A 144,179-nucleotide genomic window follows, 5' to 3' on the forward strand; every position below is an offset into this window, starting at 1 on the left:
AGTAAGTGCCGCTTTTAGTAATGTCCCAGTCTTTAACACCTCCCATTTATGCCCCTGGTCTTGAAAAATGCCCCTTTATCATGCTCTTAGTCTTGAATTGTTTTTGATAATGCCACCAGCCTTTAATACTACCCCCATGTACTATGCCCCCAGTCTTGAACAATCTCCCGTTATTCCCCCTTTTTTAATGCGTCCACTCAGTATGGACTTAATACTGTAAAATGAATGGAAAAAAAAAACTGTTTACCTACCTCCCCTCTCACTTTCCCCGCTGGTACGGTCCATGCTGCTCCAATCTCCCCTCACTTCCAGGGTAATACGATCATGTGACCATTGCTAGCTTCAGGGAGGCAAGTAGAGAACAGGCAGCATGGAGTAGGGAGGCAAGTAGAGAACAGGCAGCATGGAGTAGATAAACAGGAGAAGTAGGCTGAGTTAACTGTTTGGTTTTTTAATTGTGTACAGTTACCAACTTGGATCTTTTGGGGGCCCCTTTGGCTTATTGAGTTGTCTGATGAAGAGAAACAGGCTGTTGATAAATAGAAGTATGCCATAGTAAGTGCAACATCATTAGCACTCTCAATCTATACTAAGCCATTCTGTAATGTCTAGGAGTGACAGTCTTCAGAAGTATGGGCTTAAACAGAAAACAGTGAGCAATACAGTGCCAAATTAAATTTTGCTACATGTATAATAATAATAAACTTTATTTGTATAGCGCCAACATATTTCACAGCGCTTAAGCTTATAAAGATGGCAGCAGACATTCTTGGGTAACTAGTTGTTTATCATGGGTCCCCAGCCTGACATCTCTCTCCTGGTAGGTTGACCAAATATGACAGACAAACTGGAGGGTGACAGGGACTTGTTAGCGCTAACTTATTTCGCTTTCAGGTAATTTATTTATTACCCCGGTACTTATTTTACCGATCTCAGAAGGATGGAAGGCTGAGTCAACCTTGAGCCGGCTACCTGAACCTTGCGGGGATTGAATTCGCAACCTTTAGGTCGTGAGTGAGAGCTTAACACTGTGTGCCACACAAGACCCTATCAGAATCTGGGAATGTTTAGCTTGCAAAAAAGAAGGCTGAGAGGAGACTTAATAGCTGTTTACAAATATCTGAAGAGCTGTCACAGTGCAGAGGGATCAGCCCTATTCTCATTTGTACATGGAAAGACTAGAAGTAATGGGATGAAACTGAAAGGGAGGAGACACAAATTAGATATTAGACAGTAAAGGTGATCAATGAGTTGAACAGGTTGCCATAGGAGGTGGTGAGTTCTTCAGTGGAAATCTTCAAGCAGAGGCTGGACAGACATCTGTCTGGGATGATTTAGTGAATCCTGCATTGAGCATGGGGTTTGACCAGATGACCTTGCTGTTGACACCATCCAATATTAAAGGACTCTGGTGTAATGTGCAAAATTCTGCTACTCTTACACAACTAACAGATGAGATGGGATAGAAACCAAAAGACGATTGTGAGCAAGTGGTAGATTTGTGCGGTATTAGTGTATCTTGACGCCACCAGAAGCTAGGGGTTTGACAGGGAAAATGTCCCTATCACAACCCTAGCTCCTGATAGGGTCAAGAGCAGAAGGTCCTGGAAGGTGCTTAAGGGCTGCTATGTGACTGAGTAGCCCTCCGCAGTGAAACGCCTGACCCCCTTACTCTGTCGGCTGACGCTGTAGGCTCCGTGCTCTCCTTAGGCAGTGTGTGGAAGGAGGGGGGGGCGCATGTAAGCGACGTATGTGCGCTGCTGCCAGCTCCCTGCGCCTCTCTGTCTGCACTGCGTATTTCAGTTACTGGAGGGCCGGCGCACTGTCGTCCCTGCTGTGCAGCACAATTGTACTTATGTGGGGGTGTGGGGCCCGCTTCGCGGCACTCTGCGTCCTGACTAATGACGACTCTGCTCAGCGCTGTTACACAGAGCGGGCTGACGGCTTGTCGTAGGACAGCGGGGAAGGGTTATTACACACAGCAAATCCTCCCCTGCTACCCCGCTCAGCGCTTAAACACAGAGTGGGGTGCAGTCTTCTGCTGCGCTGCCAGAGAAAGTGGGTTTTAGCTGCTGCAATCCCAGGCTGCAGTAGTGGCCGACCCGAAGAACCATAGGACTTTCACCTGCAGCATTACGTTAGTGGTTTAGCAGGACCTGAGAGGACCTGAGCTGTGCAGCGAATCAAGTACAGGGGGCGTCACCCCCCTTTCAATCTTGACTCTACCAGGACTTCCTGGTGGCGTCAATCTGGACTCCACCAGGACTTCCTGGTGGCGTCAAGATACACTAATACCGATTTTGTTCTACAACCCTCCCAATCATGTACTGGATGAGGCTATCTCAAATGCTGAAATGGTTCTCTATGTAGATGGGTTAAGACACCAAAATTCAGAGGGAGGATTTGCTACAGGCTGTGCAATAGCAGATGACACTTATGTTGTATATTCAGAGACTCTTAATCCTGTCATAAATTTTGCCCAAAGTTTACAGTTGCTTGCCCTGATCAAAGCATGTGAATTGGCTGAGGGAAAGACTGTAAATGTATACACTGTAGACATGTTTTCGTTATGGCTGGGTACTAAAGCCATGTCTACAGTGACAGCAAAAAACCCTAAAATCTGAGATTCTATGTACATAGAGGAGTTAAAATGTATGATCCTTGACCATATTTCTGCTTTACGTTAAAATAAGAAGGAACTTGAATGGTTTTCTTAATTAAATTCTGTAACACCACATGGATTAAATGTTGATGTAAAACAGCGAGGCTTGCCCTGCAATATGCTATTGCACTGTGTCCTCTCTCCGATTTGTGTCTTTGATTATAAATTAAAGAATATTGCTGCATTTTATAGGATGCGTGGTTTGACCATGCGATGATACAGATTTTGGATTCTAACAGGTACCCCCAAAAGTGGCAATATTTCACAGGAAAAATCTATCCTTGTATAAACCTTATTGGGTGTTGAAAAATATGTATAATCACACTTGTTTCCATGTTGATTATTCCAGGCATTGTATAGTTCACAATTATGAATGAAGAAGTTCGTGAATAAAGGTGGCATGGAGAGGCTAGATGTGTCAATATCAGAATTCATTAAAGTCTTCACCAACTTAAGAAGCCCCTTGGCCAGTTTCTCGGCATTATGTAAGATTTTATTTAATGTTTGTTGTTGATGAGTCTGGTAAGTAAACATTGACCAAAGTATACCAGCTGGTGTTAATTCCACAAACTATAATTAATGCCCCATTTACACGGGATGACTATTGGCTAAACGATCTGCACGAGCGGGTGAAACCACTGCTAGTTGTTAGTGCTCGCGTAGCGTTTAGACGGGCAGATCGCCGCTGAGTATTACTCTCTTCTCGCTCTGGTAAATCCCTATTCTATGTGAAGCGCTGATTGGGGAGCGTTTAGACACAGCGTGAAGGGAGTGACTCAGCGATGATTGTTATGCTGGTTGACAGTGAGTGACAAATGAAAAGTAAACAGATAGTAAATAATGGCTTTGCATTTACATGTAATGATTATTGTGCATTTTCATTAGTTTGTATGAATTTTGCATGATAATTGTCCCAAGTAAATAGCCCTTAAATATCTGCCATGACAGTATTACATCAATGTCATGTTGGGAAAAGGCCACTGTATCACACACAGCAATAAGGACTTATCAGCCTTAAGAAGATGCTGAGGTAATACTAAATAGTGAAAATTTCAGCATAAGGATTCATAAGACCTTAAGAGCGCAGTCAGCCAACTTTTTTTTTTGCGCTTATATGCGGGAAACGCGGGACCAGCAAATTTCATATGCACAGGGATTTCCCCATAGCGCAGAGAGAGGGGGCGGGGCTAGTGGGACCTGCCACGCCCCTCTCCCCGCTATAGAGAATTCCCTTGGGGGGGGGGGAGAGGTGGGCTGAGTCCCCTACTGCCCCCCACTACTGGGGAATGGACCAGCAGGGAGCAGTAGGAATACCCTGCTGCTTACAGCAGGATATTTAAAAGGTGCTGCCCAAAAGCACCTTTTAAATGTCCCGTTGCAAAATCCTGTCAGTCCCCGTGTGAAGTAACGGAACCCTCAAGGAGTTCCCTCATCCCCGCGGGGACTAACAGGAGTTAGCAGTGGTATATTTAAAAGGTGCTCCAGGCCAGAAGCACCTTTTAAATGCTTTGCTGTAAGCAGCGGGGAATCTATTGTCAGTGCAGGAGTTTACATTAACTTCTGCTCCCATAGGAGTCAATAGAAACTCCTGCCGGCACGAACCACAGATAGTGCATGTTCTATCTTTTTTTAAGCTACATGCTGTTTTGCGCTGCAAATTCCTAGCATATGAGTACTTCTATAACAACCCATCGGTTCTTTTAGAAGCGTTTGTTTGCCACGGACCTAAAACATGTGCGTCTGACTGCGCCCTTAATGTGTTTTCTGTGTGAAAATTATGTCACTACTGAGTAATAGAGCCTCTTTCCAAAAAATATTTATTTTAAAGGGGCTGCTCCGTTCTCTTACATTATTGGAGGATCTATTAAATCAGCATGATAAAATTGGTAGAAACAGCAAGCGATGTCCACCCAGAAAGTAAACCCAATACCTAGGTAACAATAAGAAAAGATGCTAACATTGTACAAGCAAATAATTGTAACAATAAAACAATAAAACAAACTATAAGATAAGGAAGAATATCATGGCATGTGAAATACCCCATATCATATTTAAGTGGGGTAATAGACACATTGGTGTGTAACAGCTTACATCTAAAGAGCATCATAAACTATATAGGTCTGTATTTACATAAGCGAACGCAATATCGGTTCAAACAACTTTGGAAATGTGAGTTTGCCTTTGAGTGCGATACGTTTTGAAACACATCGGGATACATGCAATTTTCATGCATATGAAAAACGCATGTTATTTTTTCAACAGTAAAAATAAAAAAATCGCATTGCACTCGCATAAAAATCACATCTACATGCGAGTCCAATTTTCTAACTGATCCATAAGAAATAATGGGTGAGTTTTCTTTGAAATCGCAGAAAAATAGGACATGCTGCAAATTTTCTATCTCACAGCATTGCTGCAAGAGAAAAATTGCACATGTAAACCAAATAATGGGTTCTATTTCCATTTGAGTTTTGCGTATCTCACAATGCAGAAAATTAAAATTGCCCGCGTAAAAACAGCCTGAGAAAAAGCGATTGCTAAATAAATCACCTCAGGCGGTCCAGTCCGAGTCAACGCTTTTGGTTCTTTGGTTGGAGAATGCTGTTTTGGGGAAAATGCTGTTAAATGACATTTTTAAAGCAATGTGTTTTCTTCATTCAGGGAGAATATCACATGTTGGATGCCGCCTTTGAAAACAATTACCTTCACTGCGTGAGAGCATTGAATTCTTTTATGCAGTAGTGTTGTGTATAAAATATTTTTGCCGTGTGTGTAGCATGACGTACATGCATAAAAGTCCTGTATTGTAATTTTACTAATAGGGTCTCAGGCACTGAACATGCAGCTTTGTTATAATCAACCTTTTGTAATGTTTTACTAAGACAGAAGTATCACACATGCTGTAGACTTTGAATTGTTGACTTTGTGGGGATGCCACATAAGATAACCTTTTGCATTGTAACAATAAAACACAAGTGCTTGGAAACCTCTACATATAATTAGGCATACCTGATTGAGAAGGCTATGTTACCCCGTGAGTATCAAATAAATTAAGTTATAACTAACTGGAAATCTCCATTTAAATTTAATATGTCGTTCTCTGAGAATGGAAATAATTGGTCAGAACTGTCTGCAAAGTGGAAGCAGAAAGATCAGGGAAAAGAGATGTTTGCTTATGCGTCTGGCAATTTCCCTATTTTCTGCGCATCCAGAAGGATTAAGTCTTTAATATAATAGAGATGGACCCTAATGAAGACATCTCTGGGAACAGGGCCAGGGACATTTTTGTCTGTAGGGAGCCTAGGAGTTCTATTAATGGTTAGGTGTCCGAGCTGGATTAATAATTTAAACATAGTCTATAATAATAATAATCTTTATTTGTATAGCGCCAACTTATTCCGCAGCGCTTTCAGGCATGGATAAATGCAAAACAATGCAACAATTGCAACAATTACAATGTGAGATACATTGGGTTAGACACAAATGGGTTGAGGGTGGTACAGGAGGTGCAGGGGTTGGGGAACACAGGCAATAGGAAATTTCATGTACAGATCATTTATTAGAAGGCAAACAGGGTGGGGCACCATAGGGAGGGGCGAGGACTAGGTCAGGAGATTTGGTATGCTTCCCTGAAGAGGTGCGTTTTTAAGGCACGTCTGAAGTTTCGTGCATCGGGAATTGTCCGGATGCCTTGGGGTAGAGCATTCCAGAGGATGGGTGCTGCTCTGGTGAAGTCCTGTAGATGAGCATGTGAGGTTCGTATTACAGGGGGGTTTAGTCTGAGTGTGTTAGCAGATCGGAGTGAGCGCGCTGGGTGGTGTACTGGCAGTAGGGAGGCGATGTATGGTGGCGCAGCGCCATGAAGAGCTTTATGAGTGAGGTAGAGGAGTTTAAATTTAGTTCTGCAGTGGATGGGCAGCCAATGCAGCGACTGGCATAATGCAGAGGCGTCTGAAAAACGACTGGATAGAAAAATGAGTCTAGCTGCTGCATTTAGTATGGATTGAAGTGGAGCGAGTCTACTGCGGGGGAGGCCAATGAGTAGCGAGTTGCAGTAGTCAAGCCGGGAGTGGATGAGGGCAACCACGAGCGTCTTTAGCGTGTCCGTGGTTAGGAACGGACGTATTTTAGCAATATTTCTGGAGTGCATGTGGCATGTTTGGGCCAGAGATTGGATATGGGGGGCAAAGGAGAGGTCAGAGTCCAGTGTGACCCCAAGGCATCGGGCATGCCGTCTGCATGTAAGTAGAAATTTTTGGAGGAGATCTATTTTCAGGCGTGCCCCTAATTTTGGATCTGTCCTCTTGATTGATCAGTTTAGTCTTGAGCTATTTCACTTTTTGTCTTCAAGAGAGTTAGGCACATCAACCAGCTTGTTTTGTGCTGCAGCATATTCAGCCATTTTAATCTCCGCACAATCAGTGCGGGTGCCCAGACTTCAATTGCTGGATAATTTTATCAATGGTAGTAGTGATGTTATGTTGCGGGGAATGTAACATATTTTTCATTATGGTGGTGGTATGTGGAGCTTCACATCGAAGGTCATCAAAGTCATAAGATGAAAAAGTCTGAGATGGTGAGATATGGCTTCTTTTAGTTGCAGGCCCTTTACTATCAGGTGAGGACAGAGGAGAATTTTGCACTCTGCTATTTTGAATATTAGGGAAGTAGTTGTTTAGAGAATGCTAGAAGGCATTGCAAGCAGGCATGTCTGGGATCTGATTCTCCACACAGATTCTTAGTTGGCAGCAGCACACGAACATACCTTAATGCAAGAGGGAGGATTCTGTATAGGGTGGGGGATGCACGCTTGTAACCTGGTTCTGGATCCTGAACCATATATTCACAAGCAGTCCATGTATGCAAGAGCAGCATCCAGAAGTACTACTGAAAGAACGTCGATACTCACATCCTTAGACAAAGTTAAAGCTTTATTGTGCCCATATACGACGACCACGTTTACACCGCTGTCCACGGTCTTTGTCAAGTCAAACTTGACAAATACCGCGGACAGCGGCCGAAACATTGTCATTGTATATGGGCACAATAAAGGTTTAACTTCATCTAAGGATGCGAGTATCAGTTTTTTGAAAGTGGGGTGTGGTTTTTCTTTTTTTTTTCTCCTTTTTTTGTCTTGTTTTTCCCTTTTTTTTCCCTCCTGGTGTTTTGGGGGCTCTGAGACTAGAAGTCCTCCTTGGTTTGGGTTTGTTCCATTATGGGTAATTGATAAATAAAAGTGAAAATGAACAGCCAAATATTTTGTTTTAAGAGAAATGCACACAAATATGAGAGACATTCAGTGTTTTCACATTTTGTCTGTTTTTCTCAGTTCTCATGCACTGTGATGTATCAGCAATGTGCGCATTCTTTTTGGTGAATGCTACTTCCGTAGAAAATTACCTTTTTTGTCTAAATAAATGTTCCTTAAAAAAAAAAAAAAAAAAAGGATGTGAGTATCAACGTTCTTTCAATAGTACCCCTGGATGCTGCTCTTGCATACATGGACTGCTTGGGTTCTGATTCTCTGTATGGGCTCATGGCGATTGAAAAAGTCTGGTAGCTTTTCTAAAGCAGTAGGCTTTAGCTTTCTCATGCTCATTTTTTTAGCAAAAGACACTTCACAGGTAGTAATAATTAAGAACTGAGGTGTAAGTGCACTAATTCAAAAGGTGTTGCTGCACACCATCTACGAGCAAAGCTGAAGTTATGTTTGAGAACATTATATGCAATAAAATCATTGCTGCTTGAACTATTCTTGTCACTCCTAATCCAGTGTGAAAAAAAATACAACTTTCCCTGTTCAGAATGCCAGAAGCAAGTAGTATTGTGGTTTTAGAGTTGAAGCTTTACTTGGTATAACGTTGAAAAGGGAGTATGGTTTTACTAAGACACTCTCACCGAGTGCAACTAAATAGATGTAGTAAACATAGTAGTCCACTAGGTGGAGGCAATACTTAGTATATTGCTCCTCTTGTCTCACTGCACCATCTATATAAGCTTGTGGAGATAAGCTGTAAGAACAAGCAGCGAATGAAAAGTTTATTTGTCCTAATAATTTTCTGCGAATGCAAGCAGTGCCTGACAAGCCACCATCAGGGTTGTTGGTTATCTATTTTTATGTTTTTACATTTTCTGATGATTTGGGCATTCTGAGATGTTTTAAGAGATGATATAAAGAGTAACATCCTGCTGATGCCAGATTTTAGCGATTGTGCTATATTCTGTATAGAGAAAAGAAACTTTTTTGTGTGTTTGTGTGGTGGGGAGAAGGAGAGAACTGCATCAGTAAAGTTAGAAAGGCAGGTGTTGCTTGATTAGACGGTAGTTAGCATCAATCTCTGTTCTAAGAAGTCTGCTAGGACCAGTGATACAGGAGCTTTTTGGGATTGAGGGTCTGATTAACCCATTCACAATCGCCTTCAAATCCCGTTTGGATTTATCTTCTACTTCCGAAGGCTATTCCGACAGACCTGACTAAGTGGGACTGCAAAGAATTAGCTAGGTAGAATATATCAAAGATGAATATTTTGCCATGTCTACTCTATCTTGTTCAGACGATTCCAGTAACTCTGCCCAAGTTGTTTTTTCTTTGACATATTTTATTAGAAAACAATGCACACAGTAGATGAGATGTAATTGCCCAAGTTGTTTTTTTTTTTTGCAAAGGTCATATAACTTTTTTCCTCCTCTGTTTGGGCAGATAAACCCCCAAGAATCACTAAGTCTATTTTAGGGAGAAGAAAGAATAAGGACAGACAACCTTTTCTATTATATGTCCTCTGTAGAAATGTGGATCCTAGATTGGTTCTCTCACTCAGATACAAAACTTTGGGTTCGTATAGAGGTCTACGTGTTCCCGATTCCATTGACAGCAATACAATAGTGGCAAAAACCTTTATGGTCAGAGTCACTATTAGCCACCCTCCTCTATCCAGCACACAGTTTCATGAAGACCTGTAGGTTATATCTTCATCAGTTTATTCTCCCCAGATGGTCGTTTGATGCCCATAATGGGTAATCCTGATTTTGCACCAGGTATGGAGACTGGTTCCTTCTTGGAAGTGCCTTGTTCTTACACCTTCGCCTTTTATCAGACCAATACCAACCTCTCTCTGAAGCTCTATGGAGACATTGTTCCTGCACCTGCTTGTTTTTTTTTCAGCAGCCTCTTGCAGTATATGGAGCTGACTCACTTTTAGAGAAGCATACATCATAGTTACAAGTCCATCACCAACTAACACCCTTTGAGTCATTATGTTTGTCTCTAAGCCACCACCCAGAGCTATCTCTATTTTTGACCTTGTGTTAAATACCGCATCAGGAAAGACCCACACTTTCATTACTAGCTGGGAAAGAGAGCTTGAGCAGTCCTTTCCCAAGTCTGTTCGAGAGAAACAGTTTATACTCAGACATAAAATGTTGCTCTCTTGCAAGTTCCAAGAAACCAACTACAAGATTAAGACATGCTGGTATAAGGTTTCGTTGGTAATGCATGCACTCTTTCCTACAACTCCGGCCAGCTGTTGGTGCTGGACGTGGGCTCAGGGTACAATGGCTCATATTTGATGGGAGTCTCAGATTCTGCAAACCTTTGGCTTAAAGGGGTTCTGTCACTAAAAAACAAAAATGCTATACTTATCTATTCCTCCCCCATCAGTCTACTTACCTGATCTTCACCTCCCTTATCTTCTCCTGTCTCCTGCAGTCCAGGGTGTCACATCACCTCCAGCTGCCTGATTCTTCTCCTTCCTGTGAGGTTAGGTACATTAGGTTGGCAGTCTGCCAATGTACATTACGCCACAGCTCACAGGCCAGCAGGAGGACTGCCTATCTTCTTCAGAGATTTCTCATGCGAGCTGTCTCTGAAATAGATTACAATTCCTTCCTAGGCAGTGAAGCTACAGCACAGGGATGTGACCTTCACTGACCCAGCAGAAAGGAGTTTGTGATAACCAGCCCTCATAACAAGCTGGTCCCAGCCTGCAGTGAGCTGATCTGGAGAAGCTCAACTAGGAGAAGACCCCTTTAAGGTTGTTGAAATAACAATCACAAGGATACTTCTTCCCAACACTCCTCTATATTAGGCACACTGAAGAGACTTTCAAAAGTTTGCTGAAATTCTTGCTAATGGCATCTCGTACAGTTATTCTGCAACTTTGGGAAATCTCCAGGCCGCCTTTGATAATAGAATGGTATCCGGGAATGGGGAAATTGGGCTTCAATTCTGAAGCCTCCGTAAAACCGGAGGGTCCGTGGCTGGAATGTGTATAGTCACCTGAATATCAGACATACCTTTAAAATGTGCTTAGATGTTTTCATGCCTACCATAAATCTTGTTTTTCTAAAACAAATATAGATTGCATTGCTCTTTTCTGGTCTTCCCTTTCTTTATTTTTGTAAACCGGAGACGCCCGGTATGCCTTTTTTTGCTTCCAAACTTTGTTTACCCAAGTTATTGTTACAACGATGTTCTGCTTTTCTATACGATGACCCCTCTGTAGCAGCAGAGTTTATTGTAGTTTTTTTCCCCTATATGCTGATGGAATAGGCTGCTTTGAAAAGACCCTGCTGCACAAAACGGTCAAGGATTTGACTCGTCTTCAGCAACTTCGTATTTTTTCCTTTTGTAAGTTTCCCCTGACCGTAATATGCCTGCTTTTTATTCCTATTATGTCATTATATTTTTCTTTGTATATTGCCAAAAGTTAATAAAAGAAAGAATACAAAAAAACACAGAGACTCCCTGGAGAGCTGACATATTTTTACAACACAAACAAAAACAAACTTAGCCAAAATAAATAACTAAAATTTCCAGGTTTTTATGTTAGTGTTATTATAATACACTATTTGTTTCTGTTTCCAAGTTTAGAGCACGTGACAATGTTGCACTAGACCAAGCCTGCACGACAGGCGGCCTGGCAGAGGATTGCTGGAGGCCTGCAGACTGACTAATGTCAAGAAGCTGGCCCTGGTCATGCCACAGTCCACGGCATACTCATGTCACGCTAGCAGTAAACTTTACCAGGTACAGACCCTTCCCTGAATAACAGACATGTAAATGGCTATGCAACGCAGCAAGAGGAGGAATAGCGGGCTTCAGCTGCGTGACTTGAATGTGGTGTAAATCCTCTCCCTCGTTGTGTGGCTGCTCACTTGACTGTTATTCGGCGAAGGTCCTTTAGGCCCCGGGAGCTGCGGTGCAAGGAACAGCGGCGCCGACACAGAAAGCAATGCAGCGGTAGCTTAGAATTTAAGAAGGCTTAAAAGAGCAGTTAAGCTTTCATATTGCAGTGATATACACTGTATTATAAAAGCAATATATATATAAAATTACAGCTCATGATAGTTTGTGACCTTACAGTTACATAGTTATCACATTGGTGCAGTGAACTGAGCACTTTTTGGAGAGTAAAATTTTTTGGGGTGACAAATGAGCGATAGGTTTTTAGCAGCTTACTTTGTAATCATTACCTTTACTTACAGCCAGATTACCTTTACCTACAACGTGAGCCACTGCAAACCCATCTGTGGTCCAAGATTTTACATTTTGTCCTCTACCAAGTTGTGCGGACCTGCTAGACTAAGAACTCATTACTGTAGTCAGATGGGAAAGATGCTGCCACCACTTATTCTAAACCTAGAACTAAACTAAGACGCTCACTGAATATACATTTGAGTTGTTTGCATAATTTATTCAATAAAATATTGTAAAAATAAAATAAAATGTGCATTCACAACTGAGGTATGGGGTCCATTCTGTTGCTAATCTTTTGAGTCATCAAACTTCTCATTGTTATGGAGTCTTTTTTTAACCTGCTCTTCGGGGCCGGTCGTGTCAGCACTTTCATCTTGGTTTCCTCTTTTTCTCTTCTGAATAAGAATACTTTCTTCCTCCCCAAGCTTTCCTTCTGGAAGTCCTAATGTTCGAAGACATACAATGGCTGCAGCCTGTTCTGCTAACTTCTTTGACTTGTCCCTGAGAGACGAATAAACAGGAAATGTTTTGATATTGTGAAAAAAAAAGCATTGTCTCACATTTATTTTCAATTTTTGGTGATATTTTTGTTAAATTTTCCGCATCATTACCTTTATTTAAATCCCCTCCCCTGGGGCTAGTTTACTGGTTTTATAAAAGACTGACACTTGTTTTGTTCTGTAGAGAACACTTCTCACGAAGTTATCTAGAGTCCATATTGTCCAATTTATGAAAGTGAAGCCTTTTCTTCAAGATCGGATCATATTTACAAGCAGTTGACCATCTTAGGCCGGATTTACATCTGTGTCAGAACTTCCAACCGGAGGTTCCGTCACAGATCCAGCTCAAAATACTGCAAGAGAAAGCGCTGCATGTGCTTTTTATATGATATCTATATGATGTAGTGTTTTTAAGATCCACCCAGGAGTCCAGTCATCTAATTTATACAGGCACTTCTGGTTTAGGTACAAGATTTTCATGTATTGGGATATAATTAACTAGTTGGACGACATAAGTGACCATAAAGGCATTCAAGAATTTCCAAGCCATTATAATTATTTTCCTGGCCCAAAACAGTAAAAACCAGACATAGATCTTGTTGTATGTCCTCGGCACAATACTGCCAATGAGATCTAACACACAGGCCAGGGAAGTCAAGCTATTAGAGATGAGCGAGCGTACTCGGAAAAGCACTACTCGCTCGAGTAATTTGCTTTATCCGAGTATCGCTGTGCTCGTCCCTGAAGATTAGGGTGCCGGCACGGAGCGGGGAGCTGCAGGGGAGAGCGGGGAGGAACGGAGGGGAGATCTTTCTCTCCCTCTCTCCCGCCCGCTCTCCCCTGCGACTCACCTGTCAGCCGCAGCGGCACCCGAATCTTCAGGGACGAACACAGCGATACTCGGATAAAGCAAATTACTCGAGCGACTAGTGCTTTTCCGAGTACGCTCGCTCATCTCTACAAGCTATCAGAAAAACTAAAGTTGTGCATAAATATTAAAGGGGTTGTCTCGCAGAAGCAGTGAAATTTTTTTTTTGCCCAGTCCCCCTAATTAAGCATACATTACTAAGCCCCCCTGTAAATGACTTTTCTAGCTGGTTTGTACTTACTGTTCCAGCGTTTCAGCAACTTATAAAAATTTTCCCAAGATGGCCGCCGGCTCTTTTCCCACCGCTTGCTGTAGCCCGACGTGCGCACTCCCGAGACGCTACCAGCTGTGTCTCCCTGACAACCAGACGCCCCGCAGCCGCCGACCGGACCCCTGGATTGAACGCGGCCGACCACGGCACACAGTCACCCACCGCCAGGCAGCAGGTAACCGGCGCAGCTCCCCCCCGGCACAGCGACAGCCCCCCCCCCGGCACAGCGGCAGCCCACCCCCCCCGGAACAGCGACAGCCCCCCCATCACAGCGACAGCCCCCCCCCCGGCACAGCAGCAGCCCCCCCATCGCAGCGACAGCCCCCCCCATCACAGCGACAGCCCCCCATCACAGCGACAGCCCCCCCCCTCCGGTGCAGCCCCCCCCCCGGCGCAGCGGCAGCCCCCCCGGCCCATCACTTACCTGGGCGGCAGGACGGCGGGACAGCTGGGCGGCTTCTCGGGACAGCTGAGCGGCTCTGCACCTTCCTCTAACAGAGAATGGTACAGAATGGCCGCTCCAGCGCGCTCCTGAGCAATGACAGCTCGTCTACGCATGCGCAGACGAGCTGTAGCGGGGAGCACACTGAAGCGGCTCGTGCTGAAAGGAGAAGACTGGACTGCGCAAGCGCGTCTAAAAAAGCAAGCTGCCAGCGAATTTAGACGGAACCATGGAGACGAGGACGCTAGCAACGGAGCAGGTAAGTGAATAACTTCTGTATGGCTCATATTTAATGCACAATGTATATTACAAAGTGCATTATTATGGCCATACAGAAGTGTATAACCCCACTTGATTTCGCGAGACAACCCCTTTAAGGTATCTCTCTAAAATGGGGAACTTTCAAACAAGGCCACACTAAGTGTAGAAAAGTACCTTCCTCAGGCTGACATCTGAAGTGAAGGCTCCAATCCTTTTAGGTTTAACAGGGTATATAAAGTAAGCTTTATTATAGAATTTAACTTTGATTAGGAAATCTTGAGCACTGATCACAGCAGAAAAGTAGTATTCCATCTCTTCCCAGTGCTCAGGCGCTAAGGTAGGAATATCTATACTTCACTCGGAGTAAGCTCTGTTAAAGGGTTCTGCCCCAACTGTTTGAATGAGAGCATAAAATTTGCATCACAATTTTTGGAAGATCAGGAGTATCAATGAGATTCTCGAGCTCAGGAAAGGCTACAACTGATGTTAGAGACCCAACCTTCGCTTTGAATACATGGCAAAGCTGAAAATAGTAGAAAAAGTGCTTAATGCACACTTTGAGCGTCTGTGACCCATCTACCACTGCATGGCGACCTCTTGTAAATGAGACTTTACACTGGCGGACTCATTTATCCCTTTAAACTTTCACTGAGTAGATTCTTATTCCATCTATAAAATGTAACTTTTCGTAATAAGTTACTCTAAAAACCAATTACACCGGGCTTCAACTAACAAACGCATATATTCAACAAATAACCTGATGGCGGGATGAATTGTCAATAAGACGGAGGTGTTCAATGGAACCTCTAAACACATAATATTCCTTGTTTGACAAGACACCAAAAACAAACCTATTTGGAGCTATACCAGGATAACAGACAACCTTTTAGGCTGGTGTCGCTGCAGAATTTTTAATTTTGGGGGCGAGGGGGATCTGGGCTAGGTTAGGGTACCTTATCAGATAGATGGAACCGCTACCTAAGCAAAAGTTATTGAACTCTACCTCCGCACCAGTTCAGCACTATTGATTGTTCTTGGTGAATCCTTTTGTAGAAACAGAAAAGGGGTTGTTTCAAAGAATCTATTTAAGCTTAGTAGTTTGGTTCCTGAGGAAGCTGTGTTATTACAGCAGAAACACGTCGAACCAGTACATTATTAGGAATGAGATAATAAACTAAATTATTATTAGATTAGGAACTAGAAAATCGCCACTAGTCCCACACATTGAAGCTGTGATTACCCATAAAGCACTGCCCTACTTGCGTACTGCAGTGTACAGTGTTGTCCTTTTCACTTTTCTTGCAGTTAGGCCTATTAGACCCTGCCTCTGGACAGTTTTCTGGGACAATGATTTGATGACACAGATGAGGTGAAAGTGGCTGTGAAGAAGTGGGTACAGCAGTGGACACATAAATTTTTTCCAAGGAGGATACCCAAGTGGCATTCAGTGATGAATACATTACTTGTGATAGAGACGGTTGAGTAGGTCATGTATGATTTGAATTAACTAAGTAATTTAATAAAAACTTTGACCACTTTTGAGATATTTTCAGTATGACCCATGTAATCATACGGACTGCTAAGTCTTCAAATGCAAAAGCTGCTGCTTATGCAGTTGGTTGCAGGTGAACCCTATGATATTATTAATGATGCCACAAGAATTCACCCTTTAAAAGGGGGACTTTGAAGCATACAACAAAAACAAAATCTGTGTCTTTTCTGCATGTGTATACAAATAACTAGTAACTGTGACCTAATGGGATGTTATCAGTGATCGATAGTGGTGGATCATCCTTCCATCTCGCAGAATCCTTGCCCCAATGTTTGGCTGTTATACCCCGCACTAGCTGCTCTTTGGCATAGAAAAGAAAATGCCTTACCTGGAAACGAAGAATGTTGGGTAAATGTAAGCAAAAAAAAAAATTTAAGGTAACATTCTCTTTTTCCAGAAGGTGGTTTCTACACGGACATAGAAAGGGGTTCTCTACTGTAAGAGCAGTGATACTGTGGAACTCTCTACCTGAGGATGTGGTGATGGCAAACTCAGTAAAAGAGTACAAAAGGGGCCTGGACGCCTTTCTTGACTGTCTCAATATTACCTTTTATCACTGATTGCTTCAGAAGGGTTACTGATCCAGGGATTTATTCTGACTGCCAGATTTGGAGTCGGGAACAAATTTTTCCACTAAAACTAGGAGAATTGGCTTCTACCTCATGTTTTTTTTTTGCCTCTCTCTGAACCATCATTGCAGGATAATAGGCTGAATAGGTGAAAATTTGCACTTCAGCACAGGGTTCAAAACATTCCATGTCATGAAAGAGTTCATAAAATAGCTAACTCAAACTTACCACAGAGTCGAACAATATTTCTTTTCATTCACAGTAACAACGGAGCGGAAAAATTTATCAAGTGTTCTCTGAACCTAAAAAAAAAAAAAAAAAAAAAATTTACGAAATATTTTCTTTAAATAAACATTATAGTCAAAATGTACAGCCTCAAAAAGGTGGCAGTAGCTCATGCAATGAAAATACAATTTTCCATATAAAAATATGGTATTGAAAAAAAACTTACAATAAGATTAATGCATACAGAAATAATGAAACCCTAAGTTTTATTAGCTCAACTTTAATAATTGGAATGGGTCCTGTTGTGCATATAGAAGTACAAACCATCACATCCAGCAGAAGGTGGCAAGGGGGACAAATGGGCTAGCTGCTAATTCAAATACACAGACTAAAGTAATATCACCACAGTTCTAATGAGAGCATAACTGGCAGACCCATATTTTAAAAGAAAAGACCGTGCCCCCCCCCCCCCCACTGCGGGACCCAGGGGTCATGTAACCGTCCAGGTTCCCTGCTACAGCAGAGATGTAGGGTCATACTAGACAATGGCCAGCTCTGCCGGTGACTGTCACTACAGGGGGTTGTTTTTCCTGTAACTGGGGCTCCTATAGACACCCCAGCTACAGTGGAAAAGTGTCAAATAAAAAAAGTGAATGTCCCCCATTGGTCTTATATGACGGGACATAGCACAAAACATAATTACATACATAAGTAAATAAAAATTACAGAATACAACAAAATATATAAACGTCCCATTTTGTCAGTTAGGTGGTGTGAAGTCCGTCTTCAGAAGTGAATCAAAGCACACAGAATATTGCAGTAAGAAAAAGGTTACCATCGTGTCAAACCACACAGCTGACATATTCTAATAGGGATAGCAGTAGTGACACTAGTTTAAGAAGGGTGGTGCAGATATACTCTTCTGGTTGACCTGAGGTTGGGTGGGAAGAGATGCCATTGCAGGCAAGATGGGACAGTTGCTGGGGCAAGTGTGTAATGCCTAGTATCATTTGAGAGGTTAATGAAATGTAAAAACACCTATGCACAATACTCTCTGGACATTGGTCAGTTGTCTTCAGCAACCGTAAGACTGGACAGGAGAGCATGCCTGTATGGCTCGTTAAAGGGATTTTGTCAGCAGTTTTGATACAAAACTAGTCACAGCATTTGTTAGGGGCATGGGGCTGCTATAAATGTCAATCAGAGCTGTGGATGGTGAAAGCATCTGAGAGACAGCCGCTGACTGGCACTGCCAGCAGCTCTGCATCTGCAGGTCAAGAGCAGACTGCGTCTCTGTAACGGAGGAGATGTGCCACCTTCTAATAGATTCGGTATAGGGGCGAACGATAGTAGTAATGACTGTACAGACAATCTACACAAAAGGAACGAGCTCTGACCAACATGCTTATTGTTAGCCAGTGCTCATTAGCGCCGGCAGATTATCTACCTATGCAAAACCACCCTTACAGCATGCATTACAATTACTGTATATACTCGAGTATTAGCCGATCCAAGTACCATATTTTTCGCTCTATAAGACGCACCTTTTTCCCCTCCACAGTGGGTGGAAAATGTCAGTGCATCCTATAGAGCGAACATGCTGAAATCTGACCTGTCCGAGAGCTGAAACAGATAGTAAATCCTTCTCACTGAGCTGCCGGCCCTTGGTATACAAACAGGAGAGCAGAGTGGCTGACAACAGCTGATTGCTGGGGGGGCGGGGAAACAGCAGGAGAGCAGAGCGGTCGACAACAGCTGATTGCTGGGGGCGGGGGAGTAGCGGGGAGCTGTTGTCCTGCTATGGAGCTGACAGGCTGATACACATTGCAGGTACGATCTGTAGCAGCGCCCGATGCTCGTAGAAACAGCTCATTAATGAGAGGGAACTTCTGCTCCCCCTCATCAGTCAGCTGTAGGGGGATCATGCCATCTCGGTCCATCGTTGCACCCCTTAGGCTGGTATTTTCCTGAGCTCTCTGGTGAGGTTGGGAAGGACGTAAAGCAGAGATCAGAGGACCTGTAGCCGGGGTCATTGTTGCTGCTGGACACCATGACATCTGAGCAAATGGACAACACTTATCTGTTGGCTACATAGCAGAGGTGGGTGAGAGCTGTATGTATGGTGTATATACTTGTGCTTAGTTATGCACACATTTATACACCATACATAGCCATAATGAGAAATGCCATGCAGGATCATGGAAAGTTGAGTGACAACTAATGGAATCATCATTACATTGTCACTCAGCTCTTCCAGAATCCTGAATGCCAACTGCAGAGTTATGCAAGCATGTATACAACATGCATTGCTATAACTAGTCAAACATGACATTCAGGGCTCCTGGAAAGCTGAGTGATAAGTAATAAGATCACCATTACATTTACACTCAGCTTTTCTGGATTCTGAATGGCAGGTTGACAAGTTTTATATACTTCATTCTGAGTTGGTACTACTGCTCTTTATTCCTCATGTATTACCCAACTAACTGCCTGCTCTGGGGGAGTTCGAAATATTTTTTTCCTATTTTCCTCCTCTAAAACCTAGGTGCGTCTTATAAAGCGAAAAATACGGTATAAGCCAAGACAATAAGTTTCACCACAAAAAAAATGGGAAAACTTATTGACTCGAGTATAAGCCGAGCTATACTTGACTATATACTGGGTAAAATAAAAACCCTCCATACTCACCTCCCAGCCGGAGTCTGTGTCTGTGCGACAAGCTGCCTGAATTCTCCACGCTGTTATTCCCCGCCGTCCTCTCTGCTTGGCTCTGTCAGTGCTGTGTAAGTCAGCGCTGGCGCTCGATCCAATCACAGCGCTTACTTACACAGCACTGACGGCAGGGGATTTGAAAGCCGAGCAGAGAGATAACAGCAGGGAGAATTCTAAAGCAGCTTGATTGGCTGTGAATAATCGAGCACCGGCTGCGATTGGCTGACCCTCGATCCAATCACAGCTCTTACTTACAAAGCGCTGATGGCGGGGGATGACAGAGCCGAGCAAAGAGGACGGTGGGGAATGACAGCGGAGAGAATTCAAGCAGCCTGCCGCACCGCCGCCGGAGACACAGACTGGGAGGGGAGCATGGAGGTTTTTTTTTTTTTAAGCCTTCCCTGACTCGAGTATAAGCTGAGGGGGGCTTTTCAGCACAAAAAAATGTTCTGAAAAACTAGGCTTATACTCGAGTATATACAGTGATATACAACATGTATCATAGCTTCTAATTTATTTTATAATGCATTCACATTTTTTTCTGGATCAATACCTGCATTTGCTGAGTCAAGTTGTAGTCTTACACCAGATGGACATCATACAATAGAACTGGACAAAACCAGGCCACATGTACTGCACTGTGTAAGGAGAGGGGATGCTTGTGACTATTATAGAAGGGATTACTGCGGAGGCTGTATACCTACTAAGTATGTATGTAGAAAGATACTGCTGAAAGGCGGAATGCCCTTTGTAGGAGCTCTCAAGTCAAAGAGATGGACTGCGCCAGGCTCTAATTACCCACAGCATGTTAACGGACAGTTCTCTCCCTATACACAAGCAGAGAGAAGAACCGTCAGTCAAAATGATGCAGGTATGGAGAGGCTGGCATGGCCTGCCTTTTTGACTTCAGCACTCTGTTCTCGAGTCAAACTGGCATAACGCATACAACAAGGGCACTGTGCATATCTGTCTTGGGGTTACATGGAGCCGGCCTTAAAGCATCTCGGTACTGGCTGATGATATTTGGAATTACCTCCTAGACGACATTTGTCCACATGTGCCATGCAGTTTTCTACTGTAATAAAAACAAACTATCCTACTGCATCTACATCAAACTAACTATCCTACATTAAAGGAGCTCATGTAAGCTCTCAAAACCCTACTTGCTGGGTCTTATTAGCTCTTCCGACCTTACCTCTAGCAGTCTACAGTGCATTATGTTTTCTTACCACTGTGTATAACATTTACAGCATAGAAGGCCTACCTTTCTTTTTATTAGGTTATCACATCCTATGGCCGAATGCACACGATCAGGTCGGATTCCGCAGGCAGGACCCCACAGAAAAATCTGACTCGGTCCCCGGATATTTTTTCTTCTATACTGCGGATGTGCTGACTGGCGCAGTACAGATGTGACCATGTCTTCCCTAGGCGATGACATGAACCCCATGGCCCTTCGGCAATGATGATAGCAGAAGGGCCACCGGATGGAAGGCTTCTGCTGGAAGCCGTCCGCGCGGTATACGGTTCAAAATAGAACATGCTGCGATTTATCCCCGCGAGCGGAAAATCAGGATTGATTTCCGCTTGCGGGCATGGAAACCCACTTTTACATAGCATGCCGTGGCAAGTATTTGCTGCGGAATCCGGAGACAGTCACCTGCTCCGGATTCCGCAATGCTTTTGTGGGCTATTGCTGTCCATGTAATTATAACTAAATGGCTATGTAATACGTAATTTTGCCGAAGAGTTAATGAGCAGTGAGACACATTCTCTGGGCAAAAAGATTTTGAAAAAGCATAAAAAGACAAAAGAAAAAAATATATATTGTCAATGCTTCTCTGGGGTAGAATGCAGGCTCTAACTTACCACCAAGTGCAATGAATTCAAAGGGTAGAAATACTATTAGCCCCTGTTCAGACGGCAGAATTTGCAGTGGATTCTGCACCAAATCCACATAAAATAAGGGTTAGTTGAAGTTGACAGCAGATTGCAATTGTGTAAGCATACCCTTACATTATTACTGTCACTGTAACATTGTATATTTTCAATGTCACTTTTTAGAAGTAAAATGACATTGTGTCTGATGTTGTAGAATTGCTTACTAATTTACTTATTAATTAACACAAGATGGGGCCTCCTGCCCCATCAAACCATTGGCCTACTTCTAATACATTGATGACATCATTATCATTTGGACCACCACCGAACAAGAACTAATAAAATGCATTCCACCCCACCATAAACCTGACATTAAGCTAATCATACACTGAAATCAACTTTTTGGACACCACCATAAGGATTTCAAACAACTCAATACAGACATCCCTATACCGGAAACCGATTTATCGGCCCACATAAATCAGATGGGACAGTTCCCAACCTAAAACACATCCATTATCTACAGCCAGGCCATCGGATACAACTAGATCTGCTGCAACCCAACAGACAGAGATGAACATTTGTACCATCTTAAAAAGACATTTTTAAAATCAGGGCTACCATCCCACCTCAGTTGATGATCGAATCACCAGAGCCACCAGGATACCCAGAAATCAACTACTCCAATACACAAAGAAAGGAAACGGTCGTGTACCTCTAATAGTTTGAGAAACAAGGAAAAAACTGAAAGCGAGGATGAGGTCTCACCGTTACACAATTAAAGAAAGAAAGACAGAATTACCTGTGGCTGAGGACTTCTCTAGTCACATACACAACATAGAACACATGAAAGTCACCATATTAAAAGGCACAATTTCAAGTCACAAAGCCATAGAAGAATTTGGGAGGACACATTTCTAACAACTTTTGACACTTTCAACACGGGCCTAAATTATTCAAGAGGGCTCATGCGAGAATGGGAAGTATGAGAAATCTATAGCATAGATAACACGCTGGCTTGGTGACCCCCTAATACTAATTCAGAGACCATAAAACTTTCACATCTTTAGTACTGGACTATTTAAGTATTTATTTCTCTACTCATCCTGTTCTGGTAAAAAAATTAAGTGTAAATTAATCACATGATGTCTCTGCCTTGTCGTATGTATATGTGTGTATAATATATACATACATACACACACACACACACACACACACACACACACACACACACACACACACACACACACACACACACACAGACACCTCTTCAAATCTATTTCATTATGCCTGAGACAGAACCCTAAGTAAGTTTGAACGCTCGCTATAACGTCATGTATTTTTTTTTTTAGCCATTAAAAGGTATCATATCTACGACATTACTTGATTTCTCTTACTGAGAACAATCACATTATACTAATTGACATACACAGTAACTACTACACACGTCGATTCATGGGAGCTTCCAAAGTTGTTTCTTAATATTTTCAGTACATGTAGTAAATTTGCAGACTCTCTCTCTACTAGAAGTAGTTTGGTGAACTTACTGTACAGTAAACAGGCTGAGGCAACTTTTCTCTCCTGCACCACTCCAAAAGAAACATCTTAGGTGTAACCTGAGGAAGGTAGTCTTTTCTACGGTGGAGAAGAAAAGAAGCCAGTATTAAACAGACACAGAAAAAAAATAATTACTAAAACTAGTTGATCATGGCTGGGATGGGAATACTTGTCTTTTTGATGCAGCCAGAAATAAGGAAGCAGCTGAAGTGGCTGCTGTATGTTGTTTCCGTAACTTCCATAGAAGTGAATAGGAGTTCAAAAAACAGCAAAAGCATATGGAGTTTAGCTTCTCCCATAATCCCCACCGCTGGCCCTAGCACACAGAAGACTATTCCAATCTCAACCATGATTAACTGAGATGGAAATACACTTTTAAGGCATTTAAAGTTTTTGGTATCATAAAATCTCATGATGATATACTATGTTGTTGTTAGCCATTTAGTTATTAACGATCCTCGGCGACCCTAAAGGCAAGCTCCCTCCATGTTGATATACTGTGGTGAACATATATACATAACATTAAAGATGATGTTGTCTTTATATTGTGTTTGTGAACTACAGTCAGTGTATGCACTGGGAAAGCTCTTGGCACATATGCCAAATGTATCCATAAGCCCCATTCACCCTATATATTGTCATGGTAACTGCAACAGGTTGTATATCAAATCTATCAAACTTTACAGGAGAGACAAAAAACATTCCCATTCTGCCCCCATCATCTTGATTTGTCCTATAGAAAGAGAGGGAATTTGACGGTTTCTCATTGGTCTGTTGACATACGACATATTGCAGTTGGTGCAGTTCACTAGATTGGCCACCAGGGTGCAATAAACCAAAATGTTATTTATTTTTTGATATACAACCTATTGCAGTTACCACAACCATATGCCACAAGGGCTCCCTTTTTCACTGTATAGAATAGCACAGTATACAAAGCTATTCTATGTAGGTGGATCCAGTAAAGAAAATTCATATCGCATAGTATAAGTTTTTTTTTTTTTTTAAACCATGGGAGTCTATTTGCAATGGATGCCACCATATGACTATACAATGGCATACACTGCATCCTTTCATCAGAGGTTTATGTCTGTAAAAAACAATTAGCTTTTTATTTTGTGTGAATTTAAGAGAAGACCTTTAATGTCATTGATCAACAAACTCTCCCCCACTTCCATGGAACAGATGGAGATAACTAAGCACTAGACTTGGCTTTCTCCATGAATGTGATTGGAGTTATGAGTCTTGCATGTGCACTGCTGCACAATTTGCACGGACTTGAGGACCGCTATTCTCATGCTGCTGGGGATCCAAGCAGTCGGAGCCTCTGTAATCATAAACTTATCAACTATGCTGTGTATAGGTCCTTGTTCACACGGGCTACAAATCGCATGTATGTGAAACCCATGCTTTCCTATGGGTTAATTCACATGCGCAATGTTTTGTAGCATGCAACATCCCGACACAAAAACCTTGCAAGTCACACGATATGCACGCAACTCGTGAGGTTTTGTAGCCCACGTTTCCCTATGGAGCCTTCCTCTCTGTTGCATCACACGAAAATACGACTTTCATGCGATGCAACTTTGACAGTAGGAAATCCTACTGTCAAAGCCCTAACCTAAGCCCTAACTGCAGGAAGAAAAAAAAAGTATACATCACCTTAGAAGCACTGTCATCTCCGGTGTCTTCTCCCCAGGTTCCCAGCACTATTCTCCTTCATCTTTTCTGACCGGGAATTGAAAAATCCCCGCCTTCTGGAAGCGCTGCCTGATTGGCTGATGCTTAGCCAATTACAGCCAGCACAGCTATTCACTGAGTGCTGGCTCTGATTGGCTGAGCATCAGCCAACCAATCACAGACAGCGCTTCCAGGAGGCGGCAAGTTTTCAATCCTCGGGCAGAAGAGATGAAAAACAGTGCCTGGGACCAGGAAGAAGATGCAGCGGAGCCCCGGACAGCGCTTCAAAGGTGATGTATCTTTTTTTCCCCTCTTTTCTTCAGCTAGGGCTTATTTTCGCAGTAGGGCTTATATTTTAACCCCACTCCTCCCAGGAAAACATCTTTAAACACATTGCTGTATTTACAGAGTAGAATTTTATATTTTGTTATACGTTGTACTCGTACAGTTAATGCAGGGTCTGATTCTTTCAATTTTCTGACATATTATCTTATAAGTGTTACCTGAATTGTCCTAAAGGGGCTTACCTTTCAAACTTGACAGGCATTTGAATTCTGTCATGATTTTCCTCATTGTCGTCATCTGGTTCTAGATTCTCTTGATTGTTGATATTTAGGGATGCTTTCCTGGCTTCCTGAGACAATTGGCAGCTCTCGTAAAACGAACTCATTTCAAATACTTCACTAAGCAAGAAGAACAAGTAGAAACATCTCAATAATCCTTATTTTCAAAATCCTAACAATACTAGTAGCAAATAAACCCCAAAATAGACATTAAATGTTGTTAATGTTGTGATTTCTGTCATCAGCTAAAATTACAACGGCAATATTTGTGAATGGGGTATTTTAGAACTCATTCATGTGCTCTAAGAATAATCTGTGCAGAGGACTGACTGTGGTTTTTGGCTTGAAAGGATGTGATGTGGTGAAGTAGCTGTTAGTGATAGATCTGCTCAGGTCATTGCTACAAAGTTACTGCTGTTGCAGTTCATAGGGGAAGGGGAGTGCACAGACTAAGGGCTGATGTCCATTACTGTATTTTCACTGCATATTAGGCGTGATAAGCGTGGGAATGGATTCAACAGAAGTCAATGGACTTTCACTGATCCACGCACATGTGAGTGTAGACACTGCGTATCCATATGTACGAGAAATAAATCACAGCATGCTATTTTTCTGCGGACACAAGCAACGTGAGCCCTCATACATGGGTATAGGCAGAGTATGAAAGACATTGTGTATGAGGGTGGCCTTTTCGTACGCATCTCTGCTCTAAAACAGAGCCAGGAATTTAACAAAAAAGGCATATTGCACATCCGTCTGTGTATGCGATACGCAGCCATGTGCAGTGCACTCGCAGCCATACACAGTCTCTGACAGCAGAGACGTTCTATACAAAATCGCTAAAACACTTATGGACACGAAGCCTAACTTTTCTGCGTATACAAATATATGTGTTATTAGCTTTTACAGAAGGCTGTGTGTAAGATGAGATAAGTTCAGCAAGCAGATAGACTTTTTAAAATTAAAGGGGTTGTCCCGAGGCAGCAAGTGGGTCTGTACACTTCTGCATGGCCATAATAATGCACTTTGTAATGTACATTGTGCATTAATTATGAGCCATGCAGAAGTTATAAAAAGTTTTATACTTACCTGTTCCGTTGCTGGCGTCCTCGTCTCCATGGTGCCGACTAATTTTCGCCCTCCGATGGCCAAATTAGCCGCGCTTGCGCAGTCCGGGTCTTCTGCAGTCTTCTATGGGGCTCCGTGTAGCTCCGTGTAGCTCCGCCCCGTCACGTGCCGATTCCAGCCAATCAGGAGGCTGGAATCGGCAGTGGACCGCACAGAAGAGCTGCGGTCCACGGAGGAAGAGGCCATCTTCAGCGGTGAGTAGAGAAGTCACCGGAGCGCGGGGATTCAGGTAAGCGCTCCGGTGAGCTTTCTTTACCTCCCTGCATCGGGGTTGTCTCGCGCCGAACGGGGGGGGGGTTGAAAAAAAAAAAAACCCGTTTCGGCGCGGGACAACCCCTTTAATTAAGTCTGTCGTGTGTGTACACGAGGAATAACATTTCTAAGTATTACAATATATGACTTGAAGCCTGCATTTTTCTCCAGTTTTCCCTCTGCAGGCTACATTGATTGATTCTCAGCTTTCTTAGCTGGTGGATGTAGACTAGGCACTATGATGCCTTCTATACACTGCATTTCAAGAAAAAAACTATTCTGATTCCTAACTACAGATAGATAACAGCATTATGGAGGACATTATACAGCAGCACTGAGCAGTATAGCTGTGATTTCAATATCTGTGTAAAAACATAGTAATTAGCTGCAGCAGTCTGTGTGAGTCTCTCCATTTGTTTCCTCCTGCAGCAGCATCCTCTGCCCTTCATAGACTTCTATGGGCAATGAGCGACAACACCCACCTCTACTTCCTGTAGACTACTAGATGCCACACAAGATTGCAGCAGTTTTGTATCAAAAGAAAAGCATGTCTAAATGGTATGTCCATACGAGACCTAATTTCAATAGGAGAAAATCAACAGCGAATTTTGTTACAGATTGGTGTCGAAATCTGCATGTGTTACATGTGGACTGTGACCCTGATCCACTGTGGACATCACCTCCTCATTTGAAGGGTGAAGTTCGTTGTGAAAATCCACCATGTATTGAACGTTTCACCTTCTCGATACCAAAAACACTAAGAGAAGACATGGATCTATTACGGCATGTAAAAAGACAGGAATTAGGTTTACCTGTTAATTCCTTTTCTGGAGTCATCCTGACAGCATACACATGGAGGATGTCCACTGGACCCCTGTTGGGACAGGAAGCGGAAAAACATACAAAAGGCACCTCCCGCCACCAGCTCACCAGTGTGTACCAAATAACTACAGTGACCCGGCTTTGCTTAATCACTCATTTTTAATAACGAAACTTATAGTACAATACGTTACTTCACGTAGAGAAGGATAACTGAAGGGGAGGGAAAAGCCCCTATGCTGTCAGGATGACTCCAGAAAAGGAATTAACAGGTAAACCTAATTCCTGTCTTCCCCTCGTCATCCTGACAGCATACACATGGAGGAATACCAACAATCACGGGCTTTAGGGAGGGACCACTGCTTGCAGAACTTTCCGCCCAAAGGCAGTGTCCCGGCTGGCCCCCACGTCCAGACGGTAGTGTTTTACAAAAGTATGGGTGCTTGACCATGTGGCGGCTCTGCAAATCTGGTCGGTTGTCGCCTGGGCTCTCTCCGCCCAGGAACAGGCGACCGCCCTAGTAGAATGGGCTCTAACTTCGCCCGGGAGTGGGATCCCTTGGGATTTGTATGCCTCTTCTACGGCCCTCCTGACCCACCGCGCTAGGGAGTCCTTAGTAGCGGCCCCTCCTCTGCGTGGACCCTGAATTTGAATGAAGAGGTTATTAGATTTCCTAAAGGTATGTGAGACCTCTAAGTACTTCAGAACTGCTCGTCTCACGTCTAGGTTATGGAACCTCTGTTCCGTAGTGTTCCGGGGTTCCTGGCAGAAGGAGGGAAGTACTATTTTTTGCTCTCTGTGAAAGTCCGTAAGGACTTTCGGTTGAAAGAAGGGGTCGGGTCTAAACTCTATCTTGTCCGGGAAGATGGTCATATATGGGGTTTTTATAGAGAGAGCTTGGATTTCCCCGATCCGCCTGGCGGATGTAATGGCCACTAGGAAGGCAACCTTATATGAGAGGGTCTTAACTGAGAGTTCTTCCAGGGGCTCGAAGGGATGTGCGCAAAGGGCCTGTAAAACAAGATTCAGGTCCCATGGGGGCATGGTTCTTCTTATAAAGGGGTGAAGTCTAACTGCTCCTTTAAGGTATTTTTTGACTAGCCTATGGTCGGCTAACGGGAAGTCAAAGAAGGCTCCTAGGGCGGCCACCTGGACCTTAAGGGTACCAGGTTTTAGGCCCCTGTCCAGTCCATCCTGAAGGAACTCTAGAATCTTATTAATGTCTGGTTGTTGGAGGTCGTGAATACTGTGCCCCAACCACTTAGAGAAGGTGTCCCACACCCTGGTGTATATGTTCCTGGTGGACTCTTTGAGACTCTCACATAAGGTGGTGGTCACCCTCCCTGATAGGCCCTGGTTCAGATATTTTACCCGCACAGCTTCCAGGCCGCTAGTCTGAACTGTCGGGTTTTTGGGCAAATCAGGGGACCCTGTTGTAGGAGGTCGTCTCTCCACGGCAGATGTAGGGGCTCCTGTGTTGATAGAGCGGCCAGGAGCGGGAACCAAGGTCTCTTGGGCCAGAATGGGGCTACCAGGATAACGGAGCCCGGGGACCCCTGGATCTTCTTTAGAACCCGAGGGATCAGGGGAATAGGTGGGAAGGCGTATGTCAGGTCCCATTCCCATGCTTGGGATAGTGCGTCTATTCCCAGGGAGCCCCCGTCTGCCCCCCTGGAAAAGAACCGGGGACACTTGTTGTTCTCCCGAGAGGCAAACAAATCCACCTTTGGAGTCCCCCATCTTTCTGTAATCAGTTGGAATGCCTCTGGATGTAGTGCCCACTCCCCAGGGTCTATTCTCCTGCGGCTGAGGTAGTCTGCCATGGTGTTCTCTGGGCCCCTTACGTGGAACGCTGAAACGGAAGGCATCCGCTGCTCTATCCACCCGAGCACTTTCGCCGCCAGGTCTTGTAGTCGGGGGTTCCGCGTGGATCCCTGGTGGCGAATGAGGGACACAGTTGTTATGTTATCCGAGAATATTTTAATGGGTCTACCCCCGATCTCTGTCTCGAGGTCACGGATGGCCCTCCAGACCGCGCAAAGCTCCTTGTAATTGGAGGATTGAGTGGCCTCTTTCTGGTTCCAGACCCCCTGGACATAGTGACAGCCTAAGTGGGCCCCCCAGCCAGTTGCGCTCGCGTCAGTGAAGATGGATACTGGGGATGCCGGGTCCCAACTTGTGGACCTGGCGAGGTTGGAGATAGACGTCCACCACCCCAAGGAGGACCTTACTTTGTGAGTGAGGGTGACTTCCTGATCCAGGGAAGCTGGAGATTTGTCCCAGTTGCTCAGGATAAAGTCCTGGAGAGTTCTACCATGTAACTGGGCCCACGGGACTACTCCAATACAGGCTGTCATGAGACCGAGGACCCTCATGCCTCTCCTAAGGGAAACCTGGGAGGCTAACGAAAGTGCCCGGCTTTCGTCTTGGATCGTTTTTTGCTTTTCTAGCGGGAGGGAAGAGCACTGGTGGTGTGAGTCCAGGATAACCCCTAGGAACTTTTTGCTTTGTTCGGGCTGAAGATTGGATTTGTCGAAGTTAATGATCCAACCTAGCGACTCGAACAGGCGGAGGGTGAGGTTGATCCGGTGCTGGAGTTCCGAGGGTGATCCTGCTATAAGCAGGAAATCGTCGAGGTATGGGACAATTAGTACTTTGTCCGTCCTTAGTGCTGCTACCATCTCCAATACTAGCTTGGAGAATACCCGAGGTGCGGAGGAAATCCCGAACGGCAGGCATGCGAATTGGTAATGTGAGACTGACCCTTCCATCATCAGGGCGAATCGAAGAAGCTGTTGGGAGTCTGAGTGTATAGGAATATGATAATAGGCGTCTTTTAAGTCCACCGTGGCCATGACGCTATCTGGTGTGATTAGGGGGATCGCTGATCTTACTGATTCCATTTTAAATCTTCGGTATGTTATAGATTTATTCAGGTATTTCAGGTTGATTATAACTCTGTAGGCCCCGTTAGGCTTCTTAATAAGAAACAAGGGGGAGTAGCAGCCTTTGAACCGTTCCTCTACGGGAACTGGGATAATGGCCCCCAGGGATAGCAGGTCCCGTACCCCCGACTGGAGGGCCCGGGCCGACGCGGGTGACTGGCAGGGGGTAACCACGAACCTCCGGGGAGGGGGGGGCGGAAAGCTCAATTGTATAGCCCTCTGAGACCAGGCGAAGGGCCCAGGGATTGGAGGTTATTTCGCTCCATCTATTGGCGAACCCCCTAAGTCTGCCCCCCACCTGCCGGATCCCGATGGGCGGATTCTCACCCTTTCCGCCTTTGGGGTAAGACCAGCGTCCGGTTTTCCCCTTCCCCCTGTATGTTCTCGGGGGGACAAAGGGAGGAGGGTAGGAGGAGGAAGGCCGCTTGACGGGTCTGTCTGCTGGTAGCCCCTGACTTTTGTCTGAGGCCTTCTCCAGGAGTGTATCCAGGGAAGGTCCGAAGATGCGATGTCCCTGGAAGGGCAAAGAGCAAAGCCTGTTCTTGGAGGCATTGTCCCCTGTCCAGGCTTTTACCCAGACGGCCCTCCTGGCTGTGTTCGAAAGTGCCGCCGACCGGGCCCCGAACCTTACTGACTCCATCGAGGCGTCCGCCAGGAAGCCGGTGGCCTGTTGGAGGAGGGGAAGGCAGTTGGCGATATCTTCCCTCGAACCCCTTTGCGAGACCAGGGCCTGGAGTTGGTCTAGCCAGACCGTCATGGATCTCGCTACCGACGTGGCCGTAATGTTGGTCTTCATGGTGAGGGCCGCCGACTTCCAGGCCTTCTTCATTGCCGCATCCACTCGTGAATCCAGTGGGTCCCGCAACTGGGAGATGTCCTCAAAGGGGAGGGCAGCCTTCTTCGAGACCCTGGCGACCGCCAAATCCACCTTCGGGACGGTGTCCAAGAATTCAATGTCTTCCGGGGTGAAGACCATACGCTCTCTAAACTCCTTAGACAGGAAAAACTTGCGTTCTGCCTGTTTCCACTCGGTCAAGATGAGCTGTTTTAGGATATCGTTGACCGGGAATGATGGTTTGGGCTGAGGTATGAGTCCCCGGAACAGGGTATCCTGGAGGGATGGCTGCTGTGGTGCCTGTTCCTCCACCTGCATGGTGTGACGGACCGCTGTTAGTAGCTGCCCCAGATCCGCCGATGCGAAGAAGTACTTCCTCGTTTCTTCCATGGGCGGTATGGATTCTGAGGGGGAATCCTCTAAGAACCCTTCCTCCGAGTCTGATTCTTCTATCCGTGACCGCCTTACCCTTTTCGTGGGGGGCGGAACGGAAAGAGACGAGAGAGAGGCCTCGATCTCCTCGCAGATCATAGCTCGGATGTCTGATATGCCCGAGGGGCCTTCCTCCCGGACCACCTTCTCTGTGCAGGCTGCGCATAAGGGTTTGGTGTGTCCCTCGTCCAGTCGCCGCAGGCAGACTGGGCACTTGCGCACGCGCTTCTTGGCCTCTCTGCTCTTTTGTGCTTCTCTGTCCTAAGAGACGGAGACAGCAGAAAAAAAGGGGGGGTTTTCCAGCACCTGACCCTTCGTTACCCCTGGTGTGAGCCCCCGGAGGTTTACTCACCAGCGGGTTGCTCTCCGTGTCCTCTCTGGCCGACATCTTTACTTAGGTGCAGACCCGAATCCTGCTTTCTCCTTTTCTTCTTTTTTTTTTTTTTTTTTTTGATTTTCAAATTTGGCGCCTTTTTTCCCTGAGGCCCCGCCCCCCCGTGACGCGGCCGTGCTGACGTCATGCCGCCGCGCCGGACCCAGGGGATACACTCTGCGTCGGCTCTGAGGAGGGCGCATAGATGGCCGGGGACGTCGGATCGAGCGCAACCGCCGGCCCGCGCCGCGCGCTCTACCCCCCCCCCTCCCCTCGCTGGCATACCTGCTCATGCCGACAGGATCGCTGGAAGCCAGGGTCCCGGGCCGACGTCCAGAGCGGGTGCCTGATCCGGAGGAGGCTTCCAAGCCCTGCAGGTACGGGCTGTATCTTCCCAGTGCGACAACCCCACTGGGCAGCGCGCTAGGGAAGGGTTCCCCGCAGGGAACGTGGTGCTGGTTTTGGATCCTGCGGGTGAGGGTCCCCACGTAGGGTCTCACCCGCGCAAGCTCTGCCAGCCCGACCAGAGAGTCGTCCCCCCACGGGCGGACAGGCTGCATAGGAATTTTCTTCTTTCTTCTTGCCTCCAGCATACCCCTGGAGGCTTCCGCTTGGACTGTCCTGTAGGGACAGGAAGACACTGGTGAGCTGGTGGCGGGAGGTGCCTTTTGTATGTTTTTCCGCTTCCTGTCCCAACAGGGGTCCAGTGGACATCCTCCATGTGTATGCTGTCAGGATGACGAGGGGAAAAAGTGTGGACATAGATTAATTAGAGGAAGACACTAAATCATTTAAATGCCCCAAACAAGCATCCTCAATAGAGATGAGCGAGCACCAAAATGCTCGGGTGCTCGTTACTCTGGACGAAATTTTCGCGATGCTCGAGGGTTCGTTTCGAATAACGAACCCCATTGAAGTCAATGGGCGACCCGAGCATTTTTGTATATCGCCGATGCTCACTAAGGTTTCCATTTGTGAAAATCTGGGCAATTCAAGAAACTGATGGGAACGACACAGCAACGGATAGGGCAGACGAGGGGCTACATGTTGGGCTACATCTCAAGTTCCCAGGTCCCACTATTAAGCCACAATAGCGGCAAGAGTGCCCCCCCCCTCCCAACAATTTTTACTTCTGAAAAGCCCTCATTAGCAATGCATACCTTAGCTAAGCACCACACTACCTCCAACAAAGCACAATCACTGCCTGCATGACACTCCGCTGCCACTTCTCCTGGGTTACATGCTGCCCAACCCCCCCCTCCCCGCACGACCCAGTGTCCACAGCGCACACCAAATTGTCCCTGCGCAGCCTTCAGCTGCCCTCATGCCACGCCACACTCATGTCTATTTATAAGTGCGTCTGCCATGAGGAGGAACCGCAGGCACACACTGCAGAGGGTTGGCACGGCTAGGCAGCGACCCTCTTTAAAAGGGGCGGGGCGATAGCCCACAATGCTGTACAGAAGCAATGAGAAATATAATCCTGTGCCACCGCCATCAGGAGCTGCACACGTGGGCATAGCAATTGGGAACCTATGTGCCACACACTATTCATTCTGTCAAGGTGTCTGCATGCCCCAGTCAGACCGCGGTTTTTTATAAATAGTCACAGGCAGGTACAACTGGGAATCCCAAACTCCGCAATGGGAATTCCGTGTGCACCCACAGCATGGGTGGCTTCCTGGAACACACCGGCTGTACATAAATGTATCCCATTGCAGTGCCCTGGACAGCAGAGCTAACGTCAGATTAAATGCAGGTGGGCTTCGGCCCACACTGCATGCCCCAACCTGACTGGGCTTTTTAATTCATAGACACAGGCAGGTACAACTCCCTATTGTGAAGTCCCTGTGGACCGACAGCATGGGTGGGTGCCAGGAAGCCACCGGCGGCACATAAATATATCCCATAGCATTGCCCATCACAGCTGAGGTAATGTCATGTTTAATGCAGGTGGGCTTCGGCCCACACTGCATGCCCCAGTCAGACTGGGGTTCTTTAGAAGTGGACACATGCAGTTACAACTCCGTGTGGACCGACAGCATGGGTGGCTCCCTGGAACCCACCGGCGGTACATAAATATATCCCATTGCAGTGCCCAGCACAGCTGATGTAACGTCAGCTGTAATGCAGGTGGGCAAAAAATTAATTGGATTACACTGTAGGCGAGGGCCCCCAAAAATTGGTGTACCAACAGTACTAATGTACATCAGAAAAATTGCCCATGCCCAACCAAGAGGGCAGGTGAAACCCATTAATCGCTTTGGTTAATGTGGCTTAATTTGTAACTAGGCCTGGAGGCGGCCCAGTTAAAATAAAAATTGGTTCAGGTGCAAGTTTCAACGCTTTAATGAGCATTGAAACGTATGAAAATTGTTTACAAAAATTATATGACTGAGCCTTGTGGGCCTAAGAAAAATTGCCCGTTCAGCGTGATTATGTGAGGTTTCAGGAGGAGGACCAGGAGGAGGAGGAGGAATATTATACACAGATTGATGAAGCAAAAATGTCCCCGTTTTTGATGGTGATAGAGAACGATGCTTCCATCCGCGGGTGCAGCCTACGTATTGCTTAGGTATCGCTGCTGTCCGCTGGTGAAGAAGAGAAGTCTGGGAAAATCCAGGCTTTGTTCATCTTGATGAGTGTAAGCCTGTCGGCACTGTCGGTTGACAGGCGGGTACGCTTATCCGTGATGATTCCCCCAGCCGCACTAAACACCCTCTCTGACAAGGCGCTAGCCGCAGGACAAGCAAGCACCTCCAGGGCATACAGCGCGAGTTCAGGCCACGTGTCCAGCTTCGACACCCAGTAGTTGTAGGGGGCAGAGGCGTCACCGAGGACGGTCGTGCGATCGGCTACGTACTCCCTCACCATCCTTTTACAGTGCTCCTGCCAACTCAGCCTTGACTGGGGAGCGGTGACACAGTCTTGCTTGGGAGCCATAAAGCTGGCAAAGGCCTTGGAGAATGTTCCCCTGCCTGCGCTGTACATGCTGCCTGATCTCTGCGCCTCCCCTGCTACCTGGCCCTCGGAACTGCGCCTTCTGCCACTAGCGCTGTCGGATGGGAAGTTTACCATCAGTTTGTCCACCAGGGCCCTGTTGTATAGCATCATTCTCGAACCCCTTTCCTCTTCGGGAATGAGAGTGGAAAGGTTCTCCTTATACCGTGGGTCGAGCAGTGTGTACACCCAGTAATCCGTAGTGGCCAGAATGCGTGTAACGCGAGGGTCACGAGAAAGGCATCCTAACATGAAGTCAGCCATGTGTGCCAGGGTACCTGTACGCAACACATGGCTGTCCTCACTAGGAAGATCACTTTCAGGATCCTCCTCCGCCTCCTCCTCCGGCCATACACGCTGAAAGGATGACAGGCAAGCAGCATGGGTACCCTCAGCAGTGGGCCAAGCTGTCTCTTCCCCCTCCTCCTCATGCTCCTCCCCCTCCTCCACACGCTGAGATATAGACATGAGGGTGCTCTGACTATCCAGCGACATACTGTCTTCCCCCGCCTCCGTTTCCAAGTGCAAAGCGTCTGCCTTTATGCTTTGCAGGGAACTTCTCAAGAGGCATAGCAGAGGAATGGTGACGCTAATGATTGCAGCATCCCCGCTCACCATCTGGGTAGACTCCTCAAAGTTTCCAAGGACCTGGCAGATGTCTGCCAACCAGGCCCACTCTTCTGTAAAGAATTGAGGAGGCTGACTCCCACTACGCCGCACATGTTGGAGTTGGTATTCCACTATAGCTCTACGCTGCTCATAGAGTCTGGCCAACATGTGGAGCGTAGAGTTCCACTGTGTGGGCACGTCGCACAGCAGTCCACCGACTGGCAGATTAAACCGATGTTGCAGGGTCCGCAGGGTGGCAGCATCCGTCTTGGAGTTGCGGAAATGTGCGCTGACCCAGCGCACCTTTCCGAGCAGGTATGACAAGTGTGGGTAGCTTTTCAGAAAGCGCTGAACCACCAAATTAAAGACGTGGGCCAGGCATGGCACGTGCGTGAGGCTGCCGAGCTGCCACCAGGTTATGGCCGTTGTCACACACGACCATGCCCGGTTGGAGGCTCAGCGGCGAAAGCCAGCGGTCGGTCTGCTCTGTCAGACCCTGCAGCAGTTCGTGGGCCGTGTGCCTCTTCTCTCCTAAGCTGAGTAGTTTCAGCACGGCCTGCTGACGCTTGCCCACCGCTGTGCTGCCACGACACGCGACAGCGACTGCTGGCGACATGCTGCTGCTGACACATCTTGATTGCGAGACAGAGGTTGCATTGGAGGAGGAGGAGGGTGGTTTAGTGGAGGAAGCATACACCGCCGCAGATACCAGAACCGAGCTGGGGCCCGCAATTCTGGGGGTGGGTAGGACGTGAGCGGTCCCAGGCTCTGACTCGGTCCCAGCCTCCACTAAATTCACTCAATGTGCTGTCAGGGAGATATACTGGCCCTGCCCGCCTGTGCTTGTCCACGTGTCCGTTGTTAAGTGGACCTTGGCAGTAACCGCGTTGGTGAGGGCGCGTACAATGTTGAGGGAGACGTGGTCGTGCAGGGCTGGGACGGCACATCGGGAAAAGTAGTGGCAACTGGGAACCGAGTAGCGCGGGGCCGCCGCCATCATGCTTTTAAAAGCCTCCGTTTCCACAAGCCTATACGGCAGCATCTCCAGGCTGATCAATTTGGCAATGTGCACGTTTAACGCTTGAGCGTGAGGGGTGCGTGGCGGCGTACTTGCGCTTGCGCTCAAACAGTGGCGCTAGCGACGCCTGGACGCTGCGCTGAGAGACATTGGTGGATGGGGCCAAGGACAGCGGAGCTGAGGGTGTGGGTGCAGGCCAGGAGACGGTAGTGCCTGTGTCCTCAGAGGGGGGTTGGATCTCAGTGGCAGGTTGGGGCACAGGGGGAGAGGCAGTGGTGCAAACTGGAGGCGGTGAACGGCCTTCGTCCCACCTTGTGGGGTGCTTGGCCATCATATGCCAGCGCATGCTGGTGGTGGTGGCTCCCCAGCTGATCTTCGCGCGACAAAGGTTGCACACCACTGTTCGTCGGTCGTCAGGCATCTCTGTGAAAAACTGCCACACCGTAGAGCACCTTGACCTCTGCAGGGAGGCATGGCGCGAGGGGGCGCTTTGGGAAACAGTTGGTGGATTATTTGGTCTGGCCCTGCCTCTACCCCTGGCCACCGCAGTGGTTCGGCCTGTGCGCACACCCTGACTTGGGCCTCCGCGTCCTCGCCCGCGTCCACGTCCTCTAGGCCTACCCCTACCCCTCAGCATGCTGTATTACCAGTAGTGCAGAAACAGAACGCTGTAATTAAATGTGCCACTTATTGGCCTGTGGTTGGAGGCTGACTTCGCTTACGGAACGCACAGCAGAGCCAGGAAATAATTTTGCGCAAGCCTGCTGTAACACTTAACTGGCTGCGTATGAATTAGGACAACTACCCCCAGCACAGACCCAGTACACTGAGGACAGTCACAGGCAGCCCAAATAGATTTTTTTTCCCAAATGTTTTTGGAAAGGCCCACTGCCTATATACACTGTATATGTCTTCTCTCTCTGCGTCACCACTACTGGCCCTGGAGTATGTAAAATAACTGCAGACTGTTGCACTGTGGACTGGAATACAGCGGTGATGTAACAGCCAACACAGAGCCAGGAAATAATTTTGCGCAAGCCTGCTGTAACACTTAGCTGCCTGCGTATGAATTAGGACAACTACCCCCAGCACAGACCCAGTACACTGAGGACAGTCACAGGCAGCCCAAATAGATTTTTTTTCCCAAATGTTTTTGGAAAGGCCCACTGCCTATATTCAATAAATATGTCTTCTGTCCCTGCCTCACCACCACTACTGGCCCTGGACTATGTATAATTACTGCAGGGCGCAATGCTTTGCACGGCCGATATACAAAAAAAAAAAAAGTGCAACACTGCAAAAAGCAGCCTCCACACTACTGCACACGGTTAGATGTGGCCCTAAGAAGGACCGTTGGGGTTCTTGAAGCCCAAAATACTCCTAACACTCTCCCTATAGCAACTCCAGCAAGACAGCACTTTCCCTGATCTCTGTCAGAACGCATGTGTGGCGAGCCGCGGGAGGGGCCGATTTATATACTCGGGTGACACCTGATCTCGCCAGCCACTCACTGCAGGGGGGTGGTATAGGGCTTGAACGTCGCAGGGGGAAGTTGTAATGCCTTCCCTGTCTTTCTATTGGCCAGAAAAGCGCGCTAACGTCTCAGAGATGTAAGTGAAAGTAACTCGAACATCGCGTGGTACTCGTTTCGAATAACGAGCATCTCGAACACGCTAATACTCGAACAAGTATCAAGCTCGGACGAGTACGTTCGCTCATCTCTAATCCTCAAGTCTAAAAAAGAAAATCATATAAACCACATGAATAATCAGTATATAGTTATGACATATGGTTGCAACTGAACGCAATATAATATACATGTCATTTCTGGTACTGCTCACATGGTGTTGAAAACAAAATACTTTTTTATACTTTTACGAACGTCATATCTTTTTTAGATCTGCAGTTAATTGGTATTCCACATGAAATTGTTCATACTTTAACCTACCACAAGCCCACACCCAAAAGCACAATACTTAAGAGCCAATAGTGATCACCCACCCCATACGATTAAAGCTATAAAAGTAGGTGAGCCTTTGAACTTTATAACGTAATAAAAGGTTATTCTCCAGGGTTGTTACGGCACGCTACTAAAATTGTTGACCAAAAAAATCACACACAGATCTTCTTGCTAAATCTATTGCCCCTGACAACATTTCTTTCAGAACCAGGAATAAATTAGCCGGTTTTGGTTCTTGGTTACAGCCCTCAATTTAACCAAATAAAGGGAATCAACCATGAATATCTGCCCGTGTTGTTTGAGGATAAGAACCCTCATAATATTTTAGGAACAGTTGTAAAACTGGCAATAGTAAGGCTCCTACTTTGGCTAATATCCTGTCTCCCAGTTTATTTAGTTCTCCCCAGCCCACTGTCAATACCTGGTTACATCATAAGGGATTTTACAGATGTGAGGGTCAGCCATGTAGAACCAGATTGTTCACCAAACCTTTCAAACAGTTTTATAACTCGGACAATTCCCAGGTTTTTTCCAATTAAGTGTTATATGAACTGTAATACAGAGATGAGCATATATGTTCTGGAGTGTGTTAATGCTAATAGGTTTTATGTTGGCTGTACCTAAAAAAACCCCAAAAAACTGAGGACATGGTTTTTGGAGCAGTTAAATGATGTAGTGTCTCGCTCTTAACAATCTATGTATAATGCATCCAAACCTTTTGTTACATGTCATTATAGAACCAGGTCTTCTCTTCATGTTTTTCCTATTAAGAAGGTGAAACATCCGATATGGAGTTGGGATTTGAGACATCTTCTGTAAAGAGTTAGGGCATTTTGGATTCATAATATGAAAGCTTTTGGATTTAATGTTAGAAAATGTGCTACATGGCCTCTTTGCCTTGAGTGATCTTTTATGATATTTCTGTCTTTTTTCTACTGATTCTTACAGTCTAACCTATGATATTGATGCAGTCATATTGTTGTGTTAGTCACATATGATTTAATATTTTTGTTTTCATAATGCTTTTTTTTCCTTTTGGTCAATCGGAATATTCCACAATCACTATGACATTTTGTAATTGTTAGGATTGTTTTGTTTTATGTTTAGTTTTCATTATTCTTTTTGTCATACGTTCTATCCCTGATTGGGTTTTGTATTAATTTTTTTAAATTCTCGGATTAGAGTTACAATTCTGTGTATTCCTGTTTGTTTTTATTTAGAGGACGATATTGGTGAATGAATTATAACACTGGATGCTTGTGCTAGCTTAAAGGGGTTGTCCCGCAGAAGCAAGTGCAGTTATGCACTTCTGTATGGCCATATTAATGCACTTTGTAATATACATCGTGCATTAAATATTGGCCATACAGAAGTTATACACTTACCCCCTCCGGTGCTGGCATCCCCGTCTCCATGGCAACTACCAAACTTCTCCTCTGGTCGCCGCAACAGTCGCGCTTGCGCAGAGAAGAATCCTCTTCTGGAAGGTCCAGGCTCACGAGCTGCGTCCTGGCTCCTCCCCCTTCTCCGCATCATCGCGTAGCTCCGCCCCCACCACATGGTGCCGATCAGCCAATGAGGTGGCTGTAATCGGCAGTGGAGCTCAGACTAGAGAAGAACATCCACGGTGCACCATGGGAGAAGACCCGCAGTGCACCATGGGAGAAGACCAGCGGTGCACCTTGGGAAATGACGGAGGCCATCTTGGAAGAAGATTTTTATAACTTCATGAAACAGCTTCATGGTGAGTAGAAACGCTCTAAAAAAACGATTTACATGGGTAGTTTGTGATGCTTGCTTAACATGGGGGACTGGGGTGTGAAAAATTTTTCGTTTTGGCTGCGGGACAACCCCTTTAAGTAGCACCACTGCTCACAACCCATCGGTTTCTGACATATTGAACATGTGCAGGTAAAGCAACTAATGGTACAGTCAACGTAAAAAAAATCGACAATGAGGAAATCGAATCGGTTAAAGATTTCCTCTTCCTCGGATCCAAGACTGACAGCAATGGAAAATCATAACCATAAACCAAACAAAGAATTGCACATGGCCATAGCACAATGTAAGGAATGGCAAGGATATGGAAGAGTAAAGATATTTACATTGCTACAAGGATCAGTATGATAAATGCAATCGTGTTCTCAATCTCCACCTATGCATGTGAAAGTTGCACAAAAAATAGTAATAGTGGCAGCATAAACTAGAGTAAAAAATAAAATGTATCCTTTATTATTCCACGGTCATCATAAAATAGATAGGCTACGTTTAGGCCAAAATTTGGCCTTTATCAAGCTTGATCCATTTTAGGATGACCGTGGAATAATAAAGGATACATTTTATTTTTGACTCCAGTTTATGCTGCCACTATTACTATTTTTCGTGGGACTGTATATTTGGCCGCCTGGCTCTGGCCTCTTAGTGTGGCTTGCATTTTCTCCAACTCACTCTGCGGAGGCATTTTGTGAGTGCTGCTGTGTTCCTATTTTCTATTGTATGTGAAAGTTGGACACTCAGGAATGCAGACAGAAGGAAGATTGATGCTTTTGAACTATGGTCACCAACAAGATGGTCATAGAGTGTATCAAACCAAAAAAGTATTGCTAGAAGGCAAAATCAGCAAACAGCCGCTCTCATACTTTAGACATATCATGTAAGCCACTTCTCTAGAACTATCATTAATGCCCGGCACACTAAGTGCGTTAACGGTCATCGGCTTTATGTTGGCTGTACCTAAAAAAAAAAAAAGAAAAAAGAAAAGGTATCAGCCTTGAACAGAATCAAGGCTGATACAAACATGCACATGGAAGGATTGAAAGAGGCAGCAAGGATAGGATAGCATAGAGAACGTTGATCCATAAAGTGACCAAAAGTCAGCCTCCACTGAACGGATACTCATCATCAGATGACTTGGATGTTTTACATTTGCTACATACCATTATATAGTGGGACATGTCTGTGCTGTCCTTTGCAGTTTGGAAATGGCTAATAACCTGGGCTTTTCTCTATACACTAGTCATGTGACTGGACATTAATCGTTCTTGATGCAAGTGCAGTGCACTCCAATCATTCTTCCATGTATTCTTTGCATGGCGCTGGAATTGACTGATTTATTTATTTTTAAAAAATAGCTGCCTTCACCAGCGTATCTACCAGCACTAATCTACAAAAAGGCAGGTTCTGTTTAAAAATACAAAAAAAGGGGACTTTGATTGTTCCTTCCTCAAAACATTCATATTTATCATGATTAGGTCATCTATAGTAATGGCAGTGAGGCAGGAAAAGGCGAGAATCAGTAAGATGAGCACATTATAAAGTTAGTCATTTTTGAATTCTAAGCAATTAGAATGGATAATTATACCATCAATGTACGGCTGGGTGTTGCATCCGACCTGTGATCCCCCCCATGGATCTTCAGAATGATTTGCTGATTTTAAACTACACAGGGGATTTCCAAGCTAAGCATCCATAGGGAGCTGCAGCAGGCCCCATTTACTTAAATGGGACCTTTAGAACATAGGAATAACCATTTAGTTATTAATTATGGAGAATTCATTTAATGTTGTGTTCACACATTACGGAAATGCTGCAGATTTTCTGCAGCAGTAACAACACATTAAAATCATTTACTATTAAAGTGAATGGAAATAAAACAAATCCTGTTCACCCGTAGAGGACACATAACGCTGCAGATTTCCTGCTCTAATAGTACTGTAACGCTAACCTGTGGTTTTGCTGCAGATCCGCTGCGGTGATTCCACAACGTGTGAACGCACTCACAAAACAAACAAAACAACAAATCTGATGTTGTTAAAACTCACCAAATATCCAATGTTGATTGTGTTCCATGAAGTTTTCTCCCCAGAGGAGACTCAAGTTGGTCTCGCATCATTTGGCACAGGCAATATTTCGTATTTGTGTAATGATTGTTATACTTAACTGCCTGTTTAGAGAACAGAAATATGACTTATACCATAAAACAATACTAACATTGGTAAATTATACGGAGTCTGTTAGAGCCATTTACAAGCACGCAACTAAGTACAGTGATGGATAGAGGTGTCGAAAACATCAGTAAACATACCTTTTTTCGTCTGCATCATTGGGGACACAGCTAGCAGCTGCTGATTGGAGGCGGACACTAAGCAGACAAACGAGTTGGCTTCTCACGCTTGCTATATACCCTCTGCAGGTACTCCGCTAATCAGTTTTTAACTTAGAGCAGTGATGGCGAACCTTTTAGAGACCGAGTGCCCAAACTGCAACAAAAAACCCACTTACTTACTGCAAAGTGCCAACACGTCAGGGGGCGGGGCTTATCACAACGTATGATTTTACCCCCGTCGTTCTAAAAAGGACAGGGCCGCTTCAAAATAGACAGGGTGCAGATTTTGACTGCTTTTCGGACGTGGAAATACTGCAGAATGTCCTCAGCGGAAATTTCTGTGGAAAATTCTGCAGCATTTCTGCATCCAAAAAGCAATCAAAATCTGCACGCTGTCCATTTTAAAACAATCCTGCCCATTTCCGCTACATGTAAACATACCCCAGCTATAATAGTGCCACCCCCCCCCCCCACACGCGCGCAGCCCGAGCTTCAAAATAGTGACACCCCCCACCCCCCGCAATAATAGTGACCACCCCCAGCGGCCCCAGCAATAATAGTGACCACCCCCAGCGGCCCCAGCAATAATAGTGACCACCCCCAGCGGCCCCAGCAATAATAGTGACCACCCCCAGCGGCCAAAGCGATAAAAGTGACCACCTCCAGCAGCCCCAGCGATAATAGGGCCACCTCCAGCAGCCCCAGCGATAATAGGGACCACCTCCAGCAGCCCCAGCGATAATAGGGACCACCTACAGCAGCCCCAGCGATAATAGGGACCTCCTTCCCCCATAGCGGCCCCAGCAATAATAGTGACAGCCCACAGCGGCCCCCAATATAATAGTGACCCCCCCCCCCCCCACAGCGGCCCCCAGTATCACAGCGACCCCCCCCCCACAGCGGCCCTCAGTATCACAGTGATAACCTCCCCCAGTGGTCGCCAGTATCACAGCGATCCTCTGCAGCGGCCCCCCAGTATTACAGTGACCCCCCACGCGCAGCAGCCCCCAGTAGCACAGTAACCTCCCCCTGCAGCGGGCCCCCAGGTTCACAGCGACACCCCCGCAGCGGCCCCGCAGTAGCACAGCGACTCCTCTCTCACAGAGGCCCCCCAGTATCAACGGGTCCTCCCCCCCAGAGCAGCCCCGCAGTATCACAGTGACCCCCCCACAGTATCAGTGACTCCCCACAGCAGCCCTCCAGTATCAGTGACACCCCACCGCGGCCCCCCAGTAGCACAGTGACACCCCACAGCGGCCCCCCAGTAGCACAGTGACACCCCACAGCGGCCCACCATTTCTCTCCCCCCCCCCCGACCCACATATTAACCCCCTCCTCCTTGTGGAAGCGCCACTCCTCCTTTGTCCATCACGCCCTACAGCAGCGCTGATAGCAGTGAGCTGCTGAACGCCTCCTCCCCCTGCTCTCGCGGAACCTGATTGATTGTTTGGGTTGACTGATTCACCAAGCAACCAATCAGGTTGCTGGAATTGATGATTAGGGCAGAAGTTGAGAAGAAAAAGTTAAAGTAATATGCGGCGGGGATCAGTGCAAATAGGAGCGCTGCCTATTGAATGCTGGCAGTGGAGCTGCGGCCCCTGCAGGTATTCACTAACATGGTGAGCAGCTGATGGTGACGTGTGCCACCTCTGGCACGCGTGTCGTAGGTTCGCCACCACTGGCTTACGGTCTGTAGGAGGCAGACCTCTTCAATCAACGTCTTCAGGACTACAGGGATGTGGGGACAGGCCAGGCAGCTCGCTACCTGTTCCCCACAAGGAGGGCAGTTGGCAAGTGTCTATCCTTCTCCAAGAAGCGACTGAAGGTTGACGGAGCAGTATTACTCTCCCATCTACCCCTACGCAGGAGGCCGAATGGCCAGACATTGCTGTCCATTGTTTGCCCTATCTGGAGAGGAAAAGGCGGCATGGCTGGTGTCCAGTTCATTGCGCACCAGCCAAAGGTCCCCCGGGGAAGCCGTCTCTCTCCTCCCTGTGAGGTATGGGTAGCTTGTCGGGGGATCCTGCTGGAGGCAAGGAAGGAAGAAAGAAGATAGGCAAGTAAGAAGGAGCAGGTAAGAAAATAGCTTCCCTTGCTGTCCTGCTCCTCTACCGGAGTCCCCTCCTATGTCACGCTGCCTGACAGGCTGCGTATTTGTCACATTGGGTATTTGCCGCCATGCAGTTTGTGTTATGCCTACACTGGCCGCCTTGGGGCCATGTAGAGCTTGCTGCTGGGATCTGTTGTTTCTTAGTAGCTCAGCTTCACAGGTGTAGCAGATTGTGCTGGCTGAGTGTGGTGCTTCAGTCAGTCAATTCCCAAAGTCTATGCTCATGTATATATGGGAATGACATCCAGTCAAAGAATATCTTGTCTTGTTTTACCTAAGTATAGTGGTAGGCCAGGGGGGTTTGCTCTGGCCAGGGTGCCTGGGGGCTGTAGCTCCATCTACTAGCTCCCCTCCGGTCATCTCTGACATGCTGAACCACTATTGGTCCCAGTCCCTCTTCAGGCGGTCTCAGAAACAAACCAACATCTGTTTCTTTCTTAAAGGACTGTGCTGCTAGCTCAGTCAGCCATGTCCATGCAGACATCGGTCACTCATGTCGTCGGTGCATGAATGATTCTGTTGATGCGGAGTCCGTCGCTGACCTTAAATTTTGGCGGCAGAACGCGTCATGTATTCTCCCCTTTCAGGGATGTCTGGGCTGCTGCCGTTAGGAGTACTCTGTAGTCAGAGCAGTCTAGGACTTCGCTCCTACAGTATTTCTCCGCATAGCCTTCCTAAGCAGGTAAGAGCGTCATCCGGGAGACAAAGTAATCAGACAGAGTTAGTAGCGCGCTGCGATCTGATCCTCCTGCGCTATTTCCTCCTGCAGGATTGCTTGCAGAATACCGTGAAGCAGTATACACTAATACGGATTTCAATTCTTAGCGCTCGCCCTACCACCTCCAGAGGGTTCCACAAAGGGAACAGCGAGACTCACGTCAGGGATAATTTGGCAGTTATTCCATGTTTTAGGGTGACTGATTGGTGTCATGCGGTGGCAGTGACATCTTGGTAGTGAGCTGCCCTGGCTTGAAAACTCAGACATGTTTTTTCCTAGACCTAGACTTCTTCAGGGTACGTGGGCTTCATGCGGAGTCTCACAAGGCTGATACTAATGGTATTTTGGAGCCATGTGTCTCCATCTTCCACTCCCTCTGGTAGTGGTAGCTCCCATGTATTCACCTGGGTTGTCAGAAGACCCAGACGTTCAACTAGGTCGCCTACTAGAGGGCCCCCAGCTCTTTTAAGTTTACCCCTTTTCTGATAGTGCCGATGTCACGTTTAGCCCGCCCAGACTACTCGTCTCTCTTCTAAACAGGAGGCACTATTGGGCAGAAGTTTCTTGGTCATCAAAAGAAGGTAGTTATCGTCTGTTTGCATGTTATCTCACTGCATGTGGTATCTTGGCTTCACACTGATGGTCTAGTCCCATGGGATGAGCCAGTCACAAGTGGGCTCAATCGTTATTCGCAAATTTGCCGCTCTCTAGTGTCATAGTTAGTTGCCCTGGCTCTCTGCTGGTGCTCCCGACAACACAAGTGGATCCTTGGATTTCTGTGGTGATTTCTTCAGACTGGCGCTGCTTCACGGCAATTCAGGGTTACCATGCCAGAGACATCCTATATTCAGGCTGTGCTACAGCACATATATCTCGGACAACAGGTGTCTCGTTGGAAGCTCCTCGTCGGGAGCCTTTTTCACGGTGGGGGGATGAGTCAGTTTTCTCAGGCCCCTTTTATGCTCCATCTCTGAGCATACTGGATGCCAAGGCACCCATTAATGCTAGCCGAAGTTAAAGAGCGGATTACGCTTCTTTACACGTGCGGCTTCTTATATTTTCCCACCCCCTTGGATACTGCTCTTGAATGTCCAAAGCTGTGTCCCCCAGTGATATAGACGAGAAGACTAGATTTTGTAAAGAACTTACTACAAAATCTCTTTCTCATCATATTCATTGGGGGACACAGCACCCACCCGATGGGGGTTCTTTTTTTGTTTGTCTATGGTTGCACTGGCGCCCTCCTAACTTATTTTAAGCACTATACTTTCGTAACAAGCCCCACTGGGGTCCTCCTACTGCTTGCATACAAAATTGATTAGCTGAGTACCTGCAGAGGGTATATAGCAAGCGGGAGGTGCCAACTCGTTTGTCTGCTTAGTGTCCGCCTCCAATCAGCAGGTGCTGTATACCCAAGGTCAAAGCTGTGTCCCCCAATATACATGTCGTGAAAGAGATTTTACGGTAAGTTCTTTACAAAATCTAGTTTTTATTGTAGTACTGAAATATGGTGCTGGAGAGGAGAAACTTATTTTTTTTTTTCACTCTTACACGATTGCCGTTATCCATTGGATAACAGCGATCGCGTGACCAGGGATCGCATACCGCGGTCCCCCCGTGAAAACTTCAGGCTCTGAGCTATCTTTGATAGCCAGGAGCAGAGGGATTTTAAATTTCCCAGGCAATCCTCAGCTTCTGTGCATGCGTCCGCCATGTTGCTGACGGGCACATGCGCAGAAGCCAGGGAAAGGCCCGTGGATAAAGATCTCACCGGGAGACAAATCCGGGGGCCTTAGGTAAGTAATTTTATCTCCCCTCACGGATACAATCCATGAATTGAGATGAAACTAACTTGTTAAAAACTTTTTTACTTCACGTGATCTTCGTTCTCCATTGGATAACGGCGATTATGTGACTGGGGACCGCATATCACCGACCCCGGTGACATCTCCTTGCTCTCGTCTACTTTTCATAGCTGTAAGCAGAGAGATTTTACATTTCCCGTGCTCTCCAGCCTTTTGCGCATGCACCCGACATTTTGTCAGCTGGAATGCATACGCAGGGGCTGGTGGCAGGTCCATGCAAAACCACATTATTATGGGATATCGCGGAAGCCAGAGGTGAAAAGTTTCACCTCCCCTCACACAACCGGTCCGTGAAGAGAGATGCAGCTTTATCTTTTTTAACCTTTTTTGTTACATTTATGCGATCACTGTTATCTGACGGATAACAGCGATAGCATGACCAGGGACCGCTTACCGCGGCCCCTCATGCAGCTCCAGGCTCTCAGCTACCTCAGGTAGCCAAGAGCAGGGAGCGGTCACATGCAGAGACCTTGCGGATTTGGTCTACAGGGCAAGCATGTTTTTACGGCCCTATAGAATTATAGGGGTTAAATAATTCAGTTCTGGAATAAACTCTACCACTAATGGCAGGTGGGGGCTTTGCCAATGATGAGTGAAGCAGCTTGTCCTTCTTTCCACAGGATCGGGGCCAACTTGTTGATCGGTGGGAGTCCTAATGCTGAAACGCACACAGATCATTCCTCCTCCCCAAGGGCTTACTGCATCCCCTGCAGTGATGAGGAGACTGAATGGAATGCTGGTCATGCATTTGTGCGCTGCAGCTCCATTCTCTTTCACGTGCAGCAAGCACTCGCCTATTCTGGTTAGCCCCATTGAAAAAAATGGAGCATCAGCCACACATGCTTGGCCTGCACTCTATTAATTTTGATGTCACTACAGGGGAAGAACCGATCTTGCAGTGACAGGCAGAGGGGAACAAGGGAACCACCTGTATGAGATTGATAGGGGTGTCAGAAGTGAGACCCCCACCAATCAGCAAGTCATCCCCTATCTCCTATAACTTGTGATCCTGCACACACCCCTTAATGCCCAAAGCTTGAAAACTTGTCAGGATGGAGGCTGCCCACTTGGCACTTTCAGCCTCATTTGCATATTAGTTAAAACCTTTATTAACAGTTTATGCATAATAGGACCTGTAATTATTTGTATGGGGTATATGGTTCTGACAGACTGACTTTAAATGAAGCGTCACTCTTAATTATCATGGTCAAAATTCTGTGCTAATCCATTCATAAATCATTTAACATTTACAATAATGGTATAGAACCAAATAAACTTTCAAAAATTATTTTTAAAAAAACCAAAAACTTTTAGGCTATTATTTTAAACTTCATGTGACCTTGAGTTCTAATGCTGAATAGTAAGAGCTTATTCACCGGGGCATATTTTCTGTCCGTACATTTCACAGCCAGCACACGGACCTATTATACTCTATGCGCCATACTCCTAGGAGGGATTTTTCAGCGACGGAAAAAAAAATTTCTGCATGTCCCATTTTCGTCTATATCAGATACTGAATCAATTCTTTGCCATTCTTTCTGCCAAGAATACATATTACCAATTTATATACAGTAAATGTAATCTGCAAACACACTTTATTAACTTTTTCAACTTCATCCATGTAATAGGCATTGTGGCCTGTGACAATCTGTCAGTTTCTAGCTTTCATTGTCCCATAACATGTTGTAGAATTAAGGTAGTGGCCCGGTATTTTTTTCTTTATCTATGAGGTTCATGGTATAACAAATTGTACACTAGTCTTCAGTAGGGATGAGCGAGCGTACTCGGAAAAGCACTACTCGCTCGAGTAATTTGCTTTATCCGAGTATCGCTGTGCTCGTCCCTGAAGATTCGGGTGCCGGCACGGAGCGGGGAGCTGCAGGGGAGAGCGGGGAGGAACGGAGGGGAGATCTTTCTCTCCCTCTCTCCCGCCCGCTCTCCCCTGCTCCCCGCTGCGACTCACCTGTCAGCCGCAGCGGCACCCGAATCATCAGGGACGAGCACAGCGATACTCGGATAAAGCAAATTACTTGAGCGAGTAGTGCTTTTCCGAGTACGCTCGCTCATCTCTAGTCTTCAGTCAGAATTACGCCATATAAAAAAAAGATCTAAGAAAACTACTCACGTGTCTAATATAATCACGCATGACATCTTCCAGAGGCAGGGATCCCTCTTTTCTGAAAATTGAGGGATTCCACATGGCTGCTCGTGCCACCATAACAGATGATGCGGCTGTGACAGATCGAAATGCTTCTATGTCTTGGTACTCCCGGATAAGTTCCTGTGAGCCTCCACTTCAAAGGAAGTAATTACATTCAGATGAAACAACATATATCAAACAAAGGATAACCAAATCTTGCAAAACACAGTGAGGGTGGCTTCACTCATGGGGCGTCGGGGTTTTTTTTCATGCAGCTTTTTGAGTCAGAGCCACAAGAGGATTCAAAAGATATGTGGAATATAAAAAAGTCTTACACCTATCGTTCCTGCTATATACACATCCGGTTTTGGCTGATAAAGCTGCATGAAAAACTGCCACGAAAAACTGTGTGAAACCATAATTAGAGTGCTATTATACAGCCATAGGGAATGCTGGCATTTACTGGTAATTTCTCGGTTGCACCTGAGCTTGCAACTTGAAACAACGTCAAGCCTAGGTAAAACCCAATGGTACATCATGGCTGTTAACACTGGTTTACTAGCACCCTTAGGGCTTATTCACACGAGCGTATATCGGCAGCCGCTACCATCTGATCATCAATGCATCAAATCACACACGGCCGGGCGCTTTTACATCGGGCAGCAAAGATAGCCCTGGAACTATCTTTGTGTCTGGAATACGTCTGGTGATGCACAGACTCCAATGGGAGCCAATGACAGCGGCCGGAGAAGGGAGGTGAGAGAGAGTTTAGCAGCATGACTGCGAAACTCCCTCACCCTTTTTTCCTCCCCTCTGGCTGTTTGCAATGGGAGGGGCGGGGTGGAGCTACGCTCCATCCCCTCCCATTGCTAGCTGCGGACAAGGAGCAGGTACTTAGCTGCGCCCCCATCTCACCCACTCCCATTGCAAATAGCCGGAGGGAAGGAGAGGCAAGGGGGAGGCAACGGCATTGCGGCCTTGGCATATATGCGTTGGGCCCATGCTGTCTGAATGGGAGCACAAATGTTAGATGCGCACGGAAAACCGCCTACGCTCGTGGGAAAGAGCCCTTAGGACGCTATTACACAAGAGCCATTAACCTTCGGGTAGAAGTGCCAATTGCCAGACTGCACTGGTGCGTGCAGGTTAAGCTTGGCAATTGTCGGGAAAATGCTAGCAGTAACTGCTAGTACATGTTTAACAGCAGTAGATATAACTATAATTAGGTGATTAACCTAATAAATTTTCAAGTAGTTTTCCATGACAGCAAGTGATGACACCGCTGTGATTGTACTGGCACAGTACTTCTGCTGACCAAGTGCTGTGTAGATAACTGCAACACATGTGAATAGAGATCAGCACCAGGGTGGGTGCAGTTCTATAGAAAATCTCTAAGGATGCTCTGCTCTACTAGCTTTGAGACTCCTTCTAAGTATTCAAAAGTGTCCTGGCAATCAGACCTCCACCGACTACATAATGCACCCCCCCTGGTGATATACAACTCAATCCTCACAGCTACTTCTAACGCAGCATCATGTCAATGCTCAAGTCACCAGAAATGCACAAAAAAAAGATCCAGGTCAAGACGAAAGGTTGTAGATTATGGGGTGAACTATTTGAATCATTTTCATGTATAATGAGACAGAATAAGCAGAGTCATCTCATTACTGTTAAAGGGCGGGCAAGTTAATAACAGTTTTATTGCATTGCTAAAGGCCTAGATAAGGGGGCGTAGCAACACTATGCTGTACACAGATATGGTTCTGCATGCATCTTTATCACTCCCTGGTCACTGGAGAATGGGACTGAACTAATCACTTCCTGCAGACTGTAATAAACTATGACATTTCTCTGTCAAGTGAGTTTCATTCATTTCACTGCCACAAAGCACACACATCCTGCTTCAATGTCTACCCAGACAATACAAGAAAGTTTTCCCAGTTATCACTTTGGTTATCCAAGAAGCACAACTTACTGAAATTTAGTGACCATTTACCTACTTTCCACACAGCATGGGAAAAACACTTGTGATACTATCACAGTGCTGTGAGGACATGGGCTCAGAAGCTGTGCTTGTGCCATCAGAAGCAGGAGTGAGCTGTAACATACACCTGACACAGCCGGGACCAGACCTCGCTTCTATCCTGGAGATGTAACCCACCCAACCTCGTGGATGCACAGTCAATTCTGATACAATCACAGGTTTCCAATAGGCTACCATGACCCCTAGGTCTGCCATGCTTAATAGCAGTGCCTAATAGGCTGTCTGCAACACGGACATGCATAATATACTGTAATAGATTGTGCACGGAGATTAAAAAAAAATACTGCTTCAGCTTCTGTCAACTCAACGTATCAATATATAATACATCGTAATACAGAAGTATTACGTTCTATTACAAAAATATGTTGTAATTTATCATATGTTCAAAACACTTTTAAAAGATACAGAGCTCAAAAATGTTTTTTTTCCAAAAAGGAAGGACTGTGCTCACTATACAATCTTTTCTTGCAGTTTTCTTTAGGAAACACAGGTAAAGTCTGTTGCCATTAGAAGACCCTAAGGAAATACGTTGGACCCTCCTGATCTAGCTATACTCAGACTAAAGGCACTGAGCTAATCACTTTTTAACAGTAGGAGAACACAGTAACAGATGTAAGTTAACCAGAACAAAAATACTGCTAAGAGGCAACACATCCTCAGAACTATGGGAAGGTGCGGTGTTCCCCAACGAAGACTATGCAAAAGACATTTTACAGAAAGTAAAAGTATTCTCATTTCTTGTATGTATCATTAAGGGAAACAGGAAAGCATGAAACAGCCTAAACTAGTTCATTGGAAAGAGGGCCCACCTAGAGGTTTAACACTACAACCCTATGTAGAGCTTCGTAAAGAAAACTAGACTGTCACACCATGTCTGCCATTTTGGAGAAGTGTTCCAGGTGCAGAAGCAGACTTTATGGATGTAATTTTGCCTGATGGAAGAGGTACGTTTTGAGAGGAGGACAAGTCAGTCGAGGGAGAGCCTGGGGTGAGAGGCAGTCACATTTATAAGTGACCCAGCTTGTAAGCTTTTATTTTTTCCAGATGAGGGGAGTACTGGTTCTGAAGAGGAGATGGTGCCAGTCCCCCCATGGGTAAAAGGCAGAGCTTAGTGGGATTCCAGGAGCAGCTGCAAATACATATGGTGCAGGAGTCGGATGGAAGAGGATACAATCATCTGGCATCTTCCCAACATTGAGAGGGGAAAATCACTCCACCGTTTCAGCTCTCCCAGGATCTTATTATCAAAGGTGGGTATTTTAAACAATATAAAGAATCTTGAGATCGACTGATATGGACTCACAGGCACTTCAAAAAGATCGAAGCAATACTGACCGGATTATGACAGTTCCTCCGATATAGGTCTGTATAAAAGTCATAAAAAACTTGGCTAGGTACCCCTTTGTACTCATTTTTTTCTTCAGTCAATATGTCTTTGAAAATTAAAAATTGTAAAGAGTAGAAAATGATGGACTGTGGGTGCAACGCTTGTCATGTGAAGCGCATAAAAGCAAAGAGATTAACATAATTTCTTCCTTATTAACTAAATTATAGCCAGCACAAATTACACAGTCCCTTCTTCAGAAATGGCCGGAAAGAAATACGGGGATGTTACTGGATATTCATGTCCAGGAAAGAAGAAATGACGCCACTCGTTAAGCAAGTCAAAAGGAGTCTGGATGCCTTTCTTGGAAGAAACTTCAGAAACAATGTAACAAGTGTCAGGGAAATATGCAAATAAGGCCGCCTGCAGATGGGCGGAAATTCCGCCGCGGGATTCCCCGCAGAATTTCCGCCTGTACACGCCTGCATTAGATTGCATTACAATACGCAATCCTATGCAGACGGCCGCGGTTTGTCTGCGCGAAATCCCGCGCAGAAAACAAACCGCGGCATGCTCTAATTCTGTGCGGGGTTTGCAGAGCCCCGCATAGAAACGTTACTCACCGGCCGCTAGCTCCGCTCTGTGCATGCGCCGGCTGCCCAGCAGCCGGCACATGAAAGAGCAGGAGCTGCGGGAGCGGGTGAGTTCTGCGCTGCTCTCTGCAGGTGCTCGGGTCCAGCTGTGAGAATTCTCGCAGCCGGATCCGACCCGGCCGTCTGCAGGCGGCCTAAGGGAGATGGAATAAAACCTTTACAGTGCCACCTATTGGAAAGCAGCATTCCTTCAAGCCAAAGTCAGACTTTTTATACAAGCCTTGTAACAATGACTGGGAATCTAGGTGCTCTCCCTAAGGAGAAAAGATAGCGTTTCTGAGGACCGGATCGTCAGGGAAAACATGCCAAATAGCATTAAAGTTTCATGCCCCTGGTTTATTCCCTTCTTGTTCGGGCTGAGAACCTTTCAGACCATTCTTCTTTGTACATCAAATAAATATCTTGAAAACAGTAAGTAATTAAAAAATAATGTATTTTAGGAACTCGAAAAACTTTTAATTTAAGCGGTGATTAAACATTATTAACCTACAACCGGAAAACCACTTGCATACTATGACATGGGTTTCTTTTACTTACTTGGCAATAACTGGTATTGATACAACCTCAGATATCGCCTTGATGAAATCACAGTGAACAGGATGCTGAGGTCTTTCCTCCTTCTTTCTTTAAGTAAATATAAAAGAAAAAAAGAAGACAAAAAAACTTTCAATTATCAATAGGAAATAATACTTTATAAACCATTAAATAACATTTTCTAAATGTATTTAAACAATATGAAAAGGCACACTGGCAATTTCTGAAATATGTAACCATAAAACAACAAAGTGAATCTGATCAGGTTTGTTAAAGCAACCCTCTAGTCCGAGGCCAAATTTGAAGGTAGATTGGGGGAGAAATATTACTTCCTGCTCTCGGTTTGCATCATTTGCTGCAGGTCTGCAGATTACTAGGTCCCTCTTCTGTCTAGGATGGCCAGAGCACCTCTCTGACTACCCCAGGCACACAGTCCACTGGTAGTGCATCAGTTGTTTGAGTCACTCACATGAGCAGCGTTGGCAAATCCGAAAACGATGAAGTTTTAAAGTCTACTGATGCACAATGTGCATCGAGTAGTCAGATAAATGCTGTGGCAAACTTCGAAGACTGAAGAGAGGCTCTGTAACCAGTGGATCCTAGACAGAACAGCAAAAACTGAGGGCACCACGTAATATTTCTCCCCCTTAGTCTAACTTTAAATTTTGTCCTGGGACCAGAGCGTTGCTCCTGTCCAATACCCAAAGGCAAAGAAGTTGTCAGCAGCACAATATGAGTACCATATGGTTTGAACAGGTATCCTGCACACCCACTGGGTTTGGGATCCAAGCCAAGCCGCTCTTTAGTACAAATGTTGATGAAGTAGTGGAAACAGCAGATCAAGGTGCAAAGCAAAGAAATAAAGAAACTTCATTGCTTTGCACCTTGATCTGCTGTTTCCACTACTTCATCAACACAATACCCAAATACCCACATGTAAAAAGTCAGCATCATAAGTGCATAATGTATAATCTTGCTGTTCAATCAGAAGTCAACTAAAATTTTTGCAACTCATTTCAAAACATATTTCACATACAGAATAGCTTTTTACGTTGGCAATTTATTATCCAATAAACGTATCTTCCAGCACTGCACAATTTTCCTTAAAATCAAATCACTTAATTTATAACATAGTTAAAAAATCCTGACTAATAGATGCACAAGCTCGCTTTACAATGTGTTTCCAGCGTGTGCATGCTCTTAATCATGGCAATTCACATTGAAAGCCCTATATCAGATTGTAAGCTACTCCCACTTACGTTACCTGATCATGAATTTCCAAATACCAACAATTACAAATACATTTAACCACTAAATCACAAAGACTGTTTGCGCCTTAACGACTAATTTTTCAGGAGTCGCATTCCTAAAGTTATAACACTTGAATTTTTCCGTTGACATAGCCATATAAAGGCTTGTTTTTTTGCGGGACAAATTGCATTTTTTGAATCGTTTTTGGGTACATATAACGTATTGTATAACCCAGGGGTCCCCAACCACCGGGCCGCGGACCGGGACCCGGCCGTTGGGTGTTTAGCGCCGGTCCGCGGCACCGCGGGGAACTTTTGCTCTAAACACAAGGCCCGCGACCGAATCCGGCCCGCTGCCTTGTGCTATGTGGCCCGCGGCGTGCCGACGCTGCTGACCACTGAAGCGATTACCAGCAGGGGCACCGCAGCTCCCCGCTGGTAATCGCGCTGATCCCGGCACACACACTGACATCTGTGCAGGAAGGGATTCTCTTCCCCGAGTCCCCTGCTCATTAGTTCCGCAGGAGAGGACTCGGGGAGGAAGCGTTCTGGGCTGACGTCAGGGCAAGCAGACAGAGAGCGACAACAGGGAGGAGGTAAGTATATGGGTTGGGGGGCTGCCTATTACGGGGGGGGGGCTACTTATTACACGGTAAGGGGCTGCCTATTACTGGTGGGAGGGGCTACTTATTACTGGGGGGGGCTGCCTATTACTGGGGGGGTACTTATTACAGGGGAAGGGGCTGCTTATTACTGGGGGGCTGCCTATTACTGGGGGGGGGGGTACTTATTACAGGGGAAGGGGCTGCCTATTACTGGGGGACCTGCTTATTACTGGGGGGGGGGCTGGTTATTACTGGGGGGGACCTGCCTATTACTGGGGGGGACCTGCCTATTACTGGGGGGGACCTGCCTATTACTGGGGGGGACCTGCCTATTACTGGGGGGGGGGGGGACCTGCCTATTACGGGGGGGGGGGGGACCTGCCTATTACGGGGGAGGGGGGGACCTGCCTATTACGGGAGGGGGGGACATCTGCCTATTACGGGGGGGGGGGGGGGGGGACCTGCCTATTACGGGGGGGGGGGGGGGGGACCTGCCTATCACGGGGGGGGGGGGGGGGGGACCTGCCTATTACGGGGGGGGGGGACCTGCCTATTACGGGGGGGGGGACCCTGCCTATTACGGGGGGGACCCTGCCTATTACGGGGGGGGACCCTGCCTATTACGGGGGGGGGACCCTGCCTATTACGGGGGGGGGACCCTGCCTATTACGGGGGGGGGACCCTGCCTATTACGGGGGGGGGGGGGGTGTCTGCTTATTACGGGGGGGGGGGGGGCTGCTTATTACGGGGGGGGGGGGGGGGGCTGCTTATTACTGGGGGGGGCTGCTTATTACTGGGGGGGGGGCTGCTTATTACTGGGGGGGGCTGCTTATTACTGGGGGGGGGCTGCTTATTACTGGGGGGGGGTCCGCTTATTACGGGGGGGGGGGGTCCGCTTATTACGGGGGGGGGGTCCGCTTATTACGGGGGGGGGGCTGCTTATTACTGGGGGGGGGGTTGCTAATTACTGAGAGGTGGGGGCTATAAATTATATGCTGCCCTATGTGTGTGCTACAGGGGGGGGGGGGGGGGGGATAGATTATATACTGCCCTGTGTGTGTACTGCCAGGACATTCTAAATGTCATAATTAAATAATAATGCACTAAACTCCAACTCCATAACCCCGCCCATATAACCAAAGCCCCGCCCATGTCCCGCCCCACCCTGCCGGGCCTTGTAAAAATGGTCTTGCTTGAAGCCGGTCCCTGGTGCCAAAAAGGTTGGGGGCCACTAGTATAACCTATTCAAATTTAGTTTTTTGGGGGGTTCGGAGGAAAAAAATCTGCAATTTGTTTATTTTATTTTTACATCGTTCAGTGTAAAAAGTGAATAATGTGAGAACATTCTCTCAGGTCAGCACAATTCTGGCAATACCTATTTTATGCAGGTTTTTTTTCATGTTTTGTACACAAAAAACTTTTTCTTTCTTTTTTAAAGATTTGCTTTTGTGTTGACGCACTTCAAGAGCCATAAGATTTTTATTTTTCCATTGATAGAGCTCTACAAGGGCTTGCTCTTTTTCAGTACATTTGTACTGCAATGCATTATCACACAAAAATAACGATCGCAGGCCTTGGCAGCTTCGGATACTAGTGTTTGGCACCCAGTTGCCATGGCAACCCGTCGGCTCTCCGCAACTACATCATGGCGTGTGAGGGGTTAACAACAGGGGATCAGTCTCCTCACTGATCTCCATTGTTCAGGTGGGAGGATGGCTGATAGTCACAGCCAACTCCTGTTGCGGGATGGCGCAGGCTCACTTCTGAGCCCATGTCACCCACAGGACATAAGTTTACATCCTGTTGCTTTAACTACCACCCTGCCAGGACGTAAACTTACGTCCTGCGGCATTAACGAGCTAATATTTTTTTAAATAACTAAAGAGATATTTTACTCCACAGAGCAATTGAACTTACAATTGTTTGATCGCCTGGGCAATATACTGCAATACTTCAGCAGTAAATTGTACTTTTGCCTTCATCCATGGCAGGCCTGAGAACCTTCACAAGGTCCCAAGCCACCAAAACACACCTCATAACCTAGTCATGGGGTTATAAACTAAACAAATGACGAGGGAGGAAGGTAAAATAAATTACATTACATATGAAGGAGAATGCACTTATATCTAGATTGAAGGTAGGGGTTTCCCTGCCCCACAGATGTAAGACTACTAAATATAGTAAGGTTCCAAACACTTTAATCAGATTATATGCCTTTCAGAGCATCCACTGCAAAATTCCCCTTAACCCATTAAGGACCTGGCACAGTAAATTTACAGCACCTGGTCCTGGGCTTAAAGCACCGCGATAGTAAAATTATGGCGGCGCTTTAAGCCCCCTATCTCTGCAATCAATCAGAGCCAGGAAGGTGTTATCAGCTGTTGGCAACAGCTGATAACCCAGAGAAGAAAGCAGAAGGGGTTTTTAACACTTTCTGCCTTCTGCTTCCCCGAGTACATAGTGCTCAATGAGCACTGCGTACTGAAAGAGAAAGTACAATGTAGCTTTCATATCGGGAGCCCGGGGGGGGGTGTGGTGTGGTGGTGGTCATGTGACCACTGGGGTTCCCTGCTATAGCAGAGCTGGAGGGTCATACTAGACCCTGACCAGCTCTGCCAGTGACTACTGTCACTACAGGGCTTGCTTTCCCCTGTAACTGGGGCTCCTATGGATGCTCCAGCTACAGTGGGAAAGTGTCAAATAATAAAAAAAAAAAAAAGAATGTCCCCCAGAGGTCTTATAAGACACATAGATAGTAAAAAACATAATTAAATACATCAGTAAAACAAAATTCCAGAACACACACAACAATATATACATAAGAAAAAAAAACAAAAAAGCCGACGCCAACAAAAACAGTTGCCGGATGCGCCCTGTAAACCAAAACCATATATCCTATATATCAAAACATCTGAAATAAATAGAGGAACCCGTTCCCATACTTTATTTTAGCATAAATATACTAAATTTTAAAAAGACAAAAAAAAAAATTAAAAAAAAAAATTATTTTTTTTTTTAGAATTTTAGCTCCAATAAATCTAAAAAACAGAAATAAAAGTCAGTGAAAAAGATAGGTCACAGAAAAAAAACACAGTAAAAATAATTTTGGGAGCTAAAGGAAACAAAATTGGGCAGTAAAACCACCACATGGGTAAAATCCCTAAAAAGTGTCTGGTCCTTAAGGTACAAAACAGCCTGGTCCTTAAGGGGTGAAGATACAAAAAAAAACAAAAAACACATGACCTGCTCCATCAAGCAATCCAAATGATATAGTCAGTGTTTACTATGACAGCTAAAGGGTTAGAGGCTGGGATCGGTGTTGTCGGCAAGCTTGGCTACTTGTCAGCTGTGTTTTACAGCCAACACCAGCTCCATGCAATCCCTGCTCACATCCATGGTACATGTGCAGCAGATGGCACCAAGGGATTAAGAATGACATATCTAGCTCCGCTTAAGTATTTTTGATTTAGCTAAATGTTGTGAAGTGGTGCTAAGGAAAGAATTCTGCAAACATCCACTTGTCATTGTCCACTGTGTTTGGGTATTGCTGAGTTCGCCAATACTTTACTATTTTCTTTTTTAGAACTTACCAGATGTTTTTTGTTTGGTCACTCTCTGACAGGTTTGTATGTTTGCACTGCAACGTCTTTGCACCACATATTGAGAGAGATTAAAGGCCCATTTAGACGGATCATTTGTTGGGCAAACGATGTCCGACACTTGTCCGCGCACATACTAGTATCGCTGGCTCACAGTGGGACAGCTGGAGATTTCTCTGGAAATCTCCTCCTGCCGCCCCGCTGTAAGCCAGCGATACTAGCTCCCGTGCAGGTGCATGGGAGCTAGTATGTGCGGGGACGAGTGTCGGGCACAGTTTGCCCCGACACTCGTCCCGTCTAAATGGGCCTTAAATTAACAAATTCCAAATACAAGTTCAACACTTGGAATCACTGCCACAACTTTTATCTCCTTAAATTTGATGTGAAATAAGAAGGAACAGACGGCACTGGACCATGAGACTAGGTCAATAGTTCAATCGATTTTCAGCATATGAAAATAGAGGAATTATGTAAAAAATGCTTAACTTCCTGAATTGTTAATGCAATATTTTTGTTAAACCGCTAGAAAAAGTGAAAGTCTATATTTTAATTTGTATCTTGACGGCTTGCAAATCTACTGTGGTGGTGTACAGTGGCTAACTTATGAAAATTGTGTCACTGTCCAAACATTTCTGGACTCACATGTATGTAAAGGTAGCTATACAAATTGATGTTGGTCAAACAGATATGACTACAGGGGCATCCCTATTTTTTCCTAATGGTAGAAGACGGGGCTGTTGGATTTCACCATGCCTGAATCTTTTGTTGTCAGCGGACATAAATCACCACCAGAGATGTCTGGCATTGGCTTAAAAACACAAAAACGCTTGGTTATGGAGAGGGATAACTGTTGACAGTTCTTTTAACCTAAAAAAAACCTAAATTTAATCTCCAACTACACAAGATGTATTTACAGTATAAAAGCCTATGCTTTTCCAGTAAGTGGTTTAGGTATAAAAAAATATATATATTTCTCTCAAAAACAAATCTGAGCAAGTCTTAGTAGAAATAAGAAAAAAATCAACTGGGATCCATCAATATGATGATTGAGAAAACGGTTTACCTTCCATGAACTGCAATAGCAGCAACACCAGTTCTCTCAATTATCTTCGCCAGATTGACAGTTTCTTCAAGCTAAAAAAAGGACATAAATCATACAAATATTACAGACATAACAAATACCACTAAAAAAAAGAAAAAATGAAAAAACAAAACCATAAGGAGAAAATTAAAATGCTTTCTAAATAATATGCGTTGAGATTAACCCCAATCATATGTGTATAATAGATGTTGGGGGTCAGAGTATGGAGTAGGCTTAGCAGTTGAGCCCACTCCATAAGCTGTGAGTGCCACCTACAAAATACAAGTAATAACTGGCCACCATGACCATAAATTGAAGAGAACTCCGACTTTGGATCTTTAATAGAGATGAGCGAGCGTACTCGGATAAGCACTACTCGCTCGAGTAATTGGCTTTATCCGAGTATCGCTGTGCTCGGGGCTAAAGATTCGGGTGCCGCTGCGGCTGACAGGTGAGTCGCAGCGGGGAGCAGGGGAGAGCGGGCGGGAGAGAAGGAGAGAAAGATCTTACCTCCGTTCCTCCCCGCTCTCCCCTGCAGCTCCCCGCTCCGTGCCGGCACCCGAATCTTTAGACCCGAGCACAGCGATACTCGGATAAAGCCAATTACTCAAGCGAGTAGTGCTTATCCGAGTACGGTCGCTCATCTCTAATCTTTAACCATTAAAACACATGACCATTGCATTTAAATGGTTGGATGGACGGGAGGCTGCAGTTCTGTTATGGCTTTTAGCCCTGCTATAAATTGTGTTAAAGCATAGATTGAACCACACACAAGAGAATGACTTGGTTTTTAAAAAAGTATGACATTGTGATAATGGGAGATTTTAACTATTAAGACATTAGTTGGAAATCTCTTTCAGGCAAAAGTAATGGATCCAACAAATTCTTATCCGCTCTTGCTGGCAATTTTATCTTCCAAAAAGTAGAAGAGAAAACGAGGATCTACTATCTGGGACTTTATTCTTACCAACAGGGAGGAAATGGTTGAGGAAGTAAGAGTGGCTGGGAACTTAGGAAGCAGTGATCATGCTATCCTTGAATTTTGCATAAAAAGGGGAGGAAGACCTGAGAAAACTCAGACCTCAGGATTGGATTTCAGAAAGGCAGATTTTAATGCACTCCGAAAGAGGGTAGGAAGAATCCAATGGCAGGATGTTCTTAAGGACTGAAATGTTCAAGAAGGATGGAAAATTTAGCGAAATGAAATTCTCAAAACAGAATCGTTAACAATCCCTAAAAGAAGGAAGAATGGGAAGCATTTAAAGAGACCAGGATGGATGAACACAAAACGCACACACATGCTAAAAAGCAACAAAAATAATGTGTATCAAATGGAAAGAGGGGGCCATATCTAAATAAGAATATAATGTAGTCTGTAGAAACTGCAGGAAAGTGTTAGAATAGCTAAAGCTAGTAATGAATTGAGGCTTGCAAGAGAGGCCAAATCAATAAAATGGATTTGGGGGTATATCAAAAGCAAAAGTAAAAAGACAAAGATGCTGTAGGATTTTTACAGGATGAAAATGGTGATATGCTCAAAAATGATCTTGAGAAAGATGAACTTTTAAATTCCTTTTTTTAAATCTGCTTTTCTCAAAAGTAAATGTATCAACAACTGATCTTCCAACTGCTATTGAAGGAATAAAGGAATCCAGGCTATGAATAAACAGAGATAGAGAGGGAACATTTAACTAACTTACATGAATTCAAATCTTCAGGTTCAGAAAAATTACATCCTAGGATACTGAAAGACATGGCAGGGGAAATTGATGAAGCACTCCTTGTAATCTTTGAAAATTTGTGGAGTATCCAAAAGTAGAGATGAGTGCGGCAGCAGAATATTGTAAAAATATCAAAACTTTATTCCTCCATTGTGCATAAAATAACGACGTTTCGACCAGTAATGCTTATTATCATTTGTGGAGATCAAAAGTCCCAGAAGATTGAAAAGGGGCAAATAATGTCCTTATCTTCAAAAAAAAGGGAGGAAGGTGTACCCAGGAAATTACAAGCCTGTGAGCCTGACTTATATACTGGGAAAGATCTTTGAACAATTTATTAGATCAAATTTATGCAAGTACTTGGATGAGAATGCAGCACTTAACCAGAACCAGCAAGGCTTTGTAACAAACAAGTCATGCCAGAATAATCAAAATTTTCTTTTATGGGCAGAATCGCCAACTGGGTTGATCAGGTAACTGTGGTAGATAAAGTATATCTTGTCTTCAGAAAAGCATTCGATCAAGTATCTCACACCATCCTTATTGAAAAAATGACCAAATATGTGATTAGGTATATTCACAACTGGCTGAGTGATCGTACTCAAAGAGTGGTTATAAAATGGATCACATAAAATTGGAAAAATGTCTCAAGTGGGGTACCACAAGGCTCTGTCCTGGGCCATATGTTGTTGAACATTTTTATAAGTGATCTAGAGGAGGGAATTGAGGGGAAACTCAACAAATTTGTCAACAACATAAAGCTAGGAGGAATAGCTAATGCTACAGAAGAAAGACAGAGGATTCAAAAAGACTCAGACAAGCTTGAACTGTGGGTGGGAAGTAACAGAACGGTATTTAACAAGGATAAATACAAAGGCCTACATCTTGGCAAGAAAAATGAAAAAAAACAAAACACAACAGCACGTGTGAAAAATACTTGGGTATACTAATAGATCACAGAATGAACATGAGTCAACAGTGTGATGCAGCACCAAAAAAGGGCAAACACGATTCTGGGATGCATTATTCCTCTACTCTTCTTTAGTCAGACCTCATCTGGAATACGGTGTCTAGTTTTGGGTACCCAAATTGAAAAAAATAATGTCTACTGTGCACTCTTGTGGTACACTGTACCACAACATGATTTTAGGTCTGTGCATATGTTACAGACATTTAGAGAGCAGGCTCTGAAGTTCTCTGTGCAGAGTTTTTAGAACCCCATTCACATGCATCCTACAGCAAAAAGTCATGTATTTAAGTTGTTGAATCTGCACCACAAACTTGCAGTGCTTCTACAGTTGAATGTGGCTTAACAGATCTGTCAAACAGGTTATAACAATTCATTTATTCTTGAGCATCAAGATAAAAAAAGCAAAAAAAAAAAAACAGTAATAAGAGCATGAGATGGCAGCCAGATAGGAATAAACTTTATGATGTTAAGATAAAGGTTAAAGCTAAAACAAAAATATCTTCAGGGACTTTTACACTGCAAAAGGTAAAAGCAGTCATGTCTACCAAACACGCTTATTGAAATATTAAGTAGCCATGCCTAAGGTAAAAATGTATAAAAACAGTGGTCAGGGTAGCATACTGAATATGAATATACCCCAGCCATTTAGGGCTGAAAGAGAAAGAACTAACTTAGCAAAGCGAGTTCCACAAGGAACAGGGTTCTTCTCAATAAAGCTGTGGCCACTAGGATCTGCTTCCTGGAGCACGAGATGCTGCCAGCAATATTACAAGCTGACTGGGAAGGGGTGGTAGTTCTCATCATACTACCTGCCTTTGCCAAATAAGTTCTGTCTCTTTCAGTCCAAAGTGATCAGGGTGCATTAATTTGGAATACTATCCTGAGTGTCATTTACCGTATTTTTCGCACCATAAGATGCACCTGACTTCAGGATGCACCCAGATTTTAGATAACAGAAAACAAAAAAATATGTCATGCTAATTAAAATCTCCTTGGTGGTTTAAAGGAGTGGAGGGATCAACATAACTAACTGTGATCCCATGGTACGAATTCAAAGTCTCATGCAATGGCAAGCAGTAAGTTTTGATAGGGTTCTTAACCCCTTTCCGCCCCATGACGTAAGGGTATGTCATGGGAGCGGGGTGCTTCCCGCAAAATGACGTACCCTTACGTCATAGGGATAGCGCGAGATCATAGCAGATCTCGCGCTATCCCGCAGTGGGAGCCGGCTGTCACTAGTAGCCGGCGTCCCGCTGTGACAGTGAGAGGCCCGCTGTTAACCCCTTCCCTGCCGCGATCTAAGTACATTGCGGCAGGGAAAGGGTTCACAGAGGGAGCGCGCTCCCTCTGTGACTCCAGCCGGCTCTCGCGATAACATTGCGAGAGCCCTGCTGGTTGCTATGGCAACAGGATGCCAGATACTGGCGTCCTGTATTGCCATAGCCTGTGATCGCTATAGTAAGCGATAAGGCATGGCAGGAGAGAAGTCCTGCCATGCCTTATCGTAGCAATCTGCAGTGCTGCAGTGTAAGTCCCTCAGAGGAAAAAGAAAAAAATTAAGGGTTTTGAAAAATGGAGATGAAAGAATACCAAAAATCGTTTGGTCCTCAACGCCAAAATAAGCCATGTCCTTAAGGGGTTAAAGACAGGGCACTTTAAACGGAGAAGTGAGAAATGTGAAGTATAATATATTTTACTGAAGAAAGAATCGTGGAGGAAACTTATGGAAGGTCTGCTGATGATACTTTTGAAAAGTTATAAAAACTCATAAATAACCAATGTGGAACAGTCTTGAGTCCAGACACGTGTGGGGAAATCTACGCTTTCTGTATATTGCTCTACTATGCTATAGGACAATGGGTTATTCAATGCTAGTTTCATGAGAGCAGGGGGCTTACACACAGGGAAACAATTTGAAACAGAAGTTCCTTGTGTTGTACACTCACTCCTGAACAAGGATTATTCAATAATTGAGGGCAGGATGGTGCTAGCAGCCGGGGCTGGCTTACTGATAAAGCGTCCAGGTAGGAGGATCAGATGGTACACTGTGTGGCTCACCCAGGAAAGGCAGCAGGAGTCCTACGATGCGGTAGGTAGCTCCAGGGGAGTCTTTTTTTGCGGACCAACAGTGACAAGGAGTTTGGGTCGTGTTTTCATAAATGGAGTGCCAAAAGAGTAAGATGGCAGTTCTGAGCAGTCAGGCATAACTTATGGAGGCAGTTATCATTTCGTGTGCCAGGCAAAGTGCTGTATGAACACTCTGCCGAAACAATAACGGAGTGATTGGGGATGTCTGGCACTATCACCATCCTCCTGACTCTTGAGTATAAGACGCAGGAACTTTTTAGTAAGATAGTCTTATAGTCCAAAAAATATAGTATATGTTTTAACCATATACATGCCTGCTGCTGCACCAAGATTTGTGGGATCCTTGTTAGATCTTCAGCTCCCCTTTAATGCATGTCCTGGTAACAGGGGACATATAGATTACTGTGTACATTACTGTTGTCTTTCCTGTACCTTGGGTTTATTGGGGGAGGGGGCCCACTTAGGTGGTTCTCTTCAGAACATAAGGCGAGTTTATTTCTTCATATATTTTCTTTGTCCTTTTCCATCTGGGAGTGCTGTCCCATTTTTTATTTTAACTTGTTTAGGACCAGCCACAGTAAATTTACAGCACCTGGTCCTGGGCTTAGAGCACCGCCGATAGTAAAATTACGGCGGTGCTTTAAGCCTCCTGGCTCTGCAATCAGTCAGAGACAGGAACGGGTTATCAGATGTTAGTGACAGCTGATAACCCGGAGCAGAAGGCAGGAGTGGTTTTTAACCCTTCCTGCCTTCTGCTTCCCCGATATACAGTGCTCAATGAGCACTGTGTGGGGAAAGTGAAAGTAACATGCACTTTCACTACGGGAGCCCCGGGGGGTCTTGTGACTTCCCGGGATTCCCTGCTACCGCACAGCTTGAGGGTCAAACTAGACCCTGGCAGCTCTGCAAGTGAGTAATGTCACTACAACTGTTGCTTTCCCCTGTAACTGGGGCATCTATGGATGCCCCAGCTACAGTGGGAAAGTGTCAAATAAAGAAAAAAAAATTATGTAACTGTCCCCCAAAAGGTCTTACATGACGTCATGGGGGACATAGATGGTAAAAAACATAATTACATACATAAGTAAAACAAAATAACAGAATAAAACAACAATAAATACATAAGAAAGAGAATAACACAAAGCAGACGCCAACAAAAACCGTTGCCGTATGCGCCCTGTAAACCAAAACCATACATACTATATATCAAAACATCCGAAACAAATAGAGGAACCCATCCATTCCCATACTTTATTTTAGTGTAAATCTAAAAATAATTTAAAAAAAACTATAAATGTTAAAAAAAAAATCTTTTTTTTTTAGCTTTTTACCCCGAATAAAACTAAAAAACGGGGGGGGGGGGGGGGGGGGGGGGGGGGGGGGCGGGGGGGGAGTCAGTGAAAAAGATACAAAAAAAATAGCCCTGTATGTCATGGAAAAAAAACGCAGCAAAAATAATTTTGGTAGCTAAAGGAAAAAAAAAAAAGAGCAGTAAAACCGCCACATGGGTAAAATCTAGAGATGAGCGAACATGTCCGTTACGGACACATCCGCACCCGGACACCGGCTTTGCCGAACACTGCAGTGTTCGCGCGTAAAGGTCCGGGTGCCGCCGGGGGGCGGGGAGATGCGCGGCGGCGCGGGCGGCAGTAGCGGGGAACAGGGGGGAGCCCTCTCTCTCTCCCTCTCCCTCTCCCCCCCACTCCCCGCCGCACCCCCCCGCGCTGCCACGGCGGCCCCCGAACTTTTTCGCCCGAACACTGAAGTGTTCGCAAAGTTCGGTGTTCGGGCGAAAAAGGGGCGGGGCCGAACGTGTTCGCTCATCTCTAGTAAAATCCCTAAAAAGTGTCTGGTCCTTAAGGAACAATACAGCCTGGTCCTTAACCCATTCCCGCTGCAGGGCGCAAGTTTACGTCCTGGCAGCGGGGGTACTTCCGCAACAGGGCGTAAACTTACGTCCTGGGGATAGCGCGGGATCACATATGATCCCGCGCTATCCCGCAGCGGGAGCCGGCTGTCAGTCACAGCCGGCGTCCCGCTGTTAACCCCTTCCCTGCCGCGATCTAAGTAGATTGCGGCAGGGAAAGAGTTCACAGAGGGAGCGCGCTCCCTCTGTGTCTCCGGTCGGCTCTCGCGATGTTATCACGAGAGCCCGGCCTGTCGCCATGGTAACAGGATGCCAGACACTGGCGTCCTGTGTTACCAGTGCCTGAGATCGCTGTATAAGCGATAAGGCATGGCAGAGCAGTAGCTCTGCCATGCCTTATGACAGCGATCATCAGGGCAGTGGTCAAAGTCCCCCAGGGGGACACAAATGTTGTAAAAAAACAAAGATTAAAAAAATGAATTAAAAAAGAAGTTAAAAAAACCATTTTTTAAAGCTTTTTCTCAGATTAGCATAAAAAAAAGGTAAAAAATAAAATAAAACTCCACATATTTGGTATTGTCGCGTCCGTAAAAACGCGTACAATAAGATGCACTTGCTTTTGACTGTGCGCGGGAAAAAACGCAAAAAAAAAAACGCTAAAAAACTGAGGCAAAATGCTGATTTTTAGCATTTTACCTCACTAAAAACGCAATAAAAGTGATCAAAAAAGCCGTATGTACCCCGAAATGGTACCAGTAAAAACTACAGCTCATTTCGCTAAAAATAAACCCTCACAGAGCTCCGTACATCAAAAAATAAAGAAGTTACAGGACTTTGAATGCAACGATTTAGGGAAAAAATTTTTTTCCAAAAAAGGGTTTTTATTGCAGAAAAAAACTTTAAAAAAATGCAAGAATTTTGGTATCGTTGTAACCGTACCGGTCCGCAGAAAAAAATGGAACGTCTCATTTATGCTGCATGATTAACGCTGTAAAAAAAAAATTTAAAGGGGTTGTCCCGCGAAACAAAGTGGGGGTAAGCACTTCTGTATGGCCATATTAATGCACTTTGTAATGTACATTGTGCATTAAATATGAGCCATACAGAAGTTATTCACTTACCTGCTCCGTTGCTGGCGTCCCCGTCTCCATGGTGCCGTCTAATCTTCAGCGTCTAATCGCCCGATTAGACGCGCTTGCGCAGTCCGGTCTTCTCCTTTGCTGAATGGGGCCGCTCGTGCCGGAGAGCGGCTCCTCGTAGCTCCGCCCCGTCACGTGTGCCGATTCCAGCCAATCAGGAGGCTGGAATCGGCAATGGACCGCACAGAAGCCCTGCGGTCCACCGAGGGTGAAGATCCCGGCGGCCATCTTCACAAGGTAAGTATGAAGACGCCGGACCGCGGGGATTCGGGTAAGTACTATCTGTTTTTGTTTTTTTTATCCCTGCATCGGGTTTGTCTCGCGCCGAACGGGGGGGCTATTGAAAAAAAAAAAAAAACCGTTTCGGCGCGGGACAACCCCTTTAAAATCTACGGCAGAATTGATGCGTTTTCTCTCCCTGCTATCATTAAAAAAAAAATTTAAGTTTTATAATATAGTTAATGTACACAAAAATGACGCCGATAAAAACTACAGTTCGCCACGCAAAAAACAAGCCCTCACACGGCCGCGTCGACGGAAAAATAAAAAAGTTATGGCTTTTGATAAACGGAGAAGAAAATCCGCCAAAATTTGTTGTGTCCTTAAGCCCAAAATAGGCCATGTCATGAAGGGGTTAAGTTTCATTGAAATAGTAAGAAAATGTAGAACAGAGTAGATAGAATATAACATAGCTCTTACTGTAGGAAGGATGCGGATTTTACATGTCACTGGCTTGGAAATTCCATTCACTAATGTTTTCAGTATCTGTGGAAAAATAAAGAGCTCAATTAAAAAACACATTACGGTCATTCGAAATACTTTCATACAGTCATGTAAAAGTACGGGCATCACACGCAGGCTTTTAAACATATAATTAACATTCATTCTAGAGTACATAAACATACAGGATGCAATAAAAAAGAGCTTTTTGTTTCATTAAAAGAAGGTCACGATTGATTCATATACCTGACTCCAGTATCAGGTCTAGAGCTGCATGAAATGATTACTTACATAAGTTTTTGTCCGTCCCCCCCATCCCCCTCAAGAATCACAATCAAGAAGACGAGCTAATGAACAATCCATCTTTTGGCTGTACATCAACTGTTTGATATGTCCAATATATATTTTTATGAAACTTGATTAGGTAAGTTCTGGCATATATAAGAGAATATGGTATATAATGTAAACACACAACAGGCAAAAAAGATGATTAAGCTGGATGCAATTAAAAAATCCAGAAATCCAATTTGCTGAGCCTTTACTTAAATATGTTGGGGGCTGGATTTGTATTTGAATGATAGGTAGGCTGGTACTGGGACTCATCACTCCCTCTCTTACTCCAGTATGAGGTTTCTCTGTCAGCTCAGGTGACTCCACTGCGCTTATTAGTCAGTCTGGATCAGAGCTTGGGATACACACGGGCATAGTGTGGAGAAGTCTGATCATCTGCTGTATATTATTGCTGTTTCTAAGGGCACCTTCACACTTGCGAGAAAAAGGCGCAAATTTTGTGCAATGCGAGAGTGAGTGAAACACAGAATTATGAAACCAATGATTTTCAATGGTTTCCTTCACATTAGTGATGATTTCAGTCGTGCGATGTTGCGGTGTTTTTGTTTTTTTCCCTCGCATGTGCTATCTTTCTGCGGCTTTTATCGCCTATGTTTCTCTATGGACCCTACTTTTTATCACATCGCAAAGCACGAACTTGCGTTTATCATGGAATTTGATTTTAATATTAGAAATTCCTATGGACTTCTGTTTTAAAAAAAAAAAATCAGGTCTAAATCGCGTGAAGAGACGCGTGAGAAAATCACAAGTGGCAGTGATGGTTTTGCAACAAAATTCAGTGCTGACACTCAAAAAGGACAGGGAAATAAGTCGCCTTTTTATCACAATTTTCTTGCAGCGATATCGCCATTACCAGTGTGCCGGAGCCCTGAGAACTATGCCCTTGTAGAACTGCACCCCTACAGCATACATAGCAACAATATGAATTGTGCACAACTGTATAATTCATTACATCATTTGTACAGGCTGCTAGAAGCATTTTTCACTTGTGAATAGAACCGTGCGACTAATTTAATTAATTAGCTGACTTTTATTAGAATCATGAAATCAATATTAGCCCCCTGTCCTAGGAGTGGTGGGTAAGATTAGGCAGAAGGCAAGCGGGGTGTGCAGGATACAGGTCAATTTACCAGTGTACAGGACACTGATGAGCTGGAGAGACAGTTTAGGCATGAAGCTTAACCCCTCAGTGACCAGCCCATAGTCTTTTTACGTCCTGCCCAAGTGGGCTTTATTCCCTGAGGACGTAAAAACATGTGTCCTGCAGAGATTAAAGCCACGTGGGCTCTGGATGTGAGAGCTCCATGCTGTCGGTGCCCGCAGGTAGCCGACAGCATTGAGCTGTCATCCACCGGATACCGGCGATCGCATTAAAGTAAATAAAAGTTTTTTTAAAAGTTAGACTATCAGCTCCCCTCATGGAACGCTTCCATGAGGGGGGCCGAAAATGCTCACTGGAGTCCGGCTTGCTGCCGATTCGGTCTGGAGCGGACCCTCCGCCATCTTCTGCGCATGCGCGCCAAAGGAAACATGGCGGCGCATGCACAGAAGAGTAGATCGGCACAGGAGATTTAAAATTTCCTGGCTACCTTCAGTAGCCGGGAGACAGGAGATGTCACCGGGGACTGCGGTCCCCTGATCGCCGGCATCCAACCGAAAAGTTTAAAAAAGTAAAGATTTCAGCTGCAGTCATGGATCATGACAGCAGCTGAGAATACTCACCCCCGTCCTCTGCGATGTCCCGCGGCCATCTGGAGCCGCCACGGGCTTGTGCATGCGCGCCAAAGGGAAAATGGCAGCGCATGCACAGAAGCATGGATCTCCTGGGAGATTTAAAATCTCCTGTCTCCCGGCTACCTTCAGTAGATAAAATTATTTCCATGTATAGCAACAGAGAGAAATGAAGCATGCTGCGATTCTTCTTCCGTGAGTGAAAACTGCAATTGCTTTCCGCTCGTGTGCATGAAGAATCACTTTACCATTGCATGCTATGGGCGGTATTTACTGCAGAATCCAGAGGTGGTCGCCTATTCCGGATTCCGCAATTCAAATCTGCCCGTGTGTATTCACCCTAAGTGATAACCTTAGTGGTCAAAGTAAGCCAAATTATCAGCTAAAGACAGGAGATACCGGAAAACAAATATGTGGAGCATTGTTCCCAGGTATTTGAGTGATGATAAATTAATCCGAGTGCACAATATTTAGTATTGTTATACACAGGAGTGTGAGAAGGTTTAACATTTTTTTTTCAATTCAGGACACTGAATTAGTTAGTAAAAAATTCAAATTTCCTTCATTTTTTTAATTTTTACTTCTGCCCATTTTTCTGTATAGAAAACATAAAATTAAAAGATAATGGCCCTGTCCCGGTATAATAATAAAGCCTAATCCATGCTACAAACATTCGAGTAAAAAAATATGGTTTTGAAAATATGAAATGTTAATGAGGACATTTCGGCATCAAAGGCCTTGGTAACAAAAAGGGGTTTTATCCATGCGTGTGCTGCAGAGGTGCGTGTATGTCAGAGACCATAAGAAAAAAAAAATACATACAGTGGAGCAAAAAAGATAAAAGTAGGACAAGTAGACAGCTTTCACAGACATTTAATGTGGCACTACAATTTGTGTCAATGGTCAAAACAAGAGGAGGCACTAGGTTTAGCAGTTGCTCGTAACCCCCTCCCCAATGCTAGTATATGAAGAAAGGAGGCACTACCCTAGACCAAAGTTAGTGACTTTGACTCGTCTACTTCCTTAGATTGCTAAGGCACTAGGGAAGTATGAAATATTTCCTTTCTTAATTTTTGTTGTCCCTGGGGTGCATCTTAAAGTCCGTAGCATCTTATAGTCAGAAAATATAGCAACAGATTCCCTTTATTTGAGTAATTTCAGTTACTTTAGAGATGAAGCATTAATCACTTACTTTCTCAATTTTTTCTGGACTTGACAGAAGGGCTGCTCCCATGCCACCCTAAAACATACAGAATTTCATAGTAAAAGACAGGTTTGATGAACAGATTTTACAGCATACATCACATCAATTAGAGGAGCTTAACTAAGTAAATTGACATACGGCATGTTGTACAGTGCTAACGGACTAGAATATAGCAACTCACTGGTCCCCTTCAAACTAGTACATCAAAAGGACACACTTCACTGAGAAACTGTAGTGCAACCATGCAGGTCCTACTATCAGATTGGATGAATATGGGACTAAAACATTACTTTTATTCAAAACATTTAGAAATATTGTATGCTCAAATCAGGTAATGTCATTAAGGATGTATGCTGTAGTTAGCCAGGGCAATAGTAGTTTAAGCTTTCATTGCCTATCCAATTCATAAATCTAATGCTTACTCCAATGACATATAAGAGCCCTGGAGTACAGAAATGCATTCTGTACAGGCCCGTATTTGCCATTAGGCACTGCAGGTCCAGCGCCTAGGACGGCCGGGCAGCATTAGTAGAAGAGCACAACCTGCACATCAGTCACTGTTTTAGTGTCTCCTGTCCCTCCACTCTCATGATGAAGCGGCAGTGGAAGCATGTGGGCTGCATCGCCTGCCTCCCTCTGACCGGTTTATGGAGTGGCAGGCGTTTATGCTGCAGCTTCACTATTCAGCGCTGTTGTGATACCTGCCATACCGCAATTTGTCAAATAAATGAATGATAATCCTTTCAAATCTCTCATTCACATGCCATTTTCATACATGCAGAACTCTATTTTCTCACCTGGGGTAGAAGGAGATTCAAATTATTTGCAAACCACCTACAGGAAAACGCAGTTTTACATGCGCGAAGCCTACACCCACCACATATACATTAGGGCAATCCCTGTGGGATAAATTACTAGGATGAAGCATAATTGCAACAGGCAATCTGCCTTTCTAACAAAGAATTATGCTGTCTGCAATAAAGAACAGAACCCCTGAGAGACAGACTGTGGCATTACAATACTGTATCATTTTCTTAATGCTGTTGAATTGAACAAACATTATCAGTCTTCTCCAGATGACGATTTGAGAAGCATTTTGGTCAGGGTTACAATATAGTGTCAAGAAGGGCCCCTAACCTTCCCTATGTATTATCACCTAGCATGTTGCCAACAGAAAATGAAACCTCTACATTGCTGGCCCACAAAGGGTTTTTACGGTTTGGATCACAGCTGTACAAAACGTGTGAGTATGTAAAATGTTCATCAACACAACAGATACCATTAATATATTAAAAGTTACTGTAACAGCTACAATACTATTTGTGTCATCCAGTGCACTGAATGCCATTTATCCTTTGTTGGTAGGACATTTAAAACGTGAATTTTGGAAGACCTCAATGACATCACCAAACCAGGAATTAGACCCATCTCTGGTGCTTCCTGACACTTTCTTCACCAACATAGGAGGTTAGTTAAAATCATTTACAGTATTTGCAATTGAACATTTACACAAAACAGAAAAGGGGAGGTAACTTAAAACGTATTTTGTTTGATCGAGAAGCCCATTGGATTTTCACCCTAGACACTAGAGCTCCCCAGGGTAGAAATACTAAAAAAAAAATAAAAAATGTTTGATGAAGTTTCTGTTTTCTGATTTAGATACAGTACATATTTAGTTTGTTCCCCAAATTATGTCACTTTCACCACTGAAAAACGAACATGTATGTCCTCCCCGTAGTTCTTGAATGAACAAGGTATGCTCAAAATATGTCACATGCCCTTTGTTACACACGCCTTTATTTATGCTTCCAGCCAGTATGTGTATTTAGTGACAAAATGGGAGTTGCATTAAAGGAGTTGTATGGGTCATGTGATGTGTATTGCAGTGTTCTTATAACCAAAAGACCCTTTAAATACCATTTTTTGTGTTATTTTGGACAGGTCCAGGACTGAAATATTTGTGTCTGCCCTATAAACTAGCACATGATGTGTACAGCTGTATAGCTAATATCTGCTTTATTAAAGGCTGATGGGTTGCATATGTATTTAGCTCATGCACGATGCGACAGCAAACAATTTACAATGAAAGTTAAAACATAGGAGTGTAAAACACTGAACGACAAGTGAATGAGAGCTGCATGATTCTCAAGAATCATGCAGTATAAACAGGCTGCTCAAGCATGGACGAGCTGGTGATGACCTCATCAGCTCGCTTCGGCAAACGAGTCACGAGGTTCTCAATAGTGTCTAAAATGGGTATTAGATGTGTTTGATCTGTATGCATTTTGCTAGGTTGTAGATACTTGATAAGTTGCCATGTTTGAGCTATAAGGTCACATCCGGGTTAATGGAGAGGAAGTGCTTGGCAGCCATGTTTGGAGCACACGGGGAGGAAAGGTAATATATGTTTATGTTCTCACATGGGATTTTAACCCCATGGGTTTACAATTTCCATGTTGGCATTGTTGCATATACTGCTGTTAACTTAGTATGGTAACAGCTACGACTAAGGACGGATGACCGAAACGCGTCAGTCACTTAATGCATTTGCACTCTGCTTTTAAAGGATCTATTAAAAGTTAAAGTTTTTAGTTTGACCTGATGAGCTGGACTTTTACATATATGAACACTGTTGTCTGCTGCAATTGGAGCGATTTCTGTATGCATATCTGATGGAGCTGGCTTTTTAACACTTGAACCAAGTATATCACGTACCAGGCAATGCTGAGACTACATGTTAAAGGGGTTGTCCCGCGCCGAAACGGGTTTTTTTTTTTTTCCAACCCCCCCCCCCCGGTCGGCGCGAGACAACCCCGATGCAGGGAGGTAAAGAAAGCTTACCGGAGCGCTTACCTTAATCCCCGCGCTCCGGTGACTTCAATACTTACCGCTGAAGATGGCCGCCGGGATCCTCTGTCTCCGTGGACCGCAGCTCTTCTGTGCGGTCCATTGCCGATTCCAGCCTCCTGATTGGCTGGAATCGGCACGTGACGGGGCGGAGCTACACGGAGCCTGCATTCTGCACGAGCGGCTCCATAGAAGACTGCAGAAGACCCGGACTGCGCAAGCGCGGCTAATTTGGCCATCGGAGGGCGAAAATTAGTCGGCACCATGGAGACGAGGACGCCAGCAACGGAGCAGGTAAGTATAAAACTTTTTATAACTTCTGTATGGCTCATAATTAATGCACAATGTACATTACAAAGTGCATTATTATGGCCATACAGAAGTGTATAGACCCACTTGCTGCCGCGGGACAACCCCTTTAATGTCCGGAGGGTCCTCATTAGTCTAAATTACAATATTTTTCTGTCTCGGTCATTTTTAAAAAGTCCTTTGGAGTATCAAAACTTTTAGATCCATTAAACGATCAGGAATACACAGGAGAAGAAGAAGAAGCTGGCTTCAGGTGAAACAATACTTTGCCTTTATTAAATGGTGCCACAGCGATTCAGACTAGACAGAACGCGTTTCAACTCACAAAGGAGTCTTGATCACCTCACCATTAAACGGTCATCCGGTCTAGAGAAATGGGTGTATCTAGCTTATTACTACAAAGGAACACAAGAATACTTTTTTTATAATGTGTAGTTAATATTACCACACACCTGCATAATAAATAAATACAATACAATCATGAGTTCTTCCATAGACTTGTATGGGTATAGCATGCGCACAGCACTATATAAAGAGTCAGATTTTTATTGCAGTGTCTGATCTTCAGTGGCAGAGTATAAGAAAAAAACCTCACCTGGCTCCCTGTCACGTCCCCTAGCAGCACTATAACTAAGTTTATAGTGCTGTGTGGACCTGACAGGTTCCCTTTAATGCAAATAGAGATCTCCATCAATTGGTAGCTAAAGGTAAACTGTCATGCACATGGTTCCCTATGAAAATTAAAATGTATTTACTTTGTACATTGCAAAACCAGGTCTAGCTAAAGTGTATGCTAACATTACGCCCCTCCAGCATCGAAACACTTGGCGAAGACATCTGCTAATGTGACATCGGTAACCGTAATCTCCCATCATATTGCATTTTGAGTCCACCAATTAGTTGAGGCTTATTGCTGTATACACAGCCCTTCAGTAAACCCCACAAGAAAAAAAAATAAAAAATCAGGTGGGATCGGGTCTAGTGATCTCGGTGGCTACAGATTTTTTCTAAATGATTTGTTAACCGAAATAACTTTCAATTTCCTTCATGCCTCCATTAGATGTGTGGCACATTGGGCTTTTGGTTGAAAGTTACCTTCTGTTAACTTGAATCCCATTTTGTCACCAAATCTGTGAATACAGGACTTGTCTCTACACTTTCTTCACCATACTTATATGCCCTTTGATATGGTTTCAATGAACCTGTTCATCAGTATTCACAAACCAAAAACACACGCTATTCAACTGACTACCGTATATACCGGCGTATAAGACGACTTTTGAACCCCGAAAAATCTGCTCTGAAGTCGGGGGTCGTCTTATATGCCGGTAATACCAAAAAAAAAAGTGTAAAAAAAAAAAATCATTACTCACCTCCCCCGGCGTTCTGTCGCGCTCCGGCAGGATGTCGCTCGCTCCTCGTCCCCGGCGCAGCATTGCTTTCTGAATGCGGGGCTTGAAATCCCCGCCTCCAGAAAGCTAATACACACGCCGTCAGCCAGTTACAGCCATTCAATGACAGCATTGAATGGCTGTGATTGGCTGAAGGCGCACGTGGCTTCAGCCAATCACACCCATTCAATGATGTCATTGAATAGTGTGATTGGCTGAAGCCACGTGCGCCTTCAGCCAATCACAGCCATTCAATGCTGTCATTGAATGGCTGTAACTGGCTGACGGCGTGTGTATTAGCTTTCTGGAGGCGGGGATTTCAAGCCCCGCATTCAGAAAGCAATGCTGCGCCGGGGACGAGGAGCGAGCGACATCCTGCCGGAGCGCGACAGAACGCCGGGGGAGGTGAGTAATGATTTTTTTTTTTCTCCACTGTATTACCGGCGTATAAGGTGAAAGTTGGGGGGTCGTCTTATACGCCCCGTCGCCTTATACGCCGGTATATACGGTACATGTTTGCTGCACCCAGAGCTAATGAACATTTGGTAGTCGCAACCTAATTTAAATTCACAGTTACAGTTCACTTCATTGTGTGGTGTGACGGTTTGATAGACATAGGGGAAGATTTGTGAAATTGTGTAAAACAAAAACTGTCTTTTGTTGCCTACAGCAACCAATCGCAGCTCAGCTTTTATTCCTCATAAGGTGTATTTATCATTACACTCTGGGATTACTCTGAGAGTAACCTGTAACAACATAGATTGAATCATGTGACCTGTTGGACTGCAGAGTGCTCATGCTTTAGCAGGTGCAATGATGAACAGCTTAAGCAGCAGGAGATCACACATCATGTGGCCAGAAGTGTGATTAAAATAGATCCCAGATAAAAAAGCACTTATTGCAACTGTTTTTTTCATGAACAACAATCTGAATGAGCCAATCAGATGATGATGATGTGATTGACCAAAAAACAAAAAAACAAAAAACAAATGCATGCATTTCTAGGTACTTTTAGGAAACAATTCTGTGCTTTCAGGACGATATGTTTAGAAGGTAGGCAAGTTCAGTAATAAAGGTTTTTTGGGAGTAAAACAAAAATGTTTTTCTATGACACATACAGAAAAGATACAGTACAAACAGAAGTGCACACACCAAGTGTGCTCTAGTAATGATGATCAACCAGAGCATGTGCTTCAGAAATGCTGCTGGCAATGATGAACAGCCAAAGCATGTGTTCTGCACTCCGAACATGCTTGGAGTACAATGATGCAAACGCCTACAGTGTGCTTGAAAAATGAAAGATGCTGTGTGATTAGTTGCTATGGGCAACAGAGGCAGATTTTCATTTAGACAGTTTTCAGAAATCTGCTCCACAATCTTGTTCCATGTCAATTTTCACAAAAAACCATAAATTATAAAAAGTTATTAAGTAATGTTGGGGTTTCCTAGCGAGAGAATCACCCTGTATAATGCAAGTCAAGGCATAAATAAAAAGTTAAAAAAAAAACACAACAACATAGTACCTTGGTGGAATATTCCTTTGGACAGCCCATGTTCACATCAATAGCAGCGACATCATTTTCTCTACACAAAAAAAAGAATATGGTATAATGATAAATATAGATTATAAAAAAGTTAAATCTTACAGCAGTCTACATTATTCAGGGTAATACGTGGAAAAGGGATTAAAAATAACCAATAAACAATATAGCTTTTGTCAATAATCAAATGCCTACACATTGTGAACTATAACCCATAATTCTGTCCAGTTTTACATTTTACTTGCATTGCTTAACGGGGTTTCCTTTTACTATTGATGACTTATTAGGAAAGGTCATCAATAGTTGATAAGCGGGGGTTGTCACTCAGGATCCCCACCAATCAGTTAATCCCCCAGGCCCGCTGTCAGTGCAGCCAGCGCTGGAAGCAGATAGAGCTGTCGGTATTGCAGCAGCCAGGCTTGGTACTGCAGGCACAGCTCCCATGGTGTCAACCTGGTGGTTAATCTTTGTTGGCATATGCAGCAGTGGACCCAGAGATCCTCAGTTTTGAGGCAATGACAGGAATGTTGGGCTGAGGGACGCTTAGGTCCTGAAGCCTCATGGAATCTGAGTGAGATTTAATCACAGGAAAGGGTTAATGTGTATGGGGGGGCGGGGTGCAAAGTTGAATGGCTGTCATTTGAGTTTCATAGGTTTACCAGAATGTATGCTGTGAAGAGCTGGAGTTGCCAGGGAGAAGGAGAGCACAGAAGTGAGCTGGGATTGGTTGGGAGAAAACGGCGGGAAAAGCCAGGTGAAGCTGCCTGAAGGTTACTGTCCTGGTAACAAGAGGAGGATGGCGATTAGTGCTGGCCGTTATTCATTTAAGGAGGAGCTGACAGGACAGGAGCATCAGTATGTTTTTTTTTCAGTACCTCAAGTTGTCCCACCTGCCCATATGTTTTTTGATTTTCTAATGGACTGCTTTTCTTGTTGCGGGCATAATTTTTTTAAAGGGGGGGGGGGGGGATTACCGCCTACCTTTTTCTTGAGGTGGCAAGAAAATGGAGTAAATTTGATGGTTGGTAGTAGACTGGAGCATCTAGGGTGAGGTCTACCCAGTATTTCCATTTATTTCCGAGTGATGATTTGAATTTTAATGTTTGATTTTAAACCCAGTTTTAAAAAATAAATGCTGCGGCCATTATACTCCAGCTGGTGTCCGTGTCATTTATGTGTTTACAGTAGAGCATAAGATTCCATGGTAGGACCATCTCTGTTGTAGTAAGCATTAATTGTGGCTCTCATCTCTCCTCCACATTTGCTCACAACCATCTCCAAGAACTGACCAACTGCAAATCTTTATGATGATTTTGGTTCCCAATGACCACATGGTGTTAAAAATAAGAATAGTTTTAAAGGAGTTTTCTGGCCTTTTTATAAACTCATAACCTGACTAAGGACTGTGCATAAATCGTCAGTAGTTGATCAACAGGGGTCAGCCACTCAGGACCCCCGTCGATCAGCTGATCTTCTGTTCCTATGTCAGTGCAGCGGACTGGACGTTGTCATCACTGCCAGTGGAGGAAGTAGGAGCACTGTCTTCAGTCCCATTGAAATCAATCGGAGCACTGTGCTCCTATTACACTTTCCTGCTCCTCGCATGGTCAAGCTGTCACGCCCTGTCCTGACCATTGTGTTTTATTCGTTCATAATCGCCCAGAATCCTTGACTGCCCATGGTGTTCAAAGACTTTTGACCGAAGTGTATATCAAAAGTAATGCCACTGTGTTTCTTGTAATTAGGCATATTAACCCTTTCCAATCCACTGTCTGACCTCTGAAGACATTATGATATAAGGCCATACAGCTCCGATGTTGGAAGATGTCCGTCGGGGTTCTCTTACTGTATATTGCCAATCTCTCTGCTGTCAGCGCCTAACCAACGTGTCACCTCATGCAGTACTGGCTTTAGCCAGCATATAGCGCCGTTGCATAACAGCCCCCTAGGAAAACCAGGATACAAAGTGGATTGTTAAGGGTTAAGATACATGGTTAATAGAAGTCCTAGGTTTGAAATAAAGAGGTAGGAAAAGGGTGAAGCAAACCTGGTGTATTTAAGGGTGTGGGGTCTGGTCAGCTCCTTGAGGTCAGAGAGACCTCAAGGAGCTGAAGAGAAAATAGTGTGAACGTGTGTGAAACAAGTTTCACTAGGGAGGCACTGCCGACCAGATAGATCCACCAAATGGTGGTCAAGTGGAGTGAGTGAAGATACAATACTCGCATTTAGGCGCTGCTTTCCAAAAAAATTAAACAGACACTGGGATAAAATTTTCCAACTTCTCTTTTTATTAAGGCCTCCTTCACACGGGCGACACCGCATCGCTGCAATTTTCTCGCAGCAATACCGCGATTTTGTAGCGCTACAAAGTCGCATGTGACGCTACAAAATCACGCAACTTTGTAGCATCTGCTATTGTCAAAGTTGCATCGCATGCAAACCGCGTTTTCGTGTGATGCAACAGAGAGCAAGGCTCCATAGAGAGACATGGGCTACAAAACCTCGCGTGTCGCGGGCATATCGCCGGACCTGCGAGGTTTGTGTGTTGTTTTGTAGCATGCTACAAAACATCTCATGTGTGAAGGAACCCATAGGAAACCATGGGCTTCTCATACATGCAATTTGTAGCATCGTAGCAATGCTACAAAATCGCACGACTTTGTCGCCCGTGTGAAGGAGGCCTTAATCAATTTAAACAGCAAATATGCATTTTGGGATAGGCCCTTTCATCAGTCAGGCTGGGAGAAACTTCACTGTTGGGGCTGGAGGATTTAACCCAAAAGCGCTGATGGCACCAGAAGGCGTTGAAAGCGTCCGATGCAATATGGATGAAACCCGCACGACTAAAGAACCTATTACTCTCTATGAGTTTATACACATGGGCTATTTTTCTCTCAGGCTTGGTCCAAGATAAAAAAAAGTCGCAGCATGTCCTATTTTTGGACAATTGTTGTTCTTGTATATGAGCACAATGGTATTTTTTTTTTCTATTTTAACTATTGGAACAGCGTACAATTTTTTCACGTGCATGAAAATTGCATGTACAGCGATGCATTTTCGAAGCCAAAATGCATCGCAAGCGCAGAAAAAAAAAAACCCACTCGCCATGTAACTACAGCCCTAGGGCTCATTCACATGTGCGCATTGTCACTGCGTATTTCCCATGCGTAACACGCGGTGAATGGAGGCAATGAAAGTCTGTACTTTCATTCTTCCATTCACACCTGTGTTGGAACTGCAAGGGGACACTGCGTATAAAAAACAGGAGAAATAAATGGAAGCATGCGCCATTTTTCCTCGTTTCATATAGAGCACTTGAAGAGGGGCTGCGTATTAAAACGATGCCCCATCGTAATGCCTGGGAATGGGGAGCGTTTAATACGCAGCCCCGCACTGTACAGAGCGGCCGATTTTGAAAAACGTCACACTGAGCATGTACATGACGTCAGAATCGCAGCCCGCACGCCATCTATGCTGACTCTAGGCAGGCACAGTGTAGGGGCTGTGAGGAGTACAATGCTGCAAGGCTCACAGCGTTGTACTCATACGCCCGTGTGAATGTGCCCTTATGTGCAATTTGTCTTAATCTTCACAAAAGCCTAGAACATGATGTACTCAAAGGGTACGTTATTTGGGTGTTTGATGTAGAAGTATCCTAGCAACAGTCAGCATTTAAATATAGAACTTCTCGGAAACTTTCACATAACAAACACAGTATTCATGGGAGGAAGAGGAAAATCAGTTTGCCTCCGCTTACTGCATCATTATCGGAAACATTATTGGAATAGTTCTGTAATGTGGGAACAACACACAGCGCAGGGGTTAAATAAGGAAAGAGAACATACCAGATTATATACATATATACACACACACATTATTATTATTGCGATGTACATCACACAGAATATGGCACAAGCATATTTTGTACTCCCGTAGAAGAAAGGTCACCACTCACATCTGTCCCTGCACCATTGGAGCTCACAATCTGAATTCCAAATTAACTTATTGGTATGATTGTAGAGTATTATCATGATCACATGCTTTTTAAACAATACTTGTATAGGATGATGGCATCATTGAACTATGGTGATCATGTATGTAAGTACATGTATCTACTTGTATTGTTAGTACAATGTAAATCACGGAGCTCTTAGCACTGCGCATTATAAGTGTAGTACGCTGGCTAAATATGCTCGTGTGAGTGATCCCATAGGCTGGGTTCACACAGGGCACATTTATCACAGATTTGCTGCAGAAATTCTGTGTGGACATTCAACAGAATTTCCGCATTTGCGGCAAAACCGCTGACCAGCTTAATTCGATCTTGCGTTTATTGTTGCGTATTATGTGCGGTTTTTCTGCACAAAAAAAAAATATGCGTTTAACCCCTTCATGACATGGCCTATTTTGGCGTTGAGGACCAAGCGATTTTTTGGTATTTTTCCATCTCCATTTTTCAAAAGCCATAACTTTTTTATTTTTCCGTGGACGCGGCCGTATAAGGGCTTGTTGTTTGCGTGGCGAACTGTAGTTTTTATCGATGCCAATTTTGGGTACATAGACTATATTGTAAAATTTTTTTTTTTTTTTTAATGATAGCAGAGAGAGAAAACGCATCAATTCTGCCATAGATTTTTTTTTTTTTTTTTACACCGTTAATCATGCAGCATAAATGAGACTTTCCATTTTTTCTGCAGACCGGTACGGTTACAACGATACCAAAATTCTAACATTTTTTTTAGGTTTTCCCACCTTTCTGCAATAAAAACCCTTTTTTTTGGAAATCTTTTTTCTATTCTAAATTGCTGCATTCAAAGTCACGTAACTTTTTTATTTTTTGATGTACAGAGCTCTATGAGGGCTTATTTTTTGCGAGACGAGCTGTAGATTTTATTGGTACCATTTTGGCGTACATACGACTTTTTTGATCACTTTTATTGCGTTTTTAGTGAGGCAAAATGCTAAAAATTTTTTTTTTTTAGCGTTTTTTTTCGGTGCACAGTCAAAAGCATGTGCAACTTATCGTACGTTACGGACGCGACAATACCAAATATGTGGGGTTTTATTTTTTTTTTACCTTTTTTTATGCTAATCTGAGAAAAAGCATAAAAAATGGTTTTTTTACTCTTTTTTTTTACATTTTTTTAAATTCATTTTTTAAATCTTTCTTTTTTTTACACTGTTTGTGTCCCTCTGAGGGACTTTAATTACTGCCCTGATGATCGCTGTCATAAGGCATGGCAGAGCTGCTGCTCTCCCATGCCTTATCGCTCATACAGCGATCTCAGGCATAGGCAATACAGGACGCCAGTGTCTGGCGAGTTCCGGCCGGAGACACAGAGGGAGCCGCGCTCCCGCTGTGAACTCTTTCCCTGCCGCGATCTACTTAGATCGCGGCAGGGAAGGGGTTAACAGTGGCGGGCGCATCTCCGATGTCCCCCCGCTGCTGCAGCGAGACGCCGGCTGTGAGTGACAGCCGGCTCCCGCTGCGGGATAGCGCTGGATCACATATGATCCAGCGCTATCTCCAGGACGTAAGTTTACGCCCTGTTGCGGGAAGTACCCCGCTCCCAGGATGTAAACTTACGCCCTGCAGCGGGAATGGGTTAAAGCTGCAAAGTTTTTTAAATTATTGCCAGGGTTTTTTAGTGTGCGAACATGGAGGCCTATGGACAAAAAAAAACACAGTGGAAACGTCCAAAGAATTGACATGCTCTGTCTTTAAAAAGCGCGACACAACAACAATTCAGCACTGCGGCAGTGCGGAAAAATTCCATTCTGTGAAAACAACTTTTTGCCAAAACACATTGACTTGGGTTTGCATTGCAAATGTCCCGCAGATAGGCAACGGAAAAACGCAGCAAATCCGCAGCAATTCCGCCCCGTGTGAACCCAGCCTTAGTCTTACCTCAAAAGACAAACAGAGCAGAAGGGTGAACAACCTGCCTGCCTGCGTCTGACTTGCACCCCATGATTCCCTTTTTTAAACAGAAGGATAGCATAACAGGAATATGAGAGTAGTATGTTACTATATGCAGCTTTTTTAAAACACAAGAGAAATCCAAACTTTTTGCGCAACGGAAAACAAACAACAATCTCATAGGTCACTTTGCATGTTACTTATGGATTACAGCTGTTAACCCAAAAAAATCTGTTTGGTTTCCCAATTATTCTTTACTTGCAGTGCATGCTTTCTATAAGTTAGGGCTTCCTCACGCAACCATAATGTAAAATCCATTGGTTTTTCTCTATCCTAGGAGCAAAATTACAGCAACACCGGAATGGAACCTGCTACACAGACATGAAGGAGTCCTTGTCTGTACTGTTACACAATAAGACACACATACTGTACACAAAAAAAGAAGACAAACTTACATGAATTTTGCAACAGCCAGTGCCCTTTCTGAATCGGCAGTCCCCTGTAGGAAAATGTAACACGTATAGAAACATAAGTTACAAGAAAAGCACAAATAATTGATTTCCCAGAGTTGTTAAATACACAAGAGTGACAATTTTGTCTTTCCATAGAAGATAAACTGTCGATCAAGGACAAAAGCAGGAACGGGTCGGGTTCCAGCTGCGGCATCCCGCAGGGGAATTCAACCCTGTGTACCTGTCAGTTGTCTTTGTGTGCAGGTGGACTCCTGTACTGCGGATGTGCCGGCCGTCATGAATGTGCAGTACAGATTATCCCACGTCGTCGCTAGGCAATGACGCGGATCCCACAACCCTTCCACAATGCTCACTGCGGAAGGGCCACAGGATGAACAGCTTTCATTGAATTCAATGGAAGCCTATTTTAGTGAGGGACCTGCATGGACGAACATGCTGCAATAGTTCCCCTGCAAGTGGAAAATCACTTTTGCATAGCAGGTAAATGGCAGCTATTTACTGCGGAATCTGGGGGCAGATGCCGGCCATGGATTCTGCAATGCAAATCCGGCCGTGTGCAGGCGACCTCAAGTATTAAAATCTGATGATTCAGAAAAAGCATTTTGGATTTATAAAATCTCAATAGGCAATATAAAAATGAAATGGTGTTAGCAACAGAAAAGCAAAATCACTGACAGCATTAAAAGTAATCCCCCAATGTTGTTATATATATATATATATATATATATATATACACACACACACACACACACACACACACACACACGGGAATAAATATATTTGTAAAGCACAAAGGAATGCTGAGATATTATTGGTTATTTTATGAAGAATACAAGTATTTACTAAAGCAAACATGCCCAGGAGAGCTGACAGGTGGTCTTGAAAGCTGCCCGTCCATGGGTGTTGTGATATCCCGCGGCAATTCTCCGCCGCGGGAGCCACAGCCAGGGAGCAGGAGCCAGCTGACGGCTCCCCGCGGTGAGCCTGTGTAACAGATAGGCTCACCGCGGAGGATCGTGGCAATTCACAGCATGCTGCGATTTACCGCGGCCGCGAGTGGAGAATGGCTATGATTCTCCACTCGTGGACAGGGGGGCTGCGCTTTCCGTAGCAATGCTATGAAAAGCGTTCACTGCATTCCCCGCGGCTGGATTATCGCCGCAGGGAACGCAGTGAAAATTTGCCCATGTACAGGAGGCCTAAGTAGCATTCATCTACCACCACCAGCTTCACACAGGTATACTAGGTTATAAAATATCTGTCGTGAACATCTTATATGAACACTCTTACCATCTGAAATACAATCCGATCTTTCTCCTTTTCACAAGTCTGAAAAATGACTCTCTCCGTGGGGGCAACGTAGTCCACTGTCTGGAGAACTTCTGCAGTTAAAACAAAGTACAATTAAAGTATACATTGCTAATGCTGATATTTAACAATACCATAAAGTGTTTTTGTCATCGTTCACATGTTGCTATTGAAACACAGTTTTAGCAAAATTGTGTCAAAAAAGCAACAGGTATAATAGACTGAAGCGTTTTTGGCATGGTTTTGTAAAAATCACGATATAAAAAAAGGCAATAAAACAGGAACCTGTGAACATTGCCAAGTTCGCGTATACCATACTGAGGTTTTAGCTTCTTCAGAAAAAAAAAATCTTTATGAAAATGGTGAGTGCTACACATTCCTTTGCATTACCCCATCACTGTAACAATACTGTCTGCTGTGATTTCAGAGCGACAATAATGGCCTAGATTGCAACACATAGATGCAGCGTGTGCCGGGGTTTTAACATCTGGCTGCAGTATTTTTCAGCACAAAAATGCTAAGAAATACATTATTTAAGACACAGCCAAACTGTGTGCGTGATTCCAGCCTAAAAGGATTGTTTACATGAGTAGGAATATGGACTCTTCATAAGGAACAAGGAATATCTATATCTATATAGAGACGAAAACCCTCACGGACTGACTCACCACTAATTCTCCAACATCCCGATGTCGTAGAAACTTGAAATTTGGCACGAGCATTGATTATGTCATATATAGGAAAAGTTACTGGGTCCCAACTCGATTATTCAATTCTAGCACAAAAGAACTAGCGTCCAAATTTTATGTACGTACGGAATCTAATTCTCTAACTTCCTGATGTCATAGAAACTTGAAATTTGGCACAAGCATTGATTATGTCATAAATAGGAAAAGCTAATGGGTCCCAACTCGATTATTCAATTCTAAGCGCCAAAGAATTAGCATCCAAATTTTATGTACGGAATCTAATTCTCTCACTTCCGGATGTCATTTTATATAAAGGAAACGTCGCATGGTTACCTCCACGTGGTGTTTCCTGGGTAACGCAAAGAACCATGCAAAATGGTGAACATATTTTTTTCCTCGGTATCTCTCAAGTAACCGTGACTTCATAAGATTTTCCGTGTGAACACCAGATAAACACCAGTACCAAATTAACTCGGGCGAAGCCGGGTATATCAGCTAGAGTACAATAAAAGAATGATAAAAAATGTGTACATTTGTCAAATAATAAAGGGTTTGCCCCACTTCTAACTAGCTGACTATCAAGGCTGTGTTGCCAGAGCTGTCTACTTGTGACAACACAGAAGTTCCATAGATTACTAAAGCGTTCCGGAGGAATAGCTGATCGGCTCGGGTCCCGTGAAGCAGAGCCCCGCTGATCAGCTATGAATAACCTTTCCGGAGGCATGCAAAAAATATGCTAAACAGCATAAAATGTAAAGATGACTATAACACTTTCCTGCTGTGTTGGCAGTCTTTTTGGTACCAATGACAGCTTGTTAAATCAGTGAGCTGACATGTCATAGAGCCCAACCATGGCAGTTATCACTACATACCACAGTGCCTTTACTATAGGCAGACTGACAGTCAATGGTGAAGTACAGAGGAGATCAGTGTGAAGAACAGGTAAGAGGAGTAGATACTAAAGTTTATTAGTTTTGAACTTTACACTATTTGAAAACCTTGGAAACCCTGTTAAACCTGTGACTTAGATCTTAATAAGAAAAGCAGGATTACAGAAAAACAATGTTGTGTCCATCACGGTTCCTGCCATCAAAGTATCTCTTTCCACAAATGATCTTTAATGACCACAATGGCACCATCATGCTTCAGATCAGCTGTCTATGACACAATAAAGCACGGAGAAGAATAATCTGACTAAGGCCAATTTCACATCTTCGTCGGAAGCTCCAGCTGGAGGTACCGTCACAGATGCAACTCAAAGTACCAGAAAAAAAAAGCGCTGCATGCAGCGCTTTTTCTTCCATTCAACAGCCAGGCGGAAAGCAGACAGACCCCATTATAGTCAGTGGGGTCTGTCTGATGCTGTTCGGTTCCATCCGGAGATGGAGCTGTTCTACCGCAGGGATTTGACTTTCCAGCTCCCCGAAGGAAACCGGACCCCCCCGAGTGCAGACATGAAACCATCCTAAGCCCGTCAACATTACAGTCTTTGTACAAATGCTATAAGCAAACAAAACAAATTAAAATAATGAATTCTTAAATTTAAACAAATATTCACCTTACCATTTACAACTCGCTTACACTGCAACATCTTTATATCAACCAGTTCCTAAAGGAAACCAGATTAAAGTCCATTATATACACATATGCACAAACATAACCATATCTGTGTAAGGCCATTTATAGTGTATATAAATATTATATATAATATATAATTTTATTTAACATAAATGAATGGTAATAATGAATTTTCTTTTAAGTGGCATATAGAAGATAAAAGGTCATGCACTGTAATTGACCACAATTTATTCAACATATAGATTTCACTGCGACAAAGGAAGATCTACTTAGAAATATTATCACTGAAAAATTCCTATAAAATTTAACTTTTATTCGTTTATTTAGATAAAAATGGTTAGGATCCGAGACAAACGCACATACAAATTTCTCTAGCCAAATTCTTATGCGCCAAGGGTACACTTCAGAGAGCAGTAATGGTTAATAGTCCCATTCTCCAAACACAGTTACTCTCTGACCCTATCGGCATGTATGATCTTAGACTAGTAGCGATGATTTCATCTGAGGGGTATAAAGATTTAAAGCCCCTTTGATCTACTTAGTTATGTCCAAAGATCATAACAAGAATTAGTGTCCAAAAATTAATTTGTCACTAGAACACCACAATGTTCAGCTTATTGCGTAAACAAAAATAGCTCTTTGTAATATAGCTCATAATTCAACAAAAATAGCTTTGTAATATAGCTCATAGCGTTTCTGCCGACCGAACAGCTTATCAGCAGCATAAGTGACCCAAGATAACATACTACCCCACATTTGGGGTTGTGCTAGAATTAAATAAATGCTGAATGAGCAGAAAAAGGTCTCAAGTCTAGAGCTTTAAAAAAAAAAAAGAGAATTAATATACACTATTAGTCTCTACACTGGTTCCTGATAGGTTAGAGAATAGGATACGATAACCCTACGGAAAAACAATCTTAGCTCAATTAGGACATAGTTTCCCGTGCTTCCAGAGGGACTATCCCTTAGTAGTCTAATTGTTAATAGGATCTTCTCCCTTTATGGAATCAGGAGGCATTCATCCCCTGGATAGTCTTTAGAACCCCACCTACCGTGTATCCCTGAAAATAAGACCTAGTAGAGGTTTTGCTGACATTCTAAATATAAGGCCTCCCCAAAAGTAAGGCCTGGCTCTGTCCCTGCTGTGTGAGTCTGCTGTGATGAGCTCCCCCTGGTGGCCGGAAGCTGCAATACCGTCCCTGCTGTACAAGTGGTCCAGAAACTGCTGTGGGTGATCGTTACAGTCTCAGGATAGTGTGTGGGAGCCAGGTACTTTACAGCCCTTATTTTTTGTGGCCCTGTGTGTGAGTCAGGCAACCAGTGTGTCACTTTGATTCTTTTGGGGGTGATCATTACAGTCTCCAGACAGTGTGTACATGCAAAATAATGCTAGTAACAAGAAATTCTTGATAGGAGTCACAGTTTGTCTGGTTATGCTGGTTTGTGATGACAACTACTGTACAGTACATAATAAATGTTCATTTTTTTTGTTCAACAATACATGTGAATTCCTTATGGAAAAATAAGACATCCCCTGAAAATAAGACCTAGCGCAGCTTTGGGAAGCAAAAATTAATATAAGACACTGTCTTATTTTCGGGGAAACAGGGTAGTGACCTAATACTGATATTATGGCATGCCTAGCAGAGTGAGAATTGTTGGTGAGGTTCAACAAAATAAAAAAGCAGGAACGAAAGAATATAGCCTCCAGTCTTGATGGTAGACTGGAGGTGTCGGATTTAACATCTGAGATGCTATGCCATGTTCCTGGCTAGACATGTAACCTAATACCTGCTCATGATTGAAAATAATAACTCCGTTACAAACCGGGCATCTAGCATGATGAATTGCCCGTTATGTGGCGACAACCGTTTATCTAACATAAGGTCACTCCTTGGTAGCTATCAGTTGGGGCATATTTCAATACTAGCTGAAAAATGATTGGCCTATCCTTCGCTTCTGGTTTAATGAGGGCGTAACAATGTAGTCCAGAGATCCACTTGAATGTATTAGTTACTATATTCCTTCTTTTATGTGTCAGCGAATAAAAACCTTCTCGTGTATTGTTTTTGTTAGTGATTATTTCACCCGTGTCACTTTTCAATACTATTATTGGGACCATGTTTCCATGTTGTATTGCCATTGATTGATCACTCTTTCAACTCTGGTCCGTCCATAGAGCAGCGATGTGATCCAGAAATCCACTTAAATATAACAACTGCATCCCCTTTTTTTATGCGTCAGAAAACTAAACACAGTATCTTATATTATTCCTGTATTTCCCCCCATGTCGTGTTTTATTACATGGGTTAAATACAGAAAAATAAATTCATTGGGTGCATATACCATGTATATCATAAATTAATAAAAGTTAAACTTTATAGGAATTTTTCAGTGATAACAATTTATTCAACAAAAGCCTTCACTTGATATACATCTAACTGAAATTAAAGCGGTTGTGCTAAGATGCACAACTCCTTTGACAATGCAGGGTCTCATTCTCAGCACCCCTGGGTCTTTTACAGTCAGTCTTTAAAAGGGAAGTCCCCAGCTGCTGCAGCCAATCGCATGCGGAGGTCCATGAGTGGCTGCAGCAGCCTGCAATGTTCCATATAATGCAGCTTGTTAACACAGTGTCAGAGGGGAGACCGGAGCAGTTATTTTTATATATGGGGAGACATTTTATTTTAAATGTACATAGACAACTCCTTTAATAGGAAGACACTAAATGTACAGTACTTAAGTATTGCAGTATATTGTATATAAGATCAGATGACTGCTGATTCAAGTCCTCTGTATGGACTCAAAAAAGATTAAAAAAGTTAATAAAGTTTTTTTAATTAGTAGTAAAAATATTCACAGTTGTCGCATCAAAAAATAAAAAAATAAAATGGTTATTTCTGCATCCATAAAAATCAAATTAAAAATAGAACTCTTAGTAACTCTTAAAAAAAAGAAAAAATTCATATGTGCCCCAAAATGGTACTAAGAGAAACTACAGCTTGCATCACAAAAACCAAGCCTCATACCAGTCAATCGTTATGTGGCTTGGTTTTAAGAGTTAACAGTTATGAGGGTCAGAAGACGGCAAAAGTCAGCCTTTCCTGGAGTCTCATTGAAGTGAATGAAGTGGCGGTGCACATGTGTGACCATGAACTGCCACACACTTCAGAACTGAGCTATGGCTGGGGTGTCTGCACGATAGGTAAAACTTGTTGTGCGGCTACGCCTCCAAGTTGTGAGCGCGGAGTACAGCATCTCAATGTAATATCCACAACGTGGAAGGTTATGTGCAGTCAAAAAAATATTAGAGGCTCAAGTGATTACTGCGCTCTGGGTGAATCCCTCACCCCCGTACGGTATATCAGACGTATCAGCCGACAACAATTTCCTATTTGAATCATCCTTTAATGGAGCAACGGAGATCAACAGAGGATAGAAGGCATGAAGAGCAATGGCTCTTCAGATAGGTGTGCAGTACCTATCATAGACCCCTTTGGTGTACAACTATTTCCATAAACTGTTATAGTCTCTGACATGCGGATCCAGGTCATATTTCATGGCTTTCAATAAGAAGCTGTAATGAAGGTGTTTCAGAGGAGTACGAATTCCAGCAGCCACCGATATTATTAGCCAATGAGAACTATATGTTACATGTTTGGCTTCTGCAAGTGATGGCAGTCTGGTTTTTGAACTAGTTTGTGCTGCTGGGACTTTCCAGGAATTGTGAAGCGAAGTCCTAACAGCGACTGAGCTGGAGCTTAGGCCAGTTTCACATAAGTACACATGTAGGGATCTTGCAACTGTATTATGTTTGGTAAAACTGACCTAAAAGTTTGCCTGATCCCAGAAATGTAAGAGGCAAATTTTGATTAAACCGCATCTGTTAAATATGTTACCACAGTGTGGGATGCATTGATATAACACTCCACAAACCCACCGATTAGTTGTTAGCTATACCTAGTGCAAAAGTGTGCAACCCAAGTTACTGCAGCTACTGCTCCCTGAAGTCATCATGTTAATGGGGAATAATGTAAAGCCATATAGTGAGAAGGCTGTGTTTGCATTTGGGCTTATTTCTGAATTGCAAGAGATGCGTTCTCAGTAATGAGCAGAGTGGGTAACTCCAGCTCCTAAAAGGGAACTTGTCAATGGAAAATGCAGTCCAGTCTGTGGGCAGCAGGTTATACAGCAGGAGCACCTGAGCACATTGATATAAGGTTTGTAGGAAATAGTTTAATAGAGCCTGTAAATTATACATTTTAAAGAACTATATACATTTGGCATCACCATTATTGCACTGATCAACAGAATAAGCGATAACAATTTTTACTGCACCATGAGTATCGTAAAAACATACCCCCAAAAATGTTCAAATTGCATTATTCCTATTTCATCTCATCTAGAATTTCTTCAAAGCTTTCCAAAACAATAAATAGTACATTACCGGCTACCATTTAAAACCCCACTCATCTTGGGGAAAAAAAAAGTTTATTTTGCCTGAAAAATGAAAAAAAAATTATGAAAATGGGAAGGAAAAAGTGAATACAAAGAAAAGAAAGGCCTGCAGAAGGAAGGGGTTGAACATGGTAGAGAAACAATGTGGGCTTGAAGAGCATCTTTTGGGAAAAAGGACTTATTAGCAAAGGAAGGTAAAAGATTCTACCAAGTGAGAGCACAGAGAGTGTTTATGAACTTTTTCTAGTATGAAAGGGGAAAAACATCTGAGCCAGAGTGTTTGCCCGACTGGGAGTTCTTTACAGCTTCGAGTAGGTCCTCCTCACATATTGGTGCTCCAGAAAGACCACATCAGCCTCCTTCAGGGACGGTAAATCTGAGTTTTAAATGCACCTCTGGATTCACTTACAGAAGTCCAGGCAATGAGTAGTGGGGCTGTTCAGGTCTTTGGAATAGAAGGGAGTGTAGTAGTCTTTAAATATGGTGGCAACACTAAAGCCAGGTATTAAAGGATCTGGGAAGTCATATGAATCTCAGACAAATGTATGTCCCTGATGGGTCCTCAGGGCTCTGGCAAGAGTTTTCCTACTCCTATTCCCAAATTTTGAACATTTAGACAACAGAATAGTATACCTTTTGCTTTATCAGGAAGAAGTGTGTAACAATTTTCAGCCCTGTGTGAGGGAGATTCTAATGTAATTTGATAGAGTTAATGTTTCTGATTCTCAAATTGAAACATCGCTTAAACCTGCTAGCATTTAAGACTTAGGAAATACAGAAAACAACACCGATGTTTCAGTGCAGCCTTCCAAAGTACGACAGGAGATTGGATCCAACTTCTCTGTTATTGGATGGATACTTGTGGGTTATGTGTCACCACTTTTTAAATATACACCATTCAATGCAGGGGCGTAGCTAGAGGCTCATGGGCCCGGGTGCAAAAGTTTAGCTTGGGGCCCCCTTCCAGACCCGTCCAACCGCCACTCCTTTTCACGGCTACTCCTTGTATATCACTTTTAGCTACATTACTGTTTTTTTTTAATGACCCATCAATGGATCATTAGTAATCAGGGGTTTTAGCAGATTTTTAAAACATCCAGAACACAAGCCTCAAGGCTCGCTTTGCTTCCCCAAGAAAGAAAAAAATAATTCATATTATATATATATATTATACACACACACACACACACACACACACACACACACACACACACACTCATTGGAGACAGCATAAGCTAACTTTTATAACATGTTTTTGGGGGGTTTCACTTCTCTACTTTTCAAAAGCCATAACTTTTATATTTTTCCACCAACATGGCAATATAAGGGCTTGTTTTCTGCGTGGCAAACTGTAGTTTTTATTGGTGTCTTTTGTGTGTACATAAAATGTATTGTAAAACTTTTATTCACTTTTTTTGAGGCCTGGGAGAGAAAACATCAATTCTGCCATTTTTTACGGCATTAATCGTGCAGCATAAATGGCATTATACATTTTTCTGTGGGTCGGCATGATTACAACGATACTATCTCACAGAACGCTCCTCGCTCTCCTCCCACAACTCCCCATCGTACAGATCCCCCGTCGTTCTCAACCACTCCACAGGACGCCCCTTGTTCCCCCCCACCCCCATGCCATCACACAGAACACCCCTTCTCCCCCCTCCACACAGAACACCTCTGGTCCCCCCCCCCAACACTCCTCATCACACAGAACCCCTCTTGTCCCCCTCCCACTCCCCATTACACAGAACACCCCTCGTTTCCCAATCACAAAGAACACCCCTTGTTCCCCCCCCACACAGAAAACACCTCGTTTACCAATCACACAGAAGACCCCTCGTCCCCCCCCCACTCCCCATCACACAGAAGACCCCTCGTTCCCCTCCCACTCCCCATCACACAGAAGACCCCTCGTCTCCCCCCCACTCCCCATCACACAGAAGACCCCTCGTCCCCCCCCCCACTCCCCATCACACAGAAGACCCCTCGTCCCCCCCCCACTCCCCATCACACAGAAGACCCCTCGTCCCCCCCCCCACTCCCCATCACACACAGAACACCCCTCGTCCCCCCCCACTCCCCATCACACACAGAACACCCCTCGTCCCCCCCCCCCACTCCCCATCACACACAGAACACCCCTCGTCCCCCCCCCACTCCCCATCACACACAGAACACCCCTCGTCCCCCCCCCCCACTCCCCATCACACACAGAACACCCCTCGTCCCCCCCCCACTCCCCATCACACACAGAACACCCCTCGTCCCCCCCCCACTCCCCATCACACACAGAACACCCCTCGTCCCCCCCCCCCACTCCCCATCACACACAGAACACCCCTCGTCCCCCCCCCCACTCCCCATCACACACAGAACACCCCTCGTCCCCCCCCCACTCCCCATCACACACAGAACACCCCTCGTCCCCCCCCCACTCCCCATCACACACAGAACACCCCTCGTCCCCCCCCACTCCCCATCACACACAGAACACCCCTCGTTCCCCCCCTCTCCCCATCACACACAGAACACCCCTCGTTCCCCCCCCTCTCCCCATCACACACAGAACACCCCTCGTTCCCCCCCCTCTCCCCATCACACACAGAACACCCCTCGTTCCCCCCCCTCTCCCCATCACACAGAGAACACCCCTCGTTCCCCCCCCTCTCCCCATCACACAGAGAACACCCCTCGTTCCCCCCCTCTCCCCATCACACAGAACACCCCTCGTCCCCCCCCACTCACCATCACACAGAACACCCCTCGTTCCCCCCCCTCCCCATCACACAGAACACCCCTCGTCCCCCCCCACTCACCATCACACAGAACACCCCTCGTTTCCCAATCACACAGAAACACCCGTCCCCCCCACACTCCCCATCACATAGAAACCCCCTCCCCCCCCCCACTCCCATCACACAGAACACCTCGTTTCCCCTCCACTCCCCATCACACAGAACACCCTTCGTTTCCCCCCCACACTCGCTATCACACAGAACACCTTGTTTCTCCCCACTCCTATCACACAGAACCCCCCCTGCCCTCCCCCCACACACAGACACTCCCCATCACACAGAAAACCCCTCGTTTCCCCTACTCCCCATCCCACACAGAACAGCCCCCCCCCCCTCTTAATCATACCGAGGACGTTCCCTCTCACTGACTGCACTTACTTTCACTATGGTCTGTGCACAGCCAGGTAGCTTCTCCTGCACATCGACGCTTTCTCCCGGACCTCCGCTCAGACTCCTCCCCCATCTGGTTCTCCAGCACTGATATCATCAGAGGGGAGGAGTCTGAGCGGAGGTCCGGGAGGAAGCGCCGAGGTGCAGGAGAAGCTGCCTGGCTGCGCAGAGACCATAGTGAAAGTAAGTGCAGTCAGTCAGTGTCGTGGAAAGTAAGCCCCGTAGGCCCCCAGGGGCTTAGGGGCCGGGTCGCAGTCGCGACCCCAGCACCCCCTATATGTACGCCAGTGATTCAATGCTATCTTGCAGACTATTGACGCCTTTATACCATCTGAATATTATTATAAATATTTATATTTTCAAGAAATTAAGTGTTTAATACATAGTGGTGGTGGTGGGGGGGGGGTTTACGCATATGTATTAGTAAAACATTTGTGAAATTAATTAAAACAGTAGTGACTAGAGATGAGCAAGTATACTCGCTAAAGGCAATTGCTCGAGCGAGCGTTGCCTTTAGCGAGTACCTGCCCGCACGAGACTGAAGGTTCGGGTGCCGGCGCGGGGGAGCGGTGAGTAGCGGCTGTCAGCAGGAGGGAGCGGGGGGGGGGGGAGAGAAGGAGATCTCCCCTCCATTCCTTCCCGCTCTCCCCCGCAGCTCCCTACCCGCCGCCGGCACCCGACCTTCAGTCTCGAGCGGGCGAGTACTCGCTAAAGGCAATGCTCGCTCGAGCGATTGCCTTTAGCGAGTATACTCGCTCATCTCTAGTAGTGACAGATAACCCACAAGCACCAAATGATGTACTAAAATGATGCTGAATGGACATAAATCCTTTCTCTGCGTGTAAGGTTCATAACTGTGACAACTGAATGTTCAAATGGAATCAATACGATACATATGAATAGTGCTACAGAATATCATTTTTTCATTAAAAAAAAATTAACTAAGGACATTGATTTGAATGATATACGATAATGTGGTTGAAGGTAAGGGTAAACATGGTGGTGAATTAATATTCTAATTAGGTCAATATGATAATAGTAATGGATATAATATGAAATAACAGAAAACTTCAGGATGAAAGATTAGAGATGGTGTAAATATTGGTGTGCAATAAAGGATGTAACGTGGGGTGTGAGGGAAAAGCAAAATATATATCACGGTGAAGTGCAACATAGAATAAGGCAAAATAATAAAACATGAAAAAAAAAGTGAACGGAATGTGTGTGAATGAATTTATATAAGAAAAAAAATAACCAAACAAAGAAATATATATATATATAAGTGGATAAAAGACAATCTAGAGACGTGTGACCCATCATATATATGGCTTTCGTGGAGACCCATTAGTGTCAAGGTGTTTAGCTTGAAGATCCAATACATTTCTCTTTTTCGTGAAACTTGAAGTCTATTGGCTGTATGGGGCGTAACTGAACAACTCAGAGTTGCAATCATGAAAAACGGATGCATGTCTTGACACAATACATGTTTCGAAATACCACAATGCTTGTGTGATACGACCCACATATTGCAGGTGATAGCGGCATGTAGAAAGACAAAACTAGATGAGCAGTTCAGAAACTATTTGATCTGAAACCGTTCTTCAGTTACATTACTAATAAAACTCATATTTTTGTTGCTAATGCTGCTGAAACATTTACAGTTTTTTCTGCCGCACCTGTAACAACACACCAGTTTTGGTAAAAGCTGGTGGCAATGTATAGGATGGAGTCTGGTAATTTCAATTTGTTAGGAGCTGTGGTGGCCTTTAACCCCTTAGTGACAGAGCTTTTTTTGCTTTTTTCCATTTTTGTTTTTTCCTACTCTTTTAAAAAATCGTAGCTCCTTTATTTATCCATAGACGTCGCTGTATGAGGGCTTGTTTTTTGCGGGATGAGTTGTATTTTTCAATGGCACTATTTATTGTATCATATAATTTACTGAAAAACTTTTAAATAATTCTTAGAGAGAAATGGAAAAAAAACGACATTTCACCATCTTTCGGTGCGTCCTGTTTCTACAGCACACAAATTGCAACAAAAACGACCTGCTATTTTTATTTTATGGGTCAGTACGATTGCTACGATACCAAACTTGTATAGTATTTTTTTTGCTGTAGTACTTTTATTTTTTTTTTAAGATATTCAATTTTTTTCAATTATTTTCTGCGGTCATTTTGTGCGCGCAATACGTTTTTTATTTTTTCGTCGACGTAGTTGAGCAAGGGCTCATTTTTTGCGGGATGTCCTGAAGTTTCCGATAGTATCAATTTGGAATACATACGACTTTTTGATCACTTTTTATTGCGTTTTTTCTGGGAGACAGGGTAACTAAAAAAGTGTATTTCTGGCGTTCTTTATTTTTTTTTCACCGACGTTCACCGTGCGGGAAAAATAATGCACTACTTTGATAGATCGGACTTTTACGGACGCGGCGATATCAAATACATATTTTTATTTTATGATTATGATTTTTTAATAATGGATATGGCAAAAGGGGGGTGATTTATAAACTTTTATAACTTTTTTTTTTTTAACAATTAAAAAAACTTTATTGATCTTTTTTTTTACTTTACTTTGAAGTCCCCCTGGGGGACTTTAACATGCGATGCTTTGATCGCTCCTGCAGTATGACGTAATGCTATAGCATTATGTCATACTGCTTTTTTACAGGCAGTCTATGAAGCCACCCTGTGTGGATGGCTTGATAGGCAGTCTGCTAAGGCAGCCCTGGGGCCATTCATTAGGCCCCCGGCTGCCGTGACACCTGCACGGCTCCCCCGATCTCACCGCGGGGGGGCCGTGCGGGACCCCGAACAGCGTTCGGGGGATTTAAATGCCGCTGTCAGAACTGACAGCGGCATTTAAAGGGTTAATAGCCGCGATCGCCCGAACGGCCGAGCGCAGCTATTGCCCGCGGGTGTCAGCTGTAATAAACAGCTGATGCCCGCACTGTATGGAGGGAGATAGCGGCGCTACCTCCCTCCATACACGTCCTGCAACAGCAGGACGTAGTTTCCCGATGAGGGGGGTCGTTAAGGGGTTAAAGTCCATGCCCTTCTGAAGTTGGTGCAGGCTTTTGGTGGGATGTGGTCAACATATGGATCTTGTAATAAGGTTGGCCAGTGTTTTTCCAAACTTTTCTGTCTCAAAAGTATGACAAACAATCAAAGTGGTTACAAAGTTCCGACTGTAATTGTGAGGATTGATTTTCTGAGTGTCAGACTCGTTGGTTGATGTATCATTGTTTGAAGGCTGCTTCCACTAGGTTTGAGGATATTTATTTTGCCTGAACCTTTGTTTTATAATTAAACTTTGTGCATTGAAGTCATCTATCTTGGTACAATTGTGTTTAAAGCAAACTGCCCATATGGTAGGTTTCCTTTCCATTTTCTGTAGTGTACACTCCTGAAATCAAAAAACTATTTCCATCAACAGGTTTCAAATACATTCTGGTTACCACCCTTTGTGTGTCTAAGGGTTTATTAAGACGGCCGTATATTGGCCGGGTATTCACACCTGGCTAATATACGGTGTTCCTCTCTGCAGGGGGAGGAGGCTGGAAGAGCCAGGAGCAGTGCACTGAACTCCCGCCCCCTCTCCTCCTCCTCTCCGCCCCTCTGCACTATTTGCAATGGGGGGAGGCGGGACGGGGGCAAAGCTAAATGCACTGCTCCTGATTCTTCTAGCCTCCTCACCCTGCAGAGGGGGACACCGTATATCGGCAGGGGCGTGAATACCCAGCTGATATACGGTTGTCTGAATAAGCCCTTAAGCTGTGTTCACACAGAGTAGAATTGCCGCATGGAAATTCCAAATGCATTTTTAAACCTGAGACTTAGCAACAAAGTTGACGAGATTTGCAAAAATGTAATTTACACGCTGCTGACAAGCTGCACGGAAACTGCCATGCTTTGTGCAATTTAAATACGCAAAACATGTAAATTGTATCACCGTTTCCGCTGCAGGCTCTCTTCTCTCCATGTAGAATTTCCATGCCGTCCCGCTGCGGACATTCCGCGAGACTTACATCCCGTGGGAACCCAGGCTTCAGATCAAGTCCAGGGACTACAGCAGATCCAGAGCATCTACACCACATAACTCTTTCGTGCCCCTCTTATTGGCAGTGTTCCATGTCAGCTAATAGACACAATCAGGTATTTAATGAATAGCCAGATGTGTTATATCTGAAAAAGAGGCTGTGCCTTGAAACGCATTTTACTGCTGATTCTTAGAGGGGTTTTCCAGGGAGCCATTGAAATTAACACCAGCCATGCCTGCAGTTACAAGATGGAGACTTCCGCTCCGACATCTGTGTATTTGCAGTGCTGACAGAATGCGCCTGCTCAGCTGATCATTCGGGGTAGCGAGCGACGAACCCCAGCCGATCAACTGTTGATGACCTATCCTGAGGATAAGACATCAATAGTATTTCACTGAAAAACCCCTTTCAGTTTTATACAATAAAGAATACCATTTATATTCCTGCTGCCACTCCGCTGCAGAGAGCTGCACCTGGCGCCAAATATTCAGACATTTCCCGTGTGTTGCATGACTTGTCATCCATAGGTTTAGACTGGCTAGCCTCACCTCCACATATGCATGTCCACCACCAATTAATCACAGACATGTCCTTGGCAAACCGAGAAACACCACCACAAGGTTGCTCCACCTTTCTCTTTTTTCAGTATTTACATTAAAACCAAGTCCGGGTATTCGATGGATATGGGTAAGCTTTTACCTGAGAATGCTCGGTTAAAATGATTCTGGGTAAGGTACCAGGTGAAAGTCCTAATCTCCTCCCCTGAACCATCCAAAATGAAGATCAAATTGTCAATATCTCTCTCATGGAAGATAATCTTGTCAATCATTGATTTGAGGAAATGTAAGTGTCCTTAAATTCTCCTACGAAAAGACTGGCAAGACTGGGTGCAAATCTAGTGCCCATAGTGGTATATTTTATCTGCTGATACAGTTTGGAGTTAAACATGAAGTAAATGTAGTTATTCTTAAGAATGAAGTGAATGCCTTCAGCAATAATTTTTTTTTCACCGTGGGATGGACTGATCGTGGGCTAAAATGGAGCTTATGGTGTTCACACCCAGGCTATGCGGAATATTTGAGTAAGTGATGTAATGTCCAAAGTGCCCAACAACACGTGGGTTTCCACCGGAAATCAGACAGTATTTGGATGAGAGGCAGAGTGTCCTTTAGGTATGACTCTAGGTGAATGACATACCATTCAAGTAAGATATCAATATATTGGGATTGGTTGCAGGTGACTAAGTTTACCCCAGAGGGGATGGGTCTGCCTGGGGTGATGGGGATATCATTATGGATTTTGGGCAAGTGGTGAAAAATGAGAGTACGTCGGTTTTCAATGATAAGAAAATCTCCCCGCCCCCCCCCCCCCCCCCCAAGAATACAGTCCATATACGCTCCCTGAATAAGGTCAGAAGATGGTTTCTAGGTGGAGGAGGTGGTGTTAGAGGACGGGGGGATACAGCTCTCGTTGTCAGACAGTACAAACATGGCTTTGTTGGTGTATGTGGATCTGTTCTGCAAGATAATGCCACCGCTCCTTATCAGCATTACAGAAGACAAGGCCAGGTTTGTCTCTAAGGGAATTAAAAGCTACCGTTTCCTGTTTGTATAAATTACTTTTGACAGTACATATTTCATTAACCCTTTGCAATCCAATTTTGGATTCAGGGTTTCCTAGGGGGCTTTCTCTTCCTGCCATTCTACAATAGCAGCATCTGCTGGCTAGAGCCAGTACTGCGGTATGGGACATGCTGGAGAGGCCCCCGACAACAGAGCGGCCAGTAGTATACAATAAGAATACCCTGCCGGACGTCTTCCAACATCGAAGCTGTACAGACTTCACTCAGAATGTCTTCAGACGTCAGACAGTGGATTGGAAAGGGTTAATGCTCCTAAAATCAGCCGACACCAGAGAATAAAACATGTTAATGTAATTACCTCTGTAGTGTATGGGGTAGAAGGAGCATTTTGGTTTCAGGTCCATAGGAAAAGGTTCCGGGGAGGTGGTAGTGGTGGCCATGCCTGTTCTATTTTACTGCATTTCAGATCATTGTTATTGCACCTCATGACCCATTGAAATTATGGGGTGTGTTAAAAAAAACGCTGCCGAACGTGTTTGAAAAACACCATTCGAAAAAGCGACGTTTAAAACATGGCGTTTTTACAGACGCCTGTATGAGAGCAGTCTTAACTGCTAAATCTGTAACACTCTTTTTCCTCTGAAACACTTATTCTAAAACTTTCTGGAACACTACACCACGAGACCATATGTCCTCTTCTCTGTCGATGGATGTCTCCAGCTCTGGCCACAAGAAACATCATGTGTCCCACATACAGTGCGCCTGCGCTGCACCTGAGGCATTATGCACAAGCGCTGTGAATCCTCCACTGCGGGAAGGACATCATGCACACGCACCATCGCCAATGCTGCACAGGAGCGCCATATGTGGAGAGCCTGACATTGCCAGTGGACGGAGCTGTAGATGTCCATCAACAGAGTATGGGACGTTTTTAAGCAGAAGAGCGAGGGATGGAACCCTGACCGCTGGCAGATGTGACCCACCTATCGGATGGGCTATGGCTTACTAACATGTGGCACAGGAAATCTTTCTGCGGCTAGATCTAAAGATGGGAGCCACAAGACAGAGAGGTAATGGTACCATTTTAATCATCATTTAGTCCACTCATGCTTCGGTATATGTAGTTTAATAGGCAAAAATTAGCTGACAGACTTCCTTTAAAGCAGGGGTCCCCAACTCCAGTCCTCAGGGACCACCAACAGGTCATGTTTTCAGGATATCCTATAGTAAGAGCACCTGTGGCAATGTCTGAGGAACCAACAATAATTACATCACCTGTGTAACACTGAGGAAATCCTGAAAACACGACCTGTTGGTGGTCCCTGAGGACTGGAGTTGGGGAACACTGCTTTAAAGGATCTGCTGTTAACCTCCTGGTGCCAGACATCACAGGGCACCTTCAGAGTTCTTGTGAAGTCCATAAGTCAATGGATCAAAACTGTTTTGGTGGTATGAGGGGCAACCTATACAACATCAGACATTTGGCTTTAACCCCTATCCTCCCTATGACGTAAGAGTACATCATAGGAGGGGGTTCTTCCCGCAAAATGACGACCCTTACGTTAAAGGGATAGCGCGAGATCATAGCAGATCTCGCTCCATCCTGCAGCGGGAGCCGGCTGTCACTAGTAGCCGGTCTCCTGCTGCGACAGCGGGGGGCATTGGAAATGCGCCCACCCGCTGTTAACCCTTTCCTGCCGCAATCTAAGTAGACTGTGACTTGAGCCAGCTCTCGCGTTAACATCGCGAGAGCCCGGCTGGTTGCTATGGCAACAGGACGCCGGATACCAGCTTCCTGTATTGCCATTGCCTAAGATCGCTATAATAAGCGATAAGGCAAGGCAGGAATGAAGTCCTGCTATGCCTTATCGTAGCGATCTTCAGTCCTGCAGTGTAAGTCCCTCAGAGGGACACACATTGTGTAAAAAGAAGAGAAAAATAAAGTACAAAAAATAAAAATGTTAAAAAAACCTTTTTTTTATGCTTTTTCTCATAAAAAAAAATCTAACATATTTGGTAACGACGCGTACAATAAATTGAACACGTTTTTTATCCTGCACTGCAAAAAGCGTTAAAAACGCAATAAAAGTGATTTTTATAAAAAACGTATGTACCCCAAAATGGTACCAATAAAAACTACGGCTCGTCTGGCAAACAATAAGCCCTCAGAGAGCTCCGTCCATGGAAAAATAAAAAAGTTATAGGACTTAGAATGCAGTGAGTTTAGAAAAAAAATAATAATTTCCAAAAAAAAGGGGTTTTATTGTGGAAAAGTGGAAAAACTTTAAAAAAATATAATAATTTTGGTATTGTTGTAACCGTACCGTCCCGCGTAAAAAAATATAGTGTGTCATTTATGCTACATAATTAACGCTCTAAAAAAAAATCTATGGCAGAATTGATGCGTTTTCTCTCCCTACGATCATAAAAAAAAAATAATAATAAAAGTTTTACAATATAGTCTATGTAACCAAAAATGGTACCAATGAAAACTACAGTTCACCACGCAAAAAACAAGCCCTTACACGGCCGCGTCGACGGAAAAATACAAAAGTTATTGCTTTTGAAAAATGGAGATGGAAAAATACTGAAAATCGTTTGGTCCTCAACGCCAAAATAGGCCATGTCCTTAAGGGGTTAATCTTAAGGCTGATCAATGTACAACATAGTATATATCACTAGAAAGACAAACAAATGCACACACAAGTAAATGCATAAATACAAAAAGTGTAAGATAATCAAATTGTTATAAGTGGCCCTGAGATTTTTGCTTACCTCACAGTACACAATGTCCGCACCATAATCTAAAGCAAGAAGTCGCATGGGCAAAGTACCCACACGAACCATAGGAGCCAGGATGGCTTTATCACAGAACGAAAGTACCATTATGGAAGTTCCTAAAAGAAAACAGAACATGAAGACGCTTTAACTGGCTACGCTTCAATATCCACTACTATAATATGCAATTGAGATATTGTTTAAGTATAACACCATTGTTATCAAGATGACCTCATGTGTTTGCAGGGTCACACTGTCACCACATTCAAAAATGTGAAGAATGGGTCGCAGGAAAAGTTCTTCAATACTGCTGCAATAAAAGGTTTGGTACCGTTAGCCAGTAGAGCAAAATGTGATTGCTCCCAGCAAGAGAAACCACGTAATCTTGTAGATATGATACCTTTTAATGGCTAACAAAAACACATGACGTTATAGCGAGCTTTTGAAACTCTCAGGGTTTGAAAATTATGCCTAAATAAGAACCCTGAGAGGTTTGAAAGCTCGCTATAACATCATGTATTATATCACACTGCAATTGGGCAGGTATTCTATCAAGCCACCCCATGGGTATGGCTTGATAGTCATTCTGCCATGATGGCCCTGGAGTCTTTCAGAAGGCCCCCCCCCCCCCCATTTGCATGGCATCCGCATGGCAACACGCGATCTCATCGCGGGATAGGGGGGGCTATAGGGACCCCCAAACATCAGTCGGAGGATTTAAATGCCGCTGTCAGAATAGACATCAGCATTCAAAGGGTTAACAGCTCCGCTGAGTGGCACGGCTTATTAGAGCTGTTGCCACTGAGTGTTGGTTGTAAGAAACAGCTGGCGCCCGCGGTGTATGGGCACCCTGTGATCTCCTTCTATACACACCCCGAACGTGCAGGACGTACCCTTACGTCCTGTGTCGGTAACACAAAATTGGATATTTTTTCGAAACGACTTGCAAGGAAGAGTGACTTTTATGCAAATAGCTTTAGTGCCTCAACCAACCTATACACCAAGCTGAAACTCCGCAGAACTTAATATAGATGACGTATGAACACTACGTAAAAATTTCTGCAAGATTGAAGGTGGTCGAACGGGGACTAATAGGCTGCCTTTCAACGGCAGTGACTGAATAACGCTAGTGATATTCCGCCACGGGGGAGGAGGGGGCGCACTGACAGGACTTCACGATGAGCCTATCTAACAGACAGGCTTACTGTGGAGAATCGTGGCAAATCGCTATGATTCTCCGCTCGTGGACGTCGGGCTGCACTTTTCATAGTTAGCCTGTGAAGAGAGTGTCATGTGAGGTCTTTGGGCAATTTATCGCCGCGGATCTCACAATGACAACTCACCCATGGACAAGCAGCCGTATGCCACTTGACATGGAATGACCCCATATACCATATTTTGGGGATTATAATATAACATATAACACACTTGACTATAAGACGCACCACAGGTTTAGACAACAGAAAACAAAAAATATTTCATACTAATTTAAATATCTTTGGGGGTCTAACAAAGTGGAGGGGCTACCTTCATTAACTTTGGTGTTCTAGCATATTAGAGAGGACTAAGGGTGAGCATTCAGCTCCTATTAGACCTAGTGTGTCCATTAAAACAATGGCGCAAGCACATAAATTCACATTCTACACATACAGCTCTACTAAATGCACAATTTTGCTGTGGTTCTGACCTCAAGTCTGAATACACCCTTATACTGCTGTGCACATATGACGACTTAGTAGGGTAGAAGGTGAAGAAGGTACTAGGGTAGAGAACGAAGCAAAATAGTGAAATTAGGTAGGTTGGTATACAATGAGGGGCAGGAACGCTATCTTTTCTCCCTAGGAAGAGCACCTAGAACAGTGCTGGCAAACCTTTTAGAGGCCGAGTGCCCAAACTGCAACCCAAAACCCACTTATTTATCGCAAAGTGCCAATATGTCAGGGGGCGGGGCTTATCACGACATATGATTTTACCTCCGACGTTATAAAAAGGACCAAGACGCTTCAAAAATAGACAGTGTGCAGATTTTGACTGCTTTTTGGATGCAGAATTTGCCACGGAAATTTCCGTTGAGGACATTCTGCAGCATTTCCGCCACGTATAAACATACCGCAGCATACCACATAGCGGCCCCAGTAATCACACACACACACAGCGGCCCCAGAGATAATAGCGACACACACACAGCGCTAGAGCAGTAATAGTGAACCCCAACAGAGCAGCCCAGCGGTAATAGTGAACCCCCTTCCCCCTGACAGAGCGGCCCCAACGGTAATAGTAACCACACACACACACACAAAGCAGCCCGGCAGGGTCACTGTTACCCCCCACACACAGCAGCCCCAGCGGCAATAGTGATCACCCTCCGCAGAGCAGCCCCAGCGGTAACAGTGACGTCCCCCAGCGGTAACCGTGACGTCCCCCAGCGGTAACCGTGACGTCCCACAGCGGTAACCGTGACGTCCCACAGCGGCCCCCAGCGGTAACCGTGACGTCCCACAGCGGTAACCGTGACGTCCCACAGCGGCCCCCAGCGGTAACCGTGACGTCCCCCAGCGGCCCCCAGCGGTAACCGTGACGTCCCCCAGCGGTAACCGTGACGTCCCACAGCGGTAACCGTGACGTCCCACAGCGGTAACCGTGACGTCCCACAGCGGCCCCCAGCGGTAACCGTGACGTCCCACAGCGGCCCCCAGCGGTAACCGTGACGTCCCACAGCGGCCCCTAGCGGTAACCGTGACGTCCCACAGCGGCCCCTAGCGGTAACCGTGACGTCCCACAGCGGCCCCTAGCGGTAACCGTGACGTCCCACAGCGGCCCCTAGCGGTAACCGTGACGTCCCACAGCGGCCCCTAGCGGTAACCGTGACGTCCCACAGCGGCCCCTAGCGGTAACCGTGACGTCCCACAGCGGCCCCTAGCGGTAACCGTGACGTCCCACAGCGGCCCCAGTGGTAACCGTGACGTCCCACAGCGGCCCCAGTGGTAACCGTGACGTCCCACAGCGGCCCCAGTGGTAACCGTGACGTCCCACAGCGGCCCCAGTGGTAACCGTGACGTCCCACAGCGGCCCCAGTAATAATGCTATTACTACTGGGACTGATATAGGGGCCCCTATTACTAATAGAATCCCCTATATCAGCCCCAGTAGTGATAGTGCCCCCCACAACCCATATACTTACCCCCTCCTCTGCTCAGCGCTGCAACTGGCATTGATTCCAGGTGCACAGTGTGATGTCAGTATGCTGCCAGATGCCTCCTCCCCTGCTCTCGTGGAACCATGTAGGAAACGTCAGGGGAGGGGGAGAAGGATCCTGGCTTCCCACTGATGTAACAGTGTGCGCCTGGATCAGTGCTACCGAGTGAACAACAGCAGGGGAGACGCGGCCCATGCCGATATTCACTAATGTTGTGAGCGTCCGACTACAGCGCATGCCAGCAGGGAGGGCTCTGCGTGCCACAGGTTCGCCACCACTGACCAAGAAAGTGATTGAGTGAGGAGACTTATAAGGTCATTCATGCTCTTCTGGGTAATATGCAAATAAAGGAGATATAACAATACCGCTGCAGCGTCACCTATTGAAAGGCAGCTTCCTGCAAGTCAATGTTAGACTCTTTATACAAGCCTTGTAACAATGACTGGAAATTGAAAGCCAAGCCAGAATCCATTTACAGACAGCTGTTTCGGGGGCATTTACCCCTCATCAGTGTGCAGTAGGTTTCAGGCTTGGCTAGCGTGAGGCCTGTGACGTAGGTCAGGAATGCTATAGGTATAGAATAAGACACAAGTAAAAATGTGCCCAGCTTGGTAGGTTGTGTTCAGTGGACCCAACCCCATTTCAAATGTAAAGTCATTTTCACACCACAAATAGCGGCTCCAATCGGAGTCTCCAGCGAAGACCTGCCCTAAAATCCTGGACGAAATAGCGCATGATGGAGGCCGGGCGGACCTCAATAAAGTCAATAGGGTTCGTCCACCAGTATTCGGTTCCATCATAAGACGGTATCCGCGTTTCTGGTCCTATGACTGAAAAGAAGAATGGAGAGCAAATCGCTGAAGTGAACACCGCCCAAGTGGCATGTAGCCAAGACCATTCATGGCACATTCACACACGGCGGAAATGCTGTCGATTTGCACAATTTCTGCATGGACAATCAACAACATTTGCAGTACAAGATAGTGCGTGGCGATGGGCGGCACGCAGCAGGTCCACAATATCACTGCATACTTGCTGCGCGCATATCTCTCGCTGGCGGCACGCTGTCAGATATGCTGTGCGACCTCGCCCTAATCGAGGAAGGAACCCCCCAAATATAAACAGCATAAAATCAGCAGCACGGTTTACGCATCAGACGAATCTGATTCATCTCCCGTCTCTCACCCACCGCCCGCTGCAGACCCAGTACCCCCTTCACAGCAGCGGTCTCTCAGCAGGTTACAGGGGGTTTCCAGGCGGCTTGTACTGATAAGCTATCCTATATATGGCTGGTCGGCTGCTTGGGACCCCAGCTGGTCGGGCGCTCGCTGTCAGCGCCACAACACAGACTGCTCTGACCGACACGGTGGCCGCTGCTGGGAACTGCAGGCACGGCTCTCATTGAATTCAACAAGAGCTACGCCCAAGAACGGGTCATCAGTAAAAATTGCGCAAAAACCTTTAACGTGTCCCGCAAGCCTACAAAAAATGCAACTTGGTGGCAAAAAGAGAAGAATATTAGGATGCCGGTTTAATGTCACAGCTGATCCGAGTCACAGAGGGGAATAAAGGCGCCTGACCCCCCTGACAACTCCCCAGAAGTGTGCCGCATCCCCAATACTGCAGCAGGGAAGTCACTATGGCAACCCCTGTAGCCCCCACAATGGCCGGCAGCCGCTGCTGTCACTACTCCTCACCTCTCCCTCCTCAGCGGCACGTGCGCTGCTCTCGGCGCTCTGTTTACGTGGGGCCACGGCGTCACTTCCAGCGCGCCTCTGACGTCACAGCAGAGCGACGACCAGCGTGCGTGTGGAATGTATCCACCTTGGAGGCCGAAGCTGGGGTGTTTTCTTCGCTTCTTCACCACTTCCAGTGATCTGCCGGTGATTCGGCTCCCCGCACGGACTCGGCAGTTCCTGGAGAAGCAAGAGAAGAAGCAGGGTCCGGCCGTGCATGTGCCCCGAGCTGGCAAGCTGCTCATCAGCTCTCGTAGGCGGGAGCTCAATCAGTTTTCCGGCGAGCGGTACGGGCGGTTGGAGCAGCCACCCCTTGTGAGCCGGGGATGGAGGCACCGAGAGTCGTATGGGGATCATTTTACCATTCTCAGACAGCAGGAACAGCGCCCCTGGCCGGAGACGGAGAACACCTTCCACTCCCTCCCTCTGCACCCGAGCCTGCTGTCTGCCCTGGATGCTCTGGACATGAAAACTCCCACCTGGATTCAGCAGCAGACGATCCCTGCCCTGCTGGCGGGCAAGAACGTGCTGTGCGCCTCTGAGACGGGCAGCGGTAAAACCCTGGCCTACCTGCTGCCCATAGTGCACAGCCTCCTGTCCCAGGAGAGTGATGCTGCCTCCTCGCCAGATCCTCGAGGTCTCATCCTGCTGCCTTCCATGGAGCTCGGATGTCAGGTGACATCAGTGGCGAAAAGACTTTGCGCCAAGCTGGACTTGTCCGTACAGTTCGTGGGAGGCGGTCGTGGACGCAAAGCCATAGAGAAGCCCTTCTGCGGCGATCCGTTGGATGTACTAACCGCCACACCTGGTGCCCTCTTGAAGGCCCTGAAGTGGGGGAAAGTTAGTTTGTCAAACCTTCATTACGTTGTCCTGGACGAGGCGGACACCTTGTTCGATGACACCTTCTGTCAACTAACCGAAACAATCCTCATGCACACGCAGATCGCTTCTTGTGCCACTGACTTGCAAGCGTTGGATAGGAAAGCCCAGCTAGCCATTATTGGAGCCACCTTCCCCACGGGTGTTGGCAAAGTACTTAATAAGATAACGGATCTTGGCAGTATTGATATCATCCAAAGCAAGAAGCTGCACTCCCTTATGCCCCATGTCCAGCAGATGTTTAAAAAACTCAAGGCATCCGATAAAATTTCAGAACTTCTGGTCCTACTAAAGAAACATTTGGAAGAGAAGCCGGGCACTGGAATGCTGGTGTTCTGTAACAACGTCACCACAGCCAACTGGCTTGGCTATATATTGGATGACCATAGCATCAAACATTTTAGGCTTCATGGCGACATGCCAGTTGATATGCGCCCTGGTATCTTTGAAAAGTTTCAGAAAGGCCAGTTTGATGTGTTAGTCTGCACGGACATGGCGTCCAGAGGGCTGGACAGTCTCCGAGTGGACATGGTAGTAAATTATGACTTTCCTTCCACTGTACAGGACTACTTGCACAGGGCAGGAAGGGTGGGGCGTGTTGGAAGTGAGAGTAATGGGAGTGTTGTGAGCTTTGTCACACATAACTGGGATGTTGAACTTGTGCAAAAGATTGAAACGGCTGCGCGGAAGCGAAGTGCGCTCCTGGCGACACAGTCCAGCATACAGAATCCTGTTAACTCTCGTGAAATTCTAAAAGAAGAACCGGAGATGTAGGAAAAGGGAGTCCTTATGCAGATCACAAAAGTTTGATTGTTATTCTGATAGCGCAGGACTGTGTGGTTTCTACAGCCAGATACCATATTGTTCTTCCTGTCAGGAATATTCATGTTAGCAATAAAATAGTAATTATATGCGCACCAATAAATTTCACAACACTGTACAAATTAGAGGTAACATTAACAGTTTATTGAAACTAAACTAATACGTTGAAAAATAGAAGTGAGCATCCTGCTCCCAAGAGCTTACAATCGATGAGGAAATAAGGGTCACCATGAGATAGATGCCCGATCACGTGACCTTCTCAGGGGCTCCGCGCATTACTCCGTTCGGAGTACATGGCTTCTGGCCAGTACTCCGAACATATCATTGTTGGGAGGCTGGCCTGATTCTCTGAAGTGTCGTTCAGATACACAATGTGATTGTTCCCAGCAAGAGAAACCACGTAATCTTGTAGATATACCTTTTAATGGCTAACAAAAATACAGGATGTTATTGCGAGCTTTCGAACCAACACAGGATTCCTCAGGCGTAATGAAATAGATCCGAAGAGGCATGCATATATATATACACACATACTTATGACAAGGCACGGAGTAATAATTTCTCTGCTCATCCTGTTGTGGTATTCTTTTAAGTGCAAATTAATCACATCCATGTCTGTGCTTCGGATTTATTTCAGTAAGCCTGAAGAAGAACCCAGAGTAGATTCGAAAGCTCGCAATATCATGTATTTTTCTTAGTCATTAAAAGGTATAATATCTACAAGATTATGTGGTTTCTCCTGCTGAAAACGATCATATTTTACTCTACTGCCTAACACCGTACCAAACTTTCTTACACAAACGCTTGCGAAGTGACATGAATACAGATGAGCGAGCATACTCGGTAAGGACAGATACTCGAGCGAGTATCGTCCTTACCGAGTACCTGCCTGCTCGCCCGCAAAGATTCGGGGGGTAGGGATCGGCGGGGGGGGGGGAACGGTGGAGAGATCTCTCTTTTCCTTCCCGCAACACAGCGCTCACACCTGCCAGCACCCGAATCTTTGCGGGCGAGCAGGCAGGTACTCGGTAAGGACGATACTCGCTCGAGTATCTGTCCTTACCGAGTACGCTCGCTCATCTCTAGACACGAACCATCTGCACATGCTTCAGTGATTTAGAACAGATTCTTCAGAAGATCCTGCTAGGAAGGCATCATTCTTTACCGACTCATGTGCAGATAGTTCGTAGTGGTGCGCATGCTCCGGTAGTCAGTACTAAGACAAGCTCGTGGCCATAGCAGTGCTGCTGCACACTGACTACCAATGATATTCAACTATGCGTACGCCAGTAAGAAGTGCTGCTAATAAAGAGCAGAACCACTGACAGCCAATGAGCTTTTCATTGTAGATGGCCCAGGTTCAGAATCGTGGCACCGTCTTTCCTCCACCCCTGCTCCAAGTAGTGTACCCTTTGAGAGCATGTATGGGTTCAAAGTTTTCATTATAAAAATCCATGCTGAAAATTTTGGACCCATATGTGCTCTCATGCTAAATTATTGATCTTTTGTCGGTCAGCAAGCTGGTGTGTTCGCAGCTGCTTTCAGTTAAAAAAAAAAAGGTATGTGGAGGTGTTCATTCACTGGCTTGTAAATAAATAAGACAGACTTTGCTCGCAGGTAAGTCCTTTAAGTAGTGTGAGGGATAAAAAAGAAAAAAAAATGCTTGTCCCCGTCAGACATCATGAATCAATAGGCACACAGAGATCCAAGCTGCTCCAGAAGCGGACTGCTAGCTCCTCATGACAGCTTTCCAGAATGCCAACCAAAATAATTTTAATTAAAAAAAAAAATTTAACTTTTATTACATTGAGACAAAAACAGCATGGAGAATGGAATATAAAAACAAGAGGGACTCAAGCGGTTTGAGCCAATTTATCTCGGCTCTTAGGGCTCACTCACACAGGCGTATGGGGCTGTGTATTCTGCGCATTATTTTTTACATGTGTAATAGGCAATATACAGTTAAAATACTCATGTATCATGCATATTTACTGTGTATTTTAAACCCCCATAGACTATAGTGGCCAAATTATGCACCAAAACAGGACTTTCTTCGTCCTGTAAATCAATGGACTTCGTATTACATACGTTAAAAAAAATACATGCTTAATATGCAGCCCCCATACATTCATGTGAGTGAGCCTCGACACCGCAAAGATCCAAGGTTGTTACTTTTTAAGTTATGCCCCATTTGAACGCGACAACTCGGCTAAACAAGAACGTTTAGACAAGCAAATCACCACCAAGTATCACTCTCTTCACATTCTACATGAAGTGGGGAGCATTTAGACAAAGTGAGCGAACCAGCAATGTTTTTTTTGCTGGTTGAATGTGAGCGACAAATGAATAGTAAACTACGGCTTTGCATTTACACAGAATTATTGTGCATTTGTTTGTTTGAACAAATTTTATTGTGATAATTGTCCTGTGGAAATGGCCCTTAAAGGTAACATCCGGTCCTCCCATAGGTGCATAATAGACACAACCAATGTTCAAATACCTTAAAGGGGTTGTCCCACTTCTAGCTGTTTTTTGCTTGTAATTGCGCATTGGTTCAGATTGGTACTGCAGGCTGAATCCTGTTGAAGTGAATGGGGCTCAGCCTGCACTATCAACCTGGGCCGCTGCGCAATGTATTACATATGAGTAAGAGAGTCCATAGGTTTCTTAATAATTCCATATTTTGCGCACGCATTTCAGTGGCGCCAAAAAAAATAGAACATGTTTTCTTTTTCTGCGTATTAGTGCACAAAAGGTCCCAATTGGGGGTGCAAATGTGTGTGCAATACACAAAGATATGCGTGAAACACTGCGTAATTCTGCAGGGAAAAGAACACATCTAGAACGCATTAAGACTCATTGACCATTTCAATTGGTGTGCCTTTGTTTGCTAAGCGCAAATGAAAAAGCATAGTTCGTTCTGTAAAAACGGTGCACTAAGGCTGCCTTAACACAAGTGAGAAAATCACATGGGATTTGTACGTTGCGAGACACACAAAATATGAGCCATTCTTTGGAATGGGGTTATACACATGAGCGATGTTTCTCCCACATGGCACCGCAATGCAGGAAACAAATCACGGCATGTTCTATCTTGCTCCGTGCTTTTGCATTGCAGTGCCTATTTTTTTCAATGGGGCCGGCGGCAGTATCACACCATGTGCTAGTTGTGTGCAATAGATGCAAGGTCTCCCATTGAAGCTGGGAGATTTTAAATTTCCCTGTCTCTCCCGGCTTCTACACATGCGTTCAACACTTTGCTGATGGCGCACATGCGCAGAAGATGGAGAGAGGTCTTTGCAGGACCAGATCGTGACACGCCTGGACCCCAGGGCTTTGCTCTACAGGGACATTGTGTTTTTACACCTGTAGAATAAAGCCTAGACACCCAGGACGTGAAAACATGTATGGGTGTTCACTAAGGGGTTAATTTAAAAAGCACTAACAGGAAATGTTCCCAAAACTTCTACTAGGAAAAAAAATATACTGTAATTACCTTGAGAAAGTAAAACATTTGTTTTAATATGCAGTTTTTCCAAAGTACATCAACTGCACAGAAAGTGAATGACAGGATGTACGGGGCTCATTCACACAGGCGTATGAGTAAATTGCTGTATGTGTTACGCAACGTTTTACCGCTGTATGAGCCGGCTAGCTGTTTTTGTTTTTTTTTTAAATCCCTGCTCTGTCTCTTTGCAGCATTGCATATTGCACACCGCACATACACAATGTAACTGCATATGTGTGGTGTTTATTACGCACCCAATTAAACATGTTGCGTTTTTTTACACGCGTATTATACACCATGAAAAACCGCTATGGTGAGTGGGACATTCGAAAATCAATGTTTTTGAATTACCGCGATATACTGCATATTATATGCAGATACATCATGTACGTCATACGCAATTCAAATGCACTTGTGTGAATGAGCCCTAACAAGCACATTTTACAACTACCTTCACAGTTTTCATACCAGTTCCTGAAGCAGTTTGGAACTCTGTACAGAGTGATGTACCAGTGAATGGACGATGTGTACCATGTTCTGCTGAGTTTGTAGACTTGCAGCTACACGTTTGTTCCTCCTAGATGCTTCCTCTGTTCAATAATAGAACTTAACGTGGGTCATACACTTGAGATGACAAATGTTCGTCCAGCCAACAGCTTTGTCTCCCCCACATATGTATGCTTGGCTGAGTGTGTCTGTGTACTGAAATAGGAGAGGGGAGTAACACACAGCCAGACGCTTCCGGTTGTTGCTTAACGGGGTTTTGTCATTAAAAGGAAATCAATACTTACCTATTCCCCCTCAGGCAGTTTACTTATCGCATCTTCTACTCCCCAATCTTCTCCTGGCTCCTGCAGTCCCCCGAGTCACGTCACCTCCAGCCAGCTGGATCCTCTTCTTGTTATGCAGCGGCTTTCTCCTTCCTGCAGGTCAGTGTAGGCTACATCACTAGTGACATAGCGTTCACTGCCTAGCAGGGAGCGCCGAATGCTATGCCTGGCTATTGCCAAGACTGTACATTTTCACATAGTTAGTATAGGAACACTTGCGGCAAGACAGCACGCATGCGCAGTCTTGGCATTACCCCTGTATAGCATACGGTGCTCCCTTCTAGGCAGTGAACGCTATGTCACTAGTGACGTAGCATACATTGCGCTGCAGGGAGGAGAATGCCTTCAATGGACGCTTTGTCACCAGAAGATGAGGATCCAGCCGCTTGCGGTAAGGTGACCTGGGGGACTGCAGGAGCCAGGAGAAATCGGGGAGGAGAGGGTGCAATACGTAGACTGCCAGAGGTGGAACAGGTAAGTATTGATTTGTTTTAAATTTCACAACCCCTTTAACTCCCTGTGAACAAAAGGATTAGACATGTTGAAACCCAGTTACGCAATCATTTTCTTTCATCATCATGAGAAAATCAGAAGGCTTCCATACACATTAGATTGCTATCCCAAATTGTTGAGTTCATAAATACTAATGTGTATGGACAGCTTTATAATTGACATTGCAGATCTAGCAGATCATAAATTCACAGGGGCCCTGTGTGAGGGTATATATATATATTGCCATATGTGTTTTTTATGCTTTTATACCTATATGCAAGTTTTATTCAATTCCAAATGAAAAAAACTTATATGTCGCCTTACATCAGATATGCCAAGGCTTTAGAAGGCTGAGAGAGATGTTCTTTAAATTCAGAGAAAACCACCGAACCAGACATGAAGGACGCATGTACTTGGCTGTTTTCCCAGAAGCCCATATCAAGATGTTCAAATGTACATAATTTTCACTGTCTTAGGCCCGAAATCCGGACTTCTTAGAATGGAGTGGGTGATTCTTTGTACTGGAGTTAATTGAATACGTGATTTTCTGTACGTAAGCCAGAGGCGCCAGTATCAAGATAATGACTGTTATATGATTTTCACTGTCTCAGTCCGCAAATCTGGACTTCCCATATATGGTTATGAGCCCATCACCCCCTGGGGGATGGGACAAAGTGTATAAGATCTCATGTAATCTGTAATAAAGTACGGCGTCGACGTGGGCACAGCCGCAGCCATGTCCCGTGTGAGAAACTATACCAGACCTCTGTGTGGTGTCTATTCTTACGGCCGGCAACGGGGCAAGTGGGGTGGGCCCGATTGGTGTTGCACTTAGAATTTTAACCCTCATAAATGGCGCCCGAACGTGCGGCGGTAAAATCGGAGCTTACAGCGCAATTCACCCGGATCCACGCTACTGAGTAACCGTCCTGCTGCAAACCGAGCCTGATCAACTCACTTAGAACTCCAGGTAAGACGAGCATATATTTATGTTGTGTTTTACACTGCGAAGTCTTGCAGCAGGATGGACTATCTGTGGTTTGTGACCGGACGGGTTGGGTTAAGAGTTCTACACGGTAACTCGTGTGGGCTCCGGGTTTGCCGTCATGGACCACTGACCGTGATATGCGCACCAATGGCTCACCCGGAAACTAGTCTGTAGTCTATTTGTTGTTGAAGTCCGTAGCGTTTTAGCGATAGTGGAGATTGTTTGATTGTTTGTTGTATCTGCAGAATTTTTTTTTCTCTTACTTTTCATTTGGTCTCACAGACGAAGGAACCCTCCGTTTGAGTTTATTTAGTCGTTAATGGTTTAGAGGAGAGGGAAGCACTCTGTAAGACAGATCCCATTGACGAAGGAACCCTCCGTTTTAGTGTAGTTTAGTTGTTGATGGTTTAGCTGAGGAGAGGGATGTACTCTTTGGGACTGGTTCCATAAGAAGAAGATGCCTTCGGTTGTATTGCCATATATAAGGGGCTGACAATTCGGGTCAGAAGGATTCACTCTATGGAGCGTGTTATTTTTATTATTGTTGATGTTCTAATATGCGTAAGATCTTATTAAAGAAGATAGAGCCCCTCAAGGGCTGCCGCCGTGTGGATGAATCTGTAAAATGTAAGAAAACTCTAATGAAAATGTGTGACACCGACCCGCACGGCAGATTACAAAATGGTGTCTGGGGGGAGGTCTTTAGGACCCAGAGGTGCCTTGGAAGATCAAGGTTTGCTAGAGAAGAGAGATAGACAGTCAGAGTAAGTTAGGTATGTACACATTATTTGTTTAAGAAAGTATCCGTAAGTGAAATGTTGAAAAGTACAGTAAGTGATCAAGAGGGCGTCAGGAGAGTGTCTATTAAAGGTTATATTGGCAGTTAGGTAGGGGAGAGAAGTATGAGAAGCAGGCAAAGTCGATAAGTAAGTTACAATGCACGTGATTTGTTGGCAAAGAAAGAGAAAGAAAATGTGTATAATACAAGATAGATAATAGATAATATGTATAATCCATACTAGGTGGATGTATATGTGTATATATATATACTGTATGTGCAAATAGTTAACAGCTTGCTTGTAGGGGAGAAGAGTCTGTTGACATGTAGCTGTGAGCTTGTGTTCAGTCTCCAAGGTCAGGAAGATAACAGCGAGAGAGAAAATGCAATAACATCCTTGGTTAATATCTTGGCTTGCTTGCAATGAATTGAAATGAATTTAATGAGTTATACTGTCTTAGTAGGCAGGGAAATATAGTAATTTCTAAAATATATATTCTTACTTATACAGGGGTTGAAAATGAATGTTGCAAGGTCCCAGCATATGTGTTAATTATGAGTTCAAATGTTTTTTTCAATAGTTTAAGCTAAAACTTATTCACTATGTGTTTCATAGTCGCGGAGAGATAAGACATGTTTTAAAATGATGGGGGCTTTCAGAACTCACTCCAAATTCAGGGTCACAGAAACTAAATACTTCAGCGTTTAATACAGCATATAATAGCTTCAGTAGATAAGAAATATAGAATATTTCAGTCACTCAGCAAACTTTTTCACATAATTTGTCAAAGATAGCGCTCATTCACAATCTCATCTCAATAGAATAATGTACTTTATAGTAGCACTCACCTCGGTGTTTTTCAGCTGATGATGTATGTTTGCCAAACTTTTTTTTTCTGTGCATCTGCATGGACTGGTACACCTTCAAGGGGGGCGACGGAGCAGACTTGAGAGCATGGATGGATGGGAGTTGGTGACCCGTGTTCGGGCTGCGTGGAATGTGTGATGTGGATAATTGACTGGGGATAAAAGTCCTCCCCCTATGCATGGGACTTTGCTTGGTTGTGATGTGGATGCTTGGACGGTTAAGCTGAAATGGAGTTGAGAAGACGGACGCAATGTGCCAATATCGAAGGGGTGGAGCTATATGATGTAATAGTACGTAGTAATGTTTCATCCTTCTTGTCCAAGGGAGGGGGTGAGAATTTTGAGCAGCTAGTAAAAGTTTTTTGTTTTGTTTTTTTTTCTCCTGTCTGAGATTTGATAAGACTGCAGGCAGGACCAGACTAATAATGAATTCACTTAAAGGGATATCACATTTCAAATATTAATACATGTTTTGTAGATTATTCTTCCCCGGTGTAACTCATGTTTCTGTTATAGGTGCTAACATCTTACAGGCCTTATCTGCATCCATCAAATCTTTTTACAATGTTGTAATAACTTAAACCCGGCTACTATTGTTCCAATTGAGTACCCTGGTTTAAAGGGGGGGAGGAGAAGGCATAGGTGATCTAGGTATTGCAAGTCAGCCATTTTAGGTATTGCAAGTCAGCCATTTTAGGTATTGCAAGTCAGCCATTTTAGGTATTGCAAATCAGCCATTTTTAAATTTTTTTGCAAGTCATTTTTAAATTTTTAAATTTTTTGCAACAAGATTCTGATCTTTTTGAAATACAATACCAGCCTGATTGTCTAGCAGTGATGCAACAAGAAAATTTAAGTTTTAAAAAAGTTACTGAAAGCCCTTGTTAATAATGCATATTTTGAGTTGTTTTTTATAGATGGTACCCAGGGTGATTGACGACTCCACACTGGATATACGGTGGTTACACAACAAGATGTCCTAAAAAGCAGAATGTCTCCGCATGTCGCAGTACAAGAAGCAGAATTAAAAGCACTCACGGAGGCGTGTGGAGTGGCCACAGGTAAGACGGCAAACATTTACACTGACTCCCGGTATGCATTTGGCATAGCTCATGATTACGGCCCAACATGGAAGGCCAGACAGTTTTTTACCACAGCAGGACAGCCAATTAAGAATGATGCAGTGGTGCAGTCTCATGGAGACCCTACTTCTACCTGACAAAGTGGAAAGCTCACACCAATTCCTACACCGGAGAAGCGAGAGGCAACGCCATCACAGGCCACACAGCAAAAGCAGCGGCCCTCAAGCCGTGGAAGAAAGAAGAAAAGAAGAATTTAACAATAACTTGGACTTTGATTTGAACTTGGACTTTGATAAAAATCTTGGACTTTGATAAAAATCTTGGACTTTGATAAAAATCTTGGACTTTGATTTGAACTTGGACTTTGATAAAAAAAACATTGGACTTTGATATGCTAAAGACTTTACAGTTACGAGCCAGCAAGGAAGAAAAAGACAAATGGACTAAAAAGGGACGGCGTATGGTGAACAGTCAACAGAACTTGCTTACCATAGTCCCTGTGCCCCATGATGGCCCAGCTGACGCACGAAAAGACGCACCTCTCAAAGCAGTAATGATGTCGACGCTTGAACAAGGACGAGTGGCTCCTTGGTTTTCTGTAGCTGCTGCATCATTTGTCCAATTTTGCATGATCTTTGCCGTAAAGCAGCAGGGCAGAAGTAAATTTGCCACATAACACTTGCCTAGACCACTCTACCCATTTCAGGGATTGCAAATTGGCTACACTCAGCTCCTACTTGTTGGGAAGCATGAATATGTGCTTGTTGTTGATTTCTTTTCAGGTTGGAGACCTACCCTGTTACCAAAGTAAATAAGCAGGTAATCGCACAGAAGCTCATGAATGAGGTAATCCGCAGATATGGGGTACCGGAAGTGATTGAGTCAAACAAAGGTACACACTTCACAGGTGAAATAATGCAACACATCATGTCTGTTTTGGGTATATTCCAGGCTTTTCACACACCCTACCGTCCACGGAGTAGGGGGAAAGTAGATACAAAAGACAATGGAGGAAAATGGTAAAATTTTGAATTGAGTGTTTTCCATTAGTTTTTCTTTTTTTCCAGGAGGATACATGCCACAGTAGCTGAGTTTGGGGAATGATTTTTCTTGTTAATTTTGTCATAGGTCTCACCAAGGAATTGTCAGTAATGCATTCTGCAGTCTCTGCTTTTATCCCAGGTCCGACAGATGAGTGTCACAATCTGAAACCAGGTGACAGGGTCTATGTGGAAAAGTTTGAGAGACAAACCCTGTTTAAAGGTCCTTACCAGATGTTGTTCACCATCCCAACTGCAGTCAAGCTCGAAGGAAAGCCCACTTGGATCCACACTTCGCACTGAAAAAACTAATGATCCTGCATATCCTTTAAATGCTATAATGTGGTACAATTCCTCTAACACACACCTTTGACTACTGTACACTAGCCCCCTGTTTCAGAACAAATTAATACAATCAAATGTGCAATATGAAGACTACACTGAGGGTGAGAATCCAACACCGCATCGTGCTAAGAGAGAAGTTAACGTTCAAGGAGGTAACTTTGATCCACATGTACACATAGATGCAATAGGAGTGCCAAGGGGGGTGCCAGATGAATTTAATTCTAGAGATCAGGTTAAAGCAGGTTTTGAGTCCTTATTTGCTATTGTCACTGTTAATAATAATGTAGATTAGATGAATTATATCTATTACAATCAGCAGAGGTTTGTAAACTACACCAGAGATGCTTTTGCAAGGGTTAGCTGACCAGTTAGGGCCCACTGCATCCATGGCCCTAGAGTAGCCCTGGATATGATTTTAGCAGAAAGAGGTTGGGTATGTAATTTCCTGTTTGTGTATTTTCCCTTTGATCAAAAAGAGTATGAGTAAGGGACTGGATAATGTGACCAAAATTTCCCTTGTTTGAAAAAGATGAAGAGCCAGTTCCGATAATGGCAACCACGTATGTTACCAGAAGAATGGAGAGATGGACTAGTACTGTGTCAGCCTCAGTCTCATAAGATGGACTGTCAGTGGACTTCCCATTTGCCTAGGGAAAGTGCAGAAGACCTTAGGTTCCGGCGAGGGCACACCCTGTGGGGTGTTAACTTGTACAGATAGAGGGTATGGAGGCCCGGAAATAAGCCCAGGGAATCCATGGCCTCCTTCTGAGGTGAGGTAGGGATCCCTCCCTTTTAGGAGTAGGGACTTACGGGCAGTGGAGAAACCCTGACGCAAGGGAGAGACGACCGAGGAAGAGTGCAAAGTCTGATGCTTGATCTCCATATTAAGTTTTTTAGGGGGGTTTGTGAGGGTATATATATATATATTGCCATATGTGTTTTTTATGCTTTTATACCTATATGCAAGTTTTATTCAATTCCAAATGAAAAAAACTTATATGTCGCCTTACATCAGATATGCCAAGGCTTTAGAAGGCTGAGAGAGATGTTCTTTAAATTCAGAGAAAACCACCGAACCAGACATGAAGGACGCATGTACTTGGCTGTTTTCCCAGAAGCCCATATCAAGATGTTCAAATGTACATAATTTTCACTGTCTTAGGCCCGAAATCCGGACTTCTTAGAATGGAGTGGGTGATTCTTTGTACTGGAGTTAATTGAATACGTGATTTTCTGTACGTAAGCCAGAGGCGCCAGTATCAAGATAATGACTGTTATATGATTTTCACTGTCTCAGTCCGCAAATCTGGACTTCCCATATATGGTTATGAGCCCATCACCCCCTGGGGGATGGGACAAAGTGTATAAGATCTCATGTAATCTGTAATAAAGTACGGCGTCGACGTGGGCACAGCCGCAGCCATGTCCCGTGTGAGAAACTATACCAGACCTCTGTGTGGTGTCTATTCTTACGGCCGGCAACGGGGCAAGTGGGGTGGGCCCGATTGGTGTTGCACTTAGAATTTTAACCCTCATACCTGTAAGTGATGAGTGACGTCATGACTGCTGCTACAGGTGATCCACTACTACCTTCAAGTACGAATGATCCGTTAGCATCAATAAAATCACTTTACCATACACACAGTGAAGACTACGTTTCAGTAATGAAGTAAGGCCTCATGTCCACTAGGAAATTCGGGCCCGCGCGGATTCTCCATGCAGAATCCCGCAGCGGGACTCTCTCTTACCGGGGACATGAGGCCTGTTAATAGATTTTTCTTTTTCTGTCCGGACGCTGCGGGTTCCAGTCCGTCGCAGCTGGATCTTCTTTCTCTCTGCCTATCGGATGCGCTCGGCACGCCGGAAGCGTGCCACGCACATGCGCTGTGCACCCTTTTTTTTTTCTTTTTGAACTCCTGCTCTCCCGCGCCGGAGAGCAGAAATTCAGCTGCGGGTGTACCGCGGGACCGGACGGCTTCCATAGGCTTCTATGGAAGCCTGCGGGAGACCCGCAGAAAATGGAGCATGCTGCGTTTTCTCTCACGTGCGGGAGAAAACGCAAATCCATTTAAATTCCATCCGCGGGTGCAAATTACAATTTAATTGCGCGTGGATGGCTAATGGATCCCTATGGGCAAAATTGAATGCGGATTCCGCAGTGGAATCTGCTATTCGATTTTGCCAGTGGACATGAGGCCTAACCTTCTTCAAGCTCTCAGGTCTCATTATATCCAAAATGTCTCCTACGTTGTGTGTATATTTTTGCTTAAAGAGAATTTTTTTTTCTGATATTCCCTTTCAAAAGTGATAGGTGACAATTCGCTCACTAGTTGCTAGTCGTTTCATTTCAGCTCACATGAAGGATAGTCACTGGTTAATCAAACGTAGTCTGGTATAAAGTCATACTCATTTGTACTTGGATGACTTGCAGACACATTTGCACAGAGATTTCCCCCTAGGAACAATATGTTAGCTTTAGAGATGAGCGAGCACCAAAATGCTCGGGTGCTCGTTACTCGGGATGAAATTTTCGCGATGCTCGAGGGTTCGTTTCGAGTAACGAACCCCATTGAAGTCAATGGGCAACCCGAACATTTTTGTATATCGCCGATGCTCACTAAGGTTTCCATTTGTGAAAATCTGGGCAATTCAAGAAAGTGATGGGAACGACACAGCAACGGATAGGGCAGGCGAGGGGCTACATGTTGGGCTGCATCTCAAGTTCCCAGGTCCCACTATTAAGCCACAATAGCGGCAAGAGTGCCCCCCCCCTCCCAACAACTTTTACTTCTGAAAAGCCCTCATTAGCAATGCATACCTTAGCTAAGCACCACACTACCTCCAACAAAGCACAATCACTGCCTGCATGACACTCCGCTGCCACTTCTCCGGGGTTACATGCTGCCCAACCCCCCCCTGCACGACGCAGCGTCCACAGCGCACACCAAATTGTCCCTGCGCAGCCTTCAGCTGCCCTCATGCCACACCACCCTCATGTCTATTTATAAGTGCGTCTGCCATGAGGAGGAACCGCTGGCACACACTGCAGAGGGTTGGCACGGCTAGGCAGCGACCCTCTTTAAAAGGGGCGGGGCGATAGCCCACAATGCTGTACAGAAGCAATAAGAAATCCAATCCTGTGCCACCTCCATCTGGAGCTGCACACGTGGGCATAGCAATGGGGAACCTATGTGCCACACACTATTCATTCTGTCAAGGTGTCTGCATGCCCCAGTCAGACCGCGTTTTTTTATAAATAGTCACAGGCAGGTACAACTCCGCAATGGGAATTCCGTGTGCACCCACAGAATGGGTGGCTCCCTGGAACCCACCGGCTGTACATAAATGTATCCCATTGCAGTGCCCTGGACAGCAGAGCTAACGTCAGATTAAATGCAGGTGGGCTTCGGCCCACACTGCATGCCCCAACCTGACCGGGGTTTTTAATTCATAGACACAGGCAGGTACAACTCCCTATTGTGAAGTCCCTGTGGACCGACAGCATGGGTGGGTGCCAGGAAACCATAAGCGGTACATAAATATATCCCATTGCATTGCCCATCACAGCTGAGGTAATGTCATGTTTAATGCAGGTGGGCTTCGGCCCACACTGCATGCCCCAGTCAGACTGGGGTTCTTTAGAAGTGGACACATGCAGTTACAACTCCGTGTGGACCGACAGCATGGGTGGCTCCCTGGAACCCAGCGGCGGTACATAAATATATCCCATTGCATTGCCCATCACAGCTGAGGTAATGTCATGTTTAATGCAGGTGGGCTTCGGCCCACACTGCATGCCCCAGTCAGACTGGGGTTCTTTAGAAGTGGACACATGCAGTTACAACTCCGTGTGGACCGACAGCATGGGTGGCTTCCTGGAACCCAGCGGCGGTACATAAATATATCCCATTGCATTGCCCATCACAGCTGAGGTAATGTCATGTTTAATGCAGGTGGGCTTCGGCCCACACTGCATGCCCCAGTCAGACTGGGGTTCTTTAGAAGTGGACACATGCAGTTACAACTCCGTGTGGACCGACAGCATGGGTGGCTCCCTGGAACCTACCGGCGGTACATAAATATATCCCATTGCATTGCCCATCACAGCTGAGGTAATGTCATGTTTAATGCAGGTGGGCTTCGGCCCACACTGCATGCCCCAGTCAGACTGGGGTTCTTTAGAAGTGGACACATGCAGTTACAACTCCGTGTGGACCGACAGCATGGGTGGCTCCCTGGAACCTACCGGCGGTACATAAATATATCCCATTGCATTGCCCATCACAGCTGAGGTAATGTCATGTTTAATGCAGGTGGGCTTCAGCCCACACTGCATGCTCCAGTCAGACTGGGGTTCTTTAGAAGTGGACACATGCAGTTACAACTCCGTGTGGACCGACAGCATGGGTGGGTGCCAGGAAGCCACCGCAGTACATAAATATATCCCATTGCAGTGCCCAGCACAGCTGATGTAACGTCAGCTTTAATGCAGGTGGGCAAAAAATTTATTGGATTACACTGTAGGCGAGGGCCCCAAAAAATTGCTGTACCAACAGTACTAATGTACGTGAGAAAAATTGCCCATGCCCAACCAAGAGGGCAGGTGAAACCCATTAATCACTTTGGTTAATGTGGCTTAATTTGTAACTAGGCGTGGAGGCAGCCCAGTTAAAATAAAAATTGGTTCAGGTGCAAGTTTCAACGCTTTAATGAGCGTTGAAACGTATAAAAATTGTTTACAAAAATTATATGACTGAGCCTTGTGGGCCTAAGAAAAATTGCCCGTTCGGCGTGATTACGTCAGGTTTCAGGAGGAGGAGCAGGAGGAGGAGGATGAATATTATACACAGATTGATGAAGCTAAAAGGTCCACGTTTTTGATTGTGATAGAGAACGATGCTTCCATCCGCGGGTGCAGCCTACGTATTGTTTAGGTATCGCTGCTGTCCGCTGGTGGAGAAGAGAAGTCTGGGGAAATCCAGGCTTTGTTCATCTTGATGAGTGTAAGCCTGTCGGCACTGTCGGTTGACAGGCGGGTACGCTTATCTGTGATGATTCCCCCAGCCGCACTAAACACCCTCTCTGACAAGTCGCTAGCCGCAGGACAAGCAAGCACCTCCAGGGCATACAGCGCAAGTTCAGGCCACGTGTCCAGCTTCGACACCCAGTAGTTGTAGGGGGCAGAGGCGTCACGGAGGACGGTCGTGCGATCGGCTACGTACTCCTTCACCATCCTTTTACAGTGCTCCCGCCGACTCAGCCTTGACTGGGGACCGGTGACACAGTCTTGCTGGGGAGCCAGAAAGCTGTTAAAGGCCTTAGAGAGTGTTCCCCTGCCTGTGCTGTACATGCTGCCTGATCTCCACGCCTCCCCTGCTACCTGGCCCTAGGAACTGTGCCTTCGGCCACTAGCGCTGTCGGATGGGAATTTTACCATCAGTTTGTCCGCCAGGGTCCTGTGGTATAGCATCACTCTCGAACCCCTTTCCTCTTTGGGTATGAGAGTGGAAAGGTTCTCCTTATACCGTGGGTCGCGCAGTGTGTACACCCAGTAATCCGTAGTGGCCAGAATGCGTGTAATGCGAGGGTCACGAGAAAGGCATCCTAACATGAAGTCAGCGATGTGTGCCAGGGTACCTGTACACAACACATGGCTGTCCTCACTAGGAAGATTACTTTCAGGATCCTCCTCCTCCTCCTCCTCCTCCTCCTCCTCCTCAGGCCATACACGCTGAAAGGATGACAGGCAAGCAGCATGGGTACCCTCAGCAGTGGGCCAAGTTGTCTCTTCCCCCTCCTCCTCCTCCTGCTCCTCCTCATGCTCCTCCTCCTCCTCAATGCGCTGAGATATAGACAGGAGGGTGCTCTGACTATCCAGCGACATACTGTCTTCCCCCGCCTCTGTTTCCGAGCGCAAGGCGTCTGCCTTTATGCTTTGCAGGGAACTTCTCAAGAGGCATAGCAGAGGAATGGGGACGCTAATGATTGCAGCATCGCCGCTCACCATCTGGGTAGACTCCTCAAAGTTTCCAAGGACCTGGCAGATGTCTGCCAACCAGGCCCACTCTTCTGTAAAGAATTGAGGAGGCTGACTCCCACTGCGCCGCCCATGTTGGAGTTGGTATTCCACTATAGCTCTACGCTGCTCATAGAGCCTGGCCAACATGTGGAGCGTAGAGTTCCACCGTGTGGGCACGTTGCACAGCAGTCGGTGCACTGGCAGATGAAACCGATGTTGCAGGGTGCGCAGGGTGGCAGCGTCCGTGTGGGACTTGCGGAAATGTGCGCAGAGCCGGCGCACCTTTCCGAGCAGGTCTGACAAGCGTGGGTAGCTTTTCAGAAAGCGCTGAACCACCAAATTAAAGACGTGGGCCAGGCCTGGCACATGCGTGAGGCTGCCGAGCTGCAGAGCCGCCACCAGGTTACGGCCGTTGTCACAGACAACCATGCCCGGTTGGAGGCTCCAGCGCAAGCCAGCGGTCGGTCTGTTCTGTCAGACCCTGCAGCAGTTCGTGGGCCGTGTGCCTCTTCTCTCCTAAGCTGAGTAGTTTCAGCACGGCCTGTTGACGCTTGCCCACCGCTGTGCTGTCGTGCCGCGCGACACCGACTGCTGGCGACGTGCTGCTGCTGACACATCTTGATTGCGAGACAGAGGTTGCGTAGGAGGAGGAGGGTGGTTTAGTGGAGGAAGCATACACCGCCGCAGATACCACCACCGAGCCGGGGCCCGCAATTCTGGGGGTGGGTAGGACGTGAGCGGTCCCAGGCTCTGACTCTGTCCCAGTCTCCACTAAATTCACCCAATGTGCTGTCAGGGAGATATAGTGGCCCTGCCCGCCTGTGCTTGTCCACGTGTCCGTTGTTAAGTGGACCTTGGCAGTAACCGCGTTGGTGAGGGCGCGTACAATGTTGCGGGAGACGTGGTCCTGCAGGGCTGGGACGGCACATCGGGAAAAGTACTGGCGACTGGGAACTGAGTAGCGCAGGGCCGCCGCCGCCATCATACCTTTGAAAGCCTCAATTTCCACAACCCTATACGGCAGCATCTCCAGGCTGATAAATTTGGCTATGTGGACGTTTAACGCTTGAGTGTGCGGGTGCGTGGCGGCGTACTTGCGCTTGCGCTCCAACACTTGCGCTAGCGACGGCTGGACGGTGCGCTGAGAGACATTGGTGGATGGGGCCGAGGACAGCGGAGGTGAGGGTGTGGGTGCAGGCCAGGAGACAGTTGTGCCTGTGTCCTGAGAGGGGGGTTGGATCTCAGTGGCAGGTTGGGGTACAGGGGGAGGGGCAGCGGTGCAAACCGGAGGCAGTGAACGGCCTTCGTCCCACCTTGTGGGGTGCTTGGCCATCATATGTCTGCGCATGCTGGTGGTGGTGGCTCCCCGGCTGATCTTGGCGCGACAAAGGTTGCACACCACTGTTCGTCGGTCGTCTGCACTCTCAGTGAAAAACTGCCAGACCTTTGAGCACCTCGGCCTCTGCAGGGTAGCATGGCGCGAGGGGGCGCTTTGGGAAACAGTTGGTGGATTATTCGGTCTGGCCCTGCCTCTACCCCTGGCCACCGCACTGCCTCTTCCAACCTGCCCTGCTGCTGCACTTGCCTCCCCCTCTGAAGACCTGTCCTCAGTAGGTGTAGCAAACCAGGTGGGGTCAGTCACCTCATCGTCCTGCTGCTCTTCCTCCGAATCCTCTGTGCGCTCCTCCCTCGGACTTACTCCAATTACTACTACCTGAGTGATAGACAACTGTGTCTCATCGTCATCGTCCTCCTCACCCACTGAAAGCTCTTGAGACAGTTGCCGGAAGTCCCCAGCCTCATCCCCCGGACCCCGGGAACTTTCCAAAGGTTGGGCATCGGTCACGACAAACTCCTCCGGTGGGGGAGGATTCGGAACCATTGCTGCCCATTCTGGGCAGGGGCCCGAGAACAGTTCCTGGGAGTCTGCCTGCTCCTCAGAATGTGTCATTGTAATGGAGTGAGGAGGCTGGGAGGAAGGAGGAGCAGCAGCCAGAGGATTCAGAGTTGCAGCAGTGGACGGCGCAGAATTCTGGGTGGTCGATAAATTGCTGGATGCACTTTCTGCCATCCACGACAGGACCTGCTCACACTGGTCATTTTCTAATAAAGGTCTACCGCGTGGACCCATTAATTGTGAGATGAATGTGGGGATGCCAGAAACGTGCCTCTCTCCTAATCCCGCAGCAGTCGGCTGTGATACACCTGGATCAGGAGCTCGGCCTGTGCCCACACCCTTACTTGGGCCTCCGCGTCCTCGCCCGCGTCCACGTCCTCTAGGCCTACCCCTACCCCTCAGCATGCTGTATTACCAGTAGTGCAGAAACAGAACGCTGTAATTAAATGTGCCGCTTATTGGCCTGTGGTTGGAGGCTGACTACGCTTACAGAACGCACAGCAGAGGCAGGAAAGAATTTTGCGCAAGCCTGCTGTAACACTTAGCTGGCTGCGTATGAATTAGGACAACTACCCCCAGCAGAGACGCAGTACAGTCAGGACGGTCACAGGCAGCCCAAATAGATTTTTTTTCCCAAATTTTTTTGGAAAAGCCCACTGCCTATATAGACTGGATATGTCTTTCACTGTCCCTGCCTCACCAGCACTACTGGCTGTGGACTATGTAAAATTACTGCAGGACGCAATGCTCTGGACGCAATGCTCTGCACGGCCGATATACAAAAAAAAAAAAAAAGTGCAACACTGCATAAAGCAGCCTCAACAGTGCTGCACACGGTCAGATGTGGCCCTAAGAAGGACCGTTGGGGTTCTTGAAGCCTAAAATCAATCTTAACACTCTCCCTATAGCAGCTCCGGCATCAGCAGCACTTTCCCTGATCTCTGTCAGAATGCATCTGTGGCGAGCCGCGGGAGGGGCCGATTTATATACTCGGGTGACACCTGATCTCGCCAGCCACTCACTGCAGGGGGTGGTATAGGGCTTGAACGTCGCAGGGGGAAGTTGTAATGCCTTCCCTGTCTTTCTATTGGCCAGAAAAGCGCGCTAACGTCTCAGAGATGATAGTGAAAGTAACTCGAACATCGCGTGGTGCTCGCCTCTAGTAACGAGCATCTCGAACACGCTAATATTCGAACGAGTATCAAGCTCGGACGAGTACATTCGCTCATCTCTAGTTAGCATATATGGTAACTAATGAACTATAAGCACTCTAGTAAAAGTGTTTTAGTATTTTTTAGGGGTAAAAAGCTAAAAAAATTATTTTGAAAAATGTATAGTTTATTTTTAAAGTTAGCATATTTACTAGAGATGAGCGAACGTACTCGCCCAGAGGGAAACAGTATACATAATATTATACGCTGCCTACAGTATCTGTCTGCTGTATCAGCTCAGCATTTTTAAAAAATAGAAGCAAAATACTTAAGGCCTACTACTGGCCTTTAGCCACTTGACTGCTTCTGCGCTGTGAATTCCACTAGCTCAGTCATACGCACCTACGTCTCACTATAGGCGTGCGCAAAATTGTTTCCTGGCTCTGCTGTGCGTTCCGTAAGGGAAGTCAGCCTCCAACCACAGGCCAATAAGCGGCACATTTAATTACAGCGTTCTGTTTCTGCACTACTGGTAATACAGCATGCTGAGGGGTAGGGGTAGGCCTAGAGGACGTGGACGCGGGCGAGGACGCGGAGGCCCAAGTAAGGGTGTGGGCACAGGCCGAGCTCCTGATCCAGGTGTATCGCAGCCGACTGCTGCGGGATTAGGAGAGAGGCACGTTTCTGGCGTCCCCACATTCATCTCACAATTAATGGGTCCACGCGGTAGACCTTTATTAGAAAATGAGCAGTGTGAGCAGGTCCTGTCGTGGATGGCAGAAAGTGCATCCAGCAATCTATCGACCACCCAGAGTTCTGCGCCGTCCACTGCTGCAACTCTGAATCCTCTGGTTGCTGCTCCTCCTTCCTCCCAGCCTCCTCACTTCATTACAATGACACATTCTGAGGAGCAGGCAGACTCCCAGGAACTGTTCCCGGGCCCCTGCCCAGAATGGCCAGCAATGGTGCCTCTCCCACCGGAGGAGTTTGTCGTGACCGATGCCCAACCTTTGGAAAGTTCCCGGGGTCCGGGGGATGAGGCTGGGGACTTCTGGCAACTGTCTCAAGAGCTTTCAGTGGGTGAGGAGGACGATGACGATGAGACACAGTTGTCTATCACTCAGGTAGTAGTAATTGGAGTAAGTCCGAGGGAGGAGCGCACAGAGGATTCGGAGGAAGAGCAGCAGGACGATGAGGTGACTGACCCCACCTGGTTTGCTACGCCTACTGAGGACAGGTCTTCAGAGGGGGAGGCAAGTGCAGCAGCAGGGCAGGTTGGAAGAGGCAGTGCGGTGGCCAGGGGTAGAGGCAGGGCCAGACCGAATAATCCACCAACTGTTTCCCAAAGCGCCCCCTCGCGCCATGCCACCCTGCAGAGGTCGAGGTGCTCAAAGGTCTGGCAGTTTTTCACTGAGAGTGCAGACAACCGACGAACGGTGGTGTGCAACCTTTGTCGCGCCAAGATCAGCCGGGGAGCCACCACCACCAGCCTCACCACCACCAGCATACGCAGACATATGATGGCCAAGCACCCCACAAGGGGGGATGAAGGCCGTTCACCGCCTCCGGTTTGCACCGCTGCCTCTCCCCCTGTGCGCCAACCTGCCACTAAGATCCAACCCCCCTCTCAGGACACAGGCACTACCGTCTCCTGGCCTGCACCCACACCCTCACCTCCGCTGTGCTCGGCCCCATCCACCAATGTCTCTCAGCGCACCGTCCAGCCGTCGCTAGCGCAAGTGTTGGAGCGCATGCGCAAGTACGCCGCCACGCACCGGCACGCTCAAGCGTTAAACATCCACATAGCCAAATTTATCAGCCTGGAGATGCTGCCATATAGGGTTGTGGAAACGGAGGCTTTCAAAGGTATGATGGCGGCGGCGGCCCTGCGCTACTCAGTTCCCAGTCGCCACTACTTTTCCCGATGTGCCGTCCCAGCCCTGCAGGACCACGTCTCCCGCAACATTGTACGCGCCCTCACCAACGCGGTTACTGCCAAGGTCCACTTAACAACGGACACGTGGACAAGCACATGCGGACAGGGCCACTATATCTCCCTGACAGCACATTGGGTGAATTTAGTGGAGGCTGGGACAGAGTCAGAGCCTGGGACCGCTCACATCCTACCCACCCCCAGAATTGCGGGCCCCAGCTCCGTGGTGGTATCTGCGGCGGTGTATGCTTCCTCCACTAAACCACCCTCCTCCTCCTTCTCCTCCTACGCAACCTCTGTCTCGCAATCAAGATGTGTCAGCAGCAGCATGTCGCCAGCAGTCGGTGTCGCGCGGCGTGGCAGCACAGCGGTGGGCAAGCGTCAGCAGGCTGTGCTAAAACTACTCAGCTTAGGAGAGAAGAGGCCCACGGCCCACGAACTGCTGCAGGGTCTGACAGAGCAGACCGACCGCTGGCTTGCGCCGCTGAGCCTCCAACCGGGCATGGTCGTGTGTGACAACGGCCGTAACCTGGTGGCGGCTCTGCAGCTCGGTAGCCTCACGCACGTGCCATGCCTGGCCCACGTCTTTAATTTGGTGGTTCAGCGCTTTCTGAAAAGCTACCCACGCTTGTCAGACCTGCTCGGAAAGGTGCACATTTCCGCAAGTCCCACACGGACGCTGCCACCCTGCGCACCCTGCAACATCGGTTTCATCTGCCAGTGCACCGACTGCTGTGCGACGTGCCCACACGGTGGAACTGTACGCTCCACATGTTGGCCAGGCTCTATGAGCAGCGTAGAGCTATAGTGGAATACCAACTCCAACATGGGCGGCGCAGTGGGAGTCAGCCTCCTCAATTCTTTACAGAAGAGTGGGCCTGGTTGGCAGACATCTGCCAGGTCCTTGGAAACTTTGAGGAGTTTACCCAGATGGTGAGCGGCGATGCTGCAATCATTAGCGTCACCATTCCTTTGCTATGCCTCTTGAGAAGTTCCCTGCAAATCATAAAGGCAGACGCTTTGCGCTCGGAAACAGAGGCGAGGGAAGACAGTATGTCGCTGGATAGTCAGAGCACCCTCCTGTCTATATCTCAGCGCGTTGAGGAGAAAGAGGAGCAGCATGAGGAGGATGAGGAGGAGGGGGAAGATACAGCTTGGCCCAATGCTGAGGGTACCCATGCTGCTTGCCTGTCATCCTTTCAGCGTGTATGGCCTGAGGAGGAGGAGGATCCTGAAAGTGAACTTCCTAGTGCGGACAGCCATGTGTTGCGCACAGGTACCCTGGCACACATGGCTGACTTCATGTTAGGATGCCTTTCTCGTGACCCTCGCGTTACACGCATTCTGGCCACTACGGATTACTGGGTGTACACACTGCTCGACCCACGGTATAAGGAGAACCTTTCCACTCTCATACCCGAAGAGGAAAGGGGTTTGAGAGTGATGCTATACCACAGGACCCTGGCGGACAAACTGATGGTAAAATTCCCATCCGACAGCGCTAGTGGCCGAAGGCGCAGTTCTGAGGGCCAAGTAGCAGGGGAGGCGTGGAGATCAGGCAGCATGTACAGCACAGGCAGGGGAACACTCTCTAAGGCCTTTGACAGCTTTCTGGCTCCCAAGCAAGACTGTGTCACCGCTCCCCAGTCAAGGCTGAGTCGGCAGGAGCACTGTAAAAGGATGGTGAGGGAGTACGTAGCCGATCGCACGACCGTCCTCCGTGACGCCTCTGCCCCCTACAACTACTGGGTGTCGAAGCTGGACACATGGCCTGAACTCGCGCTGTATGCCCTGGAGGTGCTTGCTTGTCCTGCGGCTAGCGTCTTGTCAGAGAGGATGTTTAGTGCGGCTGTGGGAATCATCACAGATAAGCGTACCCCCCTGTCAACCGACAGTGCCGACAGGCTTACACTCATCAAGATGAACAAAGCCTGGATTTCCCCAGACTTCTCTTCTCCACCAGTGGACAGCAGCGATACCTAAACAATACGTAGGCTGCACCCGCGGATGGAAGCATTGTTCTCTATCACCATCAAAAACGTGGACCTTTTAGCTTCATCAATCTGTGTATAATATTCATCCTCCTCCTCCTGCTCCTCCTCCTGAAACCTGACGTAATCACGCCGAACGGGCAATTTTTCTTAGGCCCACAAGGCTCAGTCATATAATTTTTGTAAACAATTTTTATACGTTTCAATGCTCATTAAAGCGTTGAAACTTGCACCTGAACCAATTTTTATTTTAACTGGGCTGCCTCCACGCCTAGTTACAAATTAAGCCACATTAACCAAAGTGATTAATGGGTTTCACCTGCCCTCTTGGTTGGGCATGGGCAATTTTTCTCACGTACATTAGTACTGTTGGTACACCAATTTTTTGGGGCCCTCGCCTACAGTGTAATCCAATAAATTTTTTGCCCACCTGCATTAAAGCTGACGTTACATCAGCTGTGCTGGGCACTGCAATGGGATATATTTATGTACCGCCGGTGGCTTCCTGGCAACCACCCATGCTGTCGGTCCACACGGAGTTGTAACTGCATGTGTCCACTTCTAAAGAACCCCAGTCTGACTGGGGCATGCAGTGTGGGCCGAAGCCCACCTGCATTTAACATGACATTACCTCAGCTGTGATGGGCAATGCAATGGGATATATTTATGTACCGCCGGTGGGTTCCAGGGAGCCACCCATGCTGTGGGTGCACACGGAATTCCCATTGCGGAGTTGTTCCTGCCTGTGACTATTTATAAAAAAACGCGGTCTGACTGGGGCATGCAGACACCTTGACAGAAGGAATAGTGTGTGGCACATAGGTTCCCTATTGCTATGCCCACGTGTGCAGCTCCTGATGGCGGTGGCACAGGATTATATTTCTCATTGCTTCTGTACAGCATTGTGGGCTATCGCCCCGCTCCTTTTAAAGAGGGTTGCTGCCTAGCCATGCCAACCCTCTGCAGTGTGTGCCTGCGGTACCTCCTCATGGCAGACACACTTATAAATAGACATGAGGGTGGTGTGGCATGAGGGCAGCTGAAGGCTGCGAAGGGACACTTTGGTGTGCGCTGTGGACACTGCGTCGGGCGCGGGGGGGGGGGGGGGGGGGGTTGGCAGCATGTAACTCAGGAGAAGTGGCAGTGGAGTGTCATGCAGGCAGTGATTGTTCTTTGTTGGATGTAGTGTGGTGCTTAGCTAAGGTATGCATTGCTAATGAGGGCTTTTCAGAAGTAAAAGTTGTTGGGAGGGGGGGGGCACTCTTGCCGCTATTGTGGCTTAATAGTGGGACCTGGGAACTTGAGATGCAGCCCAACATGTAGCCCCTCGCCTGCCCTTCCATTGCTGTGTCGTTCCCATCACTTTCTTGAATTGCCCAGATTTTCACAAATGGAAACCTTAGCGAGCATCGGCGATATACAAAAATGCTCGAATCGCCCATTGACTTCAATGGGGTTCGTTACTCGAAACGAACCCTCGAGCATCGCGATAATTTCGTCCCGAGTAACGAGCACCCGAGCATTTTGGTGCTCGCTCATCTCTAATATTTACACTAAAATAAAGCATAGGAATGGGTTTTTAAATTTGTTTTGGACATTTTGATATACAATTTAATAGTATAGTCTCGGATTATAGGGTCCATATTGCGATGCTTTAGGTTGGTGTCGGCAGTGGGTCATATATTTTTTTTACATTTCATCCTAAAAAATTTTTAAACTTATTTTTGTAACTATTTTTTAATATATATATATATAAGACTTCTGGGGGTCATTCACATTGCCTTTTTTATATTTCATACTTTTACAGTGTAACTGGGGCATCCATAGGAGCCCCAGTTACAGGTGAAAACGTCCCCCAATTGTGACAGTAGTCACTGGCAGAGCTGGTCTAGGTCGGCTAAGACCCTGCAGCTCTGCTGTGGCAGGGGGCACTCTGTAGCTATTAATCATGAGGGCATGCTGTAGAGAGTTAACAAAAAATACATCCTGCTCTCCTCTGCAGCCAGTCTCTATTTACCAGCTCAGGTAAAACTAAGAATTAGAGATGAAGTTTAAAGAAAAGAAAACTGGTAAAAGAATTGCCATACAAGTCATGTAAATGGCAGAAATACTTCTCCTCTTGCAAACACAACTGCCTATTCTGAAAAGTCACCTAAAACTCTGGGGTACACATTTTGCGCATAATTGCATGCATACCAGGGACATTTGGAATACCATGGTTGCTGTTGGCACAGTGTTTCCTCTCTCGCCAATTTGTTGTGTCCATATTCTGAAACTAAGTAGTACATTTGAAGAAAGCAACACAGTATTTCATGTTTAAATTCTGCATAGCTATGACAAAAAAAAATGCCACTAAAATAGCCCTTCCTGCTTCTCTACTTGCAGCTCTACTGTTAGAGAGGAACGATTCAAGCTGCTTAAAATAGATAAAAAATTATCTCAAGGCATCAGCATGTTGTTTTTCTCCACTTCTCAACCCATTTCTAGAATTGGTTTAGTAATAGGATGAGTGACTGAAAAGCACAAGCATCAATATTTGAAAATAGGCATTTGGATGTGATTTAACCCAAATTGCAGGTAAGCCAATTTAATTAAAAAACAAAACTTCAGTTAGATGAACTGCATATAATGTACAATACAGACTGACAACTACCGGTATGTTGTAGTACCATTTCCTGTGTGACAAGGCACTTGTGCACTGCTAGTGTGATGCTATAGCTACAAGTGCAACTTACAATTAGTAGTCAACGTGAATCGATACGTTTAGAGAGTTGTTTTGTTTTCTATTTCTTCCTCTTTTGCCTCTTCCTTAATCTAGTGTGGAATCTGGGTGTCAGTCACTTGGCTGCACTTGACTGCTAGGTTTGTCTTCAACAAAAATTACATATCTAACTGAGCTGACTTTAAGTCTAATTCATTAATAGAACACACATCCTGTTCTTGTTCTTCTTGGACAACAGTTACCAGTTCACTTCAATGAATGTTCTCAAGTGCACTCTTTTTTTGTTTTGGAGACCATCCATGTTTGTTCATTTCATATTGCTAAGCAAGGCTAGGGGAAAAATGTGGCGACCCTGCTTTTTTTTCTGCACATGAAAAAAGGATGACACAGGGATAACACATGGATGTAAAGAATAGACACACACAATGCATACTGATGCAACACAGACATACACATAGATTAAAATTGATCCATTTTCCACAGACCAAATTTGGACATGCATGTCTGAATAAGCACTAAGGCTCTGTACTTAGCGTACAACAGATCACCCGCTGTTGTCTGTCTGCATTTTTCATACAGTGTACATTATGCAGAACCATGGCTTTTTATTTTCCCTCCAGTAATTACCTCTACATCAGGCCTTATTCACACGGGCTACAAAATTGCACCACTTTGTAGCGCTACCAAAACTCATGTATGTGAAGTCCATGGATTCCAAAGAACCCATTGGAAACCGTGGGCTTCACATACATGAATTTTGTAGTGCTACAAAATAGTGCGATTTTGTAGCCCGTGTGAGTAAGGCCTTATGAGCACTTGTTAATCCACTGTCTAATAAATAGGAGCTAGACAAAAAACAGTCCCTTAAGACCCTTTTACATGGGACAACTGTTGGGCGCCGAAGCTCCCGACAGCCATTCCACAGATGATCGCTCATGTGCTTTTACAGAGGAGGATCATTGCTCAGTGAATGGAGGCAGAGCGGGCTGGAGATACTTCTGGCCATCCACCTCCATTCACAGTAAACAGGCAGTTGTTTATAGATGTACAACTGCCTGTTTAAAATGAATGATGCAGCAGCAGATCAATGGTGACTATATTGTCTGCATGATCAGCTATTTATCGCTGATTGGTCTTTCAGGGAATGCGCTCACATGGCACAATTATTGTACTAACTATTCAAATTAACAAATGATTTGCACATAATCATGCCATGTAAAAGGTGTTTTACTCTGGTCAGATATGCAATAATATTACTAGATTCCCTACCATGCCATCAAATTCATTAACATGCCTATTCATAGAATCATAGAATGGTAGAGTTGGAAGGGACCTCCAGGCTTATCGGGTCCAACCCCATGCTCAGTGCAGGATGTTATTTATTAACATGCAGGGCAGTATGTAACCTCTAGCTAGCTTTGTTAGAAACTATATCAGTAGTATATCAATGCACTACTTGGTGATATCTCATACCCCCTTTGTGCCCCCCAAGGTAACAGTGCCCCCTTATCTCCATTAGTAAAGCTCAGGCTGACTGCAAAACTTGTGACCAATCCATGCTACTTAACTCTGGGCTTAACTCTGACCGACTTGCTTTCCTTTCTTTTTGGTGTCTAGGAATGGCTGACTTAGAATTCCTTCTACTCTTCTCTTCTCTCTCTCTTTTGTTACTTTTGTTACACTTTAGATGTTCAACATCCCACCGCACTGGCTTTCTCCTTGTTCCTCCTCAGCCTCTACCTCAGGCCGCATCTGGACTGGGCTTCTGGATCAGACTACTGGGTCAGACTACTCTAACTCTGCCCACTCGCTACCTTTTATACCACCAAGTTAGCTCAACCTGTGATGGGGATCTAAACTACCAATCCCAGGCTATCTAGTCTTTGCTGAGCCTGGCTAAACACTACCCTGACTGTTACTAGGTGACCTGTAAACATCAGGAGCTGTAGAATATTGCCAGAACACACATTACAGTGGAAAACTTTGAATAATGTAATAACTTTTCACACTTATTAAATATCACATTAAGACTGGATTGTAAGGGTATAGTCAGCACAGAAAGTGCCGGAGTACCCAACTCTGGGGTACTACAGGATTAGTGTTCAACATGATATGGCTTCCGGTTCTGGTGGTTGATAATGTAAAAATACCAGGTGGACACTAAATTGTGGGACAAAGGTGATAACCAAAAGATGATGAATATAGTCAAACTGGTAGTGGAGACTGGAACAGGTGGTATAGAGCTGAAATAAGAACCTGAAGAAATGCTGACCCTAACCCATTTTTATTTATCAATTTAATGCACGACTTTACCTATGTTATGAATTTATGTATAGTTTTTTTAAGCTGACTCTGCCTTTGATTTCCGAATATATTAGCCCGTTAGGAATACACTAGTACCAGTGTTTCTGGTGGCACAATGCGCCATTTACGAATATAATATAGTGAAAGGGATTGGAGTTCGTCAAAATATTTCTGTGCAAATAGTAAGCTATTGCCATGATTTGCAATGATGCTGACCATGTGATTTACGAACTTCAGCTACTCGCTGATGAAACGTTCACTTGCTGCTTTCGCATATGAGCTGCACGTGATTTATGAACTTCAGCAGCTCGCTGAGGAGACATGTTCGCTTGTTGCTTTTACATATCAGCTGCACGAGATTTACAAACATCAGCTGCTCGCTGAGGTAAAATCTTGGCTTGTCGCTGTGTCATGTAAGCAGCATTAGCTTCACGGCGGCATTGAACCCTCTATGGTGACATGTTTGCACAACAGCAACGGTTAGTTTCAACACTGGACAACGGTTGACGATTAGATGAAGGCTCGAAGGGTGTTGGCGGCATTAGCACTTGAGATAATATATTCAGGAGATGTGAACGTTCAGGAGATAACATAGCAGAGATAACATAAAGTTCAGGAGATCTGAAGATAGTAGTGAAGGACTATGCTTCAATGTTGTTGGTCAATATGCACCACCAGCTATGTATGTGGGCATTTGTGAGGTGTCATTTATTGGAGTCTCCACACAGGTGTCCAGATGTCTCACAACCAGGTACAAACTGCCAGACTGAGTACTGCTGTATCCTTAGCAACTGAGACCTCAGGGGTTTGTGGTCATTCAATGCCCAGGGATGAAGGACCTGTGATGACATCACCATCATGTGATCAGGGTGGATTTCAGAGCCACGGTGACTGACAGACACATAATATAGACACGGGTGGTGGGGCTAGGAGAGCAGCTGTAAATAATGACAATAAAAACATTCTTTCATTTGTAGTAGTTGATTCTAAAATTCATGGCAGAGATAAATCTGGATCATACACTGACTCGTTAACTCTTGACCAGCCTATAAGAAAAAATAAAAACATTAAAATGCTGACAAACGTGTATATACACACTAGCAGAACACTGTACAAAAATCTCTCAAAAATGGTACCTGGTTACATTCTAGATTTAAGCCCCTAGGATGCAAGGTGTTGAGCTCGAAAATCCATTTCAATTCCACAAACTTCAATTTTTTTCTCTCTATTACCATTCCTCACATTCAGTGGCACATGATCAATAATACGAAATCTTAATTGGCTCACCGAATGCCCCTTTTCCATGAAATCTTTAGCAACAGGTACATTAGCTTTCTTGGTTCTAATAGTACTTTTGTGCTTTGTGATCCGGCAAGTAGCCTCCATGGTGGTTTCACCTATATACAACAATCCACATGGACAGCTAATCATATATGACATGATGATGTGCAAGAGAACCTCTCTCTGATGCTGTATACCTCCCCTGTACTAGGATGAGAGAACCTGTCACTTTTTGACTATGTTGTGGAAGCATGCACATCTGAGGCAAGGGTAATTACTTTTCTTTATCGGAATGAACATGTGTTGCACAACATGCTCACTAGGTCGCCCATTGGTACAAAACAGTTTGTCTTTAAGGTTCATTCCTCTGCGGTAAGCCATCATCAGCAGTAATTTAAATTTGTTCATGTCAGGGTAACATAATGACAACATGGGCCAGTGTCTTCTAATAATTCGCGAGAACCTACCATTTAAGAGTCCATAAGTGGACACAAAGGGGATCCTTCTTGTTTCCTCTTTTTTTCGTTTGGATGTTAAGAGAGTCTCACGTGCACTGGAACGGGCCCTCAAGTTGAGTTCATCTACCAGTTTCTCAGGATACCTCCTTCTAAGGAACTTATCGCACATCCGTTGTAGACGGTTGTCAACGTATTCATCGTCAACAATCTGCCTCAAACTCAATTTGTTTCTGTCTGTGGGCTTCGTGCTTCGCTGTTCTCATGTGTGTTCGGGCATCTCGTGCATGCGTTCTAGAGGTGGTGGATGCCGGTAAACATTGAGGAGCAGCTGATTTATCTTTACAGCATTCTCTATATGATTCTGGAGATTGGGCGCTCTCACACCTGACATTGATTCTGGACAACCTATTCACAGCTATGTGAAAGGAGGTGTGTTTCGATTCTTGTGTTTAATTGGTTATTTCTTATATAATGTACATCTGTGTAGTATTTTTATGAGCTTGGCAAAGGCCAAAGTAGATGGTCAAAACGTTTTTCTTATATGTGGAGACAATAAAGTTGCATCATGTGATGTAAAGAAGAAAATTTTGGATGATGGTGACATCACCACATGTAACTCAGAGTCACACATCACTCACAGACAGGTAGTAGTTAGTATTTGACTAGTAATTATTAGGAAATTATAGTACCAGTGTTTCTGTCAATGCGACACTTACTAATATAATATAGTGAAAAGGATTTGCGTTAGTCACAGGTCCTTAACCAGCAGAGCTGTTTAGCAGCTGTGTGCTTACAGGACCTGAGATGATGTCACCGTCATGTCATTAGTCACTGGGGCGCTGATCTCTACCCCTGATCACATGACTGTGACGCTACCACAGGTGCTAAACCAGCAGAGCCAGACAGCAACCATGTGGAGCCTCGGTGACTGATCACATGAAATCCCTCATTCAGTGCACAGGGATGAAGGACCTGTAATGACTTGACCGTTATGTGATCAGGGGCAGAGCTCAGAGCCCCGGTGACTGATCATATGACGGTGACATCACATATAACTCACACAGTCACTCGCTGACAGATGGTTGTTAGTAGTTTTATTACATATTTATATTAAATATTGATTTAGTATTTATATTTTTATCCTCCGTTAGTTTTCTTCCTTGGTTATTGGTGTGCAGTAGGGATTTCAGTACATTGTTTTATATATCCACTATTGGGGTTTTGGCCTAGGTTGAAGTATCGGCTGAGCTAGCAATCTAATGATCCTGATATAAGCACTTTAGTATTTCTCAGTTTAAACAAGATGTGATTCATTCACGTTGGTATAATATATCTAAATTATCAGCATGCTGATGAATTGTCAATCTGCTGACAAGATGCTTTTTACCATTTCACTGATACTTCCCTTTACTATCTCATCTAATGGGTGTACTATATTTTCAGGTTATGTTTTTACTTGTTCAACTACTACACAACAAAAATTTTCAAAGGCTTAATCTGTTTATTGCTGACGTGCTGGTGAATGTAGCAAGGAGAGATTTGGTGGGCCTCTGTTCACCTGATAGGTGAAGATTTCAAAGGTGGTATTTGTGGCTTGTCTTATAAAAGATCCAAGCCACAGCTTTGATGAAAAGTACACTGATATGCAGTTTTATTGCATGTAAGAATCCGCCCCTTTCTCACCGTGGACATGCTAAAACCGCTCCTTGTTGCCCTCACCCACTATCGGCTCGATTATTGTAACTCGCTGTTGATCAGCCTCCCCAGCACCAGACTATTCCCCTTCAATTTAAGTAAAAAAGGAAAAAAAATGAATAGGGGCTCACCTCACCAGCAGTGCCTCCGGTATAGGAGAAAAACTATATCTGTTTCCCAGCGGGAGCTCAGTCCTCAGATGGCCATTGGCAATTGGCTAAACTGTAGAGAAACTGTAGATATGGAGGATGGCTTCAACCATTAAAAATAGTAACTTTATTGATTAAAATGCATACATCTAACATCTTACCTGTTAGATGTATGCGTTTTAATCAATAAAGTTACTATTTTTAATGGTTGAAGGCCTCCTCCATATTTACAGTTATTCCCCCTCCAATCCATCCTGAATGCGGTAGCCAGGTTCATCTTTCTGTCCAGCCACTACTCGAACGCCTATGCCCTGTGCTGCTCATTGCACTGGCTGCCCGTCAAATATAGAATTCAATTTAAACTCCCTACCTTCATCCAAAAAAAATCTCTCCACAGCACCACACTACATTGCCACCCTCATCTCAATCCACCAACCGCTCCGCTAATGAAATCAGATTAAGCACCCCTTTAGCTCAAACCTCTTATTCCCACTTCTCCAGAGCAGCACCAGTCCTCTGAACTGCACTACCCAAAACTTTCTAGGCAATCCCTGACACAAAACTTCAGGCGTGCTCTAAAAATGCACCTCTTCAGGGAGGCAGACCATATCTCCTAAACCAATAGCAAAAGAGTCTGTACAGCAGCACACACTCCTACCACAGAGCTTTAAGTGGGAAGCAGAAACAAATTGCATGCTCCTTCGGGTCCCGACCACGAATCCTCTTCACAATAGCCACCGAATAGACAGGAGCAGCAAACCGCGGTGCATAAAAGAGCTTCACATCCTCATATAGCAGCGGATGGCTTTATTTTCAATCCAATTTCCACATAACATGAGTTACGTTTCAGCTGAGTCCTCAGCCTTTGTCAAACTGCTTAACACTGTGGATATGGACAATTTTATATACAACCCCACCAATAAACTTTATTAATTAATGCCATTTAAAATCTCACCTGAGTGTAACTACTTAACAAGGATCCCTGGACCAATGCAGACTCCATAGTGTCAGCATGCAGTGTTTCTCAGCAGCCATGGAACCCACCGTTTTTAACATCTATTTTTATTTTTTTGCAGGATTCCGGACGATGTTATTGACCGAGTGGTGCAGCGTGTGGTGTCGCGTTATCTGTGTAGTGTTCCCGTTTAAAAGTTCAGTTCCACATTATGGGCGATATGGCTAGTAACTCTTTATCTGTTTTGGCATATCACCAATAAATTTAAGATTTGCATCAAAAAATCTTCTGATTCATTAATATGGTTTATTTTATAATAAAATGCCCCTTGATTTAGTACCTCTAGGAAGGTGGTGACCGCTCCCCAGGGTAGGTACTAGAGGTACTAAATCAAGGGGCATGTTATTATGGAACTTTTAAACGGGAACACTGCACAGATATCGCGACAGATATTGGTGGGGGTTGTATATAAAATTGTCCATATCCACAGTGTTAAGCAGTTTGACAAAGGTTGAGGACTCAGCCAAAACATAACTCATGTTATGTGGAAATTGG

General features: G+C 45.3%; 3 protein-coding genes across 4 annotated transcripts in view; 2 read left to right on the forward strand and 1 right to left on the reverse strand.

Annotated features, from left to right (window-relative positions):
• Positions 1–12,333: 12,333 nt before the first annotated feature.
• DUS2 (dihydrouridine synthase 2) lies at positions 12,334–109,462 on the reverse strand. The gene is made up of 16 exons (XM_066582681.1): positions 109,400–109,462; positions 104,504–104,625; positions 88,450–88,495; positions 86,180–86,271; positions 84,872–84,915; positions 78,479–78,539; positions 72,397–72,444; positions 69,102–69,167; positions 60,600–60,670; positions 54,086–54,172; positions 49,513–49,681; positions 42,411–42,532; positions 25,183–25,338; positions 22,966–23,053; positions 16,829–16,902; positions 12,334–12,638 (listed from the first exon to the last, which is right to left on the reverse strand). Exons 2-16 carry the CDS (start codon positions 104,612–104,614, stop codon positions 12,425–12,427), a joined length of 1,449 nt encoding a protein of 482 aa, XP_066438778.1. The 5' UTR covers positions 104,615–104,625; positions 109,400–109,462; the 3' UTR covers positions 12,334–12,424.
• A 25-nt stretch (positions 109,463–109,487) lies between these two features.
• DDX28 (DEAD-box helicase 28) lies at positions 109,488–111,250 on the forward strand. The gene has a single exon (XM_066582682.1). The coding sequence runs from the start codon at positions 109,517–109,519 to the stop codon at positions 111,089–111,091; it is 1,575 nt and encodes a 524-aa protein (XP_066438779.1). The 5' UTR covers positions 109,488–109,516; the 3' UTR covers positions 111,092–111,250.
• A 25,316-nt stretch (positions 111,251–136,566) lies between these two features.
• LOC136581963 (dipeptidase 2-like) overlaps positions 136,567–144,179 on the forward strand; it is a 154,945-nt gene continuing 147,332 nt past the window's right edge. Inside the window, exon 1 of one of the 2 annotated variants that reach the window (XM_066582678.1) lies at positions 136,567–136,637. The gene's annotated coding sequence lies outside the window, so the exon portion shown is untranslated. The remainder of the gene's footprint in view (positions 136,638–144,179) is intronic. The other variant, XM_066582679.1, reaches the window with a different exon arrangement.

This window comes from Eleutherodactylus coqui, chromosome 11, assembly GCF_035609145.1.
Source record: "Eleutherodactylus coqui strain aEleCoq1 chromosome 11, aEleCoq1.hap1, whole genome shotgun sequence".
Lineage (NCBI taxonomy): Eukaryota > Metazoa > Chordata > Amphibia > Anura > Eleutherodactylidae > Eleutherodactylus > Eleutherodactylus coqui.

Coding starts and splice junctions, on each gene's coding strand:
- DDX28 (XM_066582682.1), top strand. CDS start 109,517: ATGTATCCACCTTGGAGGCCGAAGCTGGGGTGTTTTCTTCGCTTCTTC.
- DUS2 (XM_066582681.1), bottom strand. CDS start 104,614: ATGGTACTTTCGTTCTGTGATAAAGCCATCCTGGCTCCTATGGTTCGT. Junction 25,339..42,410: donor CAATCAACATTGGATATTTG/GTGAGTTTTAAC, acceptor CTTCTTGCTTAG/TGAAGTATTTGAAATGAGTT. Junction 23,054..25,182: donor ATGCCTGTCAAGTTTGAAAG/GTAAGCCCCTTT, acceptor TCTCCACCGTAG/AAAAGACTACCTTCCTCAGG.